This window comes from Plecotus auritus, assembly GCF_963455305.1.
Source record: "Plecotus auritus genome assembly, chromosome: 3".
NCBI lineage: Eukaryota > Metazoa > Chordata > Mammalia > Chiroptera > Vespertilionidae > Plecotus > Plecotus auritus.
In genome coordinates this window covers 219,929,779-220,059,274 of record NC_137772.1, presented here as the reverse complement: position 1 = coordinate 220,059,274, position 129,496 = coordinate 219,929,779, and the positions used below count along the sequence as shown (strand labels likewise).

Genomic DNA, 129,496 nt, shown 5'->3' with positions numbered 1-129,496 from the left:
CACCCCCATCTCTGCGTGGCTGGATCGGGCTCCAACGTCCTCTCCTAGGGAGGCTCTCCCTGGCCGCCATGACACAGTGGCCACCTCACTGGACGGTGGCGCTCTGCAGAGCTCTAACCCTCGCAGACACGGCTCTGGTGTGTCTGCTTGCTCACGTGTTGGTTGGCTGCTCGCTTCTGACTGGGGGCTCCACGATCCCAGGAAACGTGCTGGTTCTGTTCCCTGCAGCTCGCTGACTGGCATATGGTAGATGCTCAACAAATCCTGTGGGATGAGTAGAAAAATGAGTGAGAGGGTTTCTCAGATCTCCTCCAGGTCTGCGAGTGCTTTCAGGTACTGCGAAAGGTGCTAAAACCACTGGGGGAAAGGCAGCAGGTAGCTCCGTAATGGGGAGATCAGGCTGGTGACACTGGTCCTTCTTAGTACAACCCCCAAAAAGGAACGTCTGACTTTAAGTGCTCCTGGTAGATGCAATAGGAAGGGCACAGCACCACCCAGGAACTCTGCTTATCGAAATAATTGACCCTTCGCAGAGCAGCTCTCCCGATCGAAACACCCATTTTCTGGAAATAGGGGGAGCAGTGGAACATGCCAAGTGACACCATGAGGGTTCAATCCACCCAGCCAACAGGGAGGGCAAAGCACCTCGTTTCGTCAACAAGTAAAAGGGCATAAAAAAGGAGGAGAGGGACTAAAGGAGAGCTGAGAGATTGAGAGTCATGACAACAAAATACAATATATGGACCTTGTTTAGGTTCTGGTTAAATGAATGGATCCTGAAAAGACATTTTTTTTTTGAGGAAAATGAGACTATTTGAACATGGACTTTATTCGACTGGGATTCAGAAATAGTTAATTTTATTAGGTGTGATAACAATATGGAGGTTTTTCTTGATGTTGTAACATTTGAGAGACACATTTGGAAATATAAGTAAAATGATAAAACATCTGGAATTTTTTAACAAGGTGCTCGAGGGGAGAATGAAATGAGAATGGCAACAGGGGGATGGTTGTTGAAGCTGGTGATGGGCACACGGGGTTCATTACGTTATTCTTTTTACGTTGGTATGTGCTTGGAAACTGCCGTAATAAACAGCAGACTTAGGGAAAGAGGGCCTGTGGATATTCCATTTTGCTGGGAGGCTCTCCCCCTTCCCTTTCTCTTCCCCCTGCCCCCTCCTCCATGCCCCACATTCAAGCCTGGAGAACATCTATTTTCATCAGAAACAGCTGCCCGGACTCCACTTCCTGTTCTTCCCAAATGCCCAGAGAAAGGAGAGGCTGACCTTGACCCCTGCCAGATTTGCATTTGGCTGGTTGCCTGGTTTCAACCCCCCCCCCCCCCCCCCCGCCGGCCACCCTGATTTCTTTTGGTTCTGAGCACTTGTCCCAGCTGCTTTGTAACCCAGCAGTACTTTCCTTGGGCACAGTCATTGGACACATTCCTCCACCCACTTACCACTTCCTCCAGCCAGCCATCCAATAAGAATTTACTGTTCACCTTGGGGTGGGGCGGGGGGCTGTCCCTGCATCAGAGGCTACACAGGGGACTCAGGTGCAAGCCCTACCCTCAGCAGGGAGCTCAAATCCCAGTTGGGACAGCATAGCATGTCATTGATAACATGCAACCATGGGGCACAAGGAGAGAGAACTAAAATCTGGGGGTCAGCGGGGCAGCAGCGGCCAAGAAGACTTGATGTGGGAAGTGATGTTGGATCTGGGGCTTGATCCATGAGGAGGTGAGAAGGAGCAGAATGCATTCCATGCTGCCTTGCAGAGAGGGCTGTGGAGACCCTAAGGAAAGACACAAAAGCTATGGTTATGAATACGACTGTTTTCATGTGTCTACTTACCTTGCAGGGTAAGTTGAAGGGTGTACCTGGCCCAGTGTCCACATAAAACACGGAGTACTCGCCCTCCTTCCCTCCCTACATGTCCTGGATGATTTTGTAAATTCCCCATAGAGTAGAGACCATATCTGATGCATCTCTATACCTCATAGGATCTGGCACTTCACAACGACTGACTATGTAGGTGAGAGAGTCAGCCTTGGGCCAGAACCAAGACTCACAAGTGTTTGATAAAAACATATTCCAGGGCCCTTAAGCTGTAGACCTTCAGACCCAAATCTCCAAAGGAAGGGCCAGGGACGCTGTATTTTTACCTGGTTCCCCAGGGGGCTCTAGTTGCTAGGTTTGAGAAAGATGGGGTTAAAGGGAATTCAGCACCACGGACAGATCATCCATGGCGGCCTCTGTCTATTCCTGGGACTAGCTGGGGCAAGGGCATTCTACCTGTGCACGTGGCGGGGGCTCATGGTCTAACTCTGACAGGGGCGTGGACACCTGTGGCCTTAGCCCCCATGTGCCACAGCCCTCGTCTGAGCTTCAGGAGTGAGTCTCAGGGCGGGCACTGGTCCTGCTGTGGGAGACAGCTCTACTGCCCAGGGAGGGGACATATCATAAATATCCCCTCCAGTTCTTTTATTCGTTGTAAGCAACCCCGTACTGCGCAAGCAGCAAAGTATGAAGCCTGAACCTTTGTGAACAAATTAATCCCCCAAATATGGTTTGAGCACCTACTGTGTCCAAGGGCTGTGCTGGTAGACGAGGGGCACGTAGGGATGAGCGAGGTACAGCTGCCAGCCTAAGGAACCCACAGCTTGTCAAACACGGTTCGTCGATTGTTAGAAGGGAGAGCTGCCTTCATGATAATGAGACTCGCGGTAGCGAGTGTGGACAGTGGAGAGGCAGCCAGGGGCCTGGAGACAACAGACATTTGGCGGGGGAAGCTTCAGGGTTTGAGACCGGGCCCTGGCCCTGACTAGCTATGTGGCCTTGGCTCTCAGAGCCTCAGTTTCCTAATCTAACAAATGGGGGTGATTACATCTATCTGGGCCCCCTTCCCGGGCGTTTGTATGAAAAGGACCCACTCAGCCCAGTGCCCAGGACCCAGCCCCAGCACCATTCATCCACTCATAGACTCCACCCCTGTGCCAGGCCCGGTGCCAGGCATCTTGTACCGGGGAGTAGGGCAGCGGTGGCTCTTCCTCTTCCTGCTGGCCCCCAGCCAGGCTACATGTCCAGCCTCCCTTGCAGGAAGGGTGGTCATGGGACGGAGCTCTGGCTGCTGGATGCGCCCCACATGACCTGGCTCATAAACCCCGCTACTCGACATGATCTCTCTCTGTCCTTATCGTTGGTTGGATGGATGGATGGAGGGGACCGAGGTTAGAGGTGGGTGGAGCCTGGAGATGGGAGGAGCCCAGGTTCCAGAATCTCCTCCCAATCTTTTCTCTTGGTGGCCGTCTGTGCACCAAACAGCTGCAAAGAACTGTTAGAAAACCCAGAACCAAACTTGTGTTGAGTTGAGTCCGTGGGTTCGGGGGTGTTTGCTACAGGGCTTAGCCTACCCGGACTCATACAGGGAGACACAACCCCCAGGAGACAGATGAGCCGGAGTTGCAGTGAGTGACCAAGTGATGGGCAATATCAATGGAGATCTTGGGCAGAGGACACATGGTGGGGTTGTTTGCAAATTGTCCTGAGCTTAACTCATAACCCTTCGGCCCCTAGTGGGCCTGCTCCGAAAGCCTCGAGCTCTGACCATGTAACTTCCTCTCGAGCCTCCTGAAACCCCCTCTCGCGCGGCATACAACCCCCCCACACAGCTCCCCACCGGCTAGATTTTATTCCAAGGACCTGCCTACCAGCTTTGCCTCTCACTTGGCCCCGCTGGGTGGGAAACCATGCTGTGTAACTCCAGCGACCTTTCTCTCCCCAACCCATGTCCTTCTCTTCTGGGTGAAACAGCCCTCCAGACAGACCTACGTTCCCGGCTCTCCAGTCCACGGGCCACCCCCACCCAGTTCACTCAGTATTCGGTGAAAGCATCTTTGCACCTTTAGTGGCTTCATGGAGGCAGGATACAGACCACGAGAATGAAATCACCCACTTTACCAGTTGGTTTGCAAGAGGCATTTATGAAGTCCAAAGCGGTTTTATTTGTGTCTGATTATTTTCAAATTAAATTGAAATAAATTCGAATACATAAGTAATGTGCTTACTTGTTCCATTTAGCCATTGTTGCATAACAAACTATCCCCAAAGACTCAGTGGCTTAAAGCAGCAACACCACTTATTTTGCTCACAAATGTGTGATTTGGGCAGGACTCCCCAAACAGGTGGGGCGGCCCACGATGGGGCTGGGAGCATGCACAGGCTCCCTCCTGTGTCTGACGCCTTGTTGGCCTCGTTCCCTATCTCTGTGAGGTTGCAGGGCAGCTGGACTTCCTGTGTTGGCTCGGGGCAACCCGCCAAAAGAGCTGGGTAGTCGCTGGATGGCCTCTCAGGACCCGGCCTAGGAGTCAGGCAGCATCACGTCATTGGAAACCATTAACCAACGCCTGCCTACATGCAAACAGGGGATTTGGGCTCCCGGCAACCGCCCTATAAACATTACCATATTTGTGTTTAAAATATATTATATAAAAATTCCCATTTTAACCATTTTTCAAGTGTACCATTCAGTGGCATTAATTATATTCATGATGTGCAAACACCACTAAAACTTTTTCATACTGTTTAAGCACGATGCTTTCAAGGCCCATCATGTTTTACCATGCGTCAGAACTCCCTTCCTGCTACGGCTGCATGCTATTCCGTTGCAGGTGTCTGCCACATTTTGTTTTTGCATTTATCTGCCCACGAGCACTTGGGTCGCTTCTGTCTTTTGTGAACAATGCCGCTATGAACTCAGGTGCACAAATATCTGCTTGCATCCCTGCTTTCAATTCTGTTGCGAATGTACCCAGGAGTAGAATTGCTGGATCATATGGTAATTTCATGTTTAAATGTGGTGTTTTTTTGTGTTGTTTTTTTAGGAACTGGCATACCATTTTCCACACCAGCTGCACCATTTTACATCCACACCAGTCACACACAAGAATCCCAATTTCTCCACATCCTCGCCAACACTTATTTTCTCTGTGTTTTTTTTTTTTTTTAAATAATAGTCATCTAACTCAGTGTGAGGCGGTATCTCATTGTGGTTTTGATTTGCATGTCCCTAATGATTAGTGATTTTGAGCATATTTCCTAGTGCTTATTGGCATTTGATAATCTTTGGAGAAATATCTGTTCCAGTCCTTCGCGCAGTTTTTAATTGGGTTGTTTTTTTGTTGTTGATGAGCTGTCATTCTTTAGTACAGCCATGTAGTATTTCAAAGAATAGTTATATAGTTATTTATTAACCAGTCTCCTATTGATGGGTATGAAGGTTGTTTCCAAACATGTGCTGTTCAAATAATTCCACAGGTTTTCTCGTCCAGGTTATTCCGTGTACTGTGAGTATATCGGAGGCTACACTTGAAGCAGTAGGATTGGTGGGTGAAAGAGATGGTGTATTTGTCATTTAGGCAGATACTCCAAGGCCCTTGAGAGTGGATGGACCGATTTATATTCCCCGTAGCCACCCAAGAGAGCCAGGCACAGCTTTAAAACTAACATGTATGTTTTCAGCATCATGCCAAAGAGTTCCTCTTCCTTGGGGAGGCTAATCTGACATTTCCCAACACGGATTAAGACATTGGCCTAACACTGTATTCTGTTAAGGGATTTGCAACTTAATTGCATTTGTTCATAAGGCGGAATTAATATCGGATAACTTGCCATCAACAGAACTAATTTTGACCCTGTGCTATGAAAAATCCATTCATGTTTTATGTTTTAAAAAATATGTTTAAAAGATTGCTACTTGAATACCATTAAACTGAGATTAAAAATCAGGCTCAATCTCGATTTGTATGTTCATCTTTCCAAATAGTACAAAATTTATTTTTATCAATTCTTGCCCAGAGGTACAGCCATGAAAATTCATGACTGAAAATTCCTTGCTCTTATCAGCAGATCTAACAAGATAATGGAACAACTCACACGTCAAATATTAACTCAACCTGCATGTTCACGACTATGTGATTCAGAAGCAGAGAGCACCCTTTACAAGGCCCACACCAAACATTCACTCCTTCAACTTCTAATAAAAAAAAGTAACTCAGAATTGTTGAGTAAATTAGAGTCCAATGAAAGCAGATGAATAGGTTATAGCCACATTACCAATGTTATGTTAATATATGTTCTCTTTTTTAATCCTCACCCGAGGATATTTTTTCAATTAATCTTTAGAAAGAGAGTGGAAGAGAGAGAGGAGGGGGAGAGAGAGAGAAACATTGATGTGGGAGAGACACATTTACTAGTTGCCTCCCGAATGGGGCTGGGAAACAAACCTGCAACCAAGGTTTGTGCCCTTGACCAGGAGTCAAACCTGTGACGCCTTGGTTAGAGCCAATGCTCTAACCACTGAGCAACCTGGCCAGGGCTAATATATTTTTCTTCATGAACTGGTCACAGTTTTTAAGAAGGGGAATTTTTTTGTAGGGGCGAAAAAATTCCCCTAAATGAAGCACTAACTTGGAAATAAACTCAAGACAGCAAATGCTGTGTGTCCTGCACAGAAAGTAATGTCATATTGATAGTAACGGATACTAAAGACATATGCCGAATGAAGCGTGATGTGCTGGGTGAAGAAATGAGAAATAACCAGTGTGTGAAAACCAGAGTAAATACACATTAACTTCACGCCATGGGTCGCTTTAGAAGCTGGTTTACATAAATGTCAGCTCACTTCACCTTCCTTGCATGATACCTCCGAGTCCGTCTAGTGCCAGCCGTGGGCAAACTACGGCCCGCGGGCCGGATCCGGCCCGTTTGGCTGTTCTATCCGGCCCGCGGAGCCGAAAGAGCGGAGGGTTCTCTTGCTCTCCCCTCCGCTCCTTTACTTTGAATTTATATTAGTTCACACAAACACTCCATCCATGCTTTTGTTCCGGCCCTCCGGTCCAGTTTAAGAACCCATTGTGGCCTTCGAGTCAAAAAGTTTGCCCACCCCTGGCTCTAGTCCAACCTCTCCTGCAGCACAGGAAGTCCAGGCCACCCAACAATGCTCGCTTCCGCCCTAACCGGTTTGACTCAGTGGATAGAGCGTCGGCCTGTGGACTGAAGGGTCCCAGGTTCGATTCCGGTCAAGGGCATGTACCTTGGTTGTGGGCACATCCCCAGTATGTGCAGGAGGCAGCTGATCGATGTTTCTCTCTCATCGATGTTTCTAACTCTCTATCCCTCTCCCTTCCTCTCTGTAAAATATCAATAAAATATATTTTGAAAAAAGGAATGCTCGCTTCCCCCAATGACAGTTTCACCATCTCAAATGGCAGCAAAGCTAGGCGGTCCTTACAAGGAACCCAGCGGGGTGCCGTGGCTTTCCCCTCCAGAGCTGTCCATACACACCAGCGCCCCCTCAGCCTCCCCAGCTTCCGAGAGGCATACCTGCCCTGAGATCTTTCTGAAACCGCTCCAGGTGGTTCTACTGTACAGCCACGGCTGGAGCCCACTGCTCTGGAAAGCTCCCCCATCATCGGCCTGGTCCTCTCTTCACCCCTTCATTCACTAGTATCTATGGAACCCCTCTATGCCAGGTCCCGAGACACCGCCGTGATTTACCTGATGTTTTTCTTTACATTGACCCTTTTTACCTACAGACATTGTTTTAAAATCATGGGTTTGATGGGCCAGATATATCATACACACATCAAAAATAAGTGTATAATTCCTAAAATAAATAAGTTCATCATTATTATCTAAATACTTTCTTGTATATTACTGGTGATACTCATATTACCATTTAGGAAACTGAATTCATTTCTTCATTCATTAACTCATTCCTTCATTCATCACACATTTCCTGAGCCCCTCGGATGGGCCATGCTAGATGCTGGGTGTCCACCTGCCTCCAGCAGCCTCCTCTGCTCCTGCTGCTGGAACAGGAATGGAGCCATCCCTAGCTTCTCCCCGGCCGGATGAACTCCTCAGGGCTTCCTGTTCCCTTGCCCTGCCAGGCACTTCTAGGGGTGGCTACCTAGACTCCAGGTTGGAGTCTCAGTGGGCAGTGCAGGCCATCACCACTAGGGGGCACTCTGGCCCCACTGCTGGCTTCTGGCTCAGGCCAGGGCCAGGGCAAGGTGAGTCTGTCTGGAAGGTTAGTGTGCCTGGGGTACTGCTGGGGGTCCAGAAGAGGCTGGGAAAGGCCTTATGGGATAAGGGGGCATGAAAATGAACCCTCTGAACTCAAATTCTAAGCAAAACCTCCCTCCTCCCTGCTAGGGGGGAAAAAAAGCACACAGGACATCTCTTTACCAGGTTTAACAAAACAGGACCAGTTGGGGGCAGCCGCCATCAGTCAATCCTGAGATTTGGTGAAGGGCGAGGTGGCCCACGTGCAGATGCTGAGCCCACCATGAGCCCCAGACAGCATGCCTGTGGCCTGATCCCGGACCCGCCCCGTGCCTCAGCCCTTTGCTGATTCTTTCCAGGGAGAGGAGAGGGGCAGGGAACAGGTTCAAAGGTCAGTGGCGGCCTCTCCTGGGGACTGGGGCTGCTCTTCAGCCAGGAGGACCAGGACAGGTGGACTGGGCCTTCTGTAACTGTCCTCCTCCAGTGCCCTGGGCCTCAGTTTTCCCTTCTCTAAAATGGGGCTGAAATGCCTGTCTCTCTTGAGAGTGTGGCTGTGAAAGCCACTGCAAACAGCGGAGAGCAGGTTTAAACAAAAGCAAGAGAATCTGAATGGAAGCTGCCCACCCTTCTCCTGCCCCTTCCTGCTTGGGAATCTGCGGATCTGTGATCTGGGAGAGCGGCTCTGTGCTTCGCGTGCCTTCCTCGGGCTGGTAATTAGGTGCCGCGCTCCTGCCTTGCCCTCCAATGCATTTTCTCTAATTGCTCTAATCTGTGCTTGCAGGCCCTTGCTGGAAATGAGAGGAGCGCAGCTTCACAGCAGTGAGCCCCAGGCAAGGGGTGGAGATTGGGGGCCCAGCACCTACTGTCTGCAGCCCCTGGGATGGGGGCTGGGGAGACCACAGAAAAATGGCATGAGGTCCTTGTTCCTGGCTTCTCACAGTTCCCAGGGCTAGGAGGGTGGTCATGGAGGAAGTACGGGGGCATGAAGAGATTCCTGGGGCGGGGGGTGGTGGGGAGGGCTGAGGACTGGGAAGGGGATGAAGGATGAAAGGGAAGCCTGGTGGGCTTGGTTCCCGGAGAGAAGACTTGGGGCTCCCAGGGGGGAGGAGAGGAGCTGAGAGCCTCTGGGGCGGGATGCCTCCCTAGCTCGGGCAGGAATGGGGGAGAGGGGCGCAGGGGCAGAGAGTCCCCCAGGGAGGCTGGCCTACGTGTCTCCCTTGTTTCTGGGAGTGCACAGCCTTGGCCTTGGCCTTGGCGGGACGGTTCTGTGTGGCCTCTCTGGATTTGTCACGCCTTCGGGAGGACAGCTCAGCGTGTCTGTGTCTAGTGTGTTGTCTCCCACTGTGCACGAGTGTGTGAGCCGGGGAAGCTGCTAGCTCCGCTGCATTCAGCTCCCAGCTCTGCAGGTTTCCTTTCAGAGCCTCTGGGAGGCCCCCTCCTCGGACCGAGGTGGCTGGTGCTGCTGGGGGAGGGGCGGGGCTAGCCTAGATAGCAGCTTACGGACCCTACCCCCTACGGCTGGGATAAAGCGATTAGGGTGTGTGTGTGTGTGTGTGTGTGTGTGTGTGTGTGTGTGTGTGTGTGTAAGTGTGTGTGCATGTGTAGGTGGATGAGACTGAATTCACAGCCTTTAGCTGCAGGCTCCTCAACCACTCGAGAAGGTCCAGCATTTGCCTGTGAGGCTGCCCTCCTCGCCCTTGCCATGACTCACTCCCCCGGCTGACCAGGCTGCGTGCGTTTACTTCGAGACGCTGTGCGTCTGGACTGCTTCTTTTCCTGGGGGTTCTCTGGCTCTCAGGGGGGGCTCTCAGCCGGTGTCAGAGAGGAGAGAGTTTGGGATGCAGGGAGCTTCCCGGCACTGCCTTATGACAAGGACACATTGAGATTCTTGACCTTGTGCTTGACAAATGAATCGCTTATAATCACCACTTATTTTGACTTGCATCAACCTAAGTGGCAGGAAGGGCTCCGGCTGGCTCCTTCCGGTGCCAGGAGGCTCTACGCGGGGTTAATTATAATAAGAGCAGTGACTGTGAAGTCAGCGAATGCAACGTGCTGAAACTGGTGAGCAAACTCAGTTTCCTCTCACAAACAACGGTAAAGAAATGACATTCACGCTGCGAACACAACGGCAGCTGATCCTCATCACCCGTCCCGAGTGGCTGGCACGGCTCCAAGCTCTGGCCAGATCAGCTCCTCAGAGCCACCCTGGGTGCCCATTTTATAGATGGAGAAACTAAGGTGCAAAAAAGGGTAAGGCGCTTGCCCTGCGATGACACAGCTCATGCAGCAGCAACCGGAACACAAGCTGTCTGGTGCCTTTGCTGCGCTCCGGCCACGGTGCCATGCGTGGCAGGATAGCCAGGGAGGGTGGTCATGGTGTGGGGTTAACGGTGTCCCTCTTTCCGGGGAACCACAGGCCTTAGTCCCACCGGGAGCTTCTTGCCAGTGACTTAGTTTCATGTGGCAAAGGCAGATGAGGAGCAGTTTAAAGGGGACGTTTCTGCTACCTGGCTAGTATTTGTTTTGTTTGCTCTTTGTAGCTATTATCCGGCTTCCCCTTTATCTCCCTAACCTGCGTGCTCGCCGGACCTGCGTTTTGCTGGCTCAACAGCACTATGTCAACAGCTCCAGCCAAAATCGGCAGATCCGCGTGGAGCGCCATTGACATTGGGCTGACGCCCAGGGGCTGGGAGCTGGGGCGTGAACGCTGGCCTGTGGGGCATCTGGGTGCCTGAGAGGGAGGCAGGGAGGCAGGGATGCAGGGAGGCTGTGGCTGCATCTGTTAAATGGGGATGCAAAGGTGCGGGTTGCACAGTAATACCACCTCACCAGGCTTTTGTGTGTCACTTAGGGAGTGTTTCCATTGCTGAGGAGAGGCTGGAGATAACAGCGAATTAAACAGACGGAGCGCTCTCTCTCTCTCTCTCTCTCTCTCTCTCTCTCTCACACACACACACACACACACACACACACACACACACACACACACGATGTGCATCCAGGACTGGTAGGGGGCTCAGCAGTGTCATCAGGGACCCAGGCTCCTTCTCTCTGTGAGAGCATAGGGCCTTCCGTCCTCAAGGTCCCCTCCTGCTCCAAGAACAGGGGTCCTCAAACTTTTTAAACAGGGGGCAGTTCACTGTCCCTCAGACCGTTGGAGGGCCGGACTATAGTTTAAAAAAAAAAAACTATGAACAAATTCCTATGTGCACTGCGGGCCCGGGACGAGTCGGCTGCTAAGCAGGACAGGCAGTGGCACCCGGCGGACTGGATAAATGTCCTCGGCGGGCCGCATGTGGCCCATGGGCCATAGTTTGAGGACGCCTGTCCAAGAGGGCTGCTGGGCCTCCATCATCACATCTCTTCTCCTGGGAGGGTGTGAGCACAGACCAGCTGAAGGTTCCCCTCTGTCCCACCTAACAACTTAACGCTCGCCCCTTGTTGGCCTCTCCTAGCTGCAAGGGACGCTGAGAAATCAAATCTTTTGGCCGGACACACTGTCATACAAGTGTTCGTTACTAAGGTAAATGGGAGACAGAATATATTTTTTTAAAGTCTATTTTTTAGAGAAAGACACACACACACACACACACAGAGAGAGAGAGAGAGAGAGAGAGAGAGAGAGAGAGAGAGAGAGATCGACCACCAATTGGCCAGGAATCGGCTTGGCGACCTTTCGGTGCATGGGTGAGGGGAAGGAGCCCAGCAGTGAGCCCGGGCTCAGGCCTCAGGGCCTTGCTCTTTGGGGTTAATTCCCCCTTAGTGTCTGTCCTGTAGCAGCTCCAGCCTTGGGGCAGGGGGAGAGGAGGAGGCTGCGGGGCGTGGGCCCTGTGCCTGCAGGTGGGCTCCAGGCGGAACTGTGATGACATCAGTGATGTACAGTTGGCACTGAGTTGGGAGGTCTGAGTGGACCACCTGGGGGCAGGATAGGGAGAGGCTGGGGTCTTGAGAATGTGGTGGCCAGCAGAAGGTGGCCCATCTGGGAAAACCTCCTGACTCTCCTGCAGGCCCAGCCCCAGGTGACCCAGACCAGGTGACCTAGTCCACGCCCCTCCCCCTTCACATCTGTGGGGCCCTGAGAGGGCTTGCCCACACCCCTGTCCAGTCACTGGCTCTCCCCCACAAAGGCAACCACGCTCCTGACCCCGTCGCTGGACCCTGGCTCTGCCTGTCCCTGCACTCCACGTAGACAGAGTCACACAGCGTGGTCTCTCGCTGTTGGCTCCGTGGACTTTGCCCAATGCCTGCGAGAGTCAGCCAGGCTGTGGCCTGTGGCTCAGCAGTTGGTTCTTTTAAAATCCCATCGTGGGGAGAGACCACCGTTTTTGTTCCTTCACCTGTGGCTGACATCTGGGTTGTCTCCGGCCCCGAGCTGTCACGAGTAACGCCGCAGTGAGCATTCGCGGCCAGTCTCCGTGGAGACAGATGCTTTCGCTTCTCTTGGGTAAAGCTGAGGCGTGGAATGGCTGGGTCATGGGAAAGGTGTGTGTGTAACTGAGAAACTGCAAACTGTTCTTCAGACAGCTTGAACCCCCGACACTGGCTGTGGACAGTGGATCCTCATCTTTCCATCACTGGATATGATCAGTGGTTTAAAGTTCCATCCTGTGGGTGTGAATGGTTCCATCCTGTGGGTGTGAATGGTTCCATCCTGTGGGTGTGAACGGGGGTTTCATTCTGTGCGACTCTGACAGCTGATAATGTTGACCGTCTTTTCGTGTGCACAAGGCCATGTTGACACGCTCTTTCGTAAAATGCGAGCTCACAGCTTTTGCCTATTTAAAAACGGCGTTGTTTGTTTTTTTCTTATTGATTTCTAGGAGTTCTTTATTTATGCTAGGATACTAGGCCTTTGGTCGATATGTTTACTGGAATATCTTTTCGGCATCTGTGGATTGGCTTTTTCTTTCTCGTAACCGTGTCTTTTGTTGTTGAATGTAAGTTCTTAATTTTAATGAAACCCAATTTATCATTTTTCTCTTCTGTGGTTACTGTTTTGTTGTGTCTTGTTAAAGAAAGCTTAGCCTCCCAAAGCAGAGTGTTTTGTTTGTTTGGTAGTCCTCAAAAGAAGATACATTTTTCATTGATTTTTAGAGAGAGTGGAAGAGGGAAAGGGAGAGAGAGAGAGAAAGAGAGAGAGAGAGAGAGAGAGACAAAGAGAGAGAGAGGTGAGAGAGACACATTAACTGGGGCAGGGAGTGGGCGTGGAGCTTATAACCCAGGTATATGCCCTTGACCAGGAATCAAACCCCAAACCCCTCAGTGCGTGGGCTGATGCTCTAACACTGTGCCACGCAGGCCAGGGCAAAAAGCAGTCGTTTTGATACACCTGACCTCGCTCCACCTGGCTGCTTTTGCCTCCTCACCTCCTGTTAGAAGTGCCACCCAGGAGCAGGGGTGAGGCAGGCAGAGATGCGAGGGGAGATCTGTGGTGAAGTGCAGGGTTAAAGCCTAGATTACTGGCCTCCCAGGACACCAGATCTGTGTTGCTCACCCCCTCGCCTCCCGTGGGGATTTGGGTTTATGCTGGGCTGCAAGATTAAAGCCAAAGAGATTAAAAGATTACCTTCAGCTGGGAAGGCAAATTCCACCTCTCTGCTCCTGGGGTGGGGAGGGCAGTGGTGGCGATGGTGCCCTCCCCTTCCTGCCCAGGCCTGGGTCACCCTCCTTGTGGGTGGCCTTGGCCACATGCTCATCTCTCTGGGCCTCAGCTCCCAAGCTATTGAGCGGGTGGGGGAGCCGAGCTGGTCTTAAAGTGTGGCCCCCAGAAAAGCAGCCCCAGTGTCAGCAGGTAACTGGGTTAGAAACGCAAACATTAGGCCCCTCCGCAGACCTACTGAGGCAGGGGAAGGTGGGGGTGGGGTGGGGCGGGCAGCCATCTGGGTTTTAAAGCCCTGCAGGGGATTTGATGCACATTGTGGTTTGCACAGCAGCGCCTTTAATGACGGTAACAATTGCTAATTTTTAGAGCACTTAATTGTGTTCACCAGTGACTTCTAAAGAGTATGTACCCATTCACTTAGGCTGCAGTATGATTGCTCACTCCACTCCGAACAGAAGCAAACAGGCTCAGAGAGGCGAAGCGGCTTGCTGAGGGTCACACAGCTTCCCAGGGGCTGAGCCTGGATTGGGACGTGGGGAGGCTGGCTCCAGAGGCCGGGGCACTGACCACTGCTCTATACTATTTCAGAATCCTAGCACTGGGTGCCCCGGGCCTTGGCAGAAGCCCAGAGTTTTCATCAGCTGCTCCAAGGGGCCGTGGCTCTAAAAGGCTGACAGCTCTGGGGGCCCCAACTCTCAAGTTCCTTTCCTGGCCTCCGCCAGGGCCCACTGAGTCGGCTCTGACCACAGGGGCCACCTTACAAACGCCTCTTCCTGCCTCTCGGGGGTCAGGGCTGAGGCTGAGGAAAGGATGCTGAGTGCTGACCCCAGCTGCACAGCGCTCCCTGTCTCGGGCATTCATTCACAGCTCCGTTCATTCCTCATTCAGAATTTAGTCATCCCAACCAGAGGGAAGCAGAGGCAGGCAAAGAGCAGGAGGCAGAGAGGAGGAAGAGAGGGGACAAGGAAGCCTGCCCATTAACTTTACAAATCTCCCTGCCAGCCCCCTCCTGGCGCCAGGGGTGGTGAAAAACCCCAGCCCCAGTGCTGGAAAGTGATCAAGGAAGAGCAGAGGCTGAGAGGAGGAGGCTGATTTATGGGGGGAGTGCTGGGGAGCGGGAGTGAGTGTGTGGCGGTGGGAGAGAGCAATTCATCACAGCTCCTGGGAGAGCCGAGGGGGCCAGCTCCCAGCTTCACGGCCTGGGCTGGAGGCCTGACTACCAATGGGCTGCCCAGCCTGCCCTGCTCTCTGCCAGGTCAGCAAGGACCCTGTGGTCAGGGTCAGGGTCAGGGGGCATGCCGGTAGCTTTAGGGCCCCAGCACTCTCCCAGTCCCTCACCCCACTTCCCTTCCTCCCTTCTCTTGGGCCTGCAGCCTCTTAGAACCACTGAGTGGTGGGGTGCAACCCTGGGCAAGCCCCTTCCCTGAGCCTCAGTTTCCTCATCTGTGAAATGAGGGCTTCAGCCCTAAGGGCGGTCGTGGAGGTGAAGAGGAGCGATGAGCTGCAAAGCTCTGTGCCACCTGGGGGGTGGCGAGTGTGAGGCTGGAATAGGGACTTGCCTCTTCCTGCTGTGCTTGTGGGCCGTGCTGGTCTCTTGCTGGGGAGACGTGTGCCGGCACAGGCTGCTGCGGGGAGTGTCTGTGTGTACAGGTGTGCTCACCTGTGCATGCACACAGCGAGTCCAAAACTGCAGCTTGCAGGCATGGTGCATATATGCATGTGTGTGCACGCATATGTGTGTGTGCATGAATGTGCATGTGTGTGTGCATGTGTGTGTGCATGTGTGGGCACATGTGTGCAAGTGCACCAGTTGTGAGCTGCAACTCTCATGTAATCCTCCCCCCCCTGCCTGCTACAGAGGCCCCCCCTCTGGGGTGGGGGTGGCTGAGTGCTCATGCCCAGGCCCCATCCAGCTGGTTATTTATTGATTAATACTGCTGCCAGCTGATGAATGCCAAGCCCGTGCCAGGCACAGGCCCTGGGCTGATTTACATAATTAAAAACCATCAGTAATAGAGCCTGGCCTCGCCCGCCCGCCAACTGCTTCCTCCAGCGTGACAACAGACTGAGCCTCCCTCCTCCACCCCACCCTGTCCTCTCCCTCCTCCACCCCACCCTGTCCTCTGGCTTCCCGGACCCCCCATCTCCCGGCCTGCCCTGTGTGGGTCCACCCACCTGGGCCGCTGATGGAGAGGTTGGAGTGTTCTGGGATTCTCAAGTCACTGACTCCGAATTCTATTAGTCGATGGCTCGAAGGTTCTTTGATGGAGAGTCTCAGATTATAAGATTCAGCTGTGATCCTCTGAGTATGTGATTTTTCAACAGTCTATTACTCTATGTGACAAAGGGGAAAAATGTTTGCTCTCAGCAGTCCTGCCTGCTCTCTGGGAGGTGGGCCCGCATTGGAGGGCCAGGCTTGCTGCGGAGGCTGCCATGGCAGGGTGGGCGTGTCAGCCCCTGCTTTACGGAGGGAGGAGGAGGAGGGAGGATGGAGAGGGGAGGAGGAGAAGGGAAGAGGAGGAGGAATGTGTCACTGCAGGGGGCTGAGGCCGGGTGGTCACTGCAGGGATCTGGGCAGAAGTGGAGCCCCGGGGACACCAGGGGAAGGAGAAATCCTTGATGGCGTCCTAGCCACTGAGAGGGACCGCAGGAAACATCGAATCCTGTGGGTGTGCAGGGGTAACCCCTTGCCTGTGTCACCTTCAGTGCCTGTGTCACCTTCAGTGCCGGTGTCACCTTCAGTGCCTGTGTCACCTTCAGTGCCGGTGTCACCTTCAGTGCCGGTGTCACCTTCAGTGCCATCAGAACGGGCTGTGGCATGTCGCGAGGCAGTTTGGGATGCCGTGTGTGGGCCTCTCCACTTGCCAGCTGTGTGGTCCTGGGGAAGCGGCTCAGCCTCTCTGAGCTGTAGTCACCTTCCCCCCACAAAATGGGGTGGTTGTGAGGATTAAATGTTAGTCAGCGCAGTCCTTAGAATGCAGGCAGCCCCTGCTGAAGCCCGAATGAACACTGGCTATTATTGTGTGGGAGTGGGCTTTTGGGGGAGATCTTCAGCAGGCTGGTTAGAGTCGGGGAGAACAGCGACGCACAGGAGGACTGGGACTGCTTATCTCCTGTAGAGCAATTCCCAGCGGCTCAGTGCTCAGAGGATGTTTGTTGAATGAATGAATGAATGAATGTTTTTTTCTTTTCTCAGCCTTTCTAAAACACGGAGCAGCCTGCAGTTTAGGGAGGGTGCCTGGGACACCCGGGGCCCCAGGCCTTGCTCTCTTCTCCTCCATCTGTCCCATCTTTGCCTCTTCCTCTCCATTCCCACGACCCACGACCTGACTCCTCTGCTCAGCAGGAGTCCCGGCCCCTCCCAGTGGCCTTCCCTGCAGCCAGCCCTCCTGGGGGGCAGCCTGCGGAAGCTGGAGCTGCCTGAGCCCGAGCCACCACCTTGGCCTGGAAGGGCACTCACAGACCCTGTCCCATGGTGCCACGCGCCCTAGCCTAGCATCTCAGTCCTCTAATCCAGGAACCTCGGAACTGAAACCCCCAGAGCAACCTTGCCCCCCCCTCCCCGCCCCACCTGTGACATCCTGTATGGAATGGTGCAAGGCGCCCAGGTGAACCACCAATCTTAGGTAAACTAAGAAAAGATTTGTCATGATTTAAAAAATCTAAATAAAATACGTTTAAAATCAATGGTAGCATGTAAGACAGTGCAGCCGCTGTGGAAAACAGCTTGGCAGTTCCTCAAAAGGTTAGATGTAGAATTTCCATACGATCCAGCAATTCCACTCGCAGGCATAGGCCCACAGGAGTTGCAAAGGACCCTGAAAGCAGAGATTCAGCATCTGTACCCCGGAAGCAGCACTACTCACACTAGCCAGCAGGTGGCAACAACAAAAATGTCCATCAACGGATGACTGGATACACAAAATATGGAACACACAAAACACATGCACGCAGTGGATTGTTCAACAGCCTTCAAAAAGGAACGCATTCTGATACATGTTATCACATGAATGAATCTTGAAGGCATCGTGCTAAGTGAAAGAAACCAGACACAAAATGACAAATCCCGTATGATCCCACTTGCCTGAGGTGCCTAGAACAGTTAAGTTCATAGAGACAGGGAAAGTAGAATAGAGGCTCCCAGGGGTTGGGCGAGGGGGGGAGGGGGGGGGTTAGTGGTTATGGGGACAGAGTTTCAGTTCGGGAAGATGGAAACGTTCTGGAGGTGGATGGTGGTGATGGTTACACAACAGTGTGAATGTACCTAAGCCACTGAGCTGTACACTTAAAAATGGTAAATTTTGTTATGTGTATTTTACATCAATAAAAAGGCTTCATTTGAATGAGAGAGATTATTATATTTTTGTAACCCTCTCCTTTTCATTTTTTTTTAAAAGAAATATTAGTATTGATTTCAGAGAGGAAGGGAGAGGGAGAGAGAGAGAGAAACATCAATGATAAGAATCATTGGCTGCCTCCTGCACGCCCCCTACTGGGGACCGAGCCCAAAACCAGGACATGTGCCCTTGGCCGGAATCAAACCCAGGACCCGTCAGTCCGCAGGCTGATGCTCTATCCACTGAGCCAAACGGACTAGGGCTTATTTTCATTTTCTAATGTTCACATTGGTCCCCCAGGCCTCTGTGTTCCTGGCCACAGCAGGCCTGTAACCATTGCTGTCTGAGTGAATGAATGGGCCACGCCCCCATCTGGCCGGTGACAAGCCAGCTTGACCAGCGCTGACGGTTCCCAAGTAGCAGCTGCTTTTCCTTTACTCGTGATTTCAGCAAACCAGACGACCCATCCCTCAGCCACGGTTGTCGGAGACGGGGACAAGTGCCTGGTTCTGGGCTTTGAGGATCGGACATGGTCCGAGGTGACAGGGAAGTGATTTCTCCCGAAGCCTCTTTCTAGCGCCCATCAGAAGAGAGGGCGCCATGAGCAGCATGCTGGAGAGCCCGAGTCCCCGGGACACACAGCTCACGCACTGCCTGAGATTCATTCATGTGGTCGCATTTCACAGTGGAGAGGGTTAGGGTTCCTTCTTGGCGGCAGCAGCTGGTGGATGTGGCTTTAATATGCTCATTGCTGTGTCATTGATTTCTCGCCCTGAGCGGTGGAGAAAACCATCAAGGGCTGGGACAGAGTCAGGCTCTTAGGGATCCAGAAATTTGGACCACAGTTTGGTCCTAGGAAACTCCGGTATTTTTTCATCAACTGTGAAAATTGTAATTAACTCCAAGGCGACAGAATCAGATCATGCCAGGTGCTGACTGCATAGCCAAGTCATGTTTCCTAAAATCAAAGAAATGGCTTTCACTGGTGCTCCTGTGTCATAGAGACTTTTTAAAAATATATATTTTTTATTGATTTCAGAGAGGAAGGGAGAGGGAGGGAGAGTTAGAAACATCAATGATGAGAAAGGATCATTGATAAGCTGCCTCCTGCACGTCCCCCCACTGGAGACCGAGCCTGCAACCCCAGCATGTGCCCTGAACAGGAATCGAACTGTGACCTCCTGGCTCATATAGGTCGATGCTCAGCCACTGAGCCACGCCGGCTGGGGGGACTTTTAATCTTGTCCCTCATTTAAAACAATTGAATGTGCACCGTCATCCGATAGCGAGGGTTGCTCAGGTTGAAAGGGCAGATACTAGCGTTTGCTCAGCCCATCTCCCCTGACAGCTGGCTCCAAAGATGCCCGCTCAGTGGCCTTGGTTTGATTGAACTGATTTTCTCAATTTCTCTCGGTTCTGAATGAAGATCGGGAGGCACATTGCTGCCCACCAGCTGCTCTTTGTGAATAGCGCTGAGTGCTGGCATTCGAGTAAGTGGCTTCGTCCTCACGGCAGGGGAGGCACCCTGCCTCGCATCCACATGGTGACCGAGAGTTAGTCCTGACCTCACTGTCCCTTTCCTGTCTGCGTCCTGGCTCACCAAGTCATCATCAACTTAACACAGTGTCCTCCCTGCAGCAGCAGCGCTGTGGGATGAACAGGATCCAAATACATTGTAATGATAGAAAAAAGGAAAAAATCCAGCCACAACCGCTTTAATAAAGGTGTGTTCCTGAGTATATAGGTCTGTCTGCTACGAGACAAAATAACAGTGATTTATTTTTTAAAAAAATATTTTTATTGCTTTCAGAGAGGAAGGGTGAGGGCGAGAGAGATAGAAACATCAATGATGAGAGAGAATCATTGATCAGCTGCCTTCTGCACGCCCCATCCTGGGGATTGAGCCCGCAACCCAGCACTGACCGGGAATCGAACCGTGACCTCTTGGTTTGATGCTTAACCACTGAGCCACGCCGGCCAGGCCGAAGTAACAGTGATTTATATAAGATAGAACTTTACTCCTCTCACGTGCACTCTCACCCTCCTGAGTATAATGTGATCAGGGCTGATCGGTTACAGCTTTTTATTTTATTACCTTAACCCACAGGTGGCTCTACCGTCTGGTTTAAGATGGCTGCTCCAGCTCCTGCCATTGCATTTCCATTCAAGCCTACAGGAAGGGAGGAGAGACAAAGGGGAGGTACTACTTTTCGGTTTGAGGGCATGAATAGGAAAGTGCACAACTTGTCTCTGCTCTCATTTCATTGGCCAGAATACAATCACATGACCACACCTATCTGCGTGGTAAGTTGGGAAATGTAGTCTTTATTTGGGCATCTATGTATTAAGGAAAACTTCTATTTCTGTAGAGGGGAGAGTGGCTATTGGGGGACAACTAGTGGTCTCTTCATGAATTCAGTGAATAGCGTTGACTCCTCTCCCCCACAACAGTGAATAAGAAAACAAACATCGGTTTCTTGCAGAGCTTACAATAAGGTGGGAGGAGAGGGCTTTGGGAGAAGCGAGTGGCCCGCTGTGTCTAATGTGACTGGTGGGACAAGTTCGAGGTGAGGCGAGAGCCTGGTGACCTTGGCAAGGAGTGGGAGGGGGGACGAGCAAAGACCGCCTAGAGGAACCCGCTGGGGAGGAATTGGGGTGAGCAAATAGAGATGGGTCTTTGGGTATTTTTCTTTCTAGAAAGGAAAGGAGACAAAGGGGCTGTGAAGTACATAGATTTTTAAAGATGGGGAGAGAGCAGTGTGTGTGTGGTGCTGTGAGTGATCCTGGAGAGGGAAAGATGAAAATGAGGATGCAGGAGAAAGAGGGGAGATGCTGGAGGAGCAGCTGGAGGACGAGGGGTGGGGTCTAGGGCACCGGGGAGTCTCGGCCTTAGAGGAATGTGGGCGTTGGTGGAGCCTTTTCTTGTTACTTCTGTTTCCTCAGCGACTCGGGAAGCAAGGTCGTCGATGGCTTGGGTGAACATGGGGAGGAGGGACTGGCGGTTTGGGAACAGAGGAGAAGGTATGTGCCTGCCACCCAGGGGCTGTGTTCCTCGTGTGACATGAAGCCTTGAGGGGGGACAAGAGGGCAGCCACAATTGGCGCCAGCATTCTAGGGGGTGGAGGAGGGGGAAGGTGAGGCCCCACCAGTCATGTCTGACGTTTAAAAGAAGAGACAAAACAAAAGCTTTCTTAGAAACCCACTAGCCGCTTTCTGCTTAGATCCCATTGGTCAGAATTGGGCTACATGGCTACCCCCAACTGCAAGGGAGCCTGGGAAATCAGGAACAGGTTTCTCAAGATTGGCTGAGAGCAGGACACATGGCCTCACTGAATGCAGCCAGGGTTCAGCCAAGAGAAAGAAGGGGGCTTGCCTGCCACACCCTCTCAAACACGTGCCCGCATCCGAGGTGCCCTCCCCACCAGGAGTTTTGTGCATCTGTGAAGGGAAATAGCAGCCAGCGTGCACGTATGGTGATGACTGATCTACATCACTGACCATTAATTTCACAGCCCGCGCCCCCCCCCCCAATGCTGTTATTTAATGAAAAGTAATTTTGCCAAGAGCTTAATCTGTTTTTTTTCTCTGACTCGTCACTCACTCTGTGGCTAGCTTCCTAAGTGTCCTGGCAATAGAGTGGTTTGTACCTGGTTTTTCTAGGAGGCCAGCCACCTTGAACAACATCTCTGTGGTTTGGGTCTTTTCTCTGCGTTTGGTGATGGAAGTCATCAATTTTGTGTTGGAAAGCTTCATTCTGTGCTTGTTCTAGAAACACCCCATTGGTTTCCCAGAGCAATGCCTTGATTGTTTGGTGGGGGGAAAGAAGTGGAAGCTTCAAAGGCTCCCCGCCAGCCCCGGATGACCTGACATGAGAGACCCCACGCTGGCCACAGCGGTGACGCCACTCCGTTTCCGGGTATTTCGGGTGGTACTGTCTATTTTTGCTTTCCTTCTTTGCTTCTGCAAAATCCTACCTGTCCAAGCCAGCCCCTTCCACAGGCATATCCGGCCCTGTGCACTATATATGGTCACGCCTTATTCTGAATTATAGAATTTTCGTTAACATTTTCATCCTTCCTTTAATGTTCCCACAAATCACTTTGCATTGTCTCCGTTTCTTTTATCTGGGGCTATCACACAACAGCAAACACGCCTGAGGGCTTATTCTGTGCCAGACGCTATTCTAAGTGCTTGCTCTATGTTGTGGTAGCTTAAGAACAGGCTCCCAATGTTTGCAGCTCCTGTTCAGAGGCGGCATCTATAGCCCTTCAACTTTAATCCGGGCTGGATTAGTGGCTCACTGGTCACCGAGAGAAGGAGGCAGAGTGATGTTTTGGGATTCCCAGGCCCGGTGTGAAAAGGCCGGGTGATTTCTGCCTGTTTCTCCTGAGACACTCATTCTGGGGGAAGCCAGCCGCCATGTAAATGGCCCAACTCCCCCGATTCTGCCGTGCTGGAGGCAGGCACTTCACTCCCCAGCTCCAACAGAGCCGCCGACCTCCAGTGGGCACCAGGTGCCCGCCGTGTGCATGAGCCGTCTTGGATGTCCAGCGCAGCCCAGCCAATGCTCAGACGATGGAGCCCCCGTTGGCACCAGGCTCCATCTGCATGAGGACCCCCACCGAGAACTGCCCACCGGAGCGCCCAGAATCCCTGGCCCACGGAGCTGTGAGCGGAATAAAACGGTGACGTGCGCTTTCTTTTGTTTTCCGCACCACTCGCATTTTTAAGCAGCAACAGTAATCAGAAGACATAGAACTCGTTCAGTCTCGGCTTTTCAGAGGAAGAAATTGAGCCCCAGAGAGATGAGCAACTCACACACATCCTCACGGCAGCGATAAGAGACGCGCGCAGGCAGGCGGATTCTAATATTCTGCCTCCTGACAATAAACGGGGGAAAGCAAAGCTAACAAACACGCAGTAAAGCACAAGATGGGGAATGTGCTGCTTGGCTGACAGCACCCCGCCGAGGGGAGGTCAGTGCCTCTGGACCTGCCTTTGGAGGCGGATCGATGGCCTCTGGCGCACACAGCACCGTAAGAATGGAGCAATTACTGCAAAAATCACAATTAATTTCCCATTTCAGACTGGCAGATCATAAGTGCGTGAAATTCTCCCCATCCTTCTTATTTCCTCTAAAACCTCCGGACTGCCCGGGATGTCAGGGTTTTGAGCCCACACGAGGAAAGCCCTGACCCTCGGCTCAGCATCCGAGGCACGGGGGCCCCAGAAGCTTCCCGGCCAAAAAAATATTAGAGTCATAAAATTAAAGGACATCAAATGTCATTGTTGGAAGCACCTTGGAGTTCATCTCATCCACCCTTTCACCCAGAACAAGACAAGGCAAAGCCACGTGAGAGCAAGCAATCGCTGGATACAGTGCCCCGAGCAGCGTCAGTAGGCGGCAGCTGTGATTAATGGCCGAGGAATTGTCAAGGAAAGGTGGCAGTCAGAGCAGGGCGGGGGTGGTCGCCCGAGGGCTGGGGACTGGGTCGGCTTCGTGGGGGTGGGGCCTGTGCTGTCACTCAGGGCCCCCGCCTTGAAAACCCCCACACTTGGTTTAACGCTCTGCATTGCTGTCTTGAAATTCTGAATGATTTTTGAACAAGGGGTCTCACATGATCAGTTTGCTCTGGTTCCTACCGAATCTGGGGCTGGGCCGGGCTGGGGAGGTTTGAGAGATGGCTCAGGAATGAGTATTTCAGGCAGGCAAGCAGGGCAGGCAGAGCCTGGGGGCTACACAGCCCCAAATTAGCTTGGGAAGCGACACTTGCTGAAGACCCCCTTGTCAGGAACGGAACCCAGTCTTGTCCAACGCCAAGGCTCATGGTCTTAAACACTTTGCTCTCCTGTCTCCTGGGTGGACCTCACCCCTGCCCTGCCCTCCTGACTGTTCCTACAACTGTAGCCTTCTCTTCCAGGAAGCCTTCCTGGATTGTTCCGGCCCACTCATGCTTGTCATTCCCTCCTTCCTTCATCCTTCCTACCCCGCCGATTCCTTGTGCCAGCCTGTCTTCTTTCCCTCCCCCTCCTGGTTAGTCTACTGTGGCTTCCAAGCCCCCAGGCCAATCCTGACAGGGCCTTGCCCTCTCCCCCCGCCCCCCCCCCCACCCGCAGGAGAAGTCTTGGGCTCAGTCCTCTTGCTGGAAACCTCCATGGTGCAGCCTTTCTCACGTTCCCATTCCTGCTGTGGGCTGCTGCCTCAGTTTCCCTGCCTAAAACTCCAAAGAACTGTGGGAGAATGGGGCGTCAGAAAGGCCTGGTTCATATTCTGTGCCAGAAACCACTCTACCACGAGCAGCTTAGCCCCTCCAAGCCTCAGTTTCCTAATCTGTTAAGTGGGCAAAGACCCGATCTTAACCAAGTGATCAAGATGAACATCACGGGTCACGTGGATGTCCTGTACCCCCTGATATGCAACAAGGACAGGGCACCACACCTCTGTGCTCTACTCCCTTCCCGTGACCCAGACCCCTCAGGGGAAACATCAGATAAACCCCAAATGAGGGACATGTTGCAAAATACCTGATCATTGCCCGTCAAAACGGTTCAGGTCCTGAAAAGTAAAGAAAGAATGAGAAGCTGTTCTGGGCCAGAGAAGACCGAGGAGACACGATGACAAAATGCGAGGCGGTGTCCTCGGTGGGACCCGGGTACAGAACATGAACATCAGTGGAGAAACAGGTGAATACGGATAGAGTCCGGCGTTGTTCATGGGAACGGACCTGAGCTAATTCCTTAGTTTTGATGGATGCTCCATGATTACATAAGATGTCAATGCCGGGGGGAAGCTGGGTAAAGGGTATACAGCAACTCCCTGTGCTAACTTGGCGTTTTTTAAAAATAAACATAAAATTATTCCAAAGGAAGACGTTTATTAACAAAACAAATGAACAGAAAGAACACAACCTGCACGGCTGCTATTGCTTTTGTCTGCCAGGGTCTCCCCAGCTCCCAGGCTGTCTTCCAGCAACAAGGTGGGGTACGTGACCCCGCTGGGCATTCATGCCCTAAGCTCTTCCCAGGCATGAATCTGCAAGGCTGTAAGCCTGGGTCTGAGGGTGCCCCTGGAGAGAGAGAGAGAGAGAGAGAGAGAGAGAGAGAGAGAGAGAGAGAGCTGGAGGATGGCCTCCCTCTCCTTCCCATCTTCCTCAGGCAGACCCTCCCCCTCCTGCCCTGCATGGAAGCCAATATACCCTCTTTTGAGTTTGAGCCAGTTCAGACTGGGCTCCAGTGGGTATCTGCCGCTTGCAACCACAAGTGCTGACTGATAACTTCTTCTCAAGTGGTTGTGAGGATCCAACCACTGGCGTTTGTATGAAACCTGGCCCAGGGCAGCCACCTGGAAATGGTGAGGGATACTGCTCTGTTCTCCAAGGAGTGTGGGCCCTGCCTGAACTCCAGCCTCCGGGGCTGTGGTGCCTGCCTTGTCTCTCCCCCCCCACCCCCGCCCCGCCCCCCACCCCAATGTTCTGGCCTCCTCCTCCTGGTGCTGGGAGCTGAGTCTGCAGCTGCGGCTCAGCCCTGCTCTACTCTGGGAAAGGCATCAGGGAGGAGGAAGTGGAACTTGTGGAACTCGGCCTCTGGCAGAAAATCCCCTTCTCAGAAGTGTGTGTGTATGGGGGGGGGGGACCCCAACGCTGACCTGGCCAGAACCAGCGAAATCAGGGTGTAGCTGGGTGTCTGGGATGCCGAGGTTTGCTAGTGCTTGGCCTGGGAATGAAATGGTGGGGCTGTGAGACCGGAGGGCTCCAGGTGTGAGGTGGGTGGGGGAGCAGGAGATGGAAGGGGAGGTGCAGAGAAACCACAGGCAGAGCGATCAGAAGGATTTGAGTGGGAAAGGGCAGAAGTTGCTCTTTTATCTCAGGTCTGGGCTGTGGGCCAGGAAGAGAGAGGTACCACCAGGGGGCAGGGGGTGCGGGCCTGCCTGGGCTGCGTGCATGCAGCCACCTCGCCCGAGGGGGTGTGAAGGGGCCCCTGAACCCAGCGGGCAAGGGCCTTGCTGAGCCGCGGGAGGGGTGGGGCAAGGGCCGGGCTGCCTTCCTGGGTCTCAGTTGCCCCGCTGTCCTGGCCCTTTTGCGCCTGTCCCTACCAGGTGCCCTGCCTGCCTGCCCCTCTCTACCTGCCAGCCTGGCAGGTGGCCAGAACATCCCTTCTGTGTGAGGTTCCTTTTGCCCAGCGCCCTGGCCCCCAGGGCAGAATTTGCCTTTCTGTTCTCCCATACATTTTCTTTCCTTGCCTGGTAACCCTCCCTCCTTTCCCCTTCTTCCCTCCCTCCTCCCTCCCTCCTTCCTCCCTTCTCCCTCCCTTTACTCAGGCACGAACTTGCTCATTTTATTCCACAAATATTTTTGGAGTGCCCACCACATGCCAGTTTCTGAGCAGAGACTAGGATAGACCCTGCCCTCACTGTGGCCGTGACAGCGAGGGAAGGGGGCTGGGCTAGGGCACACTTTGGACCAGAGCTGATAGGAGTTGATGGATCATATTCGCAGGGAGCCTGGATGGCATCAAGGTGGCACCTGGGTTTGGGGCCTGAGTAACTTGGGAGTAGCCACACACCTGTCAGTCCCCCCGGAGCCTGGGAACACACCGCTACTCACCCGCCTCCGGGGACCTTTGGACACTCGGTTTCCAGACTGAGAGAACACGAGGAAGGTTCTGGAATGACAAGCTATTTGAGGGCTGGGTCTGGGACGGCCAACCTAAAATCCCCAGGAATCCTGCAGCCACAGCATCTCTGTCTGCGGGGAAACCTGGTGAACCGTGGCCTCGCCTCTCCCTCTCTGTGCAGTCCTGGTCGGATTGCTCAGCATCTCTGAGCCTCATCGGGGAAATGGGAAGAATACCACGAAGTCCCTTGTAAGACTGTCACTATTCACGGAGAATTTAACTCCTGGGAACACCTGCCCTTGAGCTGAGAGAGTCAAGGCCCCCATTTCGAGCTACTGTTATGATCTGGGTAGAACGAGGCCAGGTTGCGAACTCCAGATATCGCTGTACGAGCTGGTGGCGTAACCCCTGGAGTCAGCCTGGGAGCTCTGAGCAGAGAAAGAGCACAAGGCAAGCAGCCAATCAGCGCCTCTCAGTCCCTGCAGCGTCCGGACCCGAGGAGCCAGCAGCAGGTCAGCGGTGACAAGCCCGGCCACCAGGCCAGTGACCTCCAGCTCCCCCGGGCCTCCAGCTGCCCCAGTTCCGGACCCAGGCAGTGGAGTGAGCCTGCCCCCGCCCCCAGCTTCCCTCTGGCAGAGCCAGATAGATGGTTTAATAACACAGGCTGCTGGTTGACCTCATGGCCGCTGAGCCAGCTGAGACTCTTGCCACCCCCTGCTGTGGCTCAGGGCTCATGCCTGAGGCTCCAGCAGGATCCCTGGACTGCCCCACGTTAGGGTACTTAGACCCAAACGGCACCCCCCCCCCCGCCCCCAAGTGCAGGGCTCAGGGCTCAGTGGCCTCTGGCTAGTGGGCAGCATGTCAGGTAGATACAGAGAGCCTGACTCCCCCACCCCCTCCGGCTCATCCTGGAGGCTCCTGGCTGGGAAGGCTGGGGAAGGTGGTCTGTCACAGAGCTGCGCACACCTGCAGACCCCACCGTGTGGGAGCAGGCCTCTGCAGCGTCTCAATCGAACCCTTGCACCCCTGGGTGAGGCAGCTCACGAGAGCCCTCTCCAAGTACCACCCCCGCCTCCCCCAGAGACTGGCGAGGGGCTGGGCACCTAGGCGCAGACGGGGTCAGACGTGAGAATTGCTCATATTCTAGTGGAGGCACCAGGAGTGTCAACGGGGGACTCCCATTCCTTCCCTGCACAGGGAATTCTCAGGCCTGCTCTGCTGGATCTGGTGGGGAGACGGGCTGGCCAACCTCACCTTTCAACAATCCATGTTTCTCTCTCCCATTAATGTTTCTCTCTCTCCTTCCCTTCCTCTATCTCTGAAATCAATAAAAACATACCCTTGGGTGAAGGTTAAACAAGCAACCACCATTGTGGCTTCCTCCTTGTTCCCGCTTTGAAGCAAGCAGCTGCCACGCTGTGAGGACACCCCTGTGGAGAGGTCCATGGACAGGGAACTGAGGCCCCCTGCCAACAGCCAGCCACAACTTGCCAGCCAATGCATGAACCGTCTTGGAAGCAGATCCTCCAGCCCCAGTCCAGCCTTCAGATGAGTGGAGTCTCAGCCAAACACCTTGACTCAATCTTATGGGAGATTTTGAGCCAGAATCACCCATTGCTAAATTCCCGACCACAGGAACTGTGAAAGAATAATCTTTTTTGCTGATATAAACCACTGAGGTGTTTTTTTTTTTTTTTTTAAATATATTTTATTGATATTTTACAGAGAGGAAGGGAGAGGGATAGAGAGCTAGAAACATCGATGAGAGAGAAACATCGATCAGCTGCCTCCTGCACACCCCCCACTGGGGATGTGCCCGCAACCAATGTACGTGCCCTTGACCGGAATCGAACCCGGGACCCTTCAGTCCGCAGGCCGACGCTCTATCCACTGAGCCAAACCAGTTTCGGCAGAGGATATTTTTTCCATTGATTTTTAGAGAGTGTGTAAGGGAAGGAGGAGAGAGAGAGAGAGAGAGAGAAACATCCATGTGAGAGAGACACATTGATTGGTTGCCTCTTACACATGCCGTGACAGGAGCCAGGGATCAAACCTGCAACCCAGGTATGTGTCCAGACCAGGAATACGACCTGAGATTCTTTGGGTCTCAGGCAGACACTCTAACCACTGAGCACCAGGGCTAAGCCACTGAATGTTTTAAATTAATGTTTCTTTATTTTATTTATTTTTTAAATTCTTTATTGTTGAAAGTATTACATATGTCTCCTTCCCCCCCCCCCATTGACCTCTCTCCACCCCCTCCCACTCCCCAACACAGGCCCTCACCCCCCTACTGTGTCCATTGGTTATGCTTATATGCATGCATACAAGTCCTTTGGTTGATCTCTTACCCCCGCCCCCACCTCCCACCTTCCCCTGCCTTCCCTCTGAGGTTGGAAGGTCTGTTCGATGCTTCTATGTCTCTGGATCTATTTTCATTCATCAGCTTATGTTGTTCATTATTTTCCAGAAATGTAAGCCACTGAGTTTTGAGGTAAGTTGTTGTACTGCAACAGATGTAGGGGAGGGGCTTATATTGCACACGCCACAGAAAAACCACTTAGAAGTCCCTGTACGACCAGGCCTCCTCTGGGGCTTCCCCCTCTGCCCTTCCTCCTGGCCTGTGGCCTCCTGTCCCACCTCCCATTCTCAACCCCCAGCTCCAAATCCTCTCATCCTTACGAGGCCTGGGAGTTAGTTGTACCTTTGACCTTGCATCCCTGACCTGTCACAGTGCCCAGCAAGACAAAACTCCCCTAGATAAAGGACCACCTGCCTGAGAAGGCAGCTCCGTCTCTGGGTCTTCAGATTCCACTCGGGATGGTATGTGGCAGCAGTCGCCAACCTTCCAGACCTCATGGACCACCGGTGATCCGCGGACCACCGGTTGACGACCGCTGGTATATGGCAGGCAAGAGGCAGAGGAGTTGGGGGGGAGGGGAGTCTGCTTTGTTTTTCCCCGTCTGGGTTCTGTGTCTCACCACTGGTTCCTGTCCCCAGTGATTGTAGTCCTCGATGTGATGCATGCTGTCATTAAGGCCTACACAGAGTGGTCTGGGAGCCAGCCCCAGCTTTGGGGACAGCAAAAAGCCTCCTTCTTGGTCTGGATCCAAAACAGCAATGTGGCACCCATGCACGCTCCTGTGTGTGTCGCTTAACCTAATTTTTTTTAGCATCAATGCCAAGTGCCACGGAGACCCAGTGAAAAATAATTCCCCTAAGTACAACGGGTAGATCTCGTTATTCACCTTAAACAGTGCGTGAAGCCTGCAGCGTTTACATGGTTCTCTCACTGTGGCCGCTCTGTTCTCTACGCTCCGCCGAAAGGAAGATCTGGAAAAAGTTCTCGTGGCGATGCGGCCGGGGCAGTGGGGTCATCTGGCCGTGGCCCCGACTGATCACCTCGGGTGAAAGGTCACTGACGGGAGGGGTATTAGAGGCAGCTCCGAGCTGGGAGATCCCAGCACAGGGTGGGGCCTGGGGTTCAGGACAGGGGTGCAGGCAGCGGGAAACACCTGCCTGTCTTTGGCACTGAGGCTTCTAGGATGGTTCTGCTTCAGCTGTTTTTCCTGTCCGCGTATCAACACTCCCCCGTGACTCAACTAGCCCAGCTGGAGGCAGGGGGAGGCACCTTGGTTCACATTCCCCAAGGCTGTCCGTGACAGTGGGGAGAGAGGAAATTGGGGTATTGGTGGAAAGGGGGAAGATGCTGGGTGTCCAGAACTACCCCCTGTCCCTAATGTCCACTTGGGTGACGTATTAATGAGAATAATGCATGAAAGGGCCCTGCACAGTGTCTGGCCCCGAGTGTGCCCCTGAGTCACGGTGGCTGCTGTCATGGAGGTGATAGAGTGAGGAATGAGGGAGGGGTGGAGGGTGAGAATGAATAATAACACGAGGTGATGCATGCTGTCATGAAGGCCTGCACAGCGTGGTCTGGGAGCCAGTGGATGAAGGAACTGGGCCAGCTTAGCTTAGGGGTAGTCAGCGGAGGCTGCACGGAGGAGGCGGCCTTTGAGCAGTACCTGATAATAGACTGGAACTAGATAGTGGGGGAAGGAGGAAGGGCTTCCAGGCTGAGGGAACACACAGGTGTTGAGATGATGGGGTGAGAGACTCATGGCATGTTCTGGAAAGGGCAGGGAATGCTGCTGCTGGGCCCCAGAGCACGTGCGGGGCGAGAGGAGATGGTGCTGGAGAGGTAAGCAAGGGCTGGACTGTAAAGGGCCTTGTCGGGGCAAGTGGAGGACTGTGGGTTTTCGTCCCTCGCAGAGAGAGGGCACACGTCCCTCTGCCTGCACCGCAGGCAGGCATCACTAATTGATCATGACTCTCTGCAGAGGGAGCCGCTAGGCAGCTGCTGTGGAACACTTGACGTCATGAGACATGCTGCATCCCTGGGCCTGGCCTGGCTCTGGCTCTGGGCTCTGGGGAGCTAACGGAGGCTTTACAAACACTGATTTTAGAGAGAGAGAAACATTGACCGGTTGCTTCTGGTACTCACGTTGATCAGGGATTGAACCTGATCGGGGATTGAACTTGCAACCTGGGTATATGCCCTGACCGGGAATCAAACCCGGGACCCTTCAGTGCACAGGATGATGCTCCAACCAACAGAGCCAGACTGGTCAGGGTTAATGGAGGCTTTTAATAGGTGGGTATTAGGGGGGTTTTGCAGGTATCCAGGTGAAAGATGGCCAGGCCTAACCTAGGACAGTGACGGATGGACACGTTGCTGCCCACGTTTGTCTCAACTTACATGTCCTCCTAGAGATTCCAAGCAGTCTCCTCACACCCCCACCCCGCCTGTCAGGGTGCTCAGGGCTCGTGGTGTGTGTGTGTGCATGTATGTGTGCACGTGTGTGCGTTCTGGGCTTTTTTATTTTTTAAAAATATATTTTATTAATTTTTTACATAGATGAAGGGAGAGGGATAGAGAGATAGAAACCTCGATGAGAGAGAAACATCGATTAGCTGCCTCCTGCACACTCCCTACTGGGGATGTGCCTGCAACCAAGGTACATGCCCTTGACCGGAATCGAACCTGGGACCCTTTAGTCTGCAGGCCGACGCTCTAACCACTGAGCAAAACTGGTTAGGGCTGAGTTTTTTTAAAAAATATATTTTATTGATTTTCTTACAGAGAGGAAGGGAGAGGGATAGAGAGTTTTAAACATTGATCAGCTGCCTCCTGCACACCCACCCCCTCCTGGGGATGTGCCTACAACCAAGGTACATGCCCTTGACCGGAATCGAACCTGGGACTCTTGATTCCGCAGGCCGACGCTCTATCCACCGAGCCAAACCAGTTAAGGCGGGCTGGGCTTTATTTTATTAAGGAGGTCGCTGTCTTTCTGGGCCTGCACTATTACAGCATGGCTTCCGCTGGCCACATACAGCTATTTAAATCAAAATTAATAAAATAAAAACAAAAATTTTAGTTCCTCAATCCCAAGAGTCACAACATCAAGCGTCCCATTGCCACATATGGTTATCGCCTATTGTACTGGAGCGTGCGGATAGGTAACATTTCCACCATCGCGGGACGTTCCCCTGGGCAGCGCTGGTCTGGAGAAAGCCCAGGTGGGCGTCCAGATACTGTGGTCCACCATGACCCTCGGTTAGCCAGGCCAACCCCATCTTCTATCGGTGGTGGGGACTAAGTTAAGGGTTCAAAAGTCTCGCCAATTTGTCTGCCTGGCGAGGAAAAAGTCTCCAAGGGGAGAATCTTAGAAAGGTTTAGAGCTCAAAAGCAGCTCAGAGCTAATTCAGCTAGACTTGGAGGTCCCAAGAGGGAAGGCAGGCCCATAGGGGAGCCCAGCCCTGTGCTGGCAACAGGACTGCTTTTCCTCCTCATTTCACAAAAGAGAAAACAGAGGCTCAGGGCGGGGAGTGACTTGCCCTTTGGCAGATGACTGGGCAAGTCATGCAAACCGAACCGGAAGAGACCGTTTCGCCGCCTGCTGCCTGGTATTTCTTGGGAACGTTGCTCAGTTTCTTGGGCGGAAGCCAGGGTCTCCGCCAGTGCCCACCTCGGAAGGGTTGGCACCGGGAGAGCCGCAGGCACCGGGGTGAATTGGGGAGCTCTCTGCAGTTGCGCTAGGTCCGCCAGAGGGCGCAGGGGCTGCTGTGTCAGAGCCGGAGGTGGGCGGGGCGGTGATGGTGGTGGTGGTGGTGGGGAGGGGGGCGGTTCTTCCAGCAAGGACTTGGGGCTGAGACCCGGCTTCACGCCCAGGCCTGCGAAGGGGACATCCAATATGTTCCCTAAGGTCCTTCGCCTCTAGGAGGGCTCAGGTTAGAGGGGAGAGACTGCATACTGACTTGTTTGGGTCTGCAGCGAGGGGCCTTGAAGGGTGGGTAGGAGTGTGCAAGCAGCCTGGAGTGCAACTGTGGAGGGCTGAGGTGAACCGCCTGTCTGTCTCCTACCCCTGGGTCCCCGTGATTGTCTGACCTCTTAACCCCACCCTAGACTCACTTACCTGTTTTCAGAAGACAGGAGGGAGGAATTTCTGAACAGATGTTCTTTCTGTTCTAATAATACCCGCCTTCATGGGGTCAGTCCCCTGTGCACACACACCAAGCTGTCTCACGCCTCTGTGCCTTTGCAGACGCTGTTCCCGTAGCCCGGGACATCCTTCTTCATCTGACCAACTCCTACTCACCAGTCAAGATTCAGCTCAGGCGGTGGCTTCTTCCAGGGACGCTCCTCCGCTCCTGGCCTAGGTGAGATTCTCCTGGCTTCACTACCTGACAGGCACTGGTGCATGCGGCCCCATCAACATGACTGAGACGTGCAGGGCCGGCTCTAGGCCGGGCTTCAGCGTGTTGGTTACTGGTCCCAGGAATGGAGAGAAGGCGAGCCTGTTTCTTCCTGTACCTGTGATACAGGCCCAGTCTCCCCGCCAGGAGGGAGGAGGTGCAGTATGCCCTCAATGTGCCCCAGTGCAGGGGTACAGGCTCCAGATGCCAGAACTTCCTTCTGCATCTCCTACCTCTTCCCGCTAGCGTTACCCCTTTGCAGGGGGTGCATGTGTGTGGGTGCGTTGGCCAGAGAGGCGCTAAGGGGTGAGGGCCGTAGGAAACATCCCTGGCCTTCCACGGAGCCCAGCATACCCCGGGGAGACTCCCCGATAAGGGGGGAAAGGTAGAGAGCAGCAGCCAGGAGCCCTGGCTCAAGGGTAGAGAGATCTGGACTCTAGCACGGTCTCTGCCATCAAGCTCCCTGTGTGACCTTGGAGGTGTCACTCCTCCCACGGAGCCTCAGTTATCTGGCCTCTAAAAATGGGAGCGCAGCAGTCACACTTCTTGGCTTGCCCGCGGTTGAGCGCAGGATGCAGGCGGGGTCAGCAGTTATGTGGGGGGTCCACCCGCGGAGACGGAGCCAGGAGGTGCGGGCGTTCGCTGGAGGGCGCTGGGCGTTCGCTGGAGGGCGCTGGGGGGCGCTGTGCACCTCGGGCGGCCCGCCCCGCAGCAAGTTTGCCTCCAGCTGTTGAATGCGCTCGCGACCGACCACGGCGGCTGGACCCGGACCCAGCGGGGTGAGCGGGCTGGGGACCAGGGAGGGGCGGGCAGGGTGGGTGGCGGGGACACGCCCGGCCAGCGCCCCGGGCTCTGCGGTCCGCGGGGCCACCGCCGCCTCTCCGGGCCCTGCAGCTGCAGCGCGGAGCCAGGCGCGGCCCCGGCGGCGGGTGTGTGTCTGCGAGTGTGCGTGTCGTGGAAGGATCCAGTGAGGAGAGGGGGCGGGGGTCTCGCTGCGGAAAGGCCTGCGAAGGGAACGGGCGCCGGGCGGCGCGGGCGGACGGACAGACAGACAGCGGCCTGGGCCCTGACGCCCGGCACTCGGCCCCTCCGGGCGGCGGCCCCGCGGAGCAGAGGCGCGGCGGCGGGAGGCGGGGGCGGCGGTGTCTGCGCGCACACGCTCGCTCAGACACACACACACACACACACACACACACACACACACACACACACACACGGGCCACGCCACAGACACACGCCACGCGCCGAGCCCGCCGGGCGCCGCGCACACCCGCACTCGCACCCGCGCGCACTCACACTCACACTCACGCGCAGGCCCCGCAGCCGATGCCCGAAGTGGCGCTCGGCTGGGACCCGGTTGGGCTGGAGGTGAGTGAATTCCTCCGGATCCCTGCGCCCGCGGCCCGGGGACGGGGAGACAGCGGAGTGGGGCTGGAACCGAAGGGCACCCCCTCCGCCAGTGGGGGTGAGGCTTGGAGGGGACACGCAGGGGGGAATGAGACCGGGAAGCCGCCCCCACTGCCGCCTGGGTCTGGGGATCCCGTGAAACCCCGGGGACCACCCTGCACGGGGCGTGGAGTGGAGGGGGCGGTGGGTGGAGGCGGGAGGACGAGGCGGACGGGAGGTGAGGCGAGGGTTTTTGCGGGTGGTGCAGAGGCTGGATGGGGGACGGTGGTGCCAGCCCGCACGCACCACACCGCACTTCTCTGCCCCATCTTTTCGAATCGGGGGCCCTCGCCCCTCTCTTTCACGGAGTGCTGCCAGGGTCAAGGAATTCATCTTCCTAGCTGGTAAGGGGGCTTTGATGCGTTCTGGGTGACAGCTCCAGTGGGAGGGGTGGAACTTACACCCCCCCCGCCGCCCCCAGGAGGGCGATGGGTTTGGAAAAGGACTGGAGTTGGGGAGTGGGAGCGACCAGGGGGTGGGGACCCTTGCAAAGGCTTCACCCTTTCTCCGTGGCGCCGGTGTGGAGCAAGCGGGCAGACAGCCCCTGGGGAAGCAGCAATCGGCAGAGGCTGCAGCTCTGGCAGGGCCAGGGCCAAGGCCACCGCCAGGGTGTGTGTGTGTGTGTGTGTGTGTGTGTGTGTGTGTGTTTGCAGTGTGGACTCCAGCAGCTGGCAGAGGAGGGGGCAGAGGGTGGGCGTGTTGGCAAGTGGGGCGCTGTGTGCACGTGGGGAGGGATGTGTGTGCAGGGGTGAACCCCGCTCTCTCTGTGTGGACACACACACACACACACACACACGCACACGCACAGGCGCGCGCGCGCGCACACACACACACAGTCCGAGGTCCAGCAGGGTTTCCTTGGAATGTCGGGAGGAAAGAGAGCTGGTGTGTGCATGGGGGGCACTCAGGGAGTTTGTGTCTGGGATGGAGGCAGCCAGGCCAGCCTGCAATTGGGCCCAAGGAGAGAAGAGGGTGGTGTCCCTGCTCCTTCTCAGCTGGGGAGGGGGAGGACGGGGGACATGGTACTTGAGGGCACTTTCTGCAGCTCTGGGCTTCCTGCTATGTCCCCTCCCCCTGGCCTCCTCCTACCCCGCCGCCCCCGCCCCTGGCTGCCTCTGGAGGGCACTGCCTGAGTCCCCTTGCCCAGAGACACAGGTGTTGGGCTGGAGCATGTGTGTGTGTGTGTGTGCGTGCACGCGTGTGTGTGTGTGTGTGTGTGTCTGGGCTGTCACTGTGCTGTGGGAGCAAAGCTGCGGGAGGAGAGGGTGCTGGCAGCACCTGGAGGAATGTCACGGAGGCCGCAGGCCCCAGGCTGCCTGCCTTAGTGACCGAGGTACGTTCTCATCTGGGAGCTGAATCATGTATAAGTGTGTGTGTGCCCTGCTCCCACACCTGTTCCCGTGGCCTGTGCCTGTGGGCACCTGTGGGACATATGTCCTGGCCATCAGCAGGGCAGGAGGGCCTGCACATGTGTGTAAATATGTGTCCTGTGAGAGGAATGCACACACAGGCACCCACACACACACAGGTGTTGTCCGTAAATGCCTGTCCTGTGTGCTGAGTGAGCTGTGTGCTGAGTGAGCTGTGTGCTGAGTGAGCTGTGCATGTGGGTGGGGACCTCTGGGCCATTGGACCTGGGCAGGAAGAACGAGGAGTGATCGGAGGGGGGCACCAGGGAGACGTGTGTGTGTGTGACGTCAGTGAGAACCTCTGGTTGCGACATCAGCTCCAGGTTGCCAGTGACGTCACTGGGACAGCAGTGTGAGGGTCACCCCTGCCGGCCGGAGTATGTGATGTCAGTGGGAGGTGTCACTGTGTGTGTGGCCGAGTGTGGGCCTGTCGCCTGTGTTGTGAGGGGGTGGAGGGGAGCTTTAGAGTGAGTGGTCCCTCCCAAGAGGCCTCATTTCCTGAGTGGGTGTGGGACCCCTTTCCTTTCCTGCCCCCTAATAGTGCATTGCCTCTGCCCTTATAGGGTGTCTCCTCTTCTGCTCCCATGTCTGTGCCCCCACCAGTGCCTGTTCTGGGCCTCGTCAGCCACGTTGCACAGACCCTCGGGCGCATGTGTATGAGTGAGTGTGTGTGTGTGTGTGTGTGTGTGTGTATGTGTGTGTGTAAGCGCATGTGACAGCAGAAAGTGGCCACAGCAGAGACTTTTGGTTCCGATCCCATGTCTTCACTCTTTGTGTTCTGTGCTTTAGGCATTCCTGTCCCCTCCCTGAGCCCCAGCTCCTCCCCTGTTACCTGGGGGGACTCCAGGAGACAGTGGGTCTCTGGGCCGGGCGCCTGGCACGTATGGGGCTCTGTCTGTGTGAGCTCCATCCCTGCTTCCCATCCCCCAGCCCTCCCCTCTCGCCCCCCATTCCCTTTTTGAGTCTAACTTTGTAAAGAACTCTCTTTCTCTCCTTGGATCCTCACAGTAGCGAGGCTGGCAGGCTGGCTGCTGTGATGTGGACATTTGACAGATGAGCAAACTGAGGTCTGGAGGTTAAAGTAAGCTGTTGCTGATTCATTCCGTAGGGAGATCCCCCCACTCCTCCTTCACTCGGTGGGTGCAGGGAGACCCATTTGATTGGCAGGTCATTCCCAGCAGGGCACTCTCACTTTATGGAGGGCCAGGGAACTATGTGAAGTGGGGGTGGGAGTGGGAGGTGCCAGGGGGAGGGGCCCAGGGGGAAGAGGCTGCTCTTGACTCCCAGTGCAGTGCTTGCTTGTTCTCCCAGAGGGAGTCAGGGCGACAGAAATGGGTGCATCCAGTTCCCAAGCCTTCTTTATTTTTTATTTTTTTAAAAAATATATTTTATTGATATTTCACAGAGAGGAAAGGAGAGGGATAGAGAGTTAGAAACATCGATGAGAGAGAAACATCGATCAGCTGCCTCCTGCACACCTCCCACTGGGAATGTGCCCGCAACCAAGGTACATGCCCTTGACCGGAATCGAACCCGGGACCCTTCAGTCCGCAGGCCGGCGCTCTATCCACTGAGCCAAACCGGTTTCGGCCCAAGCCTTCTTTAGTGGGGTCAGTCTGAGGTGGTCACTGGGGGCCACTGGGACAGCAGTGTGAGGGGCTACCAGTTCCAAGGTCTGCCCAACTGGTTCCAGTGACACCTCTGCTTTGTCCTGTGTGTGACAAGGGGGCCAGCCTCTCCTGACTGTGCAGGGCCACGCTGCTTGCCTTGCAGGTTTGATGAGTGAGTGTGAGATCGTGGCATCCATGTGCAGGGCCAGGATGACCCCCATCGCGGTTACCCTCACCTGCTGCAGCTACAGTGGCCCTGGGCCCAGGTCCTCCCTCCTGCCCCTCCCTCCCCAGTGTGCTGCTATGGAGTGTTGTGCAGAGCAGGCAGCCAGGAAGCAAGGTTGCCTCGAAGCCCAGCCTCCTTACCAAGGGGCAGCCTTAATAGTCCAGAAGGTTAACCAATCCTCTGCCTCCTGCTGTCCCAGCCCGATCCCCTATTAAATGACCTTCTTCCCGCTCAATTAGCACCTGGGGCAGAGGCACCACCCCTATCACTGGGGATGTGTCTTTGGGGGGTTGGAATAATAGATCTTCCTTTCCCGCCCCTCCCCCCTCAGCTCTGCAGACAGTCCCCAGGGAGGCTCCAGAGAGCCACCTGGGCAAGCTCACACCTGGGGTGCAGAGGAAGCGTGCTGGCTGCACCATGCTGCTGATGGCAATAATTAGAGTGATAATAACAATGAAGGTATTAGCTAACATTCATTGAGTCTGCGAGCCAGGCCCGGTGTGAAGCCCTTTGTGAGTGGCACTCAGGGAATCCCCCCCAAGCTTTCTGAGTCCTCATTGCACAGACAAGAAACAGAGGTTCCAGACCAGCTCAGGCCACACGGCCGTGGAGCCAGGACTGGAAGCCCTTAGTCCTGAACTTCGTCCCCTCCCCCTCCCCCTGGACCTTTCCATATCGGGGTGTTCTCCCTGAGGGGCCTCTCTGGGCCTTGCTTTGCTCATCTGTCAATGGGAAGCAGTGGGTGTGGTGGTGGCTTCCCGGACAGAGGGACAGAGGGGCTGAAAGGCTCTAGGGCAAGCATGTCAAACTCGCGGCATGCTTGCATCTAGGGTCTCGGCCCTCTCCCTGTTCCTTCCTCCCCCCTCCCGCCACAGTGACCTCTGACCGTCCGGCAACCTGCTCCCTGGTCCCAGAGCACCTGCACAGCTGGGGCACACAGTGGGCTCTCTGTGGGTCTCCCCTAGGGGATGGAGGGGACGCTGCTTCATGATCACCATCTTCTCCAGGCCCCGAGTCTCTTGTGGTCTCAGCAGTGGCTGCGGGACCACTCCGCCACACTCTCCTTGTCTCACTCCTGGGAAGGGCAGGGGCACAGGCTCCAAGTTCTGCCTTATTTCCTCCTTGAAGTATGTCCTGAGCAAGTAAGTTCACTTCCACTTCCACATCCACAGGGCCCTGCTTCCTCAACATAAAGTGGGGATCACGGTGCCGAATTCCTAACTCCTGCATGTTGGTTATGTAAGAGAATACCAAGTATGTAGCCTTGTGTCTGGCACATAGTAGGTGTCAATTACATGAGTTCCCGCCCCCTTCCCATCTGTCTCCTAGATTCATTCCTGGTTCCCTGGAGTGGGTCTTGGGCTGTGTGTGTGTGTGTGTGTGTGTGTGTGTGAGATGTTTCCTTCCCTCTTTTTCAGCCTTCACTGTCACCCCCTGAAATGCATAGAACCTGTTTCCTGGAGCAGGGCTGGGCGCTGAGGAGGCTTGAGGAGGGAGGGCCTGGGAGCCGCCCACCCCCCAGCTGAAGCGTGCAGAGGGGGACGGAGAGGGAGGCAGGGTACGTCGTTGTGCGTGTGACTCTGTGTGTGTCACTTCTCTCAGTGGGGAAGTGAGGAGCAATTTCCAAGGGCTATCTGACCCATTCTGCTCTGGGCCCAACCCCAAGACTCAGGCCTGACTCAATTTCCCTCTTTGGCTTATCTCTATCATCTCTCTCCTCCCACAATTCTCCCTGGGTCTTGGGGCTATAGAGGCTGTGGGGTTGGCATGCCCTCCTCCCTCCTTTCCTTGACCTTTTCATGGCAAGGCGGGGAGGGGCTGGCTCTGCTTGTTGAACCATTTCCTGTCTGTCTCTCTCGGCTCCATACAGGTAGAGACTCAAACGGTATTTGTTGAACAACTTCCTTTTACCTACACGCTCACATTCACACCCTTAGAAGCACATCTCACCCAGGGGTAGCTTCTGTGCTGGGGGCTCAGGCAGGACTTGCAGGGGTGAGCTCCTGTCCTGGAGGAGAGATGAGACATGTGGGACTCTTGCCAAGTGTCCAGCGTGGGGCCTGCACACAGTAAGGCTTGCGTGATGGTGGTTCTCAGTTTGTCTGTGACCCCACTGAGGTGGGGCTGGTGCTGCAGGCTGGAGGCCGCGTGCTGAGCCAGCCTCTTAAGCGGGGCGAAGCGGTTGGAACCACTTCAGGGCTTTGCAGGTCTCCCGTGATCGCACACCTGCTATTTGCCAGGCGCAGGGCGAAACACTCTATTATCTGGTTTAATTTTGGCTGGAGGGTTGTGAAAGAGGTCCCGGGGCCGCTGGGTGGGGGCAGGCCAGGGGTAGAGAACACATGAGCTGCGGTCTGGAGGTCCGAAAGCCTGACGTGGATTTTGGGAAGATGAGGCTGGAATGTAGTTTGGGGATCAACCATGTAAGACCATAAACTCTGAACTAAGAAATGAAGCATTATCCTTTTGGTCAGGGATCCCCAGAGTCTCTGGGTGTTTGTTAAATGCAGGTTCTTGGGCCCTGCCTGCTGAGACTTTGATTCAGTAGGGTCGACGTGGGGCCCGGGAATCTGCATTTTAAAATGCATTTCCAGATTAATTCACCCATGTTTGCTGGTTGTTTGGCAGCGGAGGAGGCTGCTATATGTTCCCAGCGATCTTCTGGACTCCTCCCACACACCTCCTCATTTTCCAGAGGAGCCTGAGCTCAGAGAAGTGAGGCGCCTTGCCTTGGGTGACACAGCAGCAAGAGGGAGACTGATACTGACTAATACTGACTAATAATCTTCCCGGTTCACTGGCTGCTGTTCTAAGCCTGTTCAAAGAGTCCCTCATTCAATTCTCAGAACGATCCTCTACATCATTCCTGTTGCACAGATGAGAAAACCGAGGCAGAGTCTGTGCTCACGGGTTCAAGGCCACGCAGCCGGTAAAGGCATGAAGTGCGGTGGGGATGCGTGAACCTAGCGTCTTGCATCTTTGGATAGAGCGATGCCCTCCCTCTCCCTTTCTTTGGTGCGAGGCCACGGGTGGAGCTGAGCCTGCGGCTGTGCGTGTGAGCAGAGGCCAGAGGCGGGACGTGGTGGGGAGCAAAGAATGGAGGGGGGGGAGGGGGAGGGGGAGGCCGGAAAGCCGGGAAGGCGTCCCGGAGGAGGCGACGCAGAGTCGCATAGCGCTGGCCGAGGCATGTCCCGGGTCTGGAGGGCAGCAGGGTGTGTTCATCCCCGGTAGGCGTCCCGGGCTGGGCCAGCGGTGCACCTAGGCGCAGTCCCAGGCTGGGCCGGAGGAGGGACCGGGTTGGGGGGCCGGCTGGGCGGGAGCTGCGGGGGAGGGCAGGGGCGCGGCGGGAGCGGGAGCGCGCACAGAGCCCCTTCCGGGGGCGCCAGCACTCCGCCCCCCGCCCTCGCGGGCTCACAGTCCCAGCTGCCCGGGGCTCTGCGGTGCCCCCGCCCGCGCGGCCAGCCGGCAGGTTTCCGCCTTACTTCCCAGTGCTTAGAATTTGCAGCCGCATCCCCTGACGCTCGCAGCCAATTTCACGGCCTCTGGGCTCCGCGCGGTGCGCGGGATCGTAAACCCGCGGGTGCGGGGCGGGGGACTGGCGGGTCCTGGCCTGCCCGCGGAAAGGGGGCGATCGCAGCGAGGGCCCGCTGAGTTGCCGGCGAGGATGTGTGTGTCAGGTGGGTGTGGACGGGTTGGGGTGGAGGGGACGCCACTGGGAACTGACCTGGGAGTACTGTGCGGGTGTGCAGGTCTGGCCACGTGTGTGCTGGAGGGCGGGGAGTTCGCCATGTGAGGGGGCATGTTTGGGGCTTGGATGTGTTGACCCATGAGCTGTGTAGGGGCCCCTATGGCCATGGGCAGGTTTGTGTGGGTGTATATGGTGAAACCTGTATGTGTTGGGTGGTCCACTGTGTTTCCGTGTGTCACCATGTGTCTGTGCAGTGTTCCCAGGCATGTAGGCGCACCTGTGTGGGTCTGTGTGTTGAGGTGGGCCCCCTCTGTCTGGGCTCTGTGGGCAGCTGTGTACAGTGAATCGGGGCTGTGTGCCCATGTGTGTCTGAGGGAGTGTGAAAGTCTGGTGTGTTGGTTGCTGTCCTGGTGTCCTGTGGGTGCAGGTTGTGTGTGAGGGGATGTGTGCAACTTGGGGTGCTGTCCGGTCCCTGCTGGCCACTGGGCTCAGGATCAAGTGTGAGCCTTGCAGCTGGGGTGGGAGGGGGAGCAGTGACCCTCCTGGGCCGGGAGCCCTTTCCCGGAGCAGGCCTGCTGCTGGGGTGTTTTCCGCCTCTGGGTAGGGGTAACGGAGCTGAGACAGCGCAGGGGGCCTGTGTTTCTGTGCTGTTGCTGCTGGCTGCCAGCTCCGGTGGTTCTACATTTGTTTGTGAATGATGATGTCAGGGGGCCCAGGTGTGAGCGTCTGCCTGATGGGGAGGACCAGGAGGACCATCTGGGCTGGTGGGGGGTGCAGGGCCAGACTGGGAGAGGGGCCTCCAAGGGAAGGGGATGAGTGCGTGGTGTGCACGTGCGTGCACAGATGGAGGGAAGGTCCCGCCAGGCACGTCTGTCCGGGAGTGAGCCTGTGCAGGTGGAGGTCGAGCAGGTATATTGCTCTTAGGGTATGTGAGCACATATGGTGGGAAGTGGAGCACAGGCTGTGGGCACGCAGGGAGGGGGTGCAGGGCCTTGCAGAGTTCTGAATCAGAGATGTGCGCTGGGAGACGGTGCCTGTTCCCTGTAGCAGAGGGGAGTGGGCCGTGTTGCTGTTGGGGTGACCGGCAGAAGGGTGGCGTGGTTGGGCACGAGAAGGGGAAGGCTATGTGTGTGGGCACTGGGCGACAGGGCAGTGTGAGGGTGTGGGTGGCCATCCCCACCTGGGTGTGTGTCCATGACTGAGTGAGGTGTGGGGCTGGGACTATGGCTTGGGGCCCAGCAGGGAGTGAAGGACATGGGGTGGAGAGGGTGGGGGGTGTGAGGGCCCTGTGGCTCTCAGAACATCTATCCATCTGTTGCTTGCTCCTCCTGCCCAAGAGGCCATGGAGGGATTAAAAGAAGTCCTGTGGCCTCTGGCCCCTCCCCTCCCTCTGAATCCAATGGCGTAGGGTGGGGAGCCCCCACATCTCCATCTGGGCCTTGAGGCCCTTTCCCTCCATCTCTCTTGCCCCATCATTTTCTCCATCTCCCTCCCCCATCTCCTTATCTCCTGCCTCTATCTCTCTCCATCTCTGCCTCCATCTCCCTCCATTCCCTCCCTCTGTCTCCTCCCTCTCTCTCACACTGATACTCATTTGTGGTATATTCGGTTGCCATGGGAAACCTAAGAAAGAAGTGAGTGTACCCTTCAAGACTTCAGCATTTTTCCCTCCTCCCTCCCTCCCTCCTGCTGTCCCCTCCCTCTCCTCCTCTCCTCCTCTCCTCTCCCTCCCTCCCCCTTCTCCCTTCGCCTCCACAGGAGAGGACTTGGGTGAGGAGCTGCTGCTGCCTGAGCTGGGCCAGGACCTGAGACCCATTGCCACTGCTGCTGTCACCACTGCTGCTGTGGGGAGCTCCCTGAGACCAGGCCAGGAACAGAGCCTTGCTGGCCGGAGGGGCCCCCTTTGCCCGCAGACGGCTGGTAAGGACAAGGTCCTTCCCGAGCGTGTGAGTGTGGATGGAGGTGAGCCCGGCTCACATGACCTGGCCTTGCCAACCCGTGATGTGGGCCAGCCTCTGCCCACTGTTTGTCCCTTCCTGCCTTGCCCAGCCCTGCCCCCAGCTGCGGGCACCCCAACCCGCCCCTCCTCAGCTTCCCTTCCACAGGGCCCATGAGGCAGCTGGTAGAGTGGCAGGCCTTTTGGGGGCTGGGACTGGTCCACTGGGAGGCTGGGGAGGAAGCCGCTGCTGGCTGCTGGCTCAGACACCCCACTCCTGCCTCTCCTCCCAGCTGAGACGCTGAGCAGGCCTGCCTGCAGCCCAGCAGGAGGGGGCATCTGTGCACCTGGTGGGGGTGAGGGACTGGCTTCCTGGGCCGGCCTGGGAGAACAGGGCCTCTTCTCCCTCAGGTGGGGCCTTTCTGTTATGGAGAGGGGCAGCCTGAGGGCCTGGGAGTGAGTTGGGAGCCGAGGAAACGCTGGCCAGAATCAGCACCGGGCCTGATCCAGTGGCTTGTATGTTGAGGCGGCAGGGAGAGCAGGCTTCCACTAATGGGCCACGGGCCGGCGGGCAGGCCCACAGGAGCCCTTCTGTCCTGGCTGGGGCTCGTGGCTGCCCCGGAGGAGCGGCTGAGGCTGTCACTGTCACTGAGGCTGTGTTGGTGGTGGCCACGTGGAGGGAGCTGTTGTCCTGTCGGCTGCTGAGTGACGTGGAGAGGGACCCGCCTCTATGGCATTGTGGTCTCCATGGAGAGAGGAGGAGACAGGGAGGAGGCTTGCAGTCTGGCCTGGGTGTTGGTGGTTGCTAAGGAGAGGGAGATGCGTCTCTAAGCTGTGATGGTCCCCACGTGGGGGGCTGTGGCTGCTGAGGTGTTGAGGTCCTCAGGGAAGGGCTGGGGCTGGGGCTCTGGAGGGGCTTGTGCAGGGATGGTAGGGGTGATGGGGGCTCCAGGAGGACAGTGGGGGTGTGACAGGGGAGGGGCTGCTGCTGTGACCTGGTGTGGTGGACACAGGCTGACGTGGGCTGAGGTGGGGCACAGTGGGTGGTCTGAGTTGTATCCCCACATCCAGTGCTATCCTGCCTGTCATGTGGCCAGACTGGACCCTGTTGCACCGTCACTGTCCTTCCTCCCAAGGTCCCCTCTGTCTGTCCTTTCCTTTCACTTCTGTGCCAACTTCTCTTGCCTCTGCCTCCTGGAGCCCTCCCTCCTCCAGGCCATTGAACGTACAAGTCCCATCTGGATGCATCCTCCTTCCTGCCCCCCGATGACTGTGCTCTGGGAAGCCTGGCATTGGTGCCTGCCTTCGAGGTATCAGATAGGGGAGGTGGCTTGCCCGAGGTCACACAGTGGGCACACGCTGGGGCTGGCATTTGACCCTGGGGCACCTGCCTCCCCAAATGTCCAGCTCGCCAGGCCTCATCTTCCCCTGGGAGCCTCTGCTACCCTCCCATTCAGAGTCATCTGGCTCTAGCACTTACAGCTGTAAAACCCTGTGCCTCAGTTTCCCCATATGTGAAATGGACATGTACATGCCACTCGAGGTTGCTGTCACTTGGGATAAAGTATGTGATGGCCCTGGTGTGGTTCCTTGCACTTAACAGACTCTCAGTAAGTCGTCACCACTATCAAAATTCCTTTTGAAACGGATTTTTGAAAGGGTTTTCTGACATGCCCTGGGGAGATAGCAGTGCCTTCTCATCAGAGACCTGCCTTCGTGTGCGTGCCCTTATTGAGCTGACCTCGTGGTAGCAGGAAGCGGGGCAGGAGAGGAGGGCCTCCTGACGGTCACGCAGCACCTTGGTGGCGGAGCCAGGATGGGCCAGGTGTGACTGGATCCTGTGCCGTGTTACCCCCTGCTGGCTCCAGGGCCCTGTGTGTGCACTTTGTCCCCTAGCTCCTGCCTGAGCCCCCTGCCTCCTGGCTTTCTTCACAGCACACAGCGTGGTGGTGCCTTGGGAGTCACAGATTCAGGGAAAGTCAGTCCCATCAACCTCCATGACACCACCAGGGGACAGGCCAGGCAAGGGACTGAAAGGATGCCCAAAGAGGGGCATTTGAGGGCCTTGGGGAGTGATGGATGGGCTGTCTTTTGAGTGACAAAGATCTGGTTCAGATCCTGACTCTGCTACTTTCTAGGTGGGTAGCCATGGGCACAACCTTTGTCTTTCTAGGCCTCAGTTTCTTCATCTGTACAATGGGCATGATAAGAATTCCTACTTCACCTCAAGCAGGGAATAAAGTTAGTGCACAGGGCCTGGTGCCTGGCAGGTGCTTCCTGGGGCATGGCTGTTCTTTCTAACCCACCAGACTTCTTCACATTTCAGGCTGAGCTAGGGAAGAGGGAAGAGGGCTATCCTGAGCGGCCCCAAAGGGCAGAGGTGGACCAACCAGGCACAGACCCCAAGAGGAGACGTTTAGCAGTGAGCGCTGTCTTGGGATGGGATGGGATGGGGAGACGTAGTGAGTGCTCTGTGTATAGTGGGATCACAGAAGGCTGGCAGGAGCATAGGGTTTGGGATTATAAGACTCAGGTTCACATCCCGATGTTGCCACTTATGGTCTGTGGGATCTTGGGAGGGTCAGTTTCCCCACCTGCAAAATGGAAGGAAAAGCAATGGAGCGAGCGTTTCTTTAAATGAATTCATATTTGGGAAAGAGACCCAGGAGTCCCTTGAATCTGCACAGTATCCAGTTTTCCAGGAGAAGACAGTAGGCGCATGGAGCTTAAGATTTTACAGCAATAATACCAACAGCTGCTCTTTACTGAGCATCTGCTGTGTGCCAGGCGTTTTCCTGTGTGCTCTGGGTCCCGTTTACTTTCCCAGCCTTTACACTTGCTATTCCTTTTGCAGAAGGTGCTGTTCCTTCTTTGCTCATTGCTGCTTCCTGGGCTTGTTGCCTGGCTGTCTCCTGTTTCGGTTCATTATCACCTCCTCCGGGAGGTCCTCCCTGACCACTCTGTTTGATCTGAGCCTTCTTCTGTTTCCTTTTAGTCCCTAACACAACCACATGCTATTTTGTTTATTTGCTTGTTACGCACCCACCCACCGTGGTAGATTAGCAGCTCCATGAGGGAAGGAGTTTTTTCTGTCTTGTTCCCTACTCTATCTCAAGTGCCTTGAATGGGGCCCGGCACATAGTAGATGTTCAATAAATATGTATATAGTAAATGCATCTCACGCTATACATGAGGAATGCGGGGCACGGGAGGCTTGTAAATTGCCTGTGGACATACAGCTGGAAGTAGGTGGCAGGGCTAGCCTTTGATCCCAGGTTGGCCTGGCTCCAGGTCAACCGCCTTTGCTGCTGCATGACACCACCCAGCTGGAGGCCTGGCCTTTCAAGCTGGAGTCTGGACTTCCTTCTGAACACAGACAGAACCACAGAAAACCTCTTAAGCAGGGAAGGCTCCTGCCATAAGGAAGAGCTTTTGGTTGCAGCCTGAACTGTCAAATCAGTTCACTAGCTGTGTGACCTTAGGTAAATTACTTAACCACTCTGTGTCTCAGTTTACTTGTCTGTAAAATGGGGGTAATGTCTTGGCTGGCTTAGTAATCTTGGCGGGCTTCTGGGAGGCAGTGGACTTTGAGCTTTGATTTGCAGGCTTGGCTCCAAGCACCCCCGCCCCCCCCACAACCTCCCCAAGGTGGAAAAACAGCCTTTGCTGAATCACCCCAGTCCTGGAAGGCCCCACTGCCCACGCCTGAGGGATCTGAGATTTTGACTTCTGAATAGGGGACTTTTTAAGTGCTTGGGACAAGCCATTTTCTGCCCCGCTAGCCCCCTCCATCCCACCCCCCACCCCCCGCCGAGAGAGAGAGGGGGGGGAGAGAGAGAGAGAGAGAGAGAGAGAGAGATATCAAAGAGGAGAGAGAAGGAAACTGATTTTTACTGAGTACCAACTCTGTGTGCTAGGGACATTCCTGTCCTTAACCCCTTCACAGTATAGCAGCCCATGCATGCACAGTAAGGGTTATTAAAGCCATTTGACAAATGCCATACTCAGGTTTGGGGAAATCCTGTGTAGAGAACAGAGCAGGGATTGGACCTAGGCTCAGAGGCTCTGTCTGCGTGTGACCTGAGAGAGGAGGGAACAGTGAGGCTCCTGGGATGGGTGTGCTCTGGGGTTACCCAGAGCGGGCTGTGGGTCCAAGGATGGAGCTCAGAGTGGCCCCAATTTTAGAGGCTGGACCTCGAGGGGCTGTGGAATGAATAGATTGCTTTCCCCAGCCTGGATGCCTCCCCACCCTCCTGCCCCCCCCACTGCTGGCAGCCACGCGATGCCAGGGAATAGATCGGGCGTTGTGCGTGGTTGTTCCAGTGTCTCGCTCAAGACCCCATTTGTTTGGGGAGGAGAAAGGGGGGTCTGTGGTGCCCAACAGAGGTGGGATTCATGGACAGGCCTGGGGGGCAGGGTAGCCTGCCTGGTACGGACTAGGCCTGGAGGAACTCCAGAAGAGAGAGGAGGGGGCTGGGGCATGGTCTGGGGGTCCTGTTTTTGTGGCCTGGGGGCAGAGTCTTATATCCCAGGTTGGGGGGCTGTGTGGGTGGAGGGGCAGGAGGAGGGGTAAGAGTCTTGTCCTTATGACTTTCTAGTCTGAAGGAAGGAGAGCATGATGACCCTGTCCTCAGGGAGCCCTAGTCTTAGGGGAGTGGCGGGGGTGGGTGGGGGGGAGGGCTAACCATGCCATCAGGATGCTTGTCTGAGGGGGACACAGCCCTGACTTCAGGGAGTCCACGTCTGAGGGGGGATAGAGCCTCAACTCCCAGGAGCCCTAGTCCGAGGGTGGAGGCACTGTGGGTTTTGGGGGCTCAATCTGCCCTCTGAATGTAGGAGAGGAGGGTCCCACTGAGTGGAGGCTCCCTGAGTTCTAGGAAGACTTCCTGGAAGAGGCAGTCCCCGAGGCCTGGGAAGGGGTTGGATTCAGGGCAGGGACTACAGGAGGGACTGTTCTGTGGTTGGAAGCAAGGCATGGTGGGTTAGATCCCAGTGCTGAGTAGTTACATGCATCTGAACCTCAGTTTGCTCATCTGTGAAATGGGGACATTGCCCGGGCGCTGCCCGGCTCCTGGAGGGAGGGTTGGAGAGAGAAGTACCTGTACACAGTAGGCCCACAGGGCTGCCAGGGGCTGCGTGGTTGCTAAGACCACTGTGCAGGAGTTCTAGAAGCTGCCTAAAACCATTTCCCCGCCCCTTCTTCAGCCTGGGCCGCAGCTCCAACCCAGCTGCAGTCTTTCCAGGTGCAGGAGGAGCTGTGAGGTGGAGACAAGGGCCAGAGGGCTACTGCCTTCCTCCAACTTGCTGTGACCCCGGCTAGTTCCAACCATCTCTGGGCCTCAGGCTGAGACCCAGACTCGGTCCTTGAGGACACAGTCTGAGGTCTGTGGGAAGTCAGAGCTTACCCCTGGCACCCAGGGCTGGGCCTCAAGGACAGCAGTGGGGGTTCACCAAAGCCCGCAAGCATCCTGGGAGGAGATGGGCCACACAGAGGGGTTGGCAGAGGAGAGTGGGTGCCCCACTGATGGTGGTTCAGGAGCCCTTGAGCTAAACAGAGGCTCAAGAAGTGAGGTCTTTCCTGCGTGTGCCAGACACTGGGGTGCTGGCTTGGGAATGGTGAGTCAGAGGGTAGAGACTCCTGGGGCTGTGAGTGGGTGACGCAGCAGTCAAGCACTTGGGCCCAGGCCTGGGTTTAACTCCTGATTCTACCCCTAACAGACACTGTGTGCCTCAGTATCCTCATCTGTGAAATGGGAATAAAAATAGTACCTGCCTCCTAAGGTTGACACTAGAAAGTGCTCAGCGCTGTGCCTGACATACAGTGAGTGCCCAATAAGTGCTAACTGCTTGTTGGGTTTGCTGGTGGTGGGAGCAGCGAGGCAGGGCTTCTACGGCCATCCCAGCCACCACCTCTCAGGCTGCTGGGGACAGGCTGTGGCCTATGTGTCCCGAGGCCTGGAATACTGGCTCAGAAAATGTGGGTGTGTCTGCCTCTCTGGTTCCTCCCACTTTCCCCAGTGCCTGCGAAACAAGATTTGCAATGAGCTGGTAAGTTTTGGAGTAGGCAGCGTGGGTTACACCCCAGCTCATTCATCCCCGCGAAGGCTGCGTGGCGCTGAGCAGATCGCTGTGTGAACCTCAGTTTCTTCATCTGTACAATGGGATCAAGGGCCGTTATGAGGATGCAGTGAGACGATGCAGGAAGGCAGCATCCGTCCTCTTCTCCGCAGGCATGCGTTGGGTGCCTGCTGGCTCCTGTCCCTGCCCTGCGCTTCCCCTGTCTGCTTCAGTGCTGGGGTTGATGGCAGGGGAGGGCTCTGGGGACTGGGTGGCTGGACTGGCTGAGATGGCAGCTGATCCGGACGTTCTGTCTTGGCTTCAGGGGAAGCTCAGGCTGCTGGGTGGAGGGACTGTCCTTAGGGACCATCTGGGTCTGCAGGGCAGCTGTAGACACTGAAGGACGTGGGAAGAGGTGGGAGTCCGGCCTCCATGGGGAGCCAGGACCTCGAGCTGAAGGGTCAGAGCCGTAGGATCTCCATCCACTTGCCACCCTCACTGGCAGGTGATGCTCAGAGAGGCTCTGACGCAGGGCCACACAGCAGTGAGTGGCCAGGCTGACTGAAGGCAGAACCCGGGTCCAGCCGATGCTGGCTGGAGCACTTTCACTTTCCACGTTGCCTGGGCCACGAAGCGGCTGTTTCTGAGCGGGGCCCCCGGGGCCTGAGCCAGCTTTCTGACCCTGCCGGTGTCTCTCACTCTGTCCTGGGCTCCCTCTCTGTCTCTATCTCCCTCCATCTCCCTGGCCTGCCCTGTCTGTTCCCAGAAGCCTGGGTGCCCCTTTGTCAGCCCCATGAGGAGGTGGATGGACCAAAGCTGTGTGTGTGTGTGTGAGTGTGTGTGTGAGTGTGTGTGTGTGTGTGTGTGTCCGTCCTGGGTGACTCATGTGCGTTTGTTGTGTGTTGGAGAGGGTGCATGTAAAGGAATGAACACACCTCTCTTCTGACTGAAGGTTGATACGTGCTCGCTGTATATAAAATAGAGAGGGATGGACTGCTGCCCCTCCCATCACAGGTGGGGCCCTGGAAGCATGTGTACGCCACCTGTGTTTATCCAGGTGGGATTCACCTCGGCCCTTGGCGGGGCCCCTGACTCCACAACCCAAACATCTCCCCTAAGGCACAGGGGGGCTATCCTGATCCACCTTGGGGAGGGGTCCCCTCCTTGGCATGTTCCCTGTTGTGTCCTGGGTCCAGGGTTTGAATTCATCTCTGCCCCTTACCCTCTATGGACCCCAATTCTCAGACTGCCCATATAATCAAAGGGAGTCGTTTATTCCTTTTATTTGACAACTTTAATGACACCTAAGTAATACTCATCCTGTGCTTGACACTATTCTAAGAACTTGACAGAAATTAAATCCTCACAACAACCCAACCAAGTAGCATTATCTCCATTTTACAGATGGGGAAACCGAGGCAAAGAGAGCTAAGGATCCTGCCCTTGGTCACACAGCGAGTCAGTGGTGAGACCAGGATTTGAACCTGGGTCATTGGTTCACAGGCACCCTCCTCACCACCTTGCTGGGTCGAGTGCCCTTGGTAATCCATGGCGAGTGGCTTAGGCAGGGCCTGGGCCGGCCTGGTCCCCTGGTCCTGGAAGGTGGTCCTGGTACATGGTAGGTGTGGCAGCTTGGGATCGGGTTTGGATTGAAATCCCTAGCGTATCTACTGAGCAAGTCACCTGACCTCTCTGAGCCTCAGTTTCCCCATATGTACAACAGGGTAACAGTACTCACCTGTTAGAGCTGCTGTGAGAATTTGGTGCAATGAGGCATGGGGGCACGGGGCACATAGGAGGCACTCCATGTGGGGGGTAGCTGTGATGATTCCATGACAGGGTGAGAGGGAGGCAGTTTAAGTGGGGGGGTGCTCTGTGTCAGTGGAGGTGAGCATGTACCCTGGGAACCTGGGATCAGGAGCGGACAGGTTGAAGGGATGCGCTGCCAGCTCCTCACTGGTGCACACCTGTTCATCTGGGGTATCTGTTGTGCAGTGGGGCCCAGGATTGGGACATGATCAGCTGTGTGTGTGTGTGTGTGTGTGTGTGTGTGTGTGTGTGCGTGTGTGCATGCTTTCTTGTACCTCACCATCCTGGTGTCACACACATCCATGATGGAAAACAACTGAGATTCCTTGCTTGTGGGGCTGAGATGAACCTTGGAGACCATGCCTTTTCATTGTTGCAAATGGGGAAACTGAGGCCCAGCGAGGGGAAGAGATTTGCACCGGGGCACACAGTGAATTCTGGTGATCTGAAGTTTCGTTGCTGGGCGGACCTTTTCTAGAACATGCAGTGACAACCCTGCCTACAGCAGCTTCGTCCCAGCCGCACTGGCCCACATCCTGCAGGCCGATGCTCTGCGCGGCCTTTCTCCATCCCATGCTCCACCGCCTGGGTTATGGGTTGACTCCCTGGCTTGTCCACCACCAGGAAGCCATCAGGACAGGGACCTTGCCTGTCTGTTCACAGCTGAGCCTGTGCGTACAGAGCCTGGTGTGTGCATAGTAGGTGCTCAGCAAACATTTGTTGAAGGATAGGTGACCTTAGACATCATCCCCTCCAACTCTCTCATGGTGGAGTCAGTCTGAATTTCAGGGGGGGCAGGGACTTGCCCAGGTCTGAGCAGGGAATTGAACCCAGGCCTCCTGGCTTCCAGTCCTGAACCCTCTTGTTTGTGCATTCATACACATGCAACACACACACACACACGCACGCACGCACGCACGCACGCACGCGCGCGCGCGCTATGCCGTGATCCAAAAGCTTCGCTCTGATCATTGCTCAACTTTCTAGCCTAAAAGAGTCCATCTGTCCATCTGTCTGCCAAAGCCGTAGGCTGGACACCTACTGGGCACCTGTTCTGCCCGCCCCCCGCCCCTCAGCCTGAGTCTGCCCCACAAATGGGGCAGGAGCCTTGGAAGGGAACCCTGGGAGGGTGGGGCTAGTGCAGGGGACACCCCCTCAGGCACATTTCCTGCTGTGTCCCCTGCTTCTGGCCACATGCACCCAGTCCCACCCAGAAATCCTACCTGCCCAAGCCTCCTGGTCCCCTCCTGCTTTTTCATTGTTGCAAATGGCTCAGGCTTTGGGGGAAGGGGGGATCATTCCCAGGGACCAGCCTCCCCCTCTGCCTCCCCCAGGAAGTCTGCCATACTGCCTGGGAGGATGGTAATTAGCATGAGGCAGGCTGATTAGCTCAGAAATTAAGTCTTTGTTTCCCTGGCTCCCTAGTTTCCCTAATTGAGCAGATGCAGAGCAGGGGGAAGGGGAGGGGCTGCCCAGTTGGTCTCAGGGTTGGGAGGGGGCACACGTGGCTGTGTGTTTGCTGCAGGAGTTGGCAGGGTGGGAGGTGAGCATAGATGTTGGCAGGGTGGGAGGTGAGCATAGATGTTGGCAGGGTGGGAGGTGAGCATAGATGTGGCACAGTTTGGGGCCTTGGTGGAGGAATGTGGGGGAGTAGTTGGGGGACAGGGACCCCAGGCTGTAGCCCTCTGGGGTGTGCTTGTGTGGCTCAGTTAGGGCATCTCACCCAAGACCCCACTGTGAGAGCTTATCTGCATTCATTTGTCCCTTCAGGTCTTCACATCCAATCACTAACCATAATAACTATTAGGGGCACCTACTATGGGCAGCCTCTAGGCCGGATACCTTTTATGTATTGCCTTGTTCTGTCCTCAGACAATAGTGAAGGGAGGGGACTCCTCGTTTTTTTTTTTTTGTTTTTTTTTTAGGGGAAGAACCTAAGGCTCAGAGAGAGAGAGAGCGGAGGTGACCTGCCCAAGGTCACACCGCTTGGAGAGGCCAGGGCAGGCAGGGTTCAGACCCAGACCCTGTCCTGGAGGGCGGGGGGGATCCTGTGATGGTAGCCAATCCAGGCCCTGGATGCGAGGGCTGGAGGGGCCTTTGTCCTTTTCATTTGTCACACAGCAATAGCTACCCTACCTGCTTGGGTTATTGGGAGGAGCCGTGACTACAGCTGTAGTGGTGACAGCATGATGATTTATTCCGTGTTTGCTGTGTGCTTCACATGTGTTCATATTTCATGCTCACAGCCATCCTGAGAGCCACGGGTGGGTGCCCCATTATCCCCATTTCACATTCGCAGAAGCCAAGGTCAGGGAGGCGAGGGCCCTCTCCGCTCTGTGTGGTCTATAACACAGGTGAGAGACCAGGTGCATCGTAGATGCTCACAAAGGTTAGTGGCCTGCCCCCTGGCCCTGAAAGCAGGTCCCTGGAGATCCTGCATCTTTGGGGCTCCCCCTGGAGGTTCCAGGGCGACAGCCCTCCTCATAAAAACCTCTGAGCTAGGTATTGCTTTTGCTTCCATTTTACAGATGGGACGTTGAGGTTCAGAGAGGAACTGTGAGAGCCTGGTCCTCAGCCCCCGCTCTGGGGGCGATGCGTCCACTCCCCTGCCTCCTCTTAGGAGCCGTGAGCACGGGATGCCAAGGCTCCGTCTCTGCTGTGCCCTGCCTCTGGCTGTTGGGCATCTGATATGGCCACCTGCTCACTAAACGAGACCTTTGGGTGTTCCTCTGGCTCCTAAAACTCAACTTGTCCTATCCTGACTCTTCCTCTCTCCTCCTCCACCTGCTCCTTCTCTGAGGCTCCTGTTCCAGGGTGGGCACTACCGTCACTGACACCCACCTGGACCCTGGAGTCATTTCTGAAGTCCACCCTGGGTCTCCTGTCCTCATCCTCTGCTCTCAGCTCTTCCATTGCCTGTCTACCCGCTGCCCTTGCCCACATCCAATCACTGTCACTGGCCTGGGCCATTGCCCTTGCTCCTCCAATTTATTCTGTACCCTTCTGTCATTGGCACGAACCCCCAGCATGTCACTGGCTCCCCACTGTCCTTGGGCTAAGATCCAGAATCCTTACACTGGCTTCTGAGACCCACTGGGACTTGGCCGAGCCTGGGGTCTCCACCTCCAACTTCCACACCACAGTCACTTCCTCAAAAGTGCCACCCTCTGGTACTGTGTAGGCAGTTCCTTGACCAAGATCACCCTCAGCAAAGCCTGCCCCCAGCATAGAGGAGACCCCTCAGGTGCCCTGCACTGGGGACCTCCCTCTAACATTCCTAAGAGACCTTTGGGGCCAGCGGTGCTGCCCATTTTGCAGATGGGGAAGCTGAGACTCAGAAAGCTGGGCTGGCATCTGAACCCAAGTCTCTCTCCCTGTGGAGCCAGTGTTCTCGGTGTGTGCTGACTGTGCCAGTGCAGTTTGGGCTTGACGAGCCGCCTCCGCCAGAGAGGAGGTCCGTGATGGTCTCTGGAGGCCCAGCCTGCCTCTTCCTGTTGAGGGTGGGGATGCTGCGTGTGAAGAGGGTGGTGTCAGCCCCTCGCCAGCCCCCCGTGGACTACAGCCTCCCTGCTCCTCCCTCCTCTTTTCCCTTCCTTCAAAACAAACACCCGCGAGCCCAAACCGCCCATCCAGCCAAGGCACAGATGGAGCCCGAGTTGGAATTAATTAGTCCTGTTGCCAGGGCAACCAGGACCGGACCGAGATCTAGCCTTTTCTCTCAGCCCGCCCCCACCAGCCAGGCTCCACCCCTGCCGCTCACGGCCCCGCCCATCAAAGCCCTGGCCCCTCCCTTTCCCCCTGCTGCCGCTGGTGGTTTCTGGAAGGAGAGGATGAGGATGTCTAGGAGATAAGTTCAAGTCCCCAACTCTGCCACGTGGGCAAGGCCCTGCACCGCTGGGAGCCACACTTTGTTCAGCACCTGCGTGGGGAGAGGTACGGAGGGGCGGTTTGAGACTGGCGAGAGGAAGAATGGAGTGGCCTGAACTTGAGAAAGCAGGGGACTAGCGATGGGCATGCAGAGGCAGGCGGCAGTGATGGGAGCTTTAGAGGGACCGGCCTGTACAGTTGACAGCAGTTATGGGGCTGCCTCGGTCCTCCTCCTCCATCCCAGTCTTGTTCCTCTTATCCTCTGAGCCTGCGTCCCTCCGAGGCCTCACCTGGACACCAATAAGCAGGAGTGTGTTGTCCCTCCTTGCCCCTTGGTCTCTCCACTAGTTCACCTTGCTCTGCTGCTTCCTGTGTGGTCCTGGGCAAACTGCTTAGCTTCTCTGTGTTTCCAATTCCTTGTTTGAAAATGGGCATAACCACACCCCCCAGGTGAGCCAGGGGAAGTCCTGGGATAAGATCTAGTCTGTGGTAACCACCCCGTGGCTTCCTGTGCCACTGCCAACGAGGTACAGCTTCCAGCCAGGGCCATTCCTGGAGGTGCCCTCAAGGTGGAGGAGATGGAGGGGACCTGAGGGGAATGTGCCAGCTCGAACCCCTGTCTCCCATCTTTTGGAGTCCCCAGCACTGGGCTCTGCTGGGCTTGGCACACAGGAGTGCCACCCTGGCTTGGCATGTCCATCACTGGGCTGGGACGAGGCCCAGGACAGGTTCTGGCTCCTGCTCAGCTCCCCACCTGGTCCCAGAACACGCTGAGTCCATGGAGGCCAAGCGCCGTCTCTCCAACTACTTGGCTGATGGTTCATGGGCCATTTGCTTTTGCATGTGCCAAGGAGGCACCTCTCAAGCTGGCATGGTGGGGGCAGAGGCTCAGGAGAGAAAATGGGCTAGGACTGGTGACTGGACTCTTCCTGTGGGCTGCCCTTCTGTAAGCCTCAGTTTCCTTATCTGTCAGCTGGGCCTAATGATGCAGTATTCAGTTGGACCAACTTTGAGGGATTAAACTAGGGGTGGCAGATTCGCATACCCACGGAGGCCAGGTCACTTGAAGGTGTGCATCTGGTCCCAGTAAGGCAATAGGGTGTGGTGGGGCCTGTAGTAAAAGCCAGGCTCAGGGTCTGCCTAACAGCATCAAACTGGATTTGTATCCAACACTGAGCTGGCCAACAAAACTGATCCTCAGGCTCTATTTGGAGCTGTCAGCTGCCCCAGAAGGAAAACTCTACAAATGGATTAATTGGGGGGGGGGGGGAGGGGGTATTTAATTCTCCTTTACATAATAACAAGGGCTAACATTTATTGAGGGTTTGAACTGTGCCAGGAAAGAGCTAAGCACTTTACTGGGATTATCTTGTTTGATCCTCACGCTAACCGCTAACCCTGAGGCAGGCGTGATGCAAGTGCAATTCCTTTTCTGTAGGTGAGGCAATCAAACCAGAGAGGTTAAGTCAGAGCCAAGGTCACACAGCCACGGGGGAGGGAGCAGGGCTGGCCCCTGGGCCTCCTGGTTCCTCATGTGGGATTTTCCCTCTGGCTCACTGGTGGAGAGAGCGAAGGCAGACAGACCCACTTGGCAGGGGAACACCAAAAGCTTTTCCTTTCTCTCGCAGAGGAGGCTGGGAGGGAGGAGAAACAAAATTAAACAAACGAAGGGTGCTGTGAGCTCAGGAAGAATAACTTATTTTTTATGAGCTTGTTAACATTTGTGAAGTTAAGTAAGCAGAAATTTATGCCCTTCATTTGCATGCATTAAAGGGAAGGCTGCCTGGGCCCAGTGTGGTTATAGGAAATCTCAGTGCCTCCCAGGGCAGCCACCCGCCCCGCCCCCTCCCCCCTCACATTAGGCAGCTCCCACTCTGGAGGGTTTGCTTGGTCTGTACTTGGTGATTGTCAGATCCAGCTGCGGCCCCTGTTTCCTGTGGCTGTGGCTTTCCTTACTGTCTCTGGGAGCAGCTGGGCCCTTAGTTCAGAGGCTGAATGTTCCAGAAACTCTTCCCAGCCTCTCCAGGGGCCTCAGAAGGAGCAGGAGGCCCATCATCTTTGCTGCCCAAGAGCTGTGGGCAAGTTGCTTTAGCTCTCTGGGCCTCCATTTCCTCATCTGTAAAATGGGGACAAAACCTCATCGGTTGTGTCCTCCCCATGATGCCACTTATCTAAGATGACATTAGCTTGGGAGGGCGGGGGGATGCTCCCTTTGCTACTTGACCTGGCTCTTTGGGGACTCATTGTTTCCCACGGGCCAGAGAGAGGGATGATCGTCCTCTAGGAGGTCTGACGGGACACCCTCCCTGGCCTAGGCCGCCTTGTCCTGCAGCCCTACACCTCCCCGTGGTCCTCCTGCAGTGGCTGGTCTCTGCTGGCCTCCTGTGCGATCCCTGGAGCTGTGAGCGTCCTCAGACAGCGCCACATCTGTCCTGATCACTGGGACGCCTGCACCTGCCCTAGGGCTGGAGAAATGGTATTAAATGAATGAGTGTGTGAAACAGCCTCAGCCTCGGTTTTCAATCCTTTGGAATTAAAAGTCCCTTCCAGGTGTGGAGTGACTCATGGTGTTGAGAGCACTTTGCGGCCGATGCCATCTGTGGTTGATTTCTACCTCAGATCCCCCTGCAGAGCAGGCAAGGCAAGGACTGGTGTGCAGTTGCAGATGGGGAAACAGGCCCAGGCAGACGCATGGGATTTGAACCCAGCGCTCACTCACTGGCTCATTTGTTTGTTCCAGGAGACTTTTGGACTCCTGCTCTGTGGTGGGTATTGGGGGTCTTGGGAGGAGTGAGAAGGGGGTCCTGCCTTCCAGACTGCATTCAATAAGCAGGTGCAGCAAGGGTTGGGAGCTGCAGGGTGAAGAAATGAAGTCAGGAAAGGCTGAGGACTTTATTCCGACCCCACGGGAGTCCGACAGGTGAGGGCGGTGGCAGGGAGGAAGGTGAAATGATGGTCGTGGTTCAGGTGAGCGGCTGGAGGCTGGTGGAGGAGGGGAGAAGGGCCGGATTCATGCTGGCTGTTGGCTAATGCACTTGTTCCCTCTGCTTCCGGGAGGAAAGAAGTGCGTTTGTTCAGCAGACTGTTCTAAGGCATCTGGCGTGGGCCAAGCTTTGTGCAAGACGCGGGGCCCCGGGGTGAATGAGAACAGTCCCTGCTGTCGGGGATCCCACAGCCAAGGGGGGAGGTAGATGCCTGGTTGGGCGAGAGGCTGTAGGAGGCAGCTTTGAGTCCTGCTTAAGGAGTGGCATTCGCAAGGTGGAGATGGGGCAGGAGGGCCTGCCAGTCCTGGGCATTTCGAGGGTAAAGGTCAGGAGGTGTGAGTTCAGAGAAGGGTGAGAAGGTCACAGTGCTAGGACCTGGGATTCTCACAGGAAGGAGGATCGGGGATTCTGGGGAGGAGGGAGAGCTTAAAAGAGCCCTCCAGGCCAGGAGAGGGAGTCTGGACTGTTCGGCTTCCAGCAGCAGGGGCCACTCTGGGTATTCAGAACTGGGTGTGGATGACGTGTTCAGACAGGCACAGAGTGGGAAGAGCCGAGGAATTGGGGAGGGAGTTCTCGGAGCTGCTGTTCTTGGGTGAGACTGGAGGGGCGGGAAGCTGGTGGTGGTAGAGACGGGGTCAAGGGAGGGGCTCAAGTCTGGGAGGAATCAGGGGGCCCCACTGCCAGATGGGTGGGGGTCATGTGTGTGCACGCGTGTGCATGCACGATATGGGTATGTGCGTGTGTGTGTTTAGTGTCCTTCTTAAGGAGGTGTTGGAGGGCAGATTTGCAGAGGCAGGGCCGAGCCCGATCATGAGGGTCTTGAGTGTTGGGATAAGGGAGCCCGATCATGAGGGTCTTGAGTGTTGGGATAAGGGAGCCCGATCATGAGGGCTTTGAGTGTTGGGATAAGGGAGCCCAATCATGAGGGTCTTGCGTGTTGGGATAAGGGAGCCCGATCATGAGGGTCTTGCGTGTTGGGATAAGGACCAGGGAGGCACTGGAAGCTTCTGAGCAGGACGCTGACCCACTTGTGCTTGTGCTTTTGGAAGTTGCCTCTGGCCACTGTGCGGAGGAAGGGCGCAGGCAGGGCGATGGGGGTTCTCCGGTCTCCTCTAGGGGACTGCTGCACCTGTCGGGGAGCATTAATGAGGGGTGGCAAAGCCACGGAGAGGAGGAAGGGTGTGGAGCACAGGGAGGGCGGGGAAGAGGGAAGAGGTAGTGTTTGATCGGGGCAGCAGAGGTGAGAGCGCTGGGCTCTGTGGCGGTGGAAGGGAGGACACAGCAGGTGGCTGGAAGGCAGTGGGGGAGGGCAGCCTATTCAGGATGCCTTTGAAGGATTAAAGGGAAAGTCTGAGCCAGGAAGAAATATCATTAGTGAGGACCCAGCGGCCCTGCATTCTCTACCCAGCCCTGTGCACCCAGCTCCGCATGTACAGCTGCATGGCGTTGGGTAGGTCCTCTGACCCTGTGCCTTCACTTTGTTGTCTGTGAAATGGGGCTACTTTTAGAACCTGCCTGTTGCGGGGTTGTTGAGAGGATTGGATGAGGTAATGCACCTGCAGCCTGGCCTGAGAGATGCTTCGTAGTTACCGGCCGTGTGTGGTCATGGCAATCACGGCGGGCCCCAGGGACAGATGAGAAATCTGCTCAGAGAAGCTGTTCAGCCTGCCTGAGGCCACGCAGCTGGGAGGGGTACCGAGCAAGGGTCTGAATCCAAGTTGTTTGGGCCCCCAGACTTGGTGCTCTCTCCTCAGTGCCTGCTCGCCTAAATGCCCTGGGAGTGGGCAGGAGTCCAGTTCTGACCCCTAGCTCAGCCCCCACTGGCTGTGGGACCCCAGCTCCGCTGCTTGCCCTTGGAGCCTGTCTCATCTGTGACGGGGCCCATGAGCAGAGTACAGGGCCGCTGGTACTCTGGACCCACTGGTAGGGGGTCCGTTCCCATTGGCTCACTTTCCCTGCACCTGCCTGACCACACTGCCCCGAGCCACCAAGGCCAGCGTGGGCGCAGGAGCCACCGCCCTCGTCCCTGCTCTGATGGCGATAATGGTAATGCTAAGGAGCTGGGAGCCCTGCTGTCACCAGTGTTAATAATGAGCCTGCTCAGTGCATCGGGGCTGGGTAGGTGGGGACAGAGGCCCTCTGGGAATTGCATGCCTAGGAGCTGTAGGGTTCTTTTGCTTTTTCAATTTCCCATGCTCCAGGTCTCCCGCTGGCACTGGGGCATCGAAGGGCCCATGTGCCTTCTTCGCCTTCAGGAAGGGAAATGGTGGCTGTCCGGGTTGGGGGGGATGCCACTTGTTGCTGGTGAAGGTGAAGGTGCTACGGAGCAGTGAAGCCAGGCCTAGGGTTCAGGGCAGGCTTCCTGGGGGAGGTGATGCCTGAGCTGAAGCTGGTAGGGTTGACAGGGTTGGTGGCAAGTGGCAGGGAGAGGGATGGGTGTGTGTCAGTGCAGGGTGGGCAGGGAACGTGAGGAGAGCTGTGTGCTGGGGCGGGAGCTGGGAAGGTATAGGCCCACCTCACAGACGTTTCTAAGGCCAGGAAGGATCTTGGCCTCTGTTCCTGGGATGCAGGGAGCCCTGGAAAGATCTTGAGCAGGAGAAGAAGCATCAGAGTTGCCCTCTAGAACATTCCTTCTGGCCTGTTAGGGGCTGAAGGAGAAGGAGGCCACAGTAGCAACTGGGTGAGTGATGATGGTGGCCTGTCCTGTGAGGTGGGGAGCAGAGGACACACGTGGGAGACATTCTGAGGACAGAAGTGGCAGACTTGGTGTCTGGTCTCATTATCTCTGGTGAGAAGGGGAGGAGTTGAGGATGAAGCCGGGATCTGTGGCCTCAGCAAGCAGGTGGGATGGTGGTGACCTTGACCAAGAAGAGACGTGTGAGCAGGCGTGGGCTTGGGCGAGTTAAGGACCTGGACTGGCTGAGCCTGGGCATCTGAGGGCACCTGTGGAAGTGTCCAGCAGGCAAAGGCCGGGCTCTGGGTGACCAGGGGCATGAGACCACCCACATGGAGGGAGGAGCAGCAGTGTTTAGGGAGGGGCTAGGGCAGGAAGGGGCTCCAGGAATCAGGTGCCCTGGAGTCAGGTGGGGTGTGCGCCTTGGCAAGGCTCTCGCCCTCTCGGGTCTCCTTTTCCTCTCCTGTTACGTGACAGCAGCTGGAGGTGCTAAGGGAGCTGCCAGCTCTGGCCTTTCCTAAAGGACCCAGAGGGTCTGCAGGGCACAGAGCGAGGGGCACTGGGGTAGCCGAGGAGGTCCCACATACAGTAGCTTTGATAGGGGAGCATGGAAATGAGTGTGCCAATGGAGTTTGCTTGGCCAGAACTTACTGAGCAGCTGCTGCTTGCCGGTCCCCAGTGTGTGGAGCAGGGACAGAGGGGGACTTGGCCATGGTCCCCACTCTCAGTGTGGGTGTGTGATGATACAGCACCCAGAAGGCCAGGAGTGGTACCTGACTTTAAACAATCCCAATCTGCGATTCTTTAGGTATTTTATAAGAGACTAGTGGCCCGGTGCACGAAATTCGTGCAAGGGGGGTGGTTCTCCCTCAGCCCGGCCTGCACTCTCTCTAATCTGGGACCCCTTGGGGGATGTCCGACTGCCGGTTTAGGCCTGATCCCACAGGGCTGCTGGCTCCTAACAGCTTACCTGCCTGCCTGCCTGATCGCCTCTAACCACTCTGCCTGCTGGCCTGCTTGCCCCCATCTGCCCCACCCCCCGCCGGCCTTTTTGCCCCCAACTGCCCCACTTTGCTGGCCTGATCGCCCCCAACTGCCCTCCCACTGGCCTTTTCACTCACAACTGCCCCCGCTTGCCGGCCTGATCGCCCCAACCGGCCCGATTGCCCCCACCAGCCTGATTGCCCACAACTGCCCCCCCCCACCGCTGGCTTGCTTGCCCCCAACTGCCCCCCCCCGCCAGCCTGCTCACTTCCAACTGCCCCCCTGCCAGTCTGCTGGCCCCCAGCTGCCCCCTTGCCAGCCTGCTTGCCCCCACCTGCCCCTCCCTGCCAGCCTGCTCACCCCCAACTGCCCCCTCCCCCCCCGCTGGCCTGATCACCCCAACTTCCCTCTCCTCCTGGCCTGATTGCCCCTAACCACCTCTGCCTCTGCCCCACCACCATGGCTTTGTCCGGAAGGTCTCCCGGTCTAATTAGCATATTACCCTTTTATTAGTATAGATATTAGAGACTGGTCATTTATTTTACACAGTAATTTGCAGGAGGGTTTCCTTAAATAGCAGACTCTCCAGGGGTGTGCACTAGGTTTCCATTTGCCCGAGTCCCCTCCTGGCCCGTGAGTTCCTTGCTCACCTTTGTTCCATGTGCTGCCAAGCACCCTAGGCCGGGCACGCAGCAGGTGCTTGCAGGATGTGGAATGTCTGGTTGGCAGGCTGTAGCTCCTCTGGGGACCCCTCTGGGGAGTAGCAGCACCCCTGGCCTCTCTTCTGGGCTTTTCCAGGTTTCGTGCTGATGCTCTTGGTGACAGCAGGCAGGGGCTTGTACCCGAATCCCGAATGTGCTCCCTGCCCCTTCCCAGCCTGGGTTTCCCACCCCCTGCTGGTCCCCTGCAGGCCAGAGACCAGTTTGCCAGCCCAGGACCTGGTGGTAGTAGGCCCTCAGGTCTGTGGATAATGGGCCATCGCTGAAGGGACCCCCAGGGTGTCTCACCCACCCGCTTACAGAGGAAGCCAGAGACCTGAATGGGGAGGGCCTGCTCAAGTCCTTGCTGCCCCAGAGCTGGAAGGCGAGGGACCAGCGTAGGCGACCCCTCTCACCTGGAGCATCGTGGCAGTGGAGGGGCAAACAGCTCCATGGCTACACTGGGTGTGTCTCGGGCTCTTCCCCTTCTAGCCGTGTATCTTTGGACAAGTGGCTTCCCCTCTCTGGCCTCACTGTCCTCATCTCTCAAATGGGTGTAATAATAATGCCCACCTCGCAGGCTGTGCAGAGGGATAAGTGAAATAATTAATGAGTGCTCCGTGCGCAGGCGCAGATAGGAGGGCTCGCGTCCCAGCCTCAGCCCTTACCAGGGTGACTGGTGGCCACTTAGTCTTTCTGAGCCTTGGTTTCCTCATTTGAGAAAAGGGTCTGATGACCTGTCATCCTGTTCCGTGGGGGGCTGTGTCTGCACGCACATGAAGCTTGGCGAGGCCTTCATTGACCACAGCCCTGGGCGTTTACTGTGCCGACTGTGCTGCGGCCAAAGCTTAAGGCGGGACACCTGTGCTCGCCCTGCGGCCCGATGGTGGGGTGTCTATCGGGCAGTTGGGCAAGAATGGGGAGACTCGCTGTGGGGGAGGGGGAGCTGCCTGGGGAGAAAGCAGGAGGAAGGGTCTGAAGTGGGCGACTGGGTCAGGTCATGTGGGGCCTTGATCTTCAAGAAAGACTTCTGGTTTTAGCCTGGGAGCCACAGAAGCTTCTGGAAGGGCTTTCTGTGGATCCGTGCTGGATGGCATTTTGAGAGGCTGTCTGGCAGCTGAACAGAGCAGAGGGAGGAACCCAGGTGCTGGAGGTGCTGGGAGGTATGGTTGCCACCCAGAGAAGAGCCAGCAGTGGCTTGGACACAGGTGTGTGGCCTGGACAGGTATTGGGATGGATTGGAGTTGAGGGATAAGGCAGAGGGCAGAGTCAGGTGATGGGACCCAGGCACAGAGAGGTATGGTAAAGGGCCCACAATCACACAGCCAGAGGCTCTGGGAGCGAAGCCTCAGGCCCAGCCTTTGTAGGAGGCCGTGGCTTGGCCTGCTGCTGTTGGTGGTGAGCGGTCCGCACAGGGGCTCCGTGCAGTGGAGGCAGAAGGCTGGTCAGAGCCGGTGGGGTGATGCCGTCCGTGGCACTCTTATGCTTCATTCGCGGGCTCTGCTCAGCGCCAGGCATAATGGAGATTGATCAGGGTGTCTGCCAGGGAATGGGGGATCCATTCTGTGTTGGCCACCGCTCCACTGAGCAGGGATTGGCACGTAGAGGAGCTATCAGGGAAGGATGGAGCCAGGGCGAGGCGGCACCTGGCATGTGTGATTGTGAGAGAGACCCGGTTTACAGCCGGCACCAGCTTCCTGGGGAGATGGCCTGGACCTCACTGACCTTGGTTTTCCCATCTGTAAAGTAGAGGTTGTTCCAAGAAGGATGAGGAAGTTGGGACTTAGCACAGGCCTGGGGCCTGGTACCTGCTCAGGAAATGTGGGGTGTTATTATTATTGTTGTTGCTGTCGTCGCTGTTGTATTGCAGCTGGAGTCGACCTTGTTGGCTGAGGGGTCAATGGCCTCTCTGACTTGGGACATGTCATGGTCTGCCAAGCCAGCTTAGCACGGGGACAGACGATGTCCTCGAAATGATGGGCCAGTGCCAGGCCCGAGGCCCACAGGCTGCAAAGCCCAGGCCGGTGTGAGTGGAGGCTCCGGGTGGGAGGATCAGGAAAACTAGAGAGAGACGGGCTTCTGCTTCATGGACAACAGAGGGTTATGTGGAGTCCAAGAAAGACCGTGCAGGGAAGGGACACAGGAGTCTGAGGAACCATGGGCCGGGGGTGACTTTGAGGCGACTGGGCTGTGCTTAGAGACTTTCCTTTCCTGATTTTACCAGGGAAACATACAGGAGGCCCAGAGAGGGTGCGGGCCTGGCTCAAGGTCACACAGCAGCTGGTGCTGGGAGCAGACCTGCTGGCCTGGGGGCCTGGGCGCTGCCCCCCTCTGTGAAGGAGGAATGCGATCATTTATCAGGGGAGTTTAATAATGAATGAAGTCGAATGTCTTTAATGCAGGCAGCAGGCCCAAAGCAATAAGGGACTCTGTATTAATTCGCAAGTTAATGAATATGCAGGGATGTCTGAATGATTAATGGGGCTTCTGAAGGCCTTGGGAAGGAGTGCGTGAGCTGCTGCTGCTGGAAATATGAATATTGCATACGTCTGGGAAGTCGGATAAGCTGGGGAGCAGGTGGGCATTCACGAAGCAGAGGACTCCAGGGGCACCAAGGGCTGGAGGAACACACCCAGGGCCACATAGCCAGGGTCATGGCTAAGGGCTCTCGTTTCTTGCTGTGTGATCTTGTGCAAGTCACTGAATCTCGCTGAGCCTCAGTTTCCTCATCTGCAGAGTGGGCATAAAAATAGCGCCTGGTTCCAAGGATCTTGGGGATGAAACGTGTGACCGTCCTTAGCCCAGAGCAGGTGCTGTCCGAGCCTCTGGTAACGGCCGTAGCCTTTCTAGAAAGGAGGGCAGAGGAGTGGTTGGGGAAGGCCAAGGAAAGTATAACAGGACCAAACTCCTTTAAATATGGACAGCACTTTACAGCGTGTAAGGGGGAGGGGATCTGTCTCCTTAAACTACCCCTTCGGTCCTTGCAGCAGTTGCTTGTGCTGGGGCAGAGGAGATGGGTGTTGGGGAAGCTGGAGGGCAGAGAGGGCTGACCCAGGCTACCGAGCCAGCAGGGACAGGGTCGGGCCTGGGCCCACGTCTGCACCCCTCACCGTGAATCTGAGGGGCTGCAGGTGGAACCACCGGCCAGCAGGAGGGGCCCTCCATGCACTGACCGGAAAAGGGCCTTCAGCGTATGTTGGGCCTGGGGTTAGTCCTGCATCACCTCTGGGAGCCTCGGTTTCTCTGCCTGTCGGGTGAGGGCCTGCCTGCCACTCAGGGCTGTTTTGAGACTTTGATGAGAAAATAGGACACTGACCCCTCACCTGTGCCGGGTCATGGGGAGTCTCAGACTCTGCAAACGTCATCCCTGTGATACTTAGAGCACCCGGGGGCGCGGGGAGGGTGTGTGTGCACCAGCCCTGCCTCGTTCCTGGGGAGCTGTGGGTGCTGGGCCACTCTGTAGCTTTGGGTTCTTGGGCACATCCCTTAGTCTCTCTCAGCCTCAGCTTCTTCATCCTTCAAGTGGGTGGAACATGAGATCCCCACCTCTGCCCCCGCCCTGGGCACACACCCCAGCCCCGTGCACGGGCGCCCTTTTTATGCTTTCATGGTGCCTTATTCCTCCTTTCAGCCGGGAACATTTATGGAGCGCCTCCCGGGCGGGCGCAGTGTTGGGCCCTGGGTTTACGGGGTGAGACCGCCCTCCCTGCCCCTGTCCGGGCAGAAGGCAGGTGTGAAACCAGGGTTGCTTGATGCAAGCTGGGATGGGCCATGGAGGCAGAGGACAGTCCTGCCTGGACGTGGGCAGGGTCTGGGAGAGGTGCTTGTTTATCATGTTGTCTCCCCGACTAGTGCTCCCACCTGAGCTGTGTCCTTTGGCTGTGAGGCCTCCGCTCCCAGCAGGAGATGCTGAAAGGATGGTTGTGGGAGTGAATGAGGGAGTGAATGAGTGAATGGCTGGGGTCTAGGCCCCTCTCCCTGACGCTTCCCAGCTCCGGGCCAGTGAGCAGGGGCAGAGCCAAGCCCCTCCCCGGGCTGTCCCAGTGGACCCAGCCTGAGCCGGTCTTGCATCTTCCTCCTTTCCTCCCAGGTCTCTGGCTGGGGCCCGGAGGGCCTCCCTCCTGTCGACCTGGCTGGGTCAGGGAACTGTAGGTCGTTGGGTGAAGAACCTGAGCCATCATGGTCATGGGGTGGCATGCTGTTGACAGACGAGGAAACCCCTTTCCCAGGGGAAAGGGCTGTGGGGCAGGGCTAGGGTTACAGCACCCGCGGGCTGCTCCTCGGGCGTGGCCCCGGCGTGCTGGCCCGGCTGCGTATTTATAGTCTCTGCTGATCTATATTAACGCCGGCCGGCCCAGGCCTTCGCAGCCTGTGCATCTCAGGATGGCTTTGAGCCCTCTGGGGGCTGTGGAATCAGAGCTCACTTTCCCCTTCACAGCCCTGGGGCTCATCCTGGGCCCTTTGCCTGGAGAACGTCACCTGCCTGGGCCTGGGCCTGGGCCTGGGCCTGGGCTGGGCCCCTCTTTGGTGGGCTCGGCGTCTGTCTGTGGTCTGTTGTCATGCCTCGCTTCCCTCCAGCTCTGCAGGGAGACGTGTACCCAGCATGGCTTCAAGTGCATGGGCTGCGTGGCCTCGGGCAAGCCACCCCTCTCCGAGCCTCAGTTTCCTTGTCTGTGGAATTGGGCATAATCCCCACCCGACGCTGTGAGCCAGCCTCTGAGCACTCAATGCTTGGGAGCCGGAGTCACTCCTCACGCCTCTTCTAGTTCTCGTCACGAGCAGTGTCAGAGCCCCTGGGGACTCGAGTGCCATCTCCGCTGCCGAGGTGAGGCCACCGAGGCCCCAGGGGCGGCATCACTTGCCAGGGCCATGCTGCCTGTTGGGACAGAATTCGGACTCATCCAAGTCCGAAGGTTCCAGCTTCCCAGACCCCATCTCCTTCCCAGGCCCTCAGGGTCCTTGGGAGGCCAGACTCCTCACCCACCAGCTTGGTTCCCACCCCTGTCGCCATGGGAACAGCTCCACTAACTCTATGCTTCTCTTACAGAGCAGAGACGACTGGCCGCCCTGAGCGCAATTCAATTCAACAGACATTTACTGAGTGCCTACTATGCGCCAGGCCTTAGGCTAGGCACTGGGGTGGGGGCGCAGAGAGGAAGATGGGGCCCCATCCTCAGGTAGCTCCAGGCTGGGGGGCTTGGAGAAGACAGGCCGGGGCTGAACACCAGCTCGGAGCCAGGAGAGAAGCTGCCTGCCGGGCTGGAAGCAGCAGAGCTACCTGGGTCCCAGTACATCCCTGGAGAGCTTCGTCCCTGGTCTGCGCCTCAGTTTGCCCATCCGTAAAATAGGGGCGAAGGGGAGGGGTGAGGCAAACGCTAGGGTCCTTCCAGGGTTTCATGGGGATGGAGGCAGGGGATGGGGTAGAGCAGGGAGGCTTCTCACTCCCTGCAGAGGAAATCTCTGAAAGCTGCTCCGGGCTGCAGAGGGTGGGGAAGTGTGGGGGTGGCACCCCAGGCTCAGAAACAGCATGAGCAGAGGCCCAGAGGACGTACAGGTGCAGCCCTGCAACGCGGGAGGTTGTGAGCTGTCCTGGGGTCTGAGCTTAGAGGGAGGGAGGGCCCCAGGGCTGTACTTGGGGACGAGAGCTCTATTTGTGGGCTGTTGAGGATGGACGTGGAGAACAGATGGTCCTGCTTTGTCCTGCGCCCTTCTCCTCCCCTCTCTCCCTGGGGTACTTCAGGGTCACTTGCCTATAGGTGCTTGTGGCCGTGGTCGAGCCTGCACGGTGCTAGGCCCTTTACACTTAGTCCCCATTGCAACCCTAACAGAGGAGCATTGATGGGCCCACTTCACAGGTGAGGATGCCCAGGCTGAGAGGGAAGCTTTTTGTCCAAGGTCGTGATCTGACCCTCCAACTCCCGCCCCACCCCCCGCCCGCCATGCTTCTCCCACTAGTGCTCACTAAGGGGGGGGTGTGTCTCTGTCTAGTGTGACATCTCCCATCCTAGAAAGTCCCAAGCCCTGAGGAGCGTCTGCTAAGGCCACCGCAGATGGGTCTGGAGGGGAAAGGGGGATCCCTCAGATGTTAGCAAGACGGGCTTTCTCCAAGACCTGAGTTTTTGCCCCCACAGTGACCCTCTGAGATGGGGAGTGAGGTGGGGCTCCTTCCCACTTTACAGATGAGCAGACTGAGGCTCTGGGAGTCATGTGGCTAGTTCAAGGTCGTGGCAGTGACATCCTGGGTAGGGAGCTGCATCTCCTTATTAATCCTTATCTCTGTTCAAGTCCCGGAAGATCTGTGCAGAAGCTGACCCCACAGGCCCCGCCCCCTTCCAGGGAGCGGAAAGGACTGACATTGGAATCACAGACCTGGGCTGAAATCCTGGCTTTGTCTTGCACAGATGGTGTGATCTTGAGCAAGTCATTCATTACTCTGAGCCCCGGTGTCCTTATCTATAAAGGGGAGCAGGCCTCTTCCCTTCGGTCACTAAGATCTGTGTTGAGCACCTCCTGGGGCCTGGTGCTAGGTTCTAACCCAGAACTCAGTCCAGGTGTAAAAGCAGCAGTTATGATCCCAGTTATGATGGAGGAAGCCCAGGGGGCAGTGGGAACCCACAGAAGGACCCCAATCCGACCATTTTAATTGGTTGTCGGGGGGGAGGCAGGAGGGCACGAGAGGAGAGCAGGAGCCAGCTCCACAGGACCCCAGTTTTCCCAGAGCAGTAGGGAGCCAACAAAGGCTTCTGAGCAGGAGAGCGCCATGCTCAGATTTACGTTTTAGAATTGGCTCATCCTCTGCTGGGTGGACGGGTTGAAGGGGCGGTCAGATGGGGGCAGAGACCAGTGAGGATGCTAACTGAGAAATCCATTGGGGCAGGGAAGGAGGCGGGAGCAGAGCAGGAGTAGTGGGTAGGTACATAGACTTTCCAGGTACAGGGAGCTGGGCAGCTGTGGGTGCTTCTCGATGGTCAGGGAATGGGGGGCAGAAGCAGCGGTGGGGAGGGGGCAGGTGCGGGAGGTGAGTCCAGTAGAGGACGTGGGTGAGTGGAGTTTCAGGAAGGAGGCAGCTGGGACCAGTGGTTTGGGCATGGTCAGCACTTGGAGGTTGATAAAAGAAGCTCTGGGAGGGAATGAGATGGGGAGGGGGACTGGGAGAGGAGGGCAGGTGGCTGGGATAGGACCTCAGGGAAGGCAGTGGAGCCGGAGGGGGCCAGCCTGGGAAGTAGGAGGAAGGTATCAGGACGTAGGTTGGAGGAGGAAATGACAGGTCACATTTAAAGGCACTCCCCCACTGCCAGGTGCTCAGGAGGGGCCCAGGAGGGGTGGTGCCCACCTGTCTCTTCACGGGAAAGCAGACTGGTAGGGCAAGCAGAACCCAGTCTGTGCCCTCGCCATCTGGAGGGGGAAGGTGTTGGAGAAGGAGGGAAAGGGGAGAAAACATTTGCATGCATAACAAGGCTGGAGTGAGGGAGAGAGAAAGAGGGAGCAGGAGATGAAAAGAAATTTCCATACGCCAGGATCTTGTTATTCAACCCAATTTTCAAAGGACCACAGCTGTCGCACTGAGATAATCCGTTAATTATAACAGCCATTGTGCTTGGCATTGGTCGAGAAACAGAGGCTGGGGACCAGGCTTTAGGGGGTGTGGGGAGCAGGTCTTTGTGGGGCTGGACCTAGGAGAGGGGGCAGGCATAGGCGAAGAGAGGTGTGTTGCCCTCCAGAATGAAAGGAAGACACTGTCAGGGGCCAGGCCTCATCCCTTTTCTGCTGCCTTCGTTACATCAGTGGGTGACAAGGACCATGGTAACTATACCGGCAGCAGCTAACTTTATTGAGCACTTACTATGTGCCAGACCCTTCTTGTAGCTATTCACTCTACTGCCTCCCCCACGCCCCTGCCCGAGGTAGTGCCCTTCTAGTCCCATTTTACAGAAGAGGAGACTGAGACTCAGAGGAAATCAGTAGCTTGCTGGGGCCACGCTGTTGGTTCAGTGGCAGAGCTGGGATCTGAGCTGAATGTGGCCGCCCTTCCAGGGGAACGGTAGGGAGGGCTGGCCTCTGTGGATTGGCCACACTGACATGGTGGCCATGTGTCCTGAGCAATGGTTTCTGCGCAGCTAGCAGTCATGGGATGGCCCTCCCCCGGGCATTTCTGGGGCTCCTCCGCAGGGACAGAGCTTCCTTGTTCTCTGAGGCCACAGCTGCAGGCCTCTGCAGGCTCCCCCACCCGCTCCCAAGAAAATAGTCCCTGTGCCAGGAGAGCGGCCCCGTGTGACAGCCTGGTTTGGGGTTGTGATGGGTTGTGGCCCTAGGAGGGGTTCTCCCCCTGGCTCTGGTGGTCTGCGGGCCCTGGGTGCTGGCGTCTGGAGAAGCCGTGGGAAGCTCAGGCAGGAGTCCCAGGGGAGCAGAGCGAGGAGAACCCAAAGCCTGTGGGAGAGCCGTGGAAGCGAGGGGCCATCCCAGAACCCCCAGAGCCTGGTGCAGCAGGTGCTGATCCAGGGCGTGGCTTCAGCAGCTAAGGCCTTAGGCCTCCTGGTGTCCACCAGCCTTGGCTGGACCCTCAGCCCTGGCCAGCTGGCAGTGTCTGATGCCGGAGGGGGGGGGGAATTGTATTTGGGAGTGAGTAACCCATTAACCCCACCAGGAGCCCCTAACTCCACCCAGCAATCCAAGCAGCATTGTTGAGGAGCCAGGGGCCCCACAGAGTGACAGGCAGGTTTGGGGGGCCATCTGGGTGCTCCCCTGGTTTGGGGTTCCTACCCCAATGGGCTTGCTTGGAGCCAAGGTGGTGGGGGTTGTGAACGGGTCAGAGCAGCTTGAAGTTCTGTAGGACTGGTGACCACAGAGGCAGGACTCAGAAGACATTTAGGACCAAGGAATCATAGACACATCATAGAACTCTTGAGCCCCAGATGCATAATCAGGGAGTCCCCCCAAAAGACGCAGAGCCAGGGAGGCAGGGATGCTGATACCTTGGGTCCCAGACCAGGAGGCTCATGGGATCCCCCAAACAGGCCAGGATTCTAATTGGTTCCATTCTGGGCTTCCCTCTATTGCTGACCTTGAAAACCCCAGTGCCCGGGGTCAGCGGGAACCTCAGCCGAGAGGCAGGGAGGAGGGGTCCACCAGGGCCGTGACACTTGCTCTGCTGCTGATGGGATGCAGACCCTGGGTGGCCACGTCTCCCGGGGTTTTCAGTGGATTCCAGAAATGGAGATTTTAAAAATAAAATCTCCCAAGTTTTTAACTTTGGCAACTAATTAAAAAATAAATCTAAAATGACCGCCCAGATGAAAGAGGAATCCACGGCATCTCCTGATCCAAAGGCCGGTGTCACGGAGGGCCCGAGCCACTGCGTAGCAGCTGTGAGACCTCAGTGTCCACCTCTGTAAAGTGGGAATAATAAGAAGGTTGTGCTGAGGATTAAACCAGTCAATGCGAGATGCGCTCAGGCCCAGTTCCCGTAAGCCCAGGACTCTGTTTTCATCTTGCCCCAGGCGTGCATCCCTCTCCAGCCAGGCTGCCTCGGAGTGGGTCACACTCCCTGACACCCAGAGCCTCCACTTCTCCCGGGGGGGGGGGGGGGGACCCTGATACACCACTCTGCCTTGGGACAGCCCTGAGGATGGTGGAAGGCAGGGAAATGTTCACCCCGTGAGGCCCCGGAGGAGGAGCAGGTGGAAGAGGCAGAGTCGGGAGGGCGGGCCTAGCTGGCGCCTAGTACATAGTAGGTGCTCCATAAATGTTTATTGAATGAATGAATGGAGGCCATGCAGGCAGAGGCAGCCGCGCGTGCGCAGGCACTGGTGAAAGAGCGGGTCCAGTGAAGACTGGTGAGTAGTGCCCGGGGCTGCAGCTGAGTGGGGGCCTGGGGTTTGCTGGAGCCAAGGCCAAGAGGCCAGAAGGGACCAGGTGGGGGAGGCAGGGACCAGGTGGGGGAGGCAGGGACCAGGTGGGGAAGGCAGGGGCTAGGTGGGGGGTCAGGGGTAAGGTGGAGGAAGGCAGGGACCAGGTGGGGAAGGCAGAGGTCAGGTGGGGGGACAGGGATCAGGTAGGGGGACAGGGGTCAGCTTGGGGAGGGTAGGGGTCAGGTGGGGAGGCAGTCATCTGAATAACCTAGAGGATTCTGGGAAAGATATGACTCTGAGGTGGGAGTAGGAGATGGATTTGATACCGGTCATGCTTGGCTGTGGGCAGGAGGATCACATGCTCTACCAAGTGCCTGGTGGTGGGTGGGGTGAGTGCTGGGCTGCTTGGGGCTGGGGAGTGGGTGCCAGGGAGTGGCCATGTGACCTGTCTCTGAAGAGCTGCCACAGAGCCAGTGTCGGGCCTCTCCTGCCAGGCTGCTGGGCGGTTCCCCAAGGCCCTCCATCCTCCTGCCTACATGCTTCCACGGAGGCCTAGACACCGCACAGGTGCTAACGACAGATGTGACACCCTGGGAGCAGGGAGGCCCAGGGACCGGTTGAGTGCATGGGGAATGACCCTGTCGCAGCGTACAGAGGGCTTTGGGGTGGGCCCAGGAAACCAGAGACCCACGTACACAGCTCTTCTCCCCTGACCAGATGAGGAAACTGAGGCCCAGAGGGGTAAGGAACTGACCGGCCAAGGTCACGCAGTGAGCCAGCATCAGTGTCCTCACTGCCTGTCACACTGCAGACTAGCCCAGGCCTCTTCTTGGGCCAAGGTGACTGGCCTCGGAGATGAGTGCCCGGCTTGGCGAGGCCTCGCACACCCAGCTGTTGCTGCTGCTGAGCAGGGTTCTTCTTATTGAGCTCTTCTGGGTAAGTTGGAGCTCGGGGCAGGGCCGGGCACATAGTAGGTGTGCCGTAAACACTGTGGATGTGTAAGGAACGTGGGTGAGTGTGTAGCTAGTTGGACAGCGTGCCCCACCTGCCCCAGGTGTGAGCTGCAGGCCTGGTTCCCGTTTCCTTCTGACACGGACACGGATGCAGCCGTGGCCTGCCCGCCCCGCGCAGGATGGCACAAAGCCGGGAGCAGGTGCCAGTATCGAGGGGCAGGACCCAGCTCCCCCGATTTGTGGAGCAGCTGGCACAAAGGCATGAGACTAATAAGACCTGATTGAATGGGGGTGGACGGACACCCAGCACCTCGGGTGAAACCCAAACAGAGGACGTTGTGAGGGCGTCGGAGCTGCCTGGCGGTGTGTGTGAAGGGGGTTTGGCTGGCATCTAGGACAGCAAGGTGAGGACACAAGGCTGGCACACTCTCACTGCTCTGACAAGCATGATGTCAAACCCAGGAGGCAGAGGCCCCTGGTGCCCATGACTGCTTAGAGCACATTGGCACGGATGCTTGGCTTCAGGCGACACATTTTCAGGAGGGACCTTGACAGCAAGTGTGACCCTGGGCAGCTGGACCCGAGGGTGGGGGACTTGACACCGTGGCGCAGGAGGAGCAGTGGAGGACGTGAGGTGTGCATCTTGGATAAGCAGGGGCGCGAGAGAACAGGTTAGCAGACACCAGAAGGGCCTTTGAGGGGAACTCCTGGCTGTGTTCAGTGGCTCCTGACAGCACTGGGCCCGATGCGCAGAGGTGCGGAGCCAGACGTGGCTTTGTGATAGAAGAAGACATTTCTAACGATCAGAGCCCTCCAAGAAGGAAGTAAGTGGCCTCAGACGGGTGCAGAGATCCCTGTCACTGGAGGCATGCGAGTTGGGGGGAAATCACCTCTGCAGGGATTCTGGAAAGTCTGGCAGTTACAGGATCTCAGCCTGCTCCAGGTTCCTGGCTGTGTGGTCTTGGGTGGATCCCCGGACCTCTCTGAGCCTGGTTTCTCCACCTGTGAAATAGAAAACATCAGCGGGGGGAGGTCATGTCATGGGGCTAAAAGGAAGGCTCAGCACATTTCTGGCACAATGTGAGCACCCCATAAGAAGTGGGGCCGCTCCCTCTGTTATTTAACACCCTGTCCCTAGCCCTGAGCTCTCATTCTACACATCATGTCCTGGGCACATGCCCCATGCCTGACCGTGTTCCAGGTTTGGAGGTTACAGCAGCGAACAAGAGGAAGCCTGCTTTGATTTCATGGTGGGGGCGGGGAGGGTGTGATAATAAAGAACTAAACGATGCTAGGTAGTGTTGAGTGTTCTGAATGGACCAAAGGCATGGTTGAGATGACCTGCTGGTGTCAGGGAAGGGTGGGTTTGGGGGGAGCAGTTGAGCAGAGGCCTGAATGAGGTAATGGGCTGTTCAGATACTGGGGGAAGAGCATCCGAGGCAGAGAAAATGGCACGTGCAAAGGCCCTGTGGTGGAAGGGGCCTGGAGTAGCATAGCTGGCCTGGAATCAGGACTTCTGCTTGATGGAGAAATTGAAGTCTCCACTTGTGCACAGACCACGCTGCATGCTTTCCTGGTGGGGAGGGAAGTGCTGTTGCAAGGGGCGGGAAATCCACTAGACACCCATGCATGTCCAGGCCCTGCCGTGGGACCAGCTATTTAGAGGAAGTTGGGCAAGGAGAGAACCTCAGTTTTCTCATCTGTAAAGTGAGGCTACCTAACAGTGCCAGCCATGCGGGGCGATAGAAGATTTAAGGAACATAAACGTCAGACACCAATGAGCCACGGGGTAAGGGATAGCCATGACTGTCTTACAGGGGTAGAGACTGAAGCCCAGAGAGGTGCATTCATGTGCTCTGTGTCACACAGCTCAGCCTTTATTCCGAGGACCCTCTGCCTCCAGCATCCATGCGTTTTTCTCTCTGCCCTGCGGCTGGGCTCATTCCACCTGAAATCCAAATGGTTCCGTGGTGAAGGCATGGTTATCCCGTTTTAGAGACGAGGACTCAGGGCCCAGAGCGGCCTGACGAGGAACCCTTGTGAGGTGGAGGCAGGAGCCTGAGGCGGAGCATTTGCTGGGCCTCCTGCTCTGTAAGCGGATACCGTCTCCACATGTCCTGGAGTTCTGTGGGAGCCCCGGGAGATGGTGGAGAAGCTGGGGTTCGGAGAGGGTCTGCAACTCGTCCGAGGTCTCTGAGCTGGCCAGCCCTGTATCTTCCTTGCTGACCCCTGCTCCCCACCTCCACCACCCCCCCCCCACTTGGCCAAGGGACACTCAGGCCCCACGCTGTCCATCCTCTCATCTGGCCTCAGGAAGTGGGAGGCCAAGACGCTGAGCCCTGGGCAGCAGCCCTGTGAGGTGAGCATGCACATCACAGCCTCGAGGGCTAGGAAGCATTCATCCCACTTTATCGATAAAGACAGGCTCGTGCCCTGTGTCCTGGGTTAGCGTGTCAGGGCAGTTGCTCCCAGGGGGACTCGAGGTTGGCAGGTCAGGATCTGTCACTGCTACCCTGGGTCCTGAGCTGAGCCGCCACCAGCGAACATGTCCCTTCCCCAGTCCTGGCCCCAGTTTCCCCTCTGAGAGGGGCTGGGAGTGGGCTGAGCAAGGGCCCCCCTTCTTTCCAGCTCGGAACGAAGTGCTGGGATTCTGAGTCTGCAGAGGGGTCTTCAACCTCATGGCACCAGGGGAAGAAGGGCGCAGACATCAGCCCCTGACTCTGGGGGAGGGTGTTGCTGAGGCCTGGAGATGGGGAGCTATTGGCCCAGAGTGACTCAGACAGTGTGTCCCGCCCACTCTGCACTGAGACCCCGCCTCAGCTCTGCCTCCCAGATCCGTTGGGTCTGGCTAATGCTTCTCCTCCTTCTCCATATGCAAGGGTGCCCCCCTAAGAAGGGACATCAGGTGGTGCCCCAAGGGTGCCCCAAGATCCCTCGATGGCACACTGGCGCCCAACTTTGCCACGTTCCTTCTCTGTGGTGGAAGGGGAGAGGCACCCTTAGAGAGGTGCTGGTGGGCACTTGGGGCCTGACCCTGCTCTGGCCAGAGGCCACCCACTGCCGCCACACCTGTGTGTGTGTGGGAAGGGGAGACGGGCACAGTGGGGACGGGGATGGAGGGGTCCCTGCAGGCCAGGTAGGCCAGGAGCACTGTGCTTGGCCAGACGCTGCTGGCCCGGACTGCGCCATCAGCCAGCCCTGCCAGGCTCAGCGCCATCAGCCAGCCCTGGGCAGAGAAGGCCTCTGCTTCCAACAGCTGCTGCCTGCTGCTTCCCCTCCCCCCGAGCTGGTCACAGGCTGTATTTCAGTGGCTCAGCCAGGCCCAGTGCTCATCCGTCTCCGGGTCCCTGGGTGAGTGGTGGGTGGGCAGCAGGTGCTGTGTCCTCTCCTTCACCCCTCCCATCTATCACCTCGCTGTGCTGCTCTGCAGAGTGTTGGTCCCTGGGTCTCAGACGCACCCTCCATTCCTCGTCTCTCCCGCTCAGCTGTCGGCATGCTTTGCTTTGCAGTCCTCCCCAGTCCTGCCTCCTGTCTGCAGCTCCCTCACCTCTTCCTTCTCTCCCCGCCTCCAGGTGTGTGTGAGGTGGCATCCTGCCTCCCCAACTCTTGTGTGCTGGGAAGCCCCTGTCACGAGCCGAGCAGGCAGGGGAAGGCCGTGAAGCTCAAGGTCCTAGCCTCAGGCCCAAGGGAACCCCTCTGGCCAGCACCCCCTCCCTCACTGTGAGTGGGTGTGCAGCAGGCTGGGGGCCAAGTGCTGCCGGCAGCGGCTTCAAAGCCTTGAGGTCGGTCCCCTCCCGGCTGCGTCAGGCCCCACGGGTGGTGGGCAGGCAGCCCAGGGACAAGGACAGGGATGACAGGGTGATGGGGAACCTTTCCCCCCTCCGTCTGAGCCTCAGGGGAGAGTGAGCGTGGGGGGAGCTGGACGCTGGCCCAGGCCGTCCTGGAGACCAGGAGGAGTGGGAGAAAGGGCCACGGGCAGGGTCACCTTGAGGGCTCAGGTGGGCAGAGCTCCAAGTGGCTGGGGTGGGGGTTGGGAAGGGAAGAGATGGGAGAGGACTAGCTCCCACCCAAGCCTGGGCCCCTTCTCCTCTTCCCTCTTCTCCCTCCCCCACAGCCTTTTCACATCCCCCTCCTCTCCCCGCAGCATGGCCTGATGTTGTCCCAAGGCTCCAGCAGCTCAGCTTTGCCTGGCAGCCCCTGCGCCTGGCTGAGGGGGCCCTGGTTTAAGCAATTCAGATCTGAGGATGGGAGTGGGGGTAGGGGGTCTCTGTGGGGCTAAAGTTGCACATGTGCACACATGCATGCACATCATACATGTGCTTAACATGTCAACATATAGGTAGGTGTTTGCCTATGTTCCCCTGAGATGCCCCCCCACGCCCATGTTCACCCCTGTAACTGGCCACAAGGCCACATAGCCTGTGCACACAGGCAAACGTGCGTGCTCACGCCTGCCGCACACCCGTCTGCTTGTATGTGTCAGCACACCCTGCACTGGCGCGCTGAGCAGCGCACACCTGCGCGTGCACCTGCATACAAATGCGGTCCCCATACGTTCTTGTGGGAGGAGGTGCAGAAGGTTCTCTGGAAGGGCGACTCGGCGACTCAGCCTCCTCTAGTGCAGCCTCACTGCCTGTGTGTGTGTGGGGGGGGGGGGGGTGCAGACTGGGGCCCCAGGAAGGGTGGAAGGGACTGGCTGGGGGTCCCCTCGGGGCCAGAAGCCACATTGGACAGGAGCTCAGGTCTCTGACTCGAGCCCCACCGAGACTGCATTGCACAGTCAGGGACAGAAATGCTCCCTGCTGCCTCAGCACCCCTCCTTCCAGGTGCCCCATCCCCACCCCTCCTTCCAGGTGCCCCACCCTCAGCCCAAGCTGTCCTGCAGGGGACTAGGTGTGAGGCCACCCATGGGAGGCCCTGATCATCCTGCCTGTGACTCCAAGTCAGCCTTTAATCTGAGGGGTCATCTGGATGCCCTGGCCACCTGCCACCTCCACAGACACTGCCTGCTTGGCCTTCCTGGGGCACTCCCCCTCCCCGCCACCCTTTCCTCTGTCCCAGCAGCCCTCTGGGGCCAGGACTGTAAATTGGTTTTACTTTAAAGACAAAGGTTTAACATTTTTTTCCCCTCAAAGTGTTTTCCTTCCTGGAGTTTCCCAGGAGCAGCAGCAGGAAGCAGAGGTGGCTCCTGTGAACAGTCTTAGGCTTTCTTTACCCAAACATGGATTTCTCTGCCTAATCTTCACATCCCTGGCCACTGCCTAGGGCACAGGGAGGGAGCACCGGGCTCTTCCCGCAGTCGAGAGAGCCCTGGGTGGGGGCTCGGTTTCCCCACTTGGAGAACGAGGGTCTGTCGGCTCTGAGCCCTGCGCCCTCTCCCCTGCCCACCTGCATCTTGGGCACAGGCAGCCTGGCTCATGTTGCTTCCCCCATTAGGTGGCCAGCAGCGACCTGGTCCCCACTTTGGGGCTGTGCAAACAGGCCCAGGTAGTGCGCTTGATCTCAGGGCTGGGCTGCAGGCCTCCTGAGTTCTGCTGCCTCAGGAGCCTTGATCCTGGCCCAGGTTGTGCTGTGTGACTCATGGCAAGTCTCTGCCCCTCTCTGACGGGGCTTTGATCACGTTATTCTGGAGGCCTTTGGCTTTTGTGCCTGCCTGAGGGCTCCCCGCCAGCCCTCCCCCTTTCTTTGAGGAGGTGGGATTGGGGGCGGGTGTGTGTCTGGCTTCACTCTCTTGCCCTCTCTTTCCCTCAGCTCTGCTCCTGTCTATAAGATGAGCTTGTCCCGTGTCCTTCCTTGTCGGAGACCCCAGCCCCTGCTCCCCTGCTTGGGGGGCCCACAGCCACGCTGCTCTGCTCCCCTCCCCCATGGAAGCCAAGACAAGGGAATTATTTTTGGAACAAGAGCAGTTACACAACAAATGCATTATTTATCTCTGGGCATGGAGGAGAGGAGGCATTTTGCTGGACTTCTTAATTCTTTCACTGCATTGGAGGGTGCCTGCCCGGGTATGTGGCCATGTATGTGTGGCTCATTTGTCCTGCACAAGACTAGGTGTGCTTGTGTGTGTGTGTACCTGTCTGTGTGCATGCCGTGGAGTCTGGATCACGTGGGGCATGTAGGTCTTTGTGTGGGCAGGTGGGCGAGCGTGGACGTGGGTGTGCTGGGGCGTGTGAATGCGTGTGAGTGTGTGTGCACCTGAACTGTTAACTTGCCAGACTCCCTTCTGTGCCCACTGGCCTCAGACTCTGCCCCTCCGCCCTCCTTCCAGGCCCCAGCTCCCGCTTCCCTCTCTCACCGCCCACCACACTCCCCTTTTTACATAATAGACCCCAGAGTGCTGCTGGCATAGAGGCCCCCCGCCCCGGGAGGGGTGGAGAGGGACTGGGGGCCTGCACTTTGAGCCCTCACACTGATCTGTCACCCCTCTCGGTGCTGCCTTTCAGGAACCAGGTGGCAGATGGGTGTCTTCCTCCCTGCCCCTGTCTCGCTGGCTCCCCCTCAGAGCGCCACGCTCCAGCCTTCCGTGGGGATCGGATCGTCTGAGCCCAGAACCTGAGGAGAAAGGAGAGGAGGAGGAGGAGGCGGGAGAGGAAGTCAAGCTCTGAGGGCCGTGCACATTCCCAGCAGAAGAGCCACCTGGGAAGCAGGCTGTGGGGCCCGCAGCACCCCTGGCCCTGGCCTGGCCGCGGTGCCCAGCGCCTGCTGGTAGCGCCCAGAAGGTCCCCAGCAGTTGGTTCTGGCGGAGCCTGCCTCACCTGGGGCCCCTGTGCTGGGGGTCGCCCCCAAGATGGTGGCAGCCCCAGGGAGGACTGTGCTGCCAGCCCCAGCCCCAGCCTCCAGCCGCTAGGCTCCCTGTGCCTCTCACCCCGAGCCCGGCCAGCGCCATGCTACGCCTGGGGCTGTGCGCGGCTGCACTGCTGTGCGTGTGCCAGCCCGGCGCCGTGCGCGCCGACTGCTGGCTCATCGAGGGCGACAAGGGGTACGTGTGGCTGGCCATCTGCAGCCAGAACCAGCCGCCCTACGAGACCATCCCGCAGCACATCAACAGCACCGTGCACGACCTGCGGCTCAACGAGAACAAGCTCAAGGCCGTGCTCTACTCGTCGCTCAACCGCTTCGGGAACCTCACCGACCTCAACCTCACCAAGAACGAGATCTCCTACATCGAGGACGGCGCCTTCCTGGGCCAGTCGAGCCTGCAGGTGCTGCAGCTGGGCTACAACAAGCTCAGCAACCTGACCGAGGGCATGCTGCGCGGCATGGGCCGCCTGCAGTTCCTCTTCGTGCAGCACAACCTCATCGAGGTGGTGACGCCCGCCGCCTTCTCCGAGTGCCCGAGCCTCATCAGCATCGACCTGTCCTCCAACCGCCTCAGCCGCCTGGACGGCGCCACCTTCGCCAGCCTGGCCAGCCTCATGGTGTGCGAACTGGCCGGCAACCCCTTCAACTGTGAGTGCGACCTCTACGGCTTCCTCACGTGGCTTGTGGTCTTCAACAACGTCACCAAGAACTACGACCGCCTGCAGTGCGAGTCCCCGCGGGAGTTCGCCGGCTACCCGCTGCTGGTGCCCCGGCCCTACCACAGCCTCAACGCCATCACCGTGCTCCAGGCCAAGTGCCGCAACGGCTCGCTGCCCGCCCGGCCCGCCAGCCACCCCACGCCCTACTCCACCGACGCCCAGCGGGAGCCGGATGAGAACTCGGGCTTCAACCCCGACGACATCCTTTCGGTGGAGCCGCCGGCCTCGTCCACCACAGACGCGTCCGCCGGGCCGGCCATCAAGCTGCACCACGTCACCTTCACCTCGGCCACCCTGGTGGTCATCATCCCGCACCCCTACAGCAAGATGTACGTCCTGGTCCAGTACAACAACAGCTACATCTCCGACGTCATGACGCTCAAGAACAAGAAGGAGATCGTCACCCTCGACAAGCTGCGGGCGCACACCGAGTACACCTTCTGCGTGACCTCGCTGCGAAACAGCCGCCGCTTCAACCACACCTGCCTGGCCTTCACCACGCGGGACCCGGTCCCGGGGGACCTGGCACCCAGCACCTCCACCACCACCCACTACATCATGACCATCCTGGGCTGCCTCTTCGGCATGGTCATCGTGCTGGGGGCCGTCTACTACTGCCTGCGCAAGCGGCGCCTGCAGGAGGAGAAGCAGAAGTCTGGCAAGGTCAAGAAGACCATCCTGGAGATGCGCTACGGGGCTGACATGGAGGCTGGCTCCATCGTTCATGCCGCCCAGAAGCTGGGCGAGCCCCCATTGCTGCCCGTGTCCCGCATGTCCTCCATCCCATCAATCATTGGGGAGAAGCTGCCCACTGCCAAGGGTCTGGAGGCCGGGCTGGACACGCCCAAGGTGGCCACCAAGGGCAACTATATGGAGGTGCGTACCGGCACCAGCACCAGCACTGGCACCGGCACTGGCACCGGCACTGGCACTGGCACCGGCACTGGCAGCGGCAGCGGCGCCGGCACCGGCGGGGATGGCTCAGCCCAGCCTGAGAATAACCGCCCGGGCGCGGGGAACAGCCAGGGCTCGGCCACGGAGATCTCCACCATTGCCAAGGAGGTGGACAAGGTCAACCAGATCATTAATAACTGCATTGATGCCCTCAAGCTGGACGCGGCCTCCTTCATAGGGGGTGGCAGCAGTGGCGGGGACCCTGAGCTGGCCTTTGAGTGCCAGTCCCTTCCTGCGGCCACGCCAGCCTCCTCGGCAGCCTCCCCGGGGGCCCTGGAGCTCCCCAGCTTCCTCCCACCCCCTTTCAAGGAGAGCTCCCACCACCCGCTGCAGCGCCAGCTGAGCGCCGATGCCGCCGTGGCCCGGAAGACCTGCAGCGTCTCCTCCAGCGGCTCCGTCAAGAGCGCCAAGGTCTTCAGCCTGGACGTGCCCGACCTCCCATCCCCCGCGGGGCTGGCCAAGAGCGACTCCAAGTACATCGAGAAGAGCAGCCCCCTCAACAGCCCGCTGGACCGGCTCCCGCTGGTGCCCTCGGGCAGCAGTGGCAGCGGCGGCAGCGCCGGCGGCGGGGGCAGCGGGAGCGGCGGCGGGGGCAGCGTCCACCACCTGGAGGTGAAGCCCGCCTTCCACTGCAGCGAGCACAGGCACAGCTTCCCGGCCCTGTACTACGAGGAGGGCGCCGACAGCCTGAGCCAGCGCGTGTCCTTCCTCAAGCCGCTGACCCGCTCCAAGCGGGACTCCACCTACTCGCAGCTCTCCCCCAGACACTACTACTCGGGCTATTCCTCCAGCCCCGAGTACTCCTCGGAGAGCACGCACAAGATCTGGGAGCGCTTCCGGCCCTACAAGAAGCACCACCGGGAGGAAGTGTACATGGCCGCGGGCCACGCCCTGCGCAAGAAGGTCCAGTTCGCCAAGGACGAGGACCTGCACGACATCCTCGATTACTGGAAGGGGGTCTCGGCCCAGCAGAAGCTGTGACCCTCTCCTCCCCGGTGAGGTCGGAGGGGCAGGGCGGGGGCACGCGGGGAAGGGCCCGGGCAGCCGGGCAGGGGCAGCCGGGCAGGGGCGTGCCGGGGGCCGAGGCCGAGGAGTGGACGCACACGCACACCCACATGCACGCACCCACGCACACACCTGACCACCACCTGACTGTGAACAACCACCACCCGACAATAAGGGACAGGAAAACAAAGACACGTTCTCCTTAAAGTTTACACAGATACCGAAACCAGGCGTCTTTACTGTGCTGCCCAGGGACTCTGCTGGGGTGTGCGGGGCTGGTGGGCGGGAGGGCAGGCGAGGAGGCCAAGAGAGGGTGGGGCCTGGGGCTCTGGGACTAGGGACAGGTTTGGGGGCAGAGGAGCCTGCAGCAGGGGGAGGTCCCCTGTTGGGGGCCAGGAGATTTAGCACCAGGTGGACATAGGGCATGGTTCCCTTCCTTTATGGACGGGGAAACTGAGGCCCCGGGAAAGGAGGTGATAACCCCAGGGTCACGGGACAGGTTAGAGTCAGTTTCCCAACTTGGAAGCCCAGTGCTAGCCCCGACCTCCAGTGGGTCCCCTGGGGCTCCCATCCTCCATCCACCCCCCACCCCTTTCCAGCTGTGGTCTCCTGGGGCTGAGGGACTTGAGAATCCAGCGGGTGCTTTTTCTTTCTAGAAAGCCCCATGGCCATGCCCTCAGAGCCTGTGGCTGGGATTCACCATGCTGGGGGCCCTTCGTCCCCCGCATCAGCACCCAGGAGAAGAGCAGAGGCACGGGGACGTCCCACCAGCCCCTTCACGTGTCTTCCAAGTAGCCTGGGAGCTCCGTCTGGGGTCTGAGCCGTGTGGGGGGCCAGCTCCCACCGCCTCTCAGATGCAGGCCTCACTCCCGACCCCCAGCTCTCTGGGTCCCCGGGACCCCTGCTCATCCCAGGGGGGCAGCAGCGAACCGTGATGCCTGGGAGCAGCGGGGAGGCAGGTGCCCCTCCATCCTGACCTCCGACCTGTCTGACCCCCATCTTGGGATCTTGGGGCAGCACCTCAGCCTGCCTGGAGGAAGGAGGCTTTCCCACCCCGCCCCTCCTGGCTGCCCCTCCCCCGGGCCCGAGGGGCCCCCATATTTCCATCGATATATGGAAACGGCCCCTCCTCCTTAGCTGACCCCCACCCAACATCGAACAAAGCACAAACAGTGAGCACCCCCCCTTGCTGCGGGGGGAGCAGGCTGGGTTTGTGGGGCCCCTCCCTGTCCCTGGTTGCCTGTGTCACCATGGCAACCCAGAGCCTGGCAGTTGGGACCGTTGGGCTCCTGGGGGTGGGCTCCTGCGGGTTCTCCCAGTGAGGGCAGCGAGGCAGGGCAGGGCCAGAGGGCAGCTGCCTTGCTCATGAGCTAGGGGCTGCTTGGGGTGAGCTCTGGGACAGGTCTGCGATCCTGGACACTGCCCGGGCGTTGAGGGGTCAGCCAGTTGTCCCCTAGCCTTTGGCCGGTGACCGAGGACAAGTCTAGCTTGGCTGGCCTACTTGCCAACGTGCCCCCTGGCTCTGCACACACCTCAGGGCGGGGCGCAGCCCACGCAGCCCTCCTCACACCCTCCCTGCCAGAGACCCCGACCTCTGGCCTGTCACCCAGTTGGCTTTCTTAATATTTGGGAAGTGTGACTGGGGGGAGGGTGGGCGCTGGGGTGGGGCCGAGACCTGCACTGTGTGGTGGGCTCTGACCAGCAAAGCCAGTGCCCCCCTGGGTGGGGGCTCTGCGACCTCCCTGCCAGCGGGACAGTGGGGGACCAGGAGGGATTGGGGCTCCACTGAGGGCCTCTCTCACACCCACTTGGGGGACGGACCAAGCCCGGGCTCACTTTGGGGTGACATTGACAAAGAAAGGACTGTTCTGGGAGTGGAAGGGAGGGGCCAGCATGAATATGCAGAGAAGACCTCCCCCACCTCCCCCAAACCTGCTCCCAACCCCTCCTCACACCGACTGGCAAAACTGAGGACAGCAAGCAGGCGGCCAAGCAGGCGGCGGAGCCAGCGGTGTGAGAAAGCAGATTCCCTGTTATATTTGCATGATGATTTTCCTGTATTTTTCTGAGCAAACATCTGTCGTGTATGTGCCGGTTTGTCCAGACTCCCCTGCCCCCCTCCCCGCCGCCCCCCTTTGCCCACATACCCTCTATGGTGATCTGACAAGCCGCTCTTGACACCCGGGAAGACCAGCTCTGCAAAAGACCCAAAACAGGTGCCACCCAAACGCCGCCCTTGCCCACGCCCGCATCCTGTCTTTCCGAACTTGGGGCTCACAAGTGCCACCTCCCCTCCTCCCTCTGTCTCTCCTGTCCATGGTCCCTTCCCATCTGTCCTCCCTGCCAAAGAGGGGCAGCCCTGAGAAAGGGTCGTGGGGAGACCTCTCCCCTGTCCCACTTGCTCCCATTTTGCAGATGGAGCAGTCGGGACCCCCAAAGACAGAGGGACCAGGTGGGGTGCAGGGTCAGTGGCACTGCTGAGGAGGCCAAGAGCTAGGGGCTTTGTGGACGGCTTTATGGGGAGGTTTGGGGCCCTGAGGGGAAACCCCTGGGAGGAACCGGAGAACTGGGGCCAGAGGCTGGCCCCCAGGGAGGGTGCTGGCAGCAGGAGCGGGGCCTCTTTTTGCCACGCCCCGTCATTCCTGGTCGAAGATGACCTAGGAAACCTCAGACCGGCACTTCGGGAAGCTGTACGGACAGGTTTCTATCTTAACAGTGAGGGTCTTGTCACCCCAGGAGGTGAACCGGCCTTCACCATGAGGCCACCCCGATCTTTGGGGCAGAATAGTTTCTAAAACTCTGGAGTTCCCTGCCAGCCTCATCCCTCAGCTGCCCGGGCCAGGCCCTCGCTCTAGGAAGGAGACCCCTCCCGCACTGCGCACTGCAGCGCCCCCTGGAGGCTCCCCTGCATCGTGTCCTGCTTAGGGTGATTCCTCCCCAGCGGGGAGCAAATAGTCACGAAAGACAGATGTCACGGAGTCCGGCTGGCCAGGGCCCCATGCCTGTAATGGTGAACGGGGACCCGGGCCACGGCCTGGGCAGAGGGCCCTGGTGGAGTTGGGGGACCAGCTGGCTGGAGGAGATGTGGGTGCTGTACCCAGACCTCCTAGCTGAGGCCTCCCTGCTTTGGGTCTTGCCTGGGCTGTCGGAGCATCTCCAGAGGGAATCCCTGGGTGCCTGTTCCTGGGGGGTGGCACCGATGGGTCCACTCTCCCCTGAAGGGTACAGCAGGCCCCCCAGACCTCTATTGGAGCCAGTGGCTTTCCAGAAATGAGCCCCTCACTGGGGGTTCTGCGAGGGGTTCTCCTCTCTGCAGGAGGGGCCGCTCTCTGCGGCCTCTGCTCCCTCCTAGGGGACCGTGCAGGAGGAGGAGGAGGCTGCCCGGGTCCAGGCTGGGGAGGGGCTCTCTGCGGTGGACGGTGGTGGGGAGACCCACGTGGGAAGAGGAGACCTGAAGGGCCCCAGAGAGGCAGAGGGGAGTCTAGGCCTGGCTGAGCATCTCTGATGTTCTCATTCCCTGTCCCCTACTCCTGGAAATTTAAGAGGGAGAGACAAGCACAGGAAAGGGAAGGAAGGAAACCTTCTAGGGTCTCGTAAGGACAGACTGAGGCCAGGACAGGGCCAGGCATGGGGGACAGCAGTGGCAGGTCCCACGCTTAGATGGGGTTCACATGCCGTGAAGGGGCAGCCACAGAATGCTCCCCAGTGGTGGACACTGTGCAGAGACTTAAACGAGGGTGAGGAAGGAAGGGGGGCTGGGGTGCCCCTCAGAGGAAGAGATCATTGGCAGCCAAGCTCTGAAGGGCATGAGCCAGGGACTGCCCGCTGGCCGCGTGAGACTGAGGCTGGAGGGAGAGGGGCTGGGAGTGGCTGATGTCCGGAAGTGCCTCCCCAGGTCACCCCCACACTCTGCCCCTGTCCTCCGAGAGAACCTACCACTCAGCAGCATCGCACCCCATTCCTGGAAAAGTGGGGCCCTCTTTCCCGGGTGGTGGGTGGGTGGGCAGGGCCTGGGGAAGCCCTGGGGTGTCGGATAGCTGTAGTGTGAAGGATGGGGCTCCTCTGATTCCAGGGCTGTCCTCTCTGCTGAGACTTCTGCTCAGCCCCAGAAGCTGCGCGCTTCCCTTCATCTGGCCCTGTACCCCCACTTTTAAGACAGAACCGTGCACACACTCTGTGCCTCTCATGCCGGCCCAGAGTCCCCGTCAGAGGCCCCTCACTGCTGCTGAGCAGTGGGGAGAGGAAAAGGGGGTGGGTGGGGAGGGCCCTCTTCTTGCCCCTGCCCCTGGCCAGCCAAGCACGGTGAATGGCCAGGGGTGAGGGGTCCATTTTCCCACCCTCTGTCCTCCCTCCCCTACAAGGAGCCCCTGCCTCCTGGCCCTGGGGCTTGGCACCTGATTTGGGTCCTGCAGAGCTGGGCCGGGCCCTGGGCCCAGAACCTGTGAACCCTAGCTGTGTGGGACCTTTCCTCCCCGGGGGGGCCTGAACCCTCTCCTTTTCTTCTTTTAGGGGGGTAATTTCTTTTATTTTCTCTTCCCGACATCTGCCTCTCCTTCTTCCCCAATTCCTGTTTTAAACTGAATGGCACGAAATTGTTTTCCTCAACTCGAAGATTCCTGTATGGAGAGAATCAATTTCTATATTTGCAATAAATTTCTTATTTAAAACAACGGGGCCAAGGTCTGTGTTGAATGTCACTCCCCGCCCCCCTTCCCGGGTCCCCAAGTTGGAGTCCCAGTGCCTCCAGTTTCTGGCGCCTCCTGCCCCATTTCCCTCTCTCCTCAGCCACCCACACGGCCAAGGAGAAGAGAGGGTGTCTGCCCCAGGGGGTGGCTACCAGGAAAGTAAAGGCTGGGGCCTGATAACCTGGATGCCCCTCGGCCAGCTGCCCTCGCTCCCCTTCCTGGTGCCCTGGCCTCGTCATCACTGTATTCAGACCTTAGGGATGGAGGGACATTTGGGCACCACTGTCCCAGCTGATTCCCAGGGATTACGCCCCGCCCCCGGAGGGTTGGGGTGAAGTGGGACCTGGTGGGTCTCTCTCTGGCCGTTGCCAGGCCAACTTCCAGGCTGCCCGCTCTTCCCACGGTGGCTCCCCTGGCCTGCTCCCCTTTTCTCCACAGCTATGAAGCCCCGACCTGGTCCTCCTCAGGGGGTCAAGCGATGCCACTTGGGGCTCTGGTCTTCATCCAGTGACCTCAGGCCTTTGCTCAGGTGCAGCCCAGAGCCCACCCCCAAGCCCAGCCTCCTTGTCTCCCCAATAGGCAGAGCCCCTCCGCATCCATTTCTTAGACCCCCGACTCCGACGGCCACAAAGCCCTGGTCAGGGAAGCCCCTGCATTGAGCTTGGGGCTCTGGGAAGGGTACGTGGAGGGGCCTCCCTGGCACGGAGCGGGTCCCCTGTGAGTGAGGTCCCAGCGTGGCATTTGCCTCTTGGACCGTGGGTCAGAGTCCTGTGTCCTGGTGGCTTTCAGCCCCTGGGTCTTTCCCGATCCCTCTCCCCTCCCTGGGAGTGTGTGTGGCCTGCGGGGAAGCTTCCGGGAAGGCCCCGGGCTGGCGCCCAGCTGGCCTCCTGGCCCCTCCATGCGGCCCTCAGGCCCCCTCAGTGCCGCTGAGCCAGGGGGTCTGCAGCATGGGCCCGGCCTCCCCCTCCTTCCCCTGGATCTCCTGCAGCTGTTCATGCCCTGCTTCCTGCTGGAAGGTTCCTAGGAACTGGCACCGTCGGGGGAGGAGGGGTCAGGGCCAGGTTGTGGGAGGGGACGGAGGAGCAGGTACGGAATCTCACATGCTCTGTCATCCCAGGTCCCCAGGCTTGTCTGGGGCTCAGGGCAGCCCGGGTACCTGTTCCTCCGCATGGGCCTTTCCTCGGGGCGGGAGGCCCGTTATTTCTGAAGAAACAAAGATGTGACCAATGGTGGACACGAGTCTACTGGGTCCAGGCTGGTTCTTCCACGACGGGCTGCCCCCACCCCCACCCCCACCCCCACCCCAGCCACTGGGATTAGGGGGTGACCAGCAGTTACCAGGAACTGGGACGGGTCCTCAAGGGCAGCTTTGCTGTTGTGTACAGAAAGGCTCATCCTGTTAGTACTCGGGTTTCACAGTGAACTTGAGTCACTCAAGTTACAAATTCAGAGACCCATGCCTTTTCATCTCAACACAAAACCGCTCTCTCTCTAAACCACTCTCTCTCTAAAACTAGTGAATGTTACAGTCACAGGTGAGGAGCTTGGGGTTAGGTTAGATCCTGTTTACAAATGGCATTAATTCAATGTTCTTCACCACCCCCACACTTTGTCCAGAAATTCAGTCGATCTGACTTCCTTTTTAAATGCTTCATGTATTTGAAGAAGAAACAAAACTTCACGTGCTGGGAACTCTCCAGGAGTTTAGGGTGACTGTGGCTGCTCGTCATGCCTCCATCTCCTTGTCACCTGAGTGGCGTCCCAAGGGAAATCACAATCCTGAGTTAGTTCCTTGATTACAGATAATCAATGTGAATTTCAAGGACACTGGCACTTTAAAGAGCAAACATTAACAAATACCCAGACACAGGCATGCCCAGCTGTCCAAACACAAGCGGACAGGTGTGTCCTGCCCCTCCTTCTGAGTGGCCAGGGGCGAGGATGTGTTCATCGGCGATGAGACAAGTGTCACACAATGGGTCTGCTTTGTAGGCAGTTGGGCGGTAAAACCTTGCTGGCAGTAGCTCCCACAGACTGGGGTTTGGGCTGGCACAGAGGTTTGGGTGCTATAGGCAGGAGCCCAGTTCTGGGGAGACCCCTCTCTCACATGGTCTATGTTGGGTACTCTACATGGGGTGCTCTCTCAAACCGGCGCCAGGGGGCCACGCTGTCAGCGCCCTGGCTCCTCTGTCTTCTCCAGGAAGTCTGCCACCCACCCATGTCCTCCCTCCCCATCTTGACCCTGTCCCACTCCTGCCTGCTTCCCTCTCCAGGTTCATGGGCACCCCTCCCACATAGCAGCAGGGGGGTGGGGGTGGGGGTGCAGCTCCCACTTCGCTGGGGCTGGGCGCTCCCAGTGCAACCATCTGGGCTCCTGTGTGTGTGGGGGTGGGGAAGGGGGGCGGCTTAGAGGGAGGCTTGGTTTGAAGGTGTTCTCAGTTCCAAGTGACCCCCTCCTGGCGGCTGGCCAGGGTAGTCCCTCGTCTAAAGTGTGGCCTAGTTCAATCCCCCTCTCCCAGGCTCCCACCTCGCCTTAGCAACAGCAGAACCTCTTCCTCCAGAGCGCCCTCAACATGGGCCCGCTGCTGGAAGGGGCTGAGGACATCGCTGTCCCCAGAGGCCAGCTCCTGAAGGGGTGGGCCTGGGCACCCCAGCCCCGGTCTGTGAGCCGGGCCCTGCTTTCCCCACGCCTGCCACCTTCTGCCTCTGCCTCAGGTGTGGGGGTGTCTGTGGGACCAAGGGGTCTCCTTCCTCCTCCAGGTCAGGGCCAGGGCAGCCTCCAGCCCAGGCCTGACCCCTGAGCTGGGCCCGCTGGCCTGCCCCGTCCCCGAGTGTCCCCCCCACCAGTCTGTTGCCCTTTTCTCCACATCTATGCACCCTACGCTTGCTCCTCCTCAGGGATCAAATGATGCAACTTGTCTCTGGTCAGGCGTGGAGTGTGTGTGGCCTGCGGGGAAGCTTCCGGGAAGGCCCAGGGCTGGCGCCCAGCTGGCCTCCTGGCCCCTCCAAGCGGCCCTCAGGCCCCTCAGTGCCGCCGAGCCAGAGGGTCTGCAGCATGGGCCCGGCCTCCCCCTCCTTCCCCTGGGTCTCCTGCTGCTGTTCATGTCCTGCTTCCTGCAGGAAGGTTCCTATGAACTGGCACCGTGGGGGGAGGGGACAGGGCCAGGTTTGTGGGAGGGGACGGAGGAGCAGGTACTGGAATCTCACATGTTCTGTCATCCCAGGCCTGCCGCTGGGCTGTCCTGCCCCGCCCCCCACCCCCCTTAGCCCATCTCAGGCCACCCCACCAGCTGCCATCCCCGCTGTGGGTGGGGTTCCCCGCCATGGTAAATGTGACAGTTGCAAATCTGTGCTTCGGAAGGACCTGGAATGAGGGCCTCAGGAAAGGGGCTCTTAGAAGGCCCCTGCAGGTTTTTGCTCCTTTGCAGCTTGCGCTGCCAATTCGGACCTGGCTTCTCCAGCCCGGGGGCCCGCAAGGTCCTCATGCTGCGGGAAGCCGGGGGCCGCCTCCCAGCCCTTAACTGCACCCCATGCCTAGGCCTTGCTGCTCTCCTTGGGCTGCACCCACAGCTATGAAGCCCCGACCTGGTCCTCCTCAGGGGTCAAGCGATGCCACTTGGGGCTCCGGTCTTCATCCAGTGACCTCAGGCCTTTGCTCAGGTGCAGCCCAGAGCCCACCCCCAAGCCCAGCCTCCGTGTCTCCCCAATAGGCAGAGCCCCTCCGCATCCATTTCTTAGACCCCCGACTCCGACGGCCACAAAGCCCTGGTCAGGGAAGCCCCTGCATTCAGCTTGGGGCTCTGGGAAGGGTACGTGAAGGGGCCTCCCTGGCACTGAGCGGGTCCCCTGTGAGTGAGGTCCCAGCGTGGCATTTGCCTCTTGGACCGTGGGTCAGAGTCCCGTGTCCTGGTGGCTTTCAGCCCCTGGGTCTTTCCTGATCCCTCTCCCCTCCCTGGGAGTGTGTGTGGCCTGCGGGGAAGCTTCTGAAGGGCCCACGAATAGGGGCAGGTTGGGGGAGGGGGGGACAGGCAGAGGAGCAGGTACTGGAGTTTCACAAGCCTTGTCATCTCAGGCCTGGAGTGGGGCTGCTTCTGGGTCCCCCAACCTGGCTTGGGCTCTGGGCCACCTGCCCAGCTGCCTTTCCCTTGCCCTGCCCGAGCCTCCCCTTCTGTGGTTGTGAGGGTGCCTCCTCCCTCTTTCCTCCAGGAAAGCCCTCCTATTCCGCTCCTTGTCCCGGTCCTTCACGTGCTTCACAGTAGCCGAGGTGTTTCCCTCACAAGTTTCTGGACTGTGGGGCTGGGGAACTCATTGCTGGGTCTGGACTTTCTCTTGGCCCCAACTTACCCTGTTTCCCTCGATAACAGGTCCCCACCTGCAGCTTTTCTTGTTTAGCCTCCTCATTTGTAGCCACTTCCACGTGGATCAGGGCCCAGCCCATATGAACTCCCTTCTGAGGGCTCTCTACCTGCAAGAGAGGAGACCTGGTGCCAGGTGTGAGCTGGGGGCGAAGGTTCTGGGCTCCTGCATTCACTGTCCCCACTGTTCCTCCGGTGGGTCACACCGGGTGTCTGTCCCGGTCCCTCTCAAGCCTGGCCGTCCCGGGAATTCAGCTGCCTTCTCTTCCCCGAGGCTCCCAGCTCTCTGACCATCCTCCCTGCATGCCTGTCCGGTTCCACGATGTCCCTATGGTGTGAGCCCCGGACGGCAGGGTCCCTGGCACTGAAGCCCTTGGCCGTGGTTCGCTCAGGTCTTCTCAGCTTCTTTCTTCAATCCTGCCTGGAGGGTTTTATGACTTAATCTTCACGGCCCAACCTCCAGGCGTGGTCTGGGGCTGCCTCTCTGGCCTGGGGCCCCGGCTTGCTATGTGTATGTTCTCTGTCCTCAGTGCCAACACTGCCACTTCCACCTTACCCAGGTCCCCTCTTAACTGAGGCCCTGGCCCAGATCTCCTTTCTTAGGTGCAAGTAGCTGTCACCCACCTCTCTGCCAGGCTGTCTTCGGTCCTCTTGGTTCCTGCCCAGCAAAGGCAAGATCATGTGTGAGGGAGTGTACACAGTGACGGGGTGGAGACATGGGATGGAGACACTGTCCTTGTCCTAGTATCCTGGCCGCCTCCCCATCCATTGTTTAGACAGCAACCAGAATCTGGAATGGTCCAGGGAAGAAAATTCACCCACCTACCCCTTCTCTTTCTGCTTTTGCAAACAACACGTCTGTCCCCACCCTCTATTTGCAAACGATGTTTCTGTCCCCACCCTCTTGGCTAGGCACAATAGCTGTGGGTTTATAACCTTTGGCCTGGGCCCAGAACAGAATGCTCTGTAGATAATGCAAGCAGGGAAGCGATTCCGGAGAAGAAACCCAACGTGTCGGGATTCCTGGGAGGGCTGAAGACCCAGACTCAAACCTGTGCTTCCCAGACTGACTTTCAAAGTAACAGTGCAGACCTGGGCCACCCCGGAGGCCGCTAGCCCTTGCTCATTAGGAGGCCTCAGGCTGCTGGTGCCAGCACCCCTGCCGCCGAATGGATGGCCGTGGAAGTTGGTGACGCACTGAGGGTTCCTCCGCGAGGGCAAACCCGCTGCCTCATTGCCTCCTTCCACACCTCTCCGAACAGTGATCTGCAGAACTGAGACCACCTCTGACCCTCAGCTCCAAGAGGTCTTGGCAGATGGTTTTATAGCTTTCTGGCCTCCACAGTGCCAGCAGGCGCCCTGCCGGAGGGCGAGCCAGTCCCTCCCATCTATCACTCAGGCCAGGTTGCATTGAATTCCCATAGCAACCTTGTCCAGTACAGTAGGTGCTTCAGCTGTTTTACATGTTGGCAAACAGGATCAGAAACAGGAATTCCCGTGAGCTCCCACAGCTCATCAACAAACTGCAGGCTGGGATGGAACCCCACCCCATTTGACTCCCAATTCTAATTCTTGTTGTTAAAATCCTGGTCATTTCTGAGCTATCTTACAGGTCTTTCATTGAACTATGAGGAGAATCAAGTCCAGAAAATAGAGGTGTTATCAATGATTTCGACTCTCAGTTCTTGAATTTGTCAAAGAATTCAGACCCAAGAACCCCAACACAAGAGGAAGTTTATTTAGCATGCACGAAAGTCTACTCAAAAAAACAAAAACAAAAACAAAAAAAAAACAACCAACAAACATTGAGGACTGGGCGACTCAGAGAGCTGCCCTGGCCTGTTAGAGGGAAAGTCACAGAGGCAGAAGAAAAGAAGTGAGCCAGCTAGGCTGTGTGGACTCAGGAAACAAGTTACAGAGGCAAAAGAAGGACCCTTAGAGACAGGTTCGAGGGGTAGCCTAGGATGAGCTGCTGCTGCCTGCTGCTCCCCTGGTTGCAAGTCTCATGGGGACCCTTAGAGCTAGGAGAAAGAAAGCAAAGATGCATGCCCCAAAAAGGAAGGTGGGCACGTTCTATAGAAAGAGAGCATGTACTGGGTCCTTTGCCTTAAGGGTTTTTATCTGTTTTCTAAAGGCAGATATTTAGGGGAGGTCTAAGGAGAGGATCTCAATAGAATATTATCAACTTTCCAGGTGTGTCCTTTTAATATGCTGGTTAATCAAATGAGCATATAGTGTCAGAATGTGGTCTCTACAGATTGGTCAGCACTAGGGTAGGGGGTTCATTTGTCATTGCATCTGATGTCAGCCATGGTGTCCGTTTTGTCTGATGTTTTTTACTTTTTTGGGCCTGAAGCTAAAATACAAATGAGCCCTAGATGTTATCTCTAGTTTGACCAAAACTCTGTCTCTGTTCAAACAGACCCAAGGCTTTGTTCCTAGGATTATTTGATGCTAAACAGAACCTCATTGTCCTGAGGGCTTAATGCTTAAGGGAGTGGTCCTGCAAGGGAGAAGAAGGCTGGTGAATCAGGGTGCTGGTGAATCCGTTATCTGTCTCAGTTCCCCCATTCCACTTGCCAAGGAATTTTCCTGGCTTTTTACTATCATGCCTGAGAGCCTTCCCAGGTCATAGGGAGCATAGGTACCTGGCAAGATGGTGGCTAGGTCTTGCAATATTTCCATTAAGCCCCAGAGACAGGAAGGGGAGAAGGCAGATGAGACCACGGTCAAGAGGGGCCCTGTCCTAGACCGTGGACATCTGAGGGCATGCTTTGACCCCTCTAGCTCCCAGCCCCTCCCACAGGAGGATGAATCTGAAGTACCTACACGTGTATGCCTGGAGCCTCCCCACTTCTAGACCCTGCCCTGCACATAGACCTGGAATCCCGGGTTGTCTGCCTAGTTTGCTCTAAGCCTGCTTGCAGGGTCTGTTCTCCCAAGGGCAGACTATGCCACCTATGTGGGCACCCCTAGCATGAGAGATGGCCAAGGAGTAGGTGTGTGGGGCAGGTGTGGACAGAGCTTGGGCATGGGGGTTGGGGGGCTATATGCATGCACAGGAGACCCCTTAAGCCACTGGTCGGCAAACTCATTAGTCAACAGAGCCGCAGTTTGCCGACCACTGCCTTAAGCTGTGTTACAGTGCTAAGGGTGAGCAGGGGGGTGCTGTAAGCTAGGGAATGGGGGCTCACTTTCATGGGACCACCACATTCAAAAGCCCAAGAATTTGAGCTCTTCCAGAAAGTGGCCAGAGCTGACCTCTGAAAATGGTTTGCTATTCACTTGGCCCAGAAAACCCACAAAATCATGCAAATCTAGAGGTTCAAATCCTCGTGTTCACTTTAAGAACACTTGTGAAACTGCCCCGGCCATCAGGGCATGTGTATCCAAAAAGCCACCAAGAATCTGAAGGATGTCACTTTACAGAAGAAATGTGTGCCATTCTATGGTTAGTGGTGGAGTGGTTGGTAGGTGTGCGCAGGCCAAACAGTGGCCAGACGCAGGGTCGGTGGCCCACAGAGGCTGAGTTTTTGCTGCACTTGCTTAAAAAGGCAGAGAGCAATGCCGACCTTAAAGGTTTAGATGTAGGTTCTCTGGTCATTGAGCACATCCAGGTGAACAGAACTCCCAGGATGAGGCGTAGAATTTACAGAGCTCATGGGTGGGTTAACCCACACGAGCTCTCCCTGCCACATTGAGAGGATCCTCCTGAAAAAGAGCAGCTGGTTCCTATACAGAAGAGGAGGCTGCACAGAAGGAAAAGATACCCTAGGACCGTGGTCAGCAAACCGCGGCTCGCGAGCCACATGCGGCTCTTTGGCCCCTTGAGTGTGGCTCTTCCACAAAATACCACGGCCTGGGCGAGTCTATTTTGAAGAAGTGGCGTTAGAAGAAGTTTAAGTTGAAAAAATTTGGCTCTCCAAAGAAATTTCAGTCGTTGTCCTGTTGATATTTGGCTCTGTGGACTAATGAGTTTGCCGACCACTGCCCTAGGAGAAACGGGGGAAACAAAAACTTATGGCCCGGGAGTAAATTCAGCATAAAATAAATGCGAATATAAGCAAAAGCAGAAAGAAACAACAACCCCACCAAAGTCCAAGACTTAGACATTTGAATGTGTCCTAGGTCATTAGGAAGGTGTCTTTGTCAAGGCAGGAAGTGGTTCTAACGGTTGGTCAGCTTGACCGATAACTGTTGACTCTTTGAACCTGCAGTTCTGAGCTTCCCTGGGTGTTCTTGCTCAGGCCGAGTGAGCTTTAGGGTGGGACCTTTAGGGTGGGACGGGCTCAGGGTGAATGAAGCCCCGTGGAGTATGGCCGGAGGGTGGGGGAGGGGCCCACTGGTGGAAGAAAAGGCTCCAGAGATGGTGTTGGATGAGAAAATGGTTTTGCTTTTATGGGCTTGAGCAGGGCACAGAGGAGGGGCAGAGCTGAAAGCAGATACCATAGCTTGGGCCCTCAAGTTGGGGGGAGTGCGGGTTGCGGGGGTGGCTTCTGAGGGAAGGTGAGGGGGCGGGGATAAGGGCGGTCAGAAGGTCGGTTTGTGTTTGGGGTGTGACCCCCTCCTGAGGCCTTTTTCAGCTCCCTGGCAAACCTATCTCTTCTTTCCCCTTTTGCTGAGTCACAGAACCCCACCGCCTGAGTGGTTTTCCTGGTATCTTACTCCGGGTGCGCCATCAGGAGCACGGGCCTGGCTGGCATCTGCTGTGGAGAAGCCTAAACGCGGCCCGGCCTCTGTCTCTTGGGAGCTAAGAGATGCTGGGGCAGAACAGGGGCCTTGGGCGCGGCACACTGGCGAGGGGGGGTCGGGTGCGGGGAGCTGCCTGGGTGTGGCCATCCCGTAACTCTTTACCAAGCTCCCTTCCCATTCCTCAGGTGAGGATTAAATGCTGGAGTGTAACCAGGCGCACAGTGGGGCCTCGTGTGGTCAGCCTCTGCAGTGAGCACCATTCCAAAAGCCTCGTCCAACCATCAGAAAGAGCTGAGTGAGCACGGCCGCTCTCCACTCGCTTCTTGAGGAGCGTCCAGACGGCGTGCAGGATTCGTGGCAATCCTTCTCATAAGCCCTTTCTTTATTTCTGTTTATTTGTCTCATCCCTCCGCTTCTCTGGTGGTGATATTGTCCGTGCTGATCCTGTTTCTGGTCCATGGGTACCCCCCTTGCCCTGGCCCTTCTGGCCTAAGGGCTGTCCCGGCTTTAGGACCTGAGGGTAGAAGTCTCCCCACCAATACCCGCCCCCCCCCCCCCCGCCCCCGCCCGTGACAGTTGGCAATTGTCTTCCCACAGTCGATCCCTGAGGTATCACTGTGCCAGGCCTGCTGTGGCTGCTCTGCAGCATGAGGGGAAGAGGGGAGAGGACTGTGGCTCCTGCCCTGGAGGACCTCACTTAGGGACAAATCACCTACTGTGTGTCAGCACTGTGCTTGCACACAGTGCTGGCCATTGAGACCCCACAACAGCGCCATGAGTTAGGTCTTTGCCGTTAGGTAACTGATAAGTGAGATCCCTGCAGTTGTTCTGATCCCCAGAGCACAGACCAAGGGAACTGAGGCTCAACACATGTCGCCTGGCACAGCCAAGGCCAGACTCCCACCGCTCATGCTCTTGTCCCTGGCTGCCCTCCAACACCCCCAATCGATGGTGAAATGTCCCAGGCCAGGCTATGGGCCAAGGGCTAGGCTGACCTCCAGGGATTCCTCTGCAAAGGGACAAAGTATGGTGGTCAGGCACTGAGCCTTGGAACTGCCACCGGAACTCCAGAGCCTCAGTTTCCACCTCTGTAAAATGGAGCTAGCTACACGGACTACAACGAGCTGGAGGCAGGCATTGAAGATCTCAGGGTGAGAGGCACTCCTACCAGGGCCTGGCCCAGGGAGGCTGCCCAAGAATGTTAGCTGAGTGAAGGAGGGTGTGACAGAGCTGTGGACACAGTCATGGAAACAGATGCTTTGTCCAAAGAAATAGACCACGGAGAGGCTGTGTTGGGGCAGCGATGAACCGAAGAGGGGAGGCAGAGAAACTTGGGGTGGGACCAAAGGAAAGGGGAGGGTGCCAGGGGTATGGTGGGGTAGGAGCTGGCGGCTGCTGGCCCGGGAAGGACCAGGCCCGGGCAGGGCAGAGCCAGGCGTGCTGAGCACCAGACCTGCATCGCCCAATCCCCTCCGAGGCCCAGACTTGGGAGTTCTCTCAACGCCTTCCTTCCCTCCCCAGCTGCGCCTGGTTAGGTTGGGACTCACCGGGATTGTATTGTAAATGCTTCTGAAGTCAGACCCCTCCTGTGTGGCCTTAATATCTACCTGGTCTCTCTTGGTTCCTGCAGAAACGAGGGAGGGGCATGGCTGCACAGACACGCCATCACTCATTCTCTATTGGAGGCACTTTCCCAAGTGCCAGGGCTTCACATACCATTTATATGTTGATGACTCTCAGGTACATAACCAGCCTAGGCACCCCCAGCAACGCCCCCCCCCCCCGCAACCTCCTGCTTCTTATATGAGTGGTACCGCTCAGCTGCTCAAGCCAACACTGTATTATTTTGTCATTATTATTGTTTTAAGCCTTTCCAATTTCGTTTTTTAAGATATTTTATTTTTAGAGAGAGGAAGGGAGAGAGAGAAGCATCCATGCGAGAGGAAGACATCAATCTGCTGCCCCCTGCAGGCCCCCCACCTGGGGATGGAGCCCACAACCCAAGCATGTGGCCTGACCGGGAATCGACCCACAGGCCCTCGGTGCACAGGAAGACGCCCTGTCAACTGAGCCACATGGCCAGGGCTCCAACCAACACTTTAGGTCGTCCTTCCTGAGCTACCCCCTCACGCCCACATCCGATGCTGCCACACGTCTATCCTATGGACTTCACCTTGAACCCCAGCTTGGATCTGACTGGTTCTCTCCATGTACGCCATTCCCCCTGTGGTCTAAGCCATGGCCTCCCGGCCACGGTTATGAGCCCGCTCCTTGCAGCAGCGGGACCTTGGTGGGCAGGCAGCTGGCTGTGCCCCCATCAGTTTAAACAACCTGTCTGCCTCCTTCAGCCAGGAGGAGCTGGCCCTTCTCCCCGTCAGGTCCCTGGGCCTTTGCACCCGCTGGTCTCTGCTGGGGCTGGTTTCCCGCTGAACCTCCATTTCCCCCTTTACCTTCCCTAAAAGAACCCTCATTTTGTTCAGGATAGAGGGCCCTCTCCACCAACACACAGCTTATGAGTTGGCTCCATCCCCAGCCTTGGGGGCAAGTCTGGATTGGGCTGAGCCAATCCTGGTGGCCCCCCCCTCCCGCCCCCTTGCCAGGGATTGGTTCAGGAGGGGCCATGGAACGTGGTTCGCCCAAGGAGGGGAACCCTGGTGTCCTTCCAGGGAACTCAGTCTTCCTCTGGATGCCCTGTCGTGTCTAATTGGGACACAGATGCCTGGAGCACTGCAGCCTGGTGGCCACGGGGGCCCCTCTGAGCAAAGTTGACAGACTGGGAAGGCCTAGGGGACAGAGAACAAAGCTTGTATTGAAGAAGGGTGGAGCTGAGAATGGCACTGGGCCGGGCTTGCTTCCGCCTTCTCCTGTGAGATGAGGCCTCTTTTGCTTGAACCCAGAGCGGGTTTTGTGTTACTTGCAGCCATATGCAGCTACCCACCGTCCACGTGACTCCCACTCCAGGAGACTGGGGTAGGTTCCGGCTCAGTGTTAGCTCACGGAGGGACAGAGCTGCGTCTACGGCTCATGGCAGCCCTGGGCCACATCAGTAGAGCGCAGCGTCCAGGCTGTGGGAGGTGAGGGCTCCAGGCTGTTCTGTGCTGTCCAGACCGACCCGAGAGCCCGCCGCCAGTTCAGGGAGGACTATTCCAGGAGGGAGGTGGACTCACCATTTTCTGAGAACGAGACCGTGTGGAAGAGTCTGGAAAGCCTGTCACCTAAGGGACAAGTGAGAAAACTCAGGGGAGGTCTCATTAGTCTCTTCAAGATGTGTGTGGGGCTGCTGCATGGAGGAGAGACCAGCCCCGTGTGGGCTGCTGAAGACAGCAGAGAGTGACAACATGGTGTGGGCAAACTTTAAATTCAGCAGGCTTCATTCTCCCCTGGGCACCTTGGTTAAAGCACAAAGGCCCCGACCCTGTCTTTCCACGAGCCTGGGCCTCTGAGTTCTTAGCACTCCAGCAGGGGGTGGGGTGTGGGGGGTGGTCTGATACACTCCTACATTGGACAACCCCTGACATAGCGGGGGAAGCCAAGACGCGTGGGCACCTCAGATGAGCCGGGTGCTGAGCTGGACCCAGCACTGTGTCTCCCATTCGGTTCTGATACAAATCCTTCCAGCCAAGCATTGTTATTACAGATCGCTTTGGGAAGTAGTGCGTTCCCCTCCAGAAGGATCACTAAAGAGAAGAAAAGGACAATCCACACAATGATAATAAAAAGAAGAGTGAAAGGTAATTCTTAGGTGAAGCCATCAGAGTGGCCAGGAAACCCATGCAGAGATGCCCCTCCGGTGTGCAGAGGTCCCAAGGGGCCTGGTCTCCCGTCCCCTCCTCCCCTTCTTCCTTAGGAGCAGAACCCTGGATTCTTGGCTCGATACCTGTTCACCTAGAAGAAAGACATTCCCAGCCTCCCACCTGCTTGAGGCCGTTGCCCACGGGGAGAGGCCCACGTCCCCGCCTGCTGCTGGTGGGAGTGGAATTCTTGCGCTATCCAGAGAAAAAGAATTTGCTGAGACGCGCTTGGGAAAATGATTTTTATTTGCATGGAATTACATTTCTAAGTGTCCGAGGTCCCATCTCCCTTAGTCCAGTCATAGAAGAACTGTAGCCATGGCTTCCGTAAGGCTAGAGTCAGAGTCGGTGTCCAGAGTTTTCTTTCCATATCGGAGCAGCGTCCAATCCCGCATCAGGCTAGTTTAGCTTGTTCCCCGCACAGTCCAGCAGCCCATGGCCCGTGGGGTCTGCAGGGCCACATGGCGATGGGGGAAACACAGGCCAATGCGAAGAAACCGAGAAAGCCAAGAGCCAAAAGCAACAAGAGAGAGAATTTCTTTGTTTAGGGGATGATGCATCCCCAAATTTTCATGGGCTTGCAGTAGCCCCGCCCTTCAGAGGGCCCTTTACAAGATTCTGGCCAATGACCTCTCTTCCCTCGTCAACCCACCTTCACTGCACATTCTCCCTTTGTCCATCCTTCCCTTTGTCCAGCCCCTTCCCCCAGGGATCTGCAGGGAATGGGCCGGTGGTTCCCTGGGGAGAGTGAAATTGCAGCTTCCTGGTGACAGGCCCAAATGACAGGCCTATGTCTGACCTCCTTTGTGCTCCTTTTCTGTGATCAATAACCATCTACAATGGTTACGGTGGTATCAAGGCCGTGTGCCCAAGTTCCGGCCAATGAGAAGCAGCAGATGTATGAAAGGACAGCTGGTGGGAGCGCTTTATTTCCTTTACGTTTGCTCCTTCTTCCTTCCTGTGGTTTGAAGGTAGGACGTGATGGTTGGGTCTCCAGCGGCCATGTTGGACTGTGAGGACATCTTAGGAGCAGAGATCACACCAAGCAAAATAACAAGGGAAGGAGCTCGGACGGTTGACACCATTGCATAGAGCTGCCATACCTGCTCTGGACTATGAACCGCCAGGGTTTACTCGAGCAGTACATTTCTGGCTTAGATCTCTGTTATTTGTACCCATGCCTAGTCCTAATGGATAAAATGATAATAGAGAAATACAAAATAAGACCATGAACAGTCACTTTTCCCTCATGAGATTGGGAAGAATGAAGAGATTATGGTATCATTAGAGACAGGGTGACGCTGTGGTTCATATCCCAGGTGTGTTGGGCCCTGCCTGGATTTAACCAGCCATGGAAACTCGGGTGAAGTATGTAACTCCTGTGCCTCATGCCTTTTCCAGGTGTTTCCTCACCTGACAAAATGACTGGAAAAAAACATTACTCATCTGCGGTGCTGCTATGAGAAATTCTTAGAACAGTGCCTGGGTCAGAGCACATGCCCTAGTGCCTGCCATCTTACCCTTACCACTTAGCTACCGCATCTGCTGGTGGTGTGCGGGCGGAGCTGGGTCATGCTCACACTTGGTCAGAGGAGGTGGAAAATGCAGACAGCCACTTCAGAGGGCCCTTTACAAGATTTTCCAATGTGTCTGCTCTAACCCAGCAATTCTAGCCCATGAACCTGAAGCCCTTGGGGCCAGATGTGTTCCAGATGTTAGGGAGGTAATTTGGTGCATATGCCCCATGTGTGTTCTTCTCCCACAGCGTCTGGGGATGCCCCAGATGCAGACTCCTCGGGGCCTCCAGCCAACCTCTGATTTCAGCCTCGTCACCTCACCTCAGCTGGGACGTTGCGCTTGGGGCAACCCTGTGCTGGTAGAGCCCAGGGGCAGGTGGGTAAATGCTCAGCAGTCCCTGGTCCTCCAGGAGGGCACTCCTGGCCGCTCACAGGTCCCAGAGGAGTCCACCTCCCCCTCATCGGCCCACTGTCCTTTACAGTGATCTTGACAATGACACTTGTTTCAGCTTGTCCCTATATTTGTCTCATTCTGGCCAGTCCCCCTCCTGCTTCCTGGCATCACCTACCAAATAAACCACCTGCACCCAAGTCCTCTCTCTGGTTCTGCTTTTGGGGAGCCCAGCCTAAGACAACCCCCTAATGAAACACATTAATATTTCTTCAGCAAGCGGCATACATATGCACAGTCGTGAGGTAAACAGACTAAATAGTCTCACATCAATTTCGGTCAGGTTTGCGGCCAAATGGGTAAAAAAAAAAAAAAAAAAAGGGTGTGTGTGTGTGTTTTCCAAGCATTTGGATTTCATGGCTGTGGATAAGGACAGCTACATAAGGTGGTTTGGCCTCTGCCAACACTGGGGAAGGAGATCCCAGGTGGGGAAGGAGGTCCCAGGTTGGGGAGACAAGACTGAATTCTATGGGGTGCTCCGGGGAGGCCCATCTGCGGTGGCGATGTCTGAGCAGGGAGCTGGCTGATGAGAAGGCCAGGATGCTGTTCTAGGCACAGGGAACAGCAGATGCAAAGGCCCTGAGGCAGGATGGGGTTTGACCTGTGTGAGGAGGAGTGAGGAAACCACTGGGGAGGCAGAGAGCTGGCAGGGGATGGGAGCAGGCCCAGGGTGAGTTTCCGGTTTTTAAGAGCAAAGGGGGGTACTGATGAGCTTCCAGGGGCGGGGTTGTGGGGGGAGCCACCATCTGATTTGGAAGGGCTCTCTGCTTGTCCCTCACCCCCCATTGCCTAACAGTGTCCACACTGCACATAACAGGTGCTGCAGGGCATGAGAACGGACACCACTGAGGGTGTTCCTGATTGGTCTAAGGATGGCCACGCCCCTGGCAGTGATAGGCCGGCAGTGGGCACGTGACAGCACTGGCCAATGAAACATCAGGGAAAGTCGAGGGGTCAGAGGCTCTGCTGGGAGTCCTTAGGCACAGATGGCTGGGAGGTGACACCAGTGAAATGGGGGCGAGCAGAACGAGGGAAGAGGCGGGACCCAAAGCTCTCGCCATGCTTCCTGCTGCACAGAACCGGGGTCCGTGCCAGACCGAGCAGGGGTTCCAGTCACGCGCAGCAGAAAACCTCCAGATGGACAACAAGCAGAATGGCCCTCGGAAGGGCAGGGAAGGCTTACGTCTGCGCCATGAAATACTCCGGAGCCATTGCACCGAGCGGCCTCATGGCCCGAGAGGGAACCGGCCACAAGAGACCCTGTTGGCTCTCAACTCGGGATGATGTTGTCGCCCAGGCCGGTTGCCAGATACTGCCGTGAAAATGCAGGACTCCTGGGTAAATCTGAATTTCAGATAAACAACAGATAATTTCTTTACAGGAAAAAATATCTAAAGCATAGCTAATATGCATTATCTGGGTGTCCTGTCTTTTATCTGGAGATCCTACCCCCGGGGGACATTTGGCAACATTTGGAGACATTCCTGGTTGTCACCACGGGGGAAACACTGGTGGGCAGAGGCCGGGGTGCGCTGGCCCCCCCGCAGGGCAGGGGACAGCCCCGCACCCAGTGAGCCCGCCTGAGACGGCAGCAGCGCCGCGGTTGACGTGCTCTGTATTCGATGAAAGACAACAGCCCAATTAGATGCGGTAGAAACCCATTTGTGTTCAAAACAAAACAAAACAAAAACCCATCCAATTAGCTTTGCAGTTGCGTCGAGGAAGCTCTCCCTCCACAGTCGTGCGGGGCGGGGAGCAGACATACTTCTTATTCTAAAGACGTCTGCGGTGTTTGATGATATGTTTAATGTTAATATATTGGAAGTCAATGACCACGTGCAGGCACAGAGGAAGGACACAGATCAAAATGATGGATTTTCCACAAAGTGAACGCATCCATGACGCCGCCCGGGAGGCAGAGTCAGAGCAGGACCAGGCCCCACGAGGCCCCGGGCCCCTCTCGGCAAGGGCTGCCCACCAGGTAGCGGCTCTCCCACTTGGCCCCTGCTTCGCACTGCCTGTGGCCAGAGGCATCCTGCCTCACGTATTCCTTTGTGTCTGGCTTCCTTCCCTCAGCGGTGTGTGGGGTGTGTGGGAGCGAGTCCCTCCCGCTAAGGGTTACAGTAGTTTGTCCTCCTTGCTCTGAAACCCGCCACCACTTCTTCATTCATTCAGCCATCGATGGACATTGGGGTTGTGTCCAATCTGACACGGTGAGGAATCAAGCCGGTGTGAGCATTCTTCTCCGTGTCTTTTGATGAGCGTGCAGACGCATTCCTGTCGGGATGTGCTAGGAACACATCGCTCAGGCCTAGGGTGTGTGTCAGTTCAGCTTTACCAGATACGACCAAAGCGTGTCCAGTGATTGCACCATTTACATGCCCCCGCCCTCTGTGCGTGAAAGTGCTGGTTGCACTAACTCCTCGCCAACCCCTGACGGTCTAGCAATGTCATTTTACCCTCTCTGGTGCGGGTGTAACTGGAAATCCCTGGAATTTGCCTTGTGTTTCTCTGACAGTGAAGTTGAACACTGTTTCATATCTTTACGGACCCTTTGGACATCCTCTTCCGTGAAATGCCTATTCGCGGCGTTTGCCCATTTCTCGTTTAGGCTGTCTCTTTTTGTCTCATTGACTTGTAACTCAGTCCTGTTTGCAAATCCTTTTCTGCTGCACGCCTCGCCTGTTCCTCCACTGACTGTGCTGCATCCTTTTCTGGAACCTGACATCACTTGGGCTCAAGTCACAGAAGGGAGAACTTTGGTCATGTGACTCAAGGCTGAGAAGGTAACAGACACTCTTAGCAGAATAAGGTGCAGGGCAGAGAGCAGCCGGGTTACTCTTTGCTGTGGGGAAAGTCCCGTGGTCTTTTAGAAGGGCCTCTGTCGGATTGGACTCCCAGGAGGGCTCTGCCCCTCTCCTCCGCGGGCCCCAAGGCCTGCTTCCTTGCCTGGATAAAGCTGCGAAGGACCGAATGCCCGTAAGAAGGATGGATGCAAGGGGAGCAGGCCTGTGGTGGAGAGAAAGAATGAAAAAGAACCAAGGATGGAGTGGAGGGCAAAGGAAGTGTACGGGGTAGAGGGTCCTAGGAGAGTGTGTCCTGCCCTCATGGGTGGGCAGGTTCAACAGACCTCACCCAGGGACACACTGTCCCCAGGACCACTTCTCTCCCTGCTGCCACCGTGCCTAGGCCACCAGCGTCTCTTGTCTGTATCAATGGCCTTCCAGCTTCTATTTTTGCCACCCCATCCTCAACAACCCATCCTCCACACACCCATCCTCAACACACCCATCCTCCACACACCCATCCTCAACACACCCATCCTCAACAACCCATCCTCCACACACCCATCCTCAACACACCCATCCTCCACATACCCATTCTCAACAACCCATCCTCAACACACCCATCCTCAACACACCCATCCTTAACACACCCATTCTCAACAACCCATCCATCCTCAACACCCCATCCTCAACATACCCATCCTCAACACATCTGCCCTCAACAACTCATCCTCAACACAACCATCCTCCACACACCCATTCTCAACAACCCATCCATCCTCAACACCCCATCCTCAACACCCCATCCTCAACAAACCCATCCTCAACACATCTGCCATCAACAACTCATCCTCAACACACCCATCTTCAACACCCCCATTCTCAACAACCCATCCCCCACATACCATCCTCCACACACCCATTCTCAACAACCCATCCTCAACACACCCATCCTCAACACACCCATCCTCAGCAGCCCATCCTCAACACACCTACAGCCAGAGTATCGAGACCATTCTATTATTTTTTAAATCCTCACCCCAGGATATGTTTATTGATTTGAGAGAGGAAGGGAGAGAGAGAGAGAGAGAGAGACATCAAAATGAGAAAGAAACATTAATTGGTTGCCTCCAGTACGTGCCCCGACCAGGGACTGAACCTGTAACCTAGGTATGTGTCCTCACTGGGAATCAAAGCCTGAAAACTTTTTGGTGTATGGGAAAATGCTCCAAACAACTGCACCACCCGGCCAGGCGTATGGAGACCACTTTAAAGGAACAATAGAACACATTTCTCGTGTGTTTAACCACCCAGTGGCTGTTGGCTGTGCTTAGATGCATCACCAACAGCTTCCAGGGTAAACCAGGTCAGCCACATCTGGCTTGCACGGTATGCCCGACCACCCTCTGCTCCAGCCTCGGCCATGTGTTCCCACACATGGCCTTTGCACTTGCCTCCTTCCATCTAGAATGACTTGCCCCTAACCTTTCACACTGGCTGCTTCTCATTCAGGCCTCATTTCCGTGGCACCTCCCTCGAGGTGTCTTCTCCGAGGCCTTGCATGTGGCCCTGCTCCCAGTCATTATCCCCTCACTGTTTTATACCCTTCCCAACTGGCCACTCTGAAATGATCGACTTTTCCATTTGCTTGCTTATAGACTGGGACAAGAGGACTTGTCTGCCAGGTTTCTAGCTGTGTTCCCAGTCCCAGCATACACTTGGCACACAGTAGGTACTTGATAGTAATTCTTCCCTCCAGATGGCTGGAGTCTGGACTGACAGGAGGTCCTCTGTGTCCTGCGTCGGCTCCACCAGCTACAGGACCCTAAGAGGCTGTTTGTTGGGGTTATTACCTGGGCAATGAAAACGCCGTTACAAAATGTAATAATTACAGAAGAAAACTACTGAGCTGGGTGAACCGACAGTGTCTTTGAGCCTTGCCAGCTTATGATGTGTACCAGGTCTGAGGCTCTGAGCCCGAGCTGGGCCCTGAGGCTGGGGGGCTTAGATGGGAGCAGGTGGAGGACAGGGGCCGCATCCTTCAGTTCCAGTTGGAGGCACCCTCCTTGGGCAACCTGGGAGGAGGCAGAAGTGGGGCTTGCATTACCTGAGTGCCCGCTGGTCTGGCGGGCTGCCAGCTCAGAATCACAGAGCCCAGGGCCCGAGGGGCAGGGACGCTGTCTTCATCAGGGGCCACACAGGAGCAGAGACGAACGAGGCGGCCTCAGCCACAGCAGGGTGAGAGGGTTTGCAGCAACTGGCACTCTGTGCCTGGCCCAAAGGCATTTGTAGTAAAAACAAAATAAAACATGACCAGGTATGGACTGAACCATAGCAGCTCTGGATGAAACACTGAAACGTCTGGAGCAGGGGTCCTCAAACTTTTTAAACAGGGGGCCAGTTCACTGTCCCTCAGACCGCTGGAGGGCCGGACTATAGTTTAAAAAAAAAAAATGAACAAATTCCTATGCGCACTGCAGGTCCGGGACGAGTCAGCTGCTAAGCAGGACAGGCAGCGGCACCCGGCGGGCCGGATACATGTCCTCGGCGGGCCGCATGTGGCCCGCGGGCCGCAGTTTGAGGACGCCTGGTCTGGAGGCTACACAGCCTCAGCTGGTGGTTACACAGGTGGAGCCTCATTTTGCAGATGGGCACACTGAGGCACAGAGAGGGGGACTGGCCAGGACACAGCCCAGAGCCCTATCTTCCAAGCTTTGAATTCCGCTGATAGCCAGAGCTCAAGGGAGGGGATGCAGCTTGGGGGTGGGGTGGGGGTGGGGGGCTTGCTTCCATTCAGGGCAGTGAGAGGAGCCTGCAGGCCTGGGAGGAGGGAGAGCAGCAGGGGACCTGGGGTCACCCCCAGTGCCCTTTGCCCTGCGCTACCAACAGAGGGAGGAGTGAGGGAGGGGGAGCTCAGGGCTGGGCATTAGGATTCCAGGCAGCTCCAGACACCCAATTTTCCAGCTGGGTGCTCTGACAGGCTCTCTGAGCATCTTCCAGAGCATCTAATTGACAGGGAGAGAGGAGGCGGCTGGGGTGGGGGCAGGGGTGGAAGAAGAAAGGGGGAGGAAAGGGACAGAGATGGAGGGGGGAGAGAGAGAGGAGGCAGGAGGTGAGGGTGGATAGAGAAGAGGGGAGTGGGGTTTGGAGGAGAGAGAGTTGTGGGGGGAGCAGCCTGAACCCCAGGGCGCAGGTGGACTCTGACACCTGTGGGGGGAGGGTTTGCAGGGCGGTGCAGCTGGAAGGGAGGGGAGAAATGCCACCCCCTGGTTTAAGTGGGGAGCCCAGACAGAAGCACTTACCTGGAGTCACACAGCCCCGGGGAGGCGGAGCCAGGAATTCCTGACTCTCAGGCTTTGGGAGGGAAAAAGTCCTGATGTGGAGGGAAGGGGGCTCCTGGGGCGAGGGGAGGTGGAGTGGCCCAGCCTCCCGCTGTGTTGCGGGGGAGGGAGAGTGCTGTCTGCCTGCACCTTCGCCTCCCGCCTCCCGCAGGCCCTCTCCACCTGGAGTGGCAGAGCTGCCGAGCAGGATAATTGGCACTTCTGTCGCTGTGACTGGTGAGGTGGGTGCCAGAGCCGCCCCTTCTCCCCACCCCCCATGGTGCTGATTGGAGTAATTAGCGCTAATGGCAGGATTGGGGGCTCTGTTATCACACACACATGCAGACCCCGCGGGGTGCAATCCCAAGGAGGGTGGGAGAGGCCTGGGTCTGCCTCACAGTGCTCCCGCCAAGGCTGGGTCAGTCGTGGGCATTTGCTCAGCCTTCTGGGCCTGGAGTGTCCACCATCCCCTCGGCCCCCAGGGAGGCCACCGTGTCCCCTGCAGCTGCCCAGCGCCTACTGCTGCTCACTGAGCTGCACACTGGGTGGGAGGGGGAGGGGCAGGAGGGACTTCTTCAGGCCTCCAACTCAAGTGGAGTTTACAGGAACTAAATTCCGGGGCCCCGCCTCCCTCCTGGTTTGGACGCGGTTCTGCACTTGGTCCCGGTTAGACGAACTCGGTCCACAAACTCGGTCCACGTGGGATTTCACTGCAGCATCGGGTTCTCCTTTGACCCACTCCTGGGCTCTGTCTCCATGGGCTCTATGGATATAAGCTAGACAGTGTCCCCTGGCAGGGTCAGGGGTCACAGGTCAGTGCTGGCTGCTCCTCCCTGTCCCTGTGTCCTTCCCAAGAAAGCCCTTCTTGCCCACGCCCCTGCCTGCCTGGCAGCACCCACACCAGGAACCCTGAGGCTGCCAGGCGCTGTTCACCCCGTCCCCTTGGGCAGGCCTCGGGCTCCTCACTCCCTCGGGTCCCAGAACCCACAGGGCTTCTCTCCTGGGCCGGAGTCCTAAGCCACTGACCTCTCAACAGCCCTTCCTCTCCAGTCTGTGCCCTGGTCAGGCCAGAATGTCCTTCCGCTCAGCGCTGCGCACTGATACCAGTTTCAGGTTTTTATTTAGAAACTAAAAGCTGAGCCTTAACTCCTGTGGACACAGCCCCACCCTGAAGGGGGTGAGCCTGGAATGTTCTGAGCAGGAGAAAGCCAGCCAGCCGGCCGAGTAAGCTGGTTGTGGTGAGAGTGGGGTGTAAACACAGTGTGGTTGACACGTGGGCCCTGCAGGGTCCCACAGGCATTGGCGCCCCCCAAATGCCCAATGATTCTCAGATGAGAAAAGGGGGAGGGGCTGAGGGGTCTGGTGCAGCCAGGAGGAAGGTCCATGAAGGGGGTCCCATGCTGGGGCTCACCTTGTGCCAAGCTGGAAGTTGAGTGTGTGGGTCTAGGATGGAGTTGAGGCTGGGTGTGTGGTGGGGGGAGGGGGAGCTGGGTAGGGGCCCTAGGGGCTTTTCAGGAACCTCCAAGCATCCTTGAACAGAAGTAGGCCGGTCCGCCAAACTGGGGCAGGTGCAGGGAATCTGGGCCGAGGGCCTAGCTGGTCCCCAGGGCTGTGCCTCGTGGGCTGGTGCCTCTCTGCTGTCCGTCTCTGTTGGGGGAGTCCAGGGCAGAGCTGCCTGGCCACCCACTGGTCCGGCCCTGCCCCTCACAGTGCACAGACCTTTGCTGACCCCAGCTCCGTCGTGAGGGTGCTGAGGCCCGAGGAGGTGACGTAAACCCATCTCCCACCCCGGGCAGCTCAGTGGTGGAACCAGGGTCATGACCCAGGTCTCCTTGGGTTGGGCCGTGGCCTTTTACAGGCTGTCTCCCGCTGGGAGGGAGTCAGAGACCCAGGATCCTCTCGTCCCTTCTCCTGTCTCTTGTCTCATGAAGCCTTTCATCCCTTCCCCCCTCAACACAGGTAGGACAGTGACAGAGGCACAGGTAGGACAGAGACAGAGACACAGGTAGGACAGCGACGGAGGCTGCTCCTCCCCTCTGCACCTGGGCTGTGCAAGCACAGGCCCCAGGGCTGGAGGCATGGATTTGCAAAAGGCATCGGGATAGCAGAGGGGTAGGACTAGATGGAATTTAGGGTCCCTTCTGGCCCCAGATCCAAGGAATTTAGGGGTTCATGCCTTAGAGTTTCAGACATTGTGCCTTTCCTAGAGGAATCTGCATCTTCAGAAAAAAATCTTGGAAATCTTCCAGATGCAAAAGAACGGATTGCTATGGTAGGTTGGAGGCCCAGTGACGCACATGTGCGCATGTGTGTGCATGTGGTGTGTACATGTGTGTGTTGGGTACCTGTGCCTTCCTGTGCATACCTGTTTTCTGCTGTCACAGACAGAGATGCACGCAGGCCCCACGGTCTCTGGCCAAGGACAGAGGGATTCTTCATTTCCATGGCCTTCCACAGTGATTAAGTCTCAAAACTTTTCCTTAACCATCATTTCTTCAAAATGAAAAACTAAATTACATCTCCAAGCAGCTCAAAAATCGATTTCTTTCTAAATGAACTTTTGGAGAAGCGATTCCAAAGAGAAATGAGAGGAGAAAGGTGGGAGGGCATGGGGTGGGGACAGAGCGGCTGCCAGGCCTCCAGGGGGGGAGGGAGGTGAGGAGGGCGGAGCGGGGTGAAGAGTGGGCAGGAGGTGCAGGGCCAGAGGGCACCAGGGCCCTGGCTGGGCTGGTTGCTGCTCCCCAACCTCCGTCAGGTCAACGTCGCCCCCACACGGGCTCTCAGGCCCCTTCCCCAGGGACTTGGTGTGGGAGAGTCCGGAAGTGCCCACCTGACGGACAGGCCGAGCTCTTTGGGGCCAAAGGGGTATCCACACAATACGCCCGAGAATAATGGTGGCCTCCAAGTTTTCATTTAATTTTCCTGTCAGTTCGGGGTTAGCATTATCACCCCATTTTAACCACAAGAATCCCTGGCCCAGAGAGGTTCGTGGGTTTTCTTGAGGAAGCCATGGAGAGGGTTTGGGGAGGACAGACTGAAATGCTAGCAGGTGCCCCTAGGGGAGTTGTGGGCAAACTACGGCCCGCGGGCTGGATCCGGCTGTTCTATCCGGTTCTCTTGCTCTTCCCTCCGCTCCTTTACTTTGAATTTATATTAGTTCACACAAACACTCCATCCATGCTTTTGTTCCGGCCCTCCGGTCCAGTTTAAGAACCCATTGTGGCCCTCGAGTCAAAAAGTTTGCCCACCCCTGCCTAGGTTCAAGGAGCGGCTGACAGACAAGGCGGTCCTCTGTGCCACTGGAGAGTCACAGCCACGTCCAGGAAAAAAGAGAGGATGGATGGCCCTTCATGGGGGAAGAGGTGTGTGCTTCAGGGTTTGTTGAGCACCTACTGTGTGCCAGGGACGTTGACACTAATAATCCATTTTTACACAGAACTAACACACCAGGCTCAGAGAAGTGGTGCAGCTTGCCTGAGGTCACAAATAGGGAGAGAACCCAGATCAACCTGGGTCCGAAGCCATCCTGGGTACCCTGCAGAACATGTGGGGAGGGCTTCCTGGAGGAGGTGGCTTCTGATGATGGGGAAGGAGCATTGGAGAGGGTGTTCCTGGCGGAGGCAGGAGGATGAATGAGAACCAGGAGAGGAAGGCAGCCTCTTAGGGGCAGCAGAGGAGGACTCTGAGGCAGAATTTCCTAGGCTGTGACAAGGGCGCCCCAGACCTGCCCTTGTCTGTCTGTTCCAGCACTCTGTCCACCTGGCCCCTGAGAGCCAGCGGTGGCAGGGCTTTTATGGTGTGCTTAGAGCTCCTGGCTCCGCGGTGCACATGTGCATAGACTTGTGTGTGTGTGAGAGTTGTCTGCTGGGTTTGTGTGCGTGTGTGATATGTCCACGGGATTGTGTGTGTGTGTGTGTGTGTGTGTGTGTGTGTGTGTGTGTGGTGGTGGTGGTGGTGATGGGTCTCCACAAGGTGCAGTCATCCCGGTGCAGGAGGGTGCCTGTCACTCAGGGTAGGGAGAGGGTGGTGGCCTTTTGACTGGACAGCGCGAGAGGTGGTACCACGGCTGCCCACTGCAGTGTGGCTCAGAGCCTCTGGTCCTGTGGGGTGGCAGGTGGGCCAACAGTGCCCAGACCTCCCCCTACCCACCCCCTGCTCTGCCCTACCCCCTATTGGACCAGCCTCAGGGACCCAGAGACATGAGGCAGGAAAGGGCCAGAGGAGATTGGGGTGGCTAGGGGAGGAGGTCGGGGAGATCTGGAGGGGGCCGAGGGGCTGGAGGGCTCTGGGGATGGAGGACTAGACAGGGGCCTCGGGAACCAGAGGGCCTGAGGGTGTGAAAGGGGATTCTGGCTGGAGACTGGGGACAGGATGGAGTTGAGGTCCTGGAGGAGGTGGGGGGATGGAGCGGGAGAGGGCGGGTGGCTGGAGGTCAGTGGGGGAGGCTGGGAAGACTGGGGGCCATGAGATATGCAGCCAAGATGAAAAGAGTCAGCGAGGCTGCTCTCTGTCGCCTCTCCTCCCTGGATGGCTGGCAGCTGGGTTTTGATCATCTTCTTAGCACTGAGCCGCAGGAGCCCTGGGGGGTGGGGGGTGCGCGGCAGTGCGGGAAGCCCGCCAAGGTGGAGGTGGAGGAGGCAGCAAACGCAGACAGTGAGCCGAGGGGGGCTGAGAGACAGAATCCCCTACCGGAGGCAGCCTTGGGGGGGGAGGCGGGCCAGCTAGTCCTCACAGCGGACCCGGAAATGGGGAACCTGAGGCTCAGGGCGGGCAGGTTGTCAGAGCTGGGATTGCCATGCCCATGGTTCTGAGGGAGGAGGGAGGGGAAGGGGGAGGGCTGGAGGAGAGGGATGTTGTCTAGAGCTTGGTCCGGAGAGGAAGGGCCCTCCGTCCAGTCTCCACCCGCGAGGCCTCACTGCGTGCCCTTGGCGAGTCACTGCCCCTCCGCGGGCCTTCTGTCTCTGTCTGAGAGATGGAGGGCCATCTGCTACGTTTATTCCAGCTTTTGTGACCTGAACCCATGAAACCCACCTTGCTGGCAGTAACGGGGTGCTGAGTGGGCACAGCTGAGCTCCCTGCCCAGGACTGCCCCTTGGCTGCTGTGGGGCCTTGGGCAATTTTCTCAAGCACTCTGTGCCCCAGTTTCTCTGCTCCAAAGGGGCTCGAAATGGACCTGTCTGCCCAGGCCTGGCATAGAGTGGCCACAGGAATGTGGCTCCCCTCCCCTCCCCTCCCTCCCCTCCCTTCTCCTCCCCTCCCCTCCCCTCCCTACACTCAGCTCCCCGGCTCTTGAAGCCCCTGCAGGCTGGCTCTGATGAAAGGTTCATTTTCCTTTCATTGTGCAGGTGACAAATTCTGCCACCAATAATCACTTGTGAGAAATCAACAGTGAAGCCCAGAGGCTCCCAGGCCCCTGGAGAAATTTGAGTGGATTTCCGGAGGAGCAGGTGAAAAGACTCAGGGGGAGCTGTGGGATCTGGGGGAAGGGGGCTGGGGAGGGGCAGCCACACGCAACAGTGTGCTGGCCTCTCAGGGCCAGGGACTGCCTTCTCCTCCCACGGGGAGCCCTCCCACCGTCGGACCCTTCCTCCCATAAGGAGACAGGAGTGGCCCTCGGGTAGTGGAATGGTCTGTGGATTGGCATGTCAGATTGGCAGGCTCCAGGGATGTTGGGAGACAGGCCTGGGGAGGCAAGGGAAGGGGAGGGAGAGGGATGGGAGGGGAAAAAGTAGGAAGGGGCATCCTGGTCGAAGGCTCTGGAAGCTGGGAGAAGTGGGGTTCATGTGGAGGACAATAAGGAGATTTTGGAGCAGAAGATGGGGGTGAGGAAAGCTCTGTGTCACCGGTCTTCTCTTCACCCCTTCAGGTTGGGGCCTTGAAAAAAGATTTAGTCTCCAAGGGCCCAAGCCTGTGTCCTCTCCTGGGGAGGGTTGGGGTTTGCACGAAGCAGTAGGGAAGGTGGCGGGGGGGAGGCTGGGCTGGCCCCCACCCGACACAGATGGAGCGCCACCCTCGTGCCAGACGATCTCAGGGTTCCCACAGGGTGATGCAAGCGGTAAGTGGCTGAGCCTGGCTTCGAGCCCAGGTCTGTCCGACTGCAGAGCCCTGGCAGGAAGACATCCTGGCTATGATCTGTCTCAGGGAGGAATTCCCTTAAATGGCCCCATCTGTGCCTCGCCCGCCCTCATGGCCCGTTTTACAGACGAGGAAACCAAGATTCAGCATTGTCGAGGGCTAGCATTTCTGGCTTCTGGACCAGTGTGTGGCACACAGTAGGTGCTTCATAACTGGATGGGAGTCAGGATGTGAACCCCTCTATGAACTCCAGAATCAGTGCTCTCTCTCCAGCCGGTACCAAAGAGCTCTGCTGGGATCAGACACCATGAAAGCCCCAGAAACAGAACCACCTGGGAAATAGTGAACCATCTTAGAAACAGCCCAGAGAGGGACAGTGACTTGCCCGAGGCCACACAGTGGCAGAGCAGGGACCAAGACCCAGGTTTCCAGACTTTCCTCCCAGCTCTGGCCCAGCTGGGTCACTGGGGACTCAGCCATGAGCTGGGTGGGAGGGCATCCCTGCCCAGCTGTGGCCAGTGCTCCCTGGCTCTGGAGCTTGATGGGAAGGCCCAGGATGGCATAGAGTGGCCACAGGAATGTGGCTCCACTCCCCTCCCCCCCCACCCCCGCCCAGCCACAGCCAGAGGCCTCAGAGGCAAGCCTGGTGCCCTCAAAGCCCCCACCTCCGGCCTCTCCTTGCAGCCACATGGATCCACTTCAGCACCTAATTTCCATTTACGTCGCTGCCCCATGGCTGCTGGTGGCCGCAGTGGATTGCTGTCCTTCTAATGCTTTTCCTTTGCTCTTTCCCTCTTTCTCTCCATCTCTCTGTCCTTCCCTCTCTCCATCAGTTCTCTCTCTCTCCCCCTCCACCCCCTCAGATTTTATTGCTTTCAAAGGCCCACTCCATGCATTGCTCAGCTGTCTGACCTTTGTGGAGCCCCGTCCACGTGTCCATTGCCTTGCCCGGGCCTCTTTTTTCTCATCTGGACAATAGGGTCCGTGCCCACAGTGCCGGCCTCGCCAGCTTTCCCACAGACGCCCTGAACATTCAGCAGGTGCTCACTCAGTGGCAGCTGCCAGACGGGGATGGGAGTTTGTGATAGAAATCATCAGACTCCAAGCGCCTCCCGCCCACACGCCACCGACGCCACCTTCCTTCTGGCGCTCCATCCCAGCGAGGGAGGCCCGGGCTCCCCACTCCTGAGCTCCCCACTCCTGCTACTTCTCCTGCAGAGCCCCCCGCCCCCGGAGGCTAGCAGCAGCTTCTCACAGGGATATCTGGCTTTTTTCTTTTTCTTTCTTTTTTTTTTTAGAGAGAGAGTAGAAGAGAGAGGGAAAGACAGAGAGAAGTATTGATGTGAGAGAAACATATTGATTGGTTGCCTCCTGCACACACCCGACCAGGGCCCGGGAAGGAGCCTGCAACCAAGGAACGTGCCCTTGACCAGAATCGAACCCGGGACCCTTTGGTCCACGGGCCCACGCTCTATCCACTGAGCCACACCGCGTGGGCTATTTGGCTTTTTTCGGAGTTTCCTCTCCCCCTTTCTGCTCTGTGAGGATTTTCTCAGATGGCCTCCATGGAGAAGGGAAGGAGGGACTTGTCCACTAAGTGGGGGTGCTTAGAGAGGGGAGGGGGGCCCGTCTGGGCAGGACTTGGACCAGGGAGTGCCTGTTCAAATCAGCTCCCAGGAGCGGGGCTGGGTTTCAGTGTAGCCGAGGAGGCTGGGGAGTGGCCGCAGGTTCCACCTGCCCTGGCCCAGGGCATTTGACTGTGGCGGCTCCAGAGCCGCGGGGGCCTCAGTCTCCTCTCCTGGAAAGTGGGCCTGATGATCCAGGCCCCAGGCTGCAGATGGAGATGATCTAACACAAAACTTACCATCTTAACCGTTTCCAGGCGCACAGCTCCGTGGCACTGAGCGCGCTCACAGGTGCACACCATCACCGGCATCCATGCCAGAGCCTTTCATCTTCCGTTACACGCGGGCTCCCCCTCCCTCCTCCTCCCTTCAGCCCCTGGACACCAGGATTCTTCTCGCTGTCTTGGGAACTCACCTACTCCAGGCACCTCATGTAAATGGAATTAGACAGTATTTGTTCTTTTGTGCCTGGCTAAATGGGCTCAGCATAATCAGATGACCTTTTCACAGATAGTAAACTGAGGCACAGAGAGGCCACGGGCTTGCCCAAGCTTGCCCTGCGCCACATCCTTCCCGCCTCCCCTCTCCTGTCCCCTCACAGTCCTGTGAGTGTCACAGTTCGCCTGTCACGCCTCCATTTCGCTGAGGAAGAGAAAGCTATGAGCTCCGAGGCCCCGTGGGGGTAAGAGTGCCTGGACTGATGGACTCCAGGGGCAGTACTCATGCATGCGGGGGACACCCACCTCTGCCGGGGAGGGGCTGGGGGCTGGGCCGGTCCCCGAGTTTGATGGGGAGCCTGCCGGGGACTGCCCTGCCCTTCGGCAGGCCCCAGTGTCTCTTCTCTCTTTTCCACAGCCGACCCAGGGGACCAGACCTGTGGTCGCCTCGGGCTGTGCAGACATCACCTCTCCCTGGGGCTCCCTGGGTGAGGAGGGGCCAGGCTAGCCTAGCAACAGGGCCTGAGGGGCCGCCCTGGGCAAGGCAGAGGCTGACGGGGCTGTGGCCTGCAGGTGACCCACACAGTCCCCGTCCCCTGCCCCCTCCGGCTTCCCAGGCTCAGTGTGTGTGTGCTTGGAGAGGGCCGGGGGGCAGGGAGGCATGTAGGAACTGGGGATGGATGCCCTTTAGTGTGCTCAGTGTGAGCTTGGGGACACAAGCAAGTCAGGCATCTGGTGAGCTCCCACTCACCTTCTTCATCTAACATTTAGGCCTTTTGCAATCTGGCCCATTTGTGTCCATCTGTGCGTCCTGCTAGCCACTAACCCTTCCACAGATTCATTCATTCATTCATTCATTCACTCATCCATCCATCCATCCATCCATCCATTCATCAACGGTTAAGATGGTAAGTACTGACTGAGGATGGCTATGCCAGGCTGTGCCAGACGCCGAGGAGGCCACGGCTACAGCTGCATAGAAGACGAGCAAGCCCTCAGATGATGTGCCACCTCAGGTAGGCCCTGGGCTTTGAAGGGGACGTCGGGGCCTGTGAGGGACTAGGACGTGAGCTGGATTAAGAAGGAGGAAGCCTTCCCTAAGGGGCTGCTGAGTGGAGGGACAGATGGACCAGCCAACAAAGAGCTTTAGGAAGTGTCCCCGGCAGAGGGAACAGCATGTGACATGGCCCAGAGGTGCAAAGGAGCGTGGTGAGACTGGGGAACCTAGGGGAGGTGAGGGAGCAGCAGACAGAGAGAGAGAGAGAGAGAGAGAGAGAGAGAGAGAGAGAGAGAGAGGAGAGAGAGAGAGAGAGAGAGGAGAGAGAGAGAGAGGAGAGTGGGGGGCATGGAGCTGGGGCCTGGACACAGGGATCACCCGGGGGGACTGCTTGCTCCGGGTGACTAGAGGAGTTAGAAGGGGACCAGGAGGAGAGATTCCCTTAGGCCAGTGGTCGGCAAACTGCGGCTGCTCTGTTGACTAATGAGTTTGCTGACCACTGCCTTAGGCCAGGAGGACAGAGGGAGGGAATCTAAGGACATGGGCAGAGCCTTGCAGCAGGACAGGAGCCTGGGAGAAGGCGGAGCTGGCCGGAGGCAGGCAGAGAGGGGAGACATACCCTGGCTTCTCGCTGCTTCCCCTCTCCCCTTCCCCAAGGCTCCCAGCAGGGTCTTCCGTTGGCTGAATGGAGCTGGAAGCTAACTAATAGGGGAGCCCAGGACACATGACCTGTGTGGCCGTGGACAAGTCTCTTAATCCCTCTGAGCCTCAGTTTCTTCATCTGTGAAAGGGGCATCACCCTGACCTTGCAGGTCTGAGGTAACGGCTGGAGGTAATGGCCGGGAGGCTGTTTCCCTGCTGGGCACTGGTGGCTCCGAATGTAGCCTGGACCCTGCTTGGCCCTCTTCTGCCCGAGCTGCTGCCATTCCTCTGATCCTTCAGTGGCCACTCTGTCCTGGGGACTCGGAGAGGGGTCAGCCCGCAGCCTCTGCTGGGCTATGGTTGCAGGCTGCACAGACTGATCTCCCCAGAATGGAGACAGGAGAGCGTGTGCGTGTGTGGGCGGGGGTGGGGGTGGGGGGTGGGACCTGCACCTTAGAAAGGCCTCCTGGGGTAGGAGGCTGTGCCTCAAAGGCCAGGGAGGACCACTGGGAGCAGAGGAAGCCTACGGCACATTCCAGGAATCAGGAATAAGCTGGTTTGTGTGGGGAGAGGCCCCTGTGGGCAGGACTGCAGACCATGTGAGGGAGCCCGGGGGGGGGGGGGGGGCGGGGCTGATGGGCCTGGAATGCCAAGCTGAGGCGTTTGACAGGATCCCCAGGCTGTGGGGGTTACCCATGGTTCTGGAGAGGAGAGACTCAGACCCGGCGAGGTGCACTGGGAAAGACCTGCTAAGACCCGGCCCGTTCAGGCCCCTTGAAGCCTGCGTTGTGGACAGTGAGCTGGAGGGAGTGAGGCTGAGTCTGGGGAGACTAGAGAGGAGGGCCTTCTAGAGGACCCTACGGCCCACCCCCATGTGTCCAGCCAGCCCTGCCCTAGGACGGGCCCTCTGGGCCTGCTGGGGTGAGGCCTCTCCCCTGCCCTGCGGGGACCGCTGCCGGATTCTGAAACGGGCCCAGGTCCACCGTGCCCTTGGCCCAGCCCACACCACCAAGCTGTAGACCCAGGAATGGACTACTTGTTGCCATCTCTGGTTACAGTCTTACCTTGAACATGAAGAGAAGGGCTGCAGGAGCTTGGGTGGGGGGGCCGGTGGAGAGGAGGGAAGGAGAGGGGAGAGGAGGTGAAGGGAGAGGAGGAGGAGCAGGAGTGGCTGGGGGCTCTGTGGTGAGCAGTGTGACGGGTCCTGGAGATGCCGTCTGGCTGTGTGTGTACCCTGGGGCATATGTCTTGGAAGGGGGCATACTAATACTAGGGGCGTACCAGTTCCCCCCTGGGGGCTGCACTGGTGATTTTACTATCCCCTCTCACCCTTTCGTCACCCATCAAGGGTTAAATTGGGACCCTGCAAGCTCCAAGAGGGGCGTATCTCTGAAGTCCAGCTGAGAATCCCCTGCCAAGGGGGGCCCTGGGGGTTGGTGGGAGGTGACGCTGCCCCTATTCCTTCTGCTGGCTCCAGAGCAGCCCTGCTCCCCTGTCTCACGTCCTGGACACCCTCCCCGGGGAGAGGCTGGGGTGGGCAGCAAGGTGCTCTAGCCCAGGGAGGGGCTGCAGGGAGGGGGAGAGAAGAGGGAGACAGAGCAGCAGGGGGAAGGCGGAGGAGAAAAGAGGGAGAGAGATGGAGCGCTCTCGAGAGCCAGCCGTGACAACCAAAATAGGACGGTTTCCTGAAACCTCTGCGTTCTGTCTGCTTTGCACTCATTATTTCGCTTAATCCTCACAGCACCTCGAGGTACTAATATTATTTCTAAAGTTTAGTTTGGTAAATGTTTGCATTTTATTTCATGTATTGTATGGGATTGCTAATGCATTTATATATTTCCATATTTAAAAGGTAAGTGTGTGCAATACCAATGCTCCTCTCCTCGTCCCGATCCCCCAGGATCAGGCTCCCCTCCCTGGAGGCCGCTGCCTTGGCTGCGCCCGTGACTTCGCTTCCCTTGCAGGGTGTCTGCGCAGAGACAAACATATGCACAAGGAAGCAAATATACGCACACAGGTTCCTCCTTTTTAAGCCGTTAAAGGTGGCATTCCATCACCTGGGTCTTCTGTCCTCCCGCCCCTTAAATCTATGTTATACCGGAGACCACTACTAAGGCTCAGAGAGGTTAAGACACTGGCCTAGGGTCGTACAGCAGGAATGGAGACCTGGGCAGTGGTTAACGTTTAATCCATGGGGTGCGAAGGGGGTTGCTGGGAGAGGGTCTGTTTGGGGAAAGAGAGGAGCTTTCCAGGAGGGGGGCAAGCAGAGGCATGAGGCAGGGAGGGCGGACAGGCAGGCGGACAGGCAGGCGGACAGGCAGGTGGACAGGCAGGCGAGAGGGAAGCCGCAGAGGCGCTGGGGTGGGGAAGCTCCGTCTCCTGCCGCCTCAGCTCTGGCAGGTGCGGGTGGTGCCGCTGGGGGTGTCCTGGCAGTCCTCCCATGTCCCCTTCCAAGTTCCCCTCTGGGGCTTGTCAGGTCTCGCATCCTCCTCTGCCCCCCAAATTCCCAGCCTCTTAATCAAGTCTGGAAACCCTGTGGAGAGCAGCTGCTCCTGCCCTCAGATCTTGGTCAAGCCACCTGTAAAATGGGTGTGTGGTGAGGAAGGTCCAGGTGACCGAGGCCTCTCCCCCTGGGAGGTCACACACACACACACACACACACACACACACACACACACACACACACACTGCACTCGCATTTCTCCCCCTGCGGCCCTTTCCCCTGGCTGGGAGGAGGGGTGGTCCCCATCGTAGGAGGCCCTATCACCCCGACCCCGTGTGTCATTCCCAGCTATTCTTCTGCTGACGCTGCAGGTTGCTGTGGGGTCCGCATCGCTGAGCTTTAATGAGGCTCCTCCCTGCCCCTTTCCTCCGGAGCCAGGTAATGAGCTCTGAGAGGGGCTGCCACCCCAGCTTGGGCCCTAGGCCCCGCCCAGCCCTAAAGCCCTGCGCCAGTGACCCAGCCTGGGTTCAAATCCCGACAGAGCCTCTCCTCCCTGTGAGAGATACCTCTTTGAGCCTCACTTTGCTCCTCTGTAAGGGTTGGGGGCAGGGGACAGGACCCCTCTTAGGATGGTTGAGAGAACAGAAAAGAGTAATCCATGCCGACTGCTCTCTCAGTGCCTGAAATGAGTAAATGCTCAGCAAATGTCTGCCAGGGTGATGGTGATAGAGATGGAGATGGAGATGGAGATGGTGATGGTGATGGTGATGGTGATGGTGATGGTGATGAGGATGATGATAGTGATGATGGTGTTGGTGATGGTGATGATGGTGGTGATGGTGATGATGGTGATGGTGGTGGTGATGATGATGATGATGGTGATGATGTTGACGGTGATGATGGTGATGGTGATGATGGTGATGGTGGTGATGATGATGATAACCACCGTTCCAGCTGGCCTGGATGGAGGTTCGGGAGCCAGATAGAAGCCTGGAGAAGTTTTAACCCCCCAGGCCCGCTACATTCAGAGACAGAGGAGTAATTTGCTCAAGGTCTACCACCTTGCTGGGGAGGGAATGTGGCTCCCAGGTGGGAATTGGAGGGTTCTCCTCTTTGGACCACTCAGCAACCAGTTAACTTAAAAATAAAAGGCCCAAGTGAGAGGCAATGAACATTTATTTGAGATTAAAAGTGAATAGCTATTCAGGATGCACTGATGCAGGCAGAAGTTCCAATAGTGTTCTGGTTAGGAGACCAAGGCAACAGGTATTGATGAGAAAGGGGAACAATTACATCAATAGAAGGAAGGTGTTTCTATTGGGGCAGATGACATAGCATAGTGAAGCTAATCCTATGTAATAAAGAGGGAATATGCTAATTGACCATCACTCTATCACAAAGATGGCTGCACCCACAGCTGAGGCCAAGTTCCCATAAGGAGCCTTAACGAGCTATCAGCAGGGACCTGAGGCTTCACCCTCCCCCACCCCCATGGGGCTTGACAGGGGACCTCAGGCTGCACCCTCCGCCCCAGTGCCAGGCCAGGGGACCTGAGGCCATGCCCCCTGCCCGGCGGGGCTTGACAAGGTGTGCTTCCTGTCCTGGTGCTGGGCTAGGGGACCTCAGGCTCCTCCCCCCGCCCCAGCGTCAGGCTGGGGGACCTCAGGCAGCACCTCCCACCAGGTGGGGCTTGACAGGGGACTAGGGACCTCAGGCCATGCCCCCCGCCCAGCACCAGGCCAGGGGACCTGAGGCTGCACCCTCCTGCCTGGCTGGGCTTGACAGGGAAACTCAGGCCACGCCCCCGCCCAGCAGGGCTTGATGGGGGACCTGAGGCTGTGCCCCCCACCCAGCAGGGCTTGACAGGGGATCTCAGGCCGTGTCCCCCACCTGGTAGGGCTTGATGGAGGACCTCAAGGCACACCCCCGCCCTGGTCTGGGAGACCTCAAGCCATGCCCCCCATCCTGGCACCGGGCCACAGGACCTGAGACTACGCCACCTGCCCGGCAGGGCTTGACAAGGGTAGGACTGGTCGGGTCTGGATCTAGCCCAATGCGGGGGGTGGGGGGGCCAACCAGATCTGGGTTTCACGCGATTTTGAGGTGCATGTGGGTGGGCGGGGACTTGACTCTGGGTCCGGTGGTGCGCCCCAGACTCTGACAGGAGGAAGATTTTCATATACATTTTACTAATTTTCTTTAATCTCGGACACTTCTATTATAGAGAAAGGGCAAATAGCAATATTAAATTATTTCCTCTAATTAATACCCTTTTAATGTGCACAAATTTCGTGCACCGGGTCACTAGTTCTAAATAATGTTCTTGATTTTCGGTCCGGTAGTCATAATATCTGCTTTCTTGTTACCCTTGCAAATAGTTCTTTGGGACATATTGTTGCTTAGGCCCAGGCCAAAGGTTATTTTGCCCTGTTTTAACCTTCCAAAGGTTTGCGGCATTCTACAGACAAGGCGGTTCCCTGGGGTGGCAGCTCTGGCTCCATTTAAAGGAGCTCCATTTATATTATTTTTACCAACCCTTCCATTCCCACCAGTGCGTGCCACACCTAAGTCTCCCCCTCTCCCTTTCACTCTTTGTCTTTACCCCCTTCTTTGAAGTGTCTGCACCAGAAGGGCTGTTAAGTCGTTTGGCCTAATCCTCTGATTTGCTGTGTGACCTTGAGCTAGACACTCACCCTCTCTGTGTCCACATTCACAGCTGTCAACTGAAGGGGCTAGACTAGCCTGGCAGTTCCCAAACCCCCAGGTGCACTTAGTCATTTGGAGAGCGTCTAAAACAGTTAGCTCCTGGACCCCTTTTCAGGTCTGGGGAGCCAGAACCTCCAGCATCTGAGTGGGCGAATCTTGATTCTGAACTCCTCCCCAAACCCTCTCCTGAGACCCAGAGCGGGGGGGGGGGGGGGGTGGGCAAGGGGGGGCAGTCATCTGTCCTCTCCCTCACTGGGTCCCTGCCCGGCTTTCTGCTCATTCTATTGGGCTGAGATGAAGCATCTCAGGACCAGGCTGACCTGGGGGTATCGGGGAGCAGGCAGCTGTGACCCTGCCCGTGGCTGACTGTCTTTGCCCCCTTCTCATCTGGTTCTGACTCCAGGGCTGGACGCCTTGTCTCACTTTTTTGAGCCCATAATCCTAGGAGTCTCTCGGGTGCTACCCACAGGCTCCCCTCCCCTAGGGGTATGTACCTGGGAAGGACAGAAGGGCCTGGAGGGGAAGGGCCTGTCTGTGACCCTGAGGAGGTGTTGTTCCGGTCCTGGCTCCTCTTAGGAGGGATGGTTTGGGAGAGGGACTCATTGACATGTGCTTTTCGTTTCGGGAAATTAAAGCCCTCAGTTTGAGAGCGCGGTGGCAATTAGTATTTAATCATGGCGGGCAGAGCATAGGAAGCATTCCCAGCACATGGGAGGGTGGGCTGATTACCCCTGCCTTTCCCGGCACAGAGTAAAGGTGTAATTTGATGAATCCGTTTGTTTTCTAGAGGAGAGACGAGGGGAGCAGAAATCTGATAATAGCTGGACTCGAGTTGTTCCATCCTGTCCTACAGGGTCACTAGGAGAGGGGCAGGGAGGAGAGGCAGAGCCGACAGAGGAGGCTCCAGTGTCTCCCTTCAGGTGTTGCACCCATGTACTGGCCTTTGAAGTCTCGCAGACCTGAGTTCAAATCCTGGTTCTGGCATTTATCCGCCGTGACTTGGGAAATCCACTTAACTTCTCTGTGCCTCGATTTCCTTATCTCTAAGAAGGGGACAGCCCAGTAGAGCGGCTGGACTAACATTTGTAAATGTGCTTCATGCAGTGCCTGGCACCTAGTAGGTGCTCATAAAGGTGGCAGTAAAGAACACTGGGTTTGAAGTCTGGTGTGCAGGGAGGAGGAGGGAGCTGGAGTCAGGTGGGTGGGGCTGACACAGTTGACCCCGGCTGAGCTGGACTGGGGTGCTGGGCCAGGTGGTTCTCTGTGCAGCATCCTTTGGGTCCCAGCAGGCAGGGCACCATAACAGGGACTTCTAGGCGGAGGGCAAAAACGCTAAACAGTGGCCAACAGGGGCAGCTGCATGGGGCCACGACCTCAGCTGAAAAGTGAAAACTACCTCTTCCTATCTCCCAGAAGTCTCTGCATCACCTTCCACCACCGCTTGGGGCACCTGCGAGCACCGACGGGGCTGGATGTGGTAGTGGGTGCCTTCCGTGCCAGGGAGAGCAGGTCCTCAGTCTGCACGGGGCTCTGTGGAGAGTGGGCAGCCGTGGCACAGGGACAGCTCTGGCTGCAGCAGGGAGGGCGCGGGCCTCAGTCAGACCGACGGGGGGTTTGATTCTCTCTCACTGTGTCTGGGGGCAAGTTGCTGCCCTTCTCTAAGCCTCATCTGTAATTTACATTTTCCTGGGCTGGTTCTTAATAATTAGAGGCCTGATGCACGAAATTCGTGCAAGAGTAGGCCTTCCTTCCCCAGGCTGCTGGCACCGGCTTCCCTCTGGCACCCGGGACCCAGGCTTTCCTTGCAGCCCCGGCTTCATCGCGAAGATTGTATGGAAGAATGTCCGGTCTAATTAGCATATTATGCTTTTATTATTATACACTGAGTGGCCAGATTATTATGATCTCTGAACACATAATAATCTGGCCAATCAGTGTGTGTGTGTGTGTGTGTGTGTATTAGAGGCCCAGGGCATGAATTCGTGCATGGGTGGGGTTTGGCCAGCCAGGCCAGGGGAAGGGGACATGGGCGATTGGCCGGCCTGCCTGCTGGTCGAACTCCTGGTCAAGAGGACAATGTGCATATTAGCCTTTTATTATATAGGATATACACTGAGTGGCAGATTATTATGCGTTCAGAGATCATCATAATCTGGCCACTCAGTGTGTGTGTGTGTGTGTGTGTGTGTGTGTGTGTGTGTGTATATATATATATATATATATATATATATATATATATATATATATATATTAGAGGCCCAGTGCATGAATTCGTGCATGGGTGGAGTCTGGCCAGCCTGGCCAGGGGAAGGGGACATGGGCGGTTGGCCAGCCTGCCCACTGGTCGAACTCCTGGTCAAGAGGACAATTTGCATATTAGCCTTTTATTATACAGGATATACACCGAGTGGCCAGATCATTATGCATTCAGAGATCATCATATCTGGCCACTCCGTGTAGATAGCAGCATTGGACTCCTGCCTCCCCCTAGCCAGGGTGCCCCACAGGGGCCCTCAGCTCAGTTCCGAGGGATGGTTTTGGAAACTGAGAGGGGACAACAGGATGGAGAGAGGGGCCTCTCCATTTACTGAGTGTGAGCCACGCCCCAGGCCCTGTGCTAAAGTCTCTACACCCTTTGGTTGGCTCCGCACTCCCCTAAAAGACAGAGATAATGATTCCCATTCTTCAAACAGAGAAACTGAGGCTCAGAGAGGTTACCTGGCCTGCTCAGGCTCATCAGCGAGGAGTTGTCAAAACTTGGAGCTCCCTGACTCAGAGCCTGGGTCTATGCAGTGTGCCTGGCGCTGCGGGAAAATGGGGGACCAGGGCTGGAGGCTGAAGCCGGGCATGGTGGGTGGCAGGTGGATGGGATCTTGACTAATGGTCCCTGGTGGGCCTGGCGCTAATGGGCACTGCAAGCATCAGGAGTGGATTTAGTGGGAAGGCTGGTGCTGGCTGTAGTGGGGACAAGGGCACCTCGCCCAATCCTCTGGCGAGGAGGAGGGGGTGGAGGCGGGCCTCAGGGGGTGGGTATATGCCCAGCTTTCACTGGCTCCCAGCTGGGTTTCAGCATTCTCTTTTGTCCAATGGGCTAAGCCCCACCTCTCAGGTCTGTTCTGAGCACCAAGGGCAGTGATGTATAGGGATGCACCTTGTAAAATGCAGGAGGTGAGCGGGAGTGGGTTGCTATCCACGCCCAAAAATGCTCTCTCTCTCTCTCTCTCTCTCTATGGGGGTCCTAGAATCTTGAGGATGCAGGCAGGTACCCCCAGGTTATGCTAGGGTGCCTCTTGTCTCTCCCAGAGGGTCCCACACAGCCTGGCCTGAGTGGGTGAGTGGGTGGGTGGTGCTGGCTCAGTCAAGAAGCGCCTGCCTCTGACTGGAGGTCTGGTTTCCATGGTGACCGATTGATTGCTGGAGCTGCAGATACTCAAGGGGAATGAGCAATGGGCCTTTCTCCCAAGCTGGACAGCTGGGGCTTGGGCTGGGAGGCCAAGACGGGGGAGACACCTACGACTCTCTCACTGCGAACATAGGGTGGCTCAGCCCAGCCCAGGAGCCACTGCTGGGCACCTGCTCTGTGTGTGTTCTCAGCTACCCATCGGATGGGAAGAGGGGGCAGCCTAGAATTTATGAGGCACCTACTATACGAAAATGAAGCTACCGGGACTTGAACCTAGCCCAGTAGAGTCCCAGGAGCATGGGCTTACCCATTAGGCTATGAAGCTTCCTTGTGATGTTTGTGAGGACTAAGCACATTTATGGGGGCCCAGCACATAGCCTTGACCATAGGAATGTAACTCTGGTAGCCTGGAGCCCTGGGGGACAAGGAGAGACTGTCCTTGCTGAGGGAGGTCAGGGCTGGAGTGTCTGAGGGCCAGAAGAGTCAGGGCACACAGACCGGGGGGAGTTGAGGTAGGGGGATAAGTGTTTGAGTGAGTGGGGAAGTAAAGGCATCGCTGGCCGGGGCACTAGCGTGGGCAAAGGCAGGAAGGTGGGATGAGCAGGGCATGGTGCGATCTGACCCTCCATCTGTGATATGGGCTTGAATAAGCCGGGAGGGATGGCAGCGGTCCCTCTGGTTTGTTAGCCCCAGAATTCTGTGCTGGCCACACCCAGCCCCCACCTTCCCCCTCCCTCCTGCCTCCTCTCTGGGTCTGGTTTTGAATGTGCGTCCCCTTTGCTGGGGCCTGGTGAGTCCTTGGCCCTGGCTGGCCACACACCAGCCCACCTGCCAAAGGAGGAGATCGGCACAGGTGCGCTGCCCCCAGGTCTCAAGCACCAGTGACTCCCTGAGCCTCCCCCTGCTCACGCACCGTCTTGAGTTCCTCTCTCTCCCCTGCTCTTCACACTGCTTTCTCTGCTCCCCTGACCTGGGCTGACCCTAACTCTCTTCACTGTCTCTTTTCCTGCCCTCCTGATCCCTGCCCCGCCCCATCTCAATCCTAAACCCAACCCCTGCTCCAGCTGTTACATGTGGTTCCTGCCCCAGCCCTGTCCCCGCTTCAGCCCCCAGCCCTGCGCCATTCCAGCCCCCATCCTGTGCTTTTGCCACCTGGCCCTGCCCTGCGTTGCCCCTTTCCTACCCAGCCCCCGCCCTATCTTCATCCAGAACTACCCCAGCCACTTCCTCTCCTACCCCTGCCCCAGTCCTTCAGCCCCTGTCCTTGGCCGGTGCTGTCTTCATTCTGAGTCCCTGTCCCAGCCTCAGCTTCCCAGATGGGCTGGCTTAGGTCCTGGCTGCATTGTCATTCTGTCCACGGCAGCATCAGTCACTGGCTGCAGGCCCAGTCGGGGGCGAGGGAGCCAGTGAGCAGAGGGGTAGGGCTGTAGGTTGGGAGCTCCAGGTCTGCTCCCAGGGTTGGAAATAGTTGCTGGTTATGGAGCACCTACTGTGTGCCAGACACTTTAGACAACAGCATCTCTAACCTCCCAACAGCCCTACGTGGCAGCTGTCAGTGTCCATTTCACTCCAAGAGGTGCAGCGGTGTCCCCCTCGGCAGGCTTCACCCTCGCCGCAGGGCGTCCTTCTCAGAGCCCCAGTTCACTGCCTTCTGCCGTGGGATTTGCGGAATGAGAGAGTAGTTGGCCCCTGGATCCCTGAAGGCCTGTGGGTCTCTAAGGATGGTCAGGGCTCCCATAGGCACAGATGTAGGTGAGTGAGGAGGGTACCCTGGGAAGGGGGGGTTTCTTGAGCAAAGGTGTGGAAGCTGGGCCTGTTTAGGGATGATGCTTGGGGGATGAAGTTTGAGACAAGACTGGGAGGTGAGCCCTAGCCGGTTTGGCTCAGTGGATAGAGCGTCGGCCTGCGAACTGAAAGGTCCCAGGTTCGATTCCGGTCAAGGGCATGTACCCTGGTTGCGGGCACGTCCCCAGTGGGGGGTGTGCAGGAGGCAGCTGATCGATGTTTCTCTCTCATGGATGTTTCTAACTCTCTATCCCTCTCCCTTCCTCTCTGTAAAAAATCAATAAAATATATTTAAAAAAAAAAAAAAAAAGACTGGGAGGTGGGCCAGAGCCCCTTCTGATGGGGCTTACAGATGAGGCTGGGTGGCTGGGTAGCGGAGAACTGGGGAGCCCCTGCAAGTTATTGAGCAAGGGAGGGACGAGATCCCATCTTCACTAATCCCTTCCTTCCTTCATTGATCCGTTTATTAAAATTTACTAATTGCCTTCCCTGGGCCATGCTTTGCCTGGCCTGGTGATACAGAAATGCCATCACACTCTGGGTCCTCCAGGGACTTGTAGGCTCACCCGGATAATCTTGCATTTATATTCATGAATATTCATCATGGCATTAACATCGCACTGGTGCCAGGATGGCTTTGTATACTGGGGCGGTGGAGGTAGGGGAGAGATCTGGAAAGGTTCCACAGAGTCAGGGCCTGCCCTGAGTCTTAGGGGGCGAATAGAGGGTGTCAGGCCC

At 57.1% G+C, this 129,496-nt stretch overlaps 1 protein-coding gene across 9 annotated transcripts; it reads left to right on the top strand.

The window, feature by feature from the left end:
- The first annotated feature begins 34,080 nt into the window (after positions 1–34,080).
- On the top strand, positions 34,081–83,312 carry ELFN2 (extracellular leucine rich repeat and fibronectin type III domain containing 2). 9 transcript variants are annotated; one of them, XM_080660322.1, is made up of 3 exons: positions 34,081–34,159; positions 43,518–43,679; positions 80,013–83,312. In XM_080660322.1, the coding sequence occupies exon 3, from the start codon at positions 80,454–80,456 to the stop codon at positions 83,022–83,024; it is 2,571 nt and encodes an 856-aa protein (XP_080516448.1). In that variant the 5' UTR covers positions 34,081–34,159; positions 43,518–43,679; positions 80,013–80,453; the 3' UTR covers positions 83,025–83,312. The 9 variants fall into 9 exon arrangements, 8 of the variants coding, with proteins under 8 accessions (XP_080516448.1, XP_080516447.1, XP_080516449.1 ...); XR_013960133.1 differs by lacking the exons at positions 34,081–34,159; positions 80,013–83,312 and adding exons at positions 34,370–34,748; positions 67,816–72,337; XM_080660321.1 differs by lacking the exon at positions 34,081–34,159 and adding an exon at positions 34,370–34,748.
- The last annotated feature ends 46,184 nt before the right edge of the window (positions 83,313–129,496 follow it).

What these genes read in the sequence shown, in the direction of transcription:
- ELFN2 (XM_080660322.1), top strand. Translation starts at nt 80,454, where the DNA reads ATGCTACGCCTGGGGCTGTGCGCGGCTGCACTGCTGTGCGTGTGCCAG.